Source organism: Hyperoodon ampullatus (assembly GCF_949752795.1).
Source record: "Hyperoodon ampullatus genome assembly, chromosome: X".
Lineage (NCBI taxonomy): Eukaryota > Metazoa > Chordata > Mammalia > Artiodactyla > Ziphiidae > Hyperoodon > Hyperoodon ampullatus.
This window is the reverse complement of record NC_136913.1, coordinates 22,001,071-22,122,966: the sequence shown is the minus strand read 5'-3', so window position 1 is coordinate 22,122,966 and position 121,896 is coordinate 22,001,071. Positions and strand designations below refer to the sequence as shown.

At 41.4% G+C, this 121,896-nt stretch overlaps 1 protein-coding gene across 1 annotated transcript; it reads right to left on the bottom strand.

Annotated features, from left to right (window-relative positions):
- Positions 1-2,410: 2,410 nt before the first annotated feature.
- Positions 2,411-72,788, bottom strand: PDK3 (pyruvate dehydrogenase kinase 3; the record flags this gene model as incomplete). Its single annotated transcript, XM_079727567.1, has 12 exons — positions 2,411-2,651; positions 7,510-7,649; positions 8,937-9,050; positions 11,181-11,291; positions 11,699-11,800; positions 13,081-13,157; positions 22,373-22,450; positions 36,542-36,631; positions 38,359-38,543; positions 45,622-45,693; positions 49,665-49,806; positions 72,683-72,788. The coding sequence occupies 12 exons, from the start codon at positions 72,786-72,788 to the stop codon at positions 2,621-2,623; spliced, it is 1,248 nt and encodes a 415-aa protein (XP_079583693.1). The 3' UTR covers positions 2,411-2,620.
- Between the last annotated feature and the right edge of the window lie 49,108 nt (positions 72,789-121,896).

The following is a 121,896-nucleotide window of genomic DNA, read 5'->3' as shown; positions in this document are numbered from 1 at the left end:
AAAGAAAGGATCAGATGGCTCCCATGGATCCAGCACTACTTCCTTCCTCTTGTTTCTCTCCATTTTCAAGTCACCTCTTAGCACTATAAAAAGGAAATTCAGTACTTCCACAGCTCACAGCCCCTGACCGGAATTATTTTTAATTTGGAAACAAAGACAGTTTAAGAACTTAGAAAGATGTTGCCCACCATCCGAGGTAAATGTCTGTCAAGCTCCATTCACTAAGTCAGCTAATATTCATTAAGCACCTACTATGTGCCAGGTCCTACTTCAAATAGTAGACACTGTCCCCAAATACTTAAAATAAAGTTGAGTAAATTAGAGGGAAATGCAGGGCAATTTGGGAGGACTCAACAAATTTAGCTGAAAGACGGTTAATGTCTATGTACATTACAACATGTAGAAATGTGACCAGATACATAGAGACAAAGCACAGCAACCAGCCAGAGGGATGCAGCTAAGTTCAGAGAATGATGTACAGCCATCAGGAAGGATAAATTGATACTTGGGGCAGCTAAACTGTGTGAATGCAAGATGTTCTGAAATTCTTCTTATGGTTGCTTCGGAAGCAAAGTTAATTTCTTAATGCAGAAAACAAAGACAGGTGAGGCAAGACTGTCCTGGTGTCAGATGGATATGAGTAAGCCAAAAAGTATATCAGTAGAGGACTACCAGTCAAGTCATTAAAACATTGAAAGAAATCTTTACTTTTGAAAAAGACCCGAAAAGGGAGGAATATCATAGGCTTTTTTCACATCACCTTTTCCATCTGCAACCTTTACATGGAGCTTGGGGTGAGGGCATATCAATCAATGGGAATTCCTCAAGCACAAAGAACAAGGCAGGAGGGAACACTCCCGAATCTGCTGCCTCCTTCCCTTACAGTATATCACACGTGAAAGTGTAAAGGGCTACGGCTGGAAATGGAGGCCAAGTAAGATACTGATAGATGATCTGAAACTTATGAGAAAGCTGGAGTCTTTAAAAATAAAGGGCTGTTATTTTTACATCTTTATACCACAAGGAAACAATCATATGGAACAGCCCCATTCCCAAGACACTGACTCAGTCTTCAGGAAACAGACCTCCATATGGACCACCTCATCACCCGTATCTTGGAAGTACGTCAGTCTTTTTCTTACCTGACTAATTATGAGTCCCCTGATGAGAGCCTTCTAAGGATGGGAGAGATGAGGTCTTTCTAAAGATGAAGGAACTAATCATGAGCTCAGGTAACATAATAAAATGAAAGAATATCAGATTTGGTGGAACTAAGAGAAACAGAGGTGCCATCAAGCCAAGCACAGCTGGTCAGAGCACAACTCCACCCACGGGAAAACTGTGACTAAAGAAGGAGGAATACTTTACAAATGACAGCTCTGAACTCAGTGAATTCAATACTTAAACACTGGATGGAAACAGTTATATGGATGTTAAAAGAGAGCAGCAGTCAAAGTAGATCATAAATATATGAAAAATTATAGTGAAGAGAAACACATCCTGTGGAGCTTTATAACTTGTGAATTTTAATCTGGACTCTCAGCTTCCGTTTCTAAGAGTAAATACAACATGGCTCCTCTTTCCTCACCCCAAGTCCTCTGCCAAGTCCACCTTTCAGCAAAAAATAAACTATGCTGAAAATCAGATAGACAATTCTAAAACCGGCTAAACTTCATGAAAATATAAATTATGAAGACCTGGGGCATTTTTCAAAATAAACTAGAAAGAACTTTTCCCTTCGGTCTATTTTACGACTAGTAAAGTGCATCACATAGGGACTTAGAAAACTACAAAGGAATATAACATGACAAAAGGACAGTATTCAGAGGTAAAACTGTTACATAAGCATAAAAATTCTACTTCCCACCCTTTACGAACTTGATAATGACCAGAAGGTAGACTTTCACTTAAGATCTTTGAAACCAAGCAGTTAAGTGAAAAATTCCAAGACAACTTTTGGAATGCTTTAATTCACAGAATGGAAGTATACAAATGAATTTCAAAATAAAATCTATGCATCCAAGAGGAAGATCTAACACGAAAGTACCCATACCTGACGAGAATCCGGTCAGATGGAAGAAGGCCAAAGTCTAAATCAGAGAGTGAGGAGGGATGCATAAGAGAAAGGAAGGGCCCAGGGACCGAATTATCAAGACATGCTAAGCTGACGTCCTCAACTTCCAGAGTCCCCAGGCCTTAGCTGGTGGTTTGGGACAAACATGGTATTTGGTCACAAAGAGCAACAGTAGAGATCGGCTGTATCTGCAATGGGGAAGGAGCTGAGAAATCTGGGGAGACTGTAGACACTCTACGATAACGAGGACAGAGGTATGAGGACGCAAGTGCTAACGAGGTTCTGTGTCCCCTTATGACAGGCGCCAACCAAACCACGGCAACGTACTACGAAAAATGACTCGAGTTACTACTTTAGTGGAAGATCTGAAGTAGCTACAGGTAACTTCTGTGGAAAAGGTCCATCTCATACAGAGAGAAAATACACATTCAGACACTGGATTAACTATAGTGCCACACGCAGAGTTGGTGGAGGAAAGGAGTTCTTTCTGGGTGACTTGCAGAAGACCATCTTTTCTTCATGGAGAGGACCGAAGCATTCAGTTCTTTACAAAGTTCTGTTAGTCTTGAACTTGTCCCTACAAAGAAAATAATGGGAATGACCACAGTGAGTTTATGAGGACAACCTTCTCTATTTTACCCGAGACTTACTCAGAGCATTTAGTTACAGTGATGATTCAAAAACCCGTGCCTTATCTCAGAATTATTCTCTACAGTTACTACAGAAAATGAATTACCATTTAATGACTTATATATACTTTTAAAAAGTTCTTTCCTCTCAGTTAAAAACCTGATTAGAAATGAGGAATCACTGCTAATGGGTATGGGGTTTCTTTGGGGGATGCTGAATATGTTCTGAAATTAGACAGTGCGTGAGGATCACGCAACTCTGTGAATATACCAAAAAGCCACTGAATTGTACACTTTAAAAGGCTGCATTATATCTCAATAAAGCTGTAATTAAAAATCTGCTTAGGAAATAAATTTTCTTAGAATTTCTCTTTCCCCTAGTGAATTTACCATACCTACTAAATACTTTCCCAAGGTGGCCACCAATTATGCTATTTGTATAATTGAAATATCAGGCTAACCATTTTAAAATCTTAAAAACTGCTTTCTGCTAAAATTTGTCTAAGATATTAGAAATGAAGACTCATACTTAGTCAGCAGTATACAACCTCCTAAACTATTTAAAGTTTTAAGTAGACTTCTTAAAAAAATTTATTTATTTATTTATTTATTTTTGGCTGCATTGGGTCTTTGTTGCTGCGTGCGGGCTTTCTCTAGTTGCGGCGAGTGGGGGCTACTCTTCACTGCAGTGCGCAGGCTTCTCACTGCGGTGGTTTCTCTTGTTGTGGAGCATGGGCTCTAGGTGCGTGGGCTTCAGTAGCTGTGGCCTGAGGGCTCTAGAGTGCAGGCTCAGTAGTTGTGGCGCATGGGCCTAGTTGTTCTGCGGCATGTGGGATCTTCCCAGACCAGGGCTTGAACCCATGTCCCCTGCATTAGCAGGCGGATTCTTAACCACTGTGCCACCGGGGAAGTCCTAAACAGCCTTTAAAACAATATTCAACAAAGGCCATCTTTTAACAATCCAAATGGACCTTAAATGTTTATAAAGACTGCTTCTGTGCTACTCAAATAAGTCCCCCTACCGGAGCCATAGCTGGAATTAACTGCTCACACTGATGCCCAACATGCTACTTACATACGGACTGAAAATGGAATCAAGGAAAACCGATCCACGGGTTTCAAGCTAATTTAGCTTAATCTCCACCGGGGATGGTGTGCGTATGTGTCTACACACACTTGTGTGTACACTCACACTCATGTGCACAAACCAAACTCCTCCAGACTTCATCATTTGAGGTGAGTGACCAGTCCAGCAGTATTGCACAGAGGTCCATCACAATACTTCCGTAGAAAAGAATAAACATCAATATAGATACCCTTTATATCATTCATCAGAAAAGACCAATGCTACTATAAAGGAACAAAATCACAAAGCTATATAAACTCTATTTGCATTCAAATACCTTTCTGTTGCACTGTGTTAGGAATCAAGGTTTTCAGAGTAAGAGGAAATATATACAATTAAAATATAATAGCGAGGGACTTCCCTGGTGATGCAGTGGTTAAGAATCCGCCTGCCAACACAGGGGACACAGGTTCGAGCCCTGGTCCGGGAAGATCCCACGTGCTGCGGAGCAACTAAGCCCATGCGCCACAACTACTGAGCCCACGTGCCACAACTACTGAAGCCTGAGTGCCTAGAGCCCATGCTCCACAACAAGAGAAGCCACTGCAATGAGAGGCCCACTCACCGTAACAAAGAGTAGCCCCCGCTCGCCGCAACTAGAGAAAGCCCGCGTGCAGCAACGAAGACCAACACAGCCAAAAATAAATAAATAAATAATTTAAAAATTAAAAAAATATTAGCGAGAAACACTGCAATGTTAAAATCGAATAAAACTATCAATATGAACTTGTGATCTTAAAAAAGATATGTATTTTATAGGTCTGCCCAGAAAAGGTATAATGTACACCTCCAACACCCAGATTAGGGTCTCTAATACCCATTAAAAGGAAACAGGGGTCCTTGAGGAAAATGGTTGATTCTAGGCAAAGTGTAAGATGAGCCTAGGACATCATCTTGGGCCAGAAAGCAAGGAAGCTTTCAAAGGTGAATACGGTTTTATCAATGGAACACAAAGGATCGGGCTCAAAATAGCTTCCAATGGCCAAAGGTGTGCCAGTTTTAGCATCAAAAAGACGGCCACTACATGCAATGACATGGGTGAACCTCACAGAAAGCCACACACAAAAAGAGCACATACTATATATTCCTTTTGTTTTAAGTTCAAGCAGTGAGAGAGTCAGATATAGTGATAGGTGATAGAGTTGGAATAATTGTTACATGATAAGGAGGGAAAAAGGAGGAGAGTCTGACTAGAAAGCAGCCTTTTCAGGTGCTGGAAATATAGGTGTAAAAATTCATTAAGTTATAAACTTAAGATCTGTACACTTTTTATATATATGTTAAATATTGATTGAAACATATCAAAGCAATAAAAATCTACAATATCCATAATAATACTTAAAAAAGAGAAAGCCAGAAACTCATTGGTCAAATTTAAGGTGGTTTTTTTTTTTTTTTTTTTTTTTTTAAAGATGATGTTGGGGGTAGGAGTTTATTAATTTATTTCTTTATTTTGGCTGTGTTGAGTCTTCGTTTCTGTGTGAGGGCTTTCTCTAGTTGTGGCAAGCGGGGGCCACTCTTCATCACGGTGCGCGGGCCTCTCACTATCGTGGCCTCTCTTGTTGCGGAGCATGGGCTCCAGACGCGCAGGCTCAATAGTTGTGGCTCACGGGCCTAGCCGCTCCGCGGCATGTGGGATCCTCCCTGACCAGGGCCCAAACCCGTGTCCCCCGCATCAGCAGGCAGATTCTCAACCACTGCGCCACCAGGGAAGCCCCTAAGGTGGTTTTTAACTCAACTTCTTACCTTGAAAATTGGTAATTAAAGGGAAAGACTGAAATGCTTATCCTGCCTTGCCAGGAGGAACTGTACTTCAAAAGGTACCTAAATGACCTTAGTTGTTGAGGAAGAACTTTACAGGAGAATGTCAGCTAATAATTGTCAAAGGAATGATACTAACAAAAAAACCTCATCATTTTATAAACATTAATAAAGTTACTGATTAAGGCCAAAGTTATCAACTGGTGCTAAAAACCATTAGGTGATGGTTGCATGGTGCCGAAATAACATGACAAAATAACACTATGCAGATTACTTTCTGGTTGAAAAGGGAAACTTAACTATACTATGGAGGGATCAGACAGCCATCGTCTGAATTACGGTCAGTCTTAACATTACTAATGGTGGATCAACCAGACATCATGGGTCTCAGAGTGTAATTCTGCAATAGTATTTATGAAATATTCTAGCAAAAAACTGCTCCACTGAGCCTTCAGATGAAGTTCCAGTTTATGGGAGATACAGGGAAAGGGGGACAAATTAACTAAAACTTCAAAGACAAAATCAAAGAAATCAAGGTGGGACATTTTTGCAGGACAACTGGTATGGTCCAACAACAAAAGATTGTTCTAGATTAAAAACAGCTTGAGACCTACTCAGATGTGTTATGTGGTCTTGGAACTGATTTGTTGTTTGGACAAATCAGGGGAATTTTCATGATGAAAATGTACTGACACGGAAAGGTGGAGATGGTTAAATGAAATAAAACTAGGTTGTACAATAGTATGAAAAGTATGATCTCATTTGGGGAAAAATACATATACATATATACAAATAGCAAAATATCTGGAAGAACACAGATAAAGCTCTAAGAATGGTAATCTCTGGGTTATGGGAATACAGCAGTTTCTCTTTTTTTGCTTTTTTATATTTCCTAATTTTTTACAGTGTTCATATACTGCTTTTCTATTACTAAAAGGTTACTTGAAATTAAACAAATAATCAGAACCCTTACTCTTGCTAGCAGAGTTGGAGCTTAAAGGTAGTCAGAAGAAAAAGAAAATTGGAAACCAAAGATTGGATTATTGTCCTTATTACTACGAAGTAGTGAAACTTGTTATTCTATGATTGATAATTTTCTTCTTTTTTATTTTTTTATTGTGGTAAATTGTACATAAAATTTACCACCTGGTTAAGATGATAAAAAAAATGTTTTATTAAGTGTACAGTCCAGTGGCACTAAGTACATTCACAGTGTTGTACCACCATTACCACCGTCCATCTCCAGAACGTTTTCATCTTTCTCCACTGAAACTCTGTCCTCATTAAACACTGAATTCCCTTGCCCCCTACTCCCCAGCCCTGGCGACCACCATCCTACTTTCTGTCTCTAGGTGCCTCACGTAAGTGGAATCATACAATATTTGTCCTTTTGGATCTGGCTTATCTTACTTAGCATAATGACTTCAAGGTTTATCTATATTGTAGCACGTCAGAACTTTATTCCTTTTAAAGGCTGAATAATAATACTCTGTTGGATAAACCACATCTTGTTTACCTTGACTGATAATTTTAACTTCTTTATTTTTCCAGTTTCAACCCACCTACAGACTTTCTCTGAACATTCTTCTGTGAATTCTATGGATGATGACAAATTACAAATTAATTACTTTTTAAATAAGATTCATGGCAGGATAAACCCTGCTTACTGCTTTTAATACCTCCACAGGGCAAGGACTCCTAGAACATCAAGGTCGCTATTGGAATTGCTACTCTGGCTACCCAATTCTTGCTATCCTTCCTGTCTGGGGTGAAAAGGCTACTCCATTCTTTCTTCAGGGATCACTTTGCTTTTCCAGTGATAAAACCACAAAGATGTGGCTGAAAATATCAATTGTCTGGCTGGTACACACTGGAGGAAAATCAGATACTTTATAATAGAAAGAAAAGTGGTAAATTACTGTTTTGCCTTGTATTTGGAAGCATCCCTGGGTTCACTGCTGGGATTGCTCCAATCGTCAGCTTCAGGTGTGGTCTTGTAATGGCGCCATGCGGACTTATTAAAAACTGGAAGTCTCTCAAATGATTCACTTGAAAGAGCCTAAGGAAAAACAAAAATAGACACCAAAGGTCCACAGTGTCATCTTGCTCACATGAAATACTAACCCAAATTTTATTATTTAAAACATTAGAAACCTTATTAATATATATTTTTAGAGTTATATTAAAATTACATTTTAGTAATTTACTTAGACTGATCAGGATGAAATTAAAGCTTTTTTAAAGGAATAAAAACATTCACTCATGAAAAAGCAGTACTGAAGTAAACATGACCAAAACAAAAACTATTTTAGTTCAGTTAATACTGATGTGAGATATTCAACTGTCTTGACTATATGGTCTTAGACCAAACACTACTGTTCACTGGGCATCTGTTCTCCCAGAGGGCCCTGAAGAAATAGTTTCATACACAGTAGATTTATAAATATAAGCTCATAAAGTGATATCAAATAGCATATCATTTATATGCATTGGCATCTAAGATAAACACTCAAGATAACCAGTTATTTTATCATATAACATATAACACACTAAGCAGCTGTTAAAAGGATGAGCCAGTTCTGTATGAACTGATATGGAAAGATCTCCAAGATATGTTGGAAAGTAAAAAAAAAAAAAGCAAAGTGCTAAAATAATCATTTGTGTGAAAAAAAATCAGATTTCCCCCCATATTTTTATCAATGCAGAATCAACTTCCATGAGGATCCACATGAAACTGGCATCCATGGTCACCCCTGGGAAAGAGAACCAGGTGGCTCTGGGCCACTGACGGGAGAGACTTAGTTTTCCCTTTTGTAGCTTTAAAATTTTGTACTATGTGCCCATATTACATATTCAAAAAATACTCCAAATATTCTAGAGTTTAGATGTAAATAAAAGTGACTCCACCAATGAATGAGAAAACTTGTTTTACAGAGAACTTTGTTATTCGATCAGACTTTTAGGTAACCATATTATGAGCACTGAATTCTTGCAAGTTTGGGAAAGCTGGCAAGTTTCTAAAACAAAAGACTAAAAGAATTCAGTTTATGAAAACCTGTCTCCTTTTAGATTAGTCCTTTCAATGGGTATACAATTTTTTAAAAAATCACAACTTAGAATTATGGTTTTAAAAATCAATATTTAAATTTTTACCTCTCCATGTTTCCTATTTTGCTATTATCTGAGCATAAAATCAAGGGTAGGACATAACTTGGTTTTCACGTAAAACTGGAGTAAATCTGAGCTGAATATAGGAGATGATATAGTGCTATTCTCCATTAGTTATTAGAACTCATAGCTTTAAAAAGTAAAGATGCCTTCATATAACAGAAATAAAATGAAGTACCTTCAAATAAATGACAGCATCAGTACCCACGCCTTCCATAGAATAGAGTTTTAGATCTCCTTGAAAATATCTAGCATACAGACGAGAAATTGGCAAGCCATAACCAAATCCAGCCTATCGAGAAAAGAAAATTAATACGGTGAGACAGGCACAAAACACTAACACATTGAGTCTGAGGACCATTTGCAAGATTAAAATAAATTCTTGATTCGTATTTAAAGCAAATAAATTATTGATCCAAACTTTACAATGATGTATATGCTCATCTATGGCAAACAATCTGTTTTCACCCTGCAAAAATACTTCTCACATGTTTGGAAAAGAACAGAAATACTCTGATTTTTGACTAATGCTTTTTGAACGCTTTAAAGCAAATTGTTAGCATTGTTAAAGCCCAAATCAAGTAGAATTTGAACCAGAAACCAAAGTAAACCACATCATTCCAAAGTTCCACTATGATTTCTTTGCTCAATTGAGTAGCACAGGAGTTGAAATCTAATCGTACCAAGGCTAACACATGAAAAGAAAGCAATCTCCTAAGAGCTACTTCCTAAGGCTCTGGGAACGCTGCAACATTTTGACACGTGGTAGTCCATATATTCTTAGAGACAAGAAAACAATTCCAGTACCCTCCTATACCTCTATGTCATAGAACCCTGACTGTCAGTAACAGGTTGTTGGGGGAAGAAAGAAAAGGTCTCCGATATTGATAGGAACAATTGAGACTAATTTCCAACACTCTGGGGTGGAGGGGAAGGGGCTGTTCCTCAAGCTTCGACCCCTCTGATTAAGTCCACTGACAGGGTGTCAAAGGATCAATAGTGTCTGGGAGGACATTTCTGAAAAAGAAATGCGTGTGTCACGGCACAGAGCTGTAACATAGTAAGGTGTTTGATGAAGGAGTTAACGTTTCCTAGTAGTACATACCCACACGCCCGCTTAAAAGCTGAGGAGAGTTAACTAATTGGGAGAGATGCCAGTGGAAGCATTTCTTCAAATGGAGAGCCACCAGGCACACTGGAAAGAATACAGACATGGCCAGTGCCAGCTTGACGATAATGAGCTCAATGACCTTGGGCAAACCAGTAACCTCATTTCCTGATCTATAAAATGGGAGGTGGGATGCACATTTTTTAGAGCTCTCTTACTTCAATTGCTCAGTGTCATTTTAAAAAAAAGATGACATCACAGCTGCCCTCAAGATGCTATTTTGAGACCTGTAACAGACGATCCATATTCCTTTTAAAAAAATTGCGGAAGGTTCTAGATTTGCTTGTAGTGTCCTTTTTTCTTTTGACATTTATTTAAGTAGGTACCAGAAACTAGTCAAGGCAATGGCCTTCAAACTGATCTTTCAAGAATTTTCTTGAATCCTATGTAAACGACTTCCTCTCCATTTTCAATATGCAGTGTTAACAAACCCTGTCTAGAATAAATGATGTTAAGTGTTGGATTTTATTCATACATATAAAATATAATCTTACGTGCTTGTCAGTCAGGTACAACTTGAAAATGAAAATTTACACCCTGAACCATTTTGCAGACTGACAGATATGTTGCTGTGCTTAATGACAAAGGGTTCACTTGCTGTTTGTCAATTAGAAACACTCAGCGGGGGGAAGAAAGTGTGGCCCTACCAGGATCTAAATGCTGCCATGGTAACCAGAGGCTTTCCTCACTTCCTGAAGGTTATTTCCACAGAAAGGGCTCTGAAAATGCATACACCACCTATATGTTTCCTGCTTATGTTATTTCATATAAAAAATTTAATGTGTTCATAATTTAACACTTTAATTATATAAACAAATTTGGCGGGGGAAGTTCAAAGGTCCTGGGTGATTTGGGTCTCTATGGTATGCAGCGCCGAAGTACCCAGGGCCAGCTGCAGCCAGACACGCTGTGCTGTTCCCTGTTCACCTGCTATTAAACTTCCACCCCCTCCAAGGGGAGTGCCAGGTGGTAAATGGTGCTCCGGAAGCAGTCTTAACCACAGGGAAATATTTTTTCTCTGTATTGGGGAGGTAGGTACTCAGCTCTGAATGTTTCTTAGACACAAATTAGAGAAGAAATCTGAGTCCAAAAGAGTCATAAAGAAAGCAGCAGTGGCATAAAATTCTCCCTCCTTCAAACCATATGGGAAACATTCAAATGCAACAAGGCTAATGCGACAACCCAGAGAAAGAGCCAGCGCTGTCCCTTCTCGAGTGAATGGTCTTTCCTCTAGCAGCAGTTTCAGAGGCTTACCAGCGGCGCGGCTCTCGTAGGCTCCAGGCTAGGTCTCGGAGCAGTTGAATACATGTAGTTAAAAAGACGATCTATTTTTCGTAGTGGGACCCCACCACCTAGGTCACTTATCTGTAATGTACAAAATGTTAAAAGGAAGAAAAACAAGAAGTCGTCATCAATCTATACTTAGCAGGAGGCAAGGAGTTCATTAAATAAAGTACATACTAGATTACTCTAAACCGTGCAAGGGCTTGAACCCCCAACGAAATATGGTCCCTTTGTGAACAGTGTAAAACAAAGGAGGCGGGCAAGTGGGGTTAGGATCCGATACGCTTGGGTTTGAGATCTTGTTCAGCTCCCTAAAAAATGGGGTTCCAATGAAGTTTAAACGAGGTAGCTTAAGCCAAGGATCAAATGCAGTACTTACAAATAAGACACTCAGTTGTCAGTTCTCTTCCCTTCCCTTTGATTCCTCAATGTTTACACACTATTAAATTAACTGATAATTCAAGTATACGTACAAATAAAGCAGTTACCTTAATGGATAAGTCTTCTTTACCCAGAGTAACAAGGGTTTTAACAGCTGGGTAACCCTCTTTTCTATCTTCATATAGTTCAACTGTCGCTCTCATTGAGTTCTGAAATCATAGAACCTTTTTTTTTGAGCATGCCACCAACTCACAAACTACAACTTTAAAAAAAGAAACTAGCAAAAGATTACCGATACACAACAATTCTTTTGTGGGGCAAATACCAGTTGGATTTATATAGCACTTTTTTCCCCTCTAAAGAACTTAACTAAATGTGTGTTCAGAACAAGGAAAAATTTCTTGATGCTTTACTTTGTTTTTATCTCGTTTTAGTCTCATCCACCATACTAAATGCTTATTTTCCTTTCCTTCCTGTCTTCTTTTTTGCTTTAGGGTATTTAAATTATTCAACTCTTAACCAAGAGGGATGTTTTTATCACGTGTAATGAGGCCACAGAGGCTCACTGACGTGTGCTTTAAATCCCACTATCAGTCTGCACTAACAGAGCACCCTTCCGCTAAAGAAGGCGGAAAACCTGAGAGGATTCATGCTTCCCACAAAAATTAATCATTTGGCTGGAAAAAAAAAAGTAGAAGAAATGTCAGGTGAAAAGAAATTCTGAAAAAGCCACAGCTGTTGAAGAGCAAGTTCACAACTGAATGCCCATCTCAACCTTAAGTGTCACATCAGTAACATAATTTTGGGAAGCAAGTCAGCATAACTGATTTTTCAGGTGTTTGGTTTAGGGTTTTACACATTGGAAGAAACGAAATTTTAGCTCAAATGCCTTGTGCCTGTAATACTGCTACTTACATGCCATTAGTTACTGGTTAATAAAAGCAACAGCTTAAGGTATAGACAGTCTTTTTTCTTTTGGTCCAGCCCTTCCACATCTTTGCCCCCTGCCTCTGTCAGATCTTCTGAATTTTCTAAATTGACTCAAATGTGTAAAAGTGTTAACGTATCTTTCAGGACTGGAACAACTGCTAATGCACCGACATGGTGAATGTTCAGAAACAAAAAGATGCATAAACATGTTTTTATTTTGATCTGGCTACCACCAATAAAGCCTTTGCCAGATCTGGAAACTAAAAAGCATCTCTAAGCTCATATCTGAAGAAAAAACAGTATGGATTTTACATAAAGCCACTAAAGTACAATTAAGCTTCAAAATCAATATGTACTAATATTCATGAAGACTATACTGTACACAGCAAATTTTCACCTCAGAGTGTACAAATTATAAAACCCACAGGGTATCAGAAATAGAATTTTTAAAATGGTTATGCAAAACCTTTTTCTTATGCTAATCTGATGAATCCATTATGCCCTGAATCAGAGTAATTTAAAATGAAGACTTCTTTCCATGTTTTTAAATTCCACTTACCTTGAACAACTCAAATAGCATGTGAAACAGATGTGAGGGCACATAAACTACCTGAATAGGTTTGTCTGGAGCTTTGGCTGAAAACAGAGACAAAACCGTCAATGAGTAAGGATCAAAACTAGAAGAAAGTCAAGAATGTTGTTTGCATCCTTTCTTCCAAGTACATAAAAAAAGAACTCTACAAAAGGCCAACGTAGGCTTACAACTCTAAAGGCAGGGCTGAGCAGAAGCATGTGCTTTGAAGTCCAACAAACTTGGGGTGAAATCCAGTTCCTTCACTTACCAGCTATGTGACCTTAGGCAAATTTCTCTCTTTGGAACTTACTTCAGCAAAACTGGAATATCATCACCTATGTCCTAATGTTCAGAGCATTACATAAGGTCATCCAAATATCACTTGGTGTTTCTCAAAATGGGGGACACCCTCCACCACCACCACTGACCCCAGTGGTCAGCCAGGGGAGTGTGAAGCCACAGAGGTAGAGGGGTACATCCTCTTGGAGACTTGGACTAAACACGAATGTTAAGTTCTGTTAAATGATGACAAACAAGGCATACTACTTGCAGCTAGCAGACCAACTCCCAGAGACCTACAGTCCTTTCTCCTTGTGTCGGGGATCTTCTGAGGAAAATCCGAGAAACCCTGAATCCCAGAGTAGGATACAGAGTAGATAATAGAAAATTTAGGCTTTCATCCTCCTCGTGACCTGAAATCATTAAGAGACCAAAACTACGTAAGCTTTCTCAAGTAGAAGACCCATGTTATGATTTCAACCTAACTACTTCCTCTAATAAAGTGAGTAATTAACAGTAATAGAAAGGAGAGCAATCATTTGTTTGCTTCTTAGCAGCTTACAAAGAGCTTGCACATACATTACCCAAATGAACTCTCATGACAATACTGTGTGGCTCACAGCGTGGGTGGCTGAGGACACAGGCTTTGCTGAGGTTATGCGACTTGCCTGCCATAATGGACGAGGCCTGGAACTGGACACCTGAACTAAGAGTTTTTGATTCTAAATCTTGAACCTTTTGATGATCAGTTATTTTTTAAACTATTAAGTACTATATACAGCAATATCCCCTTGTCCATGGTTTCGCTTTCTGCAGTTTGTGTTACCCATGGTCAAACGAGGTTCAAAAATATTAAATGGAAACTTCTAGAAACAAACAATTCATAAGTTCTGAGTAGTGTGATGAAATCTCATGCCTTCCTGATCCGTCCTGCTCAGGACGTCAATCATCCCTTTGTCCAATAGATTCCGCCCATTAGACACTTAGTAGCCACCTTGGTTATCAGATCACTGTCACAGTATTGTAGTGCTTATGTTCAAGTGACACTTATTTTATTTAATAGTGGCCCCAAAGTGCAAGAAGAGTGATGCTGGCAATCAAAACTACAATGAGGTATCACACCGGTGAGAATGGCCATCATCAAAAAATCTACAACAATAGATGCTGGAGAGGGTATGGAGAAAAGGGAACCCTCATGCACTGTTGGTGGGAATGTAAATTGATACAGCCACTATGGAGAACAGTATGGAGGTTCCTTAAAAAACTACAAATAGAACTACCATACGACCCAGCAATCCCACTACTGGGTATATACCCTGAGAAAACCATAATTTGAGAGATACATGCACCCCAATGTTCACTGCAGCACTATTTACAATAACCAAGACACGGAAGCAACCTAATGTCCATCGACAGAGGAATGGATAAAGAAGAAGTGGTGTGTGTATACACACACACAAACACACACACACAAACACACACACACACAAACACACACACACACACACACACACACACACACACACAAAGTGGAATATTACTCAGCCATAAAAAAGAAAGAAATAATGCCATTTGCAGCTACATGTATGGACCTAGAGATTATCAAACTAAGTGAAGTCAGACAGAACAAAAACAAATACCATACGATATCACTTATATGTGGAATCTAAAATACGATACAAATCAACATATCTATGAAACAGAAACAGACTCACAGATACAGGGAACAGACTTGTGGCTGCCAAGGGGGAGGAGGGGTAGGGAGGGAAGGAATGGGAGTTTGAGACTAGCAGATGTAAACTACTATATACAGGATGGATAAACAACAAGGTCCTACTGTATAGCACAGGGAACTATATTCAGTATCTTGTGAAAAACCATAATGAAAAAGAATGCCTATATATGTATAACTGAATCACTTTCTGTACAGCAGAAATCAACACATTATAAATCAACTATATTCAATAAAAAATATTAAAACTAAAAAAACTTTCTGACTTTTATTATCAGTTCCTATGGATTCTCAGCATGTGAAATTCTTTTTTTATCTAATATTACATATTGCTTCATATATATACATGTACAACAATATTTGCTGTACACTTGAAACTAACACATTATATGTCAACCATATTTCAATAAAAATTAAAAAAATAAAGTGGGTTCCCTGTAGAAAAAATAAAAAAGGTGAACATTGATTGTGTTGGTAACATAACCAGGTAAATATTGCTCACTGCAGATCAGCCACAGGAATAGACCAGGATGACATTTCTTTCCCTATGAGTCCAACGTGTCATGAGTCATGTGTCACTTGAAGGAGAATACCACCAGCCTTAAGGTGAAATGGATTCACTTTATCCACCTCCAACTATTCAAAATCATGTTACATTTTTAGGTTGCCGAATATTTGGACCATGTCTTTCTGATACTCCTCTTCTTGGGTAACTGGACAAGAGACATATGCTTTCCTCGTCACATCACTGAGATCTTCCAGCCTCTTTTCTATTGCATGGGATCCATTCCATTCTTTAAGATGTTTCAAATTAGAATCGACTGCTTTCCAAACATGCTGCACAGCCATCATCCTCAAATTGTTTTTGATTGAAGTTCTAGCATATTTTTTGCTATTTCTTATACCTACATTATACACACCATTAGGTCAGTCACGTAAACTACCTCAGAAAGCTATGCATGGGAAATACATTTCTCAGTCCTTATACCTCTGATTCACTTGATTGGAGGTTTCACCAGGTATAGAATTTGGATTTGAAATCATTTTCTTTCAGCATTTAGAAAGGCAGGGGGAGGGACTTCCCTGGTGTCGCAGTGGTTAAGAATCCGGCTGCCAATGCAGGGGACATGGGTTCGAGCCCTGGTCCGGGAGGATCCCACATGCCACAGAGCAACTGAGCCCGTGCTCTAGAGCCCGCGAGCCACAACTACTGAAGCCCACGTGTCTGGAGCCCATGCTCCGCAACAGGAGAAGCCACTGCAGTGAGAAGCCCGTGCACCACAACGAAGACCCAACACAGCCAAAAAAAAAAAAAAAGGCAGGGGGAGAGGGGTCTTCTGACCATGACAGCGCAGCTGAGAAGTTCAATGCCAGTCAGGTTTTCATTCATGCTGCTGGTTTTTCGCCCGAGGTCTGATACATCTTGGTTGTAAAATTCTTGTTGAAGAATGAGGAACTGGATTATTTGTTTGAGAGAGTTGACTTCCCCCTACGGCTCTCTCCTAAGTGGGAAGGCTGACTTGGAGCTCTGTGTACCTGGTCAAGACTTTTCCACTGGCTTTAGGATGAGCGGACAGCAAGCTGGCCTCTGACCACAGGGTCCCCCAAATGCCTGAATGAAGAGAGCTTTACTTTGGGATGATGATACTCAAATGAACAGCCCTAGTTTTTCCCAGGTTCTTGAAGAAACTACTTTGATTTTGATTTTTGCCCAGGGGAAAATGCTCGTGGATGTTGGCAGGCAGAGCACAGCCAGAGTTAAGCTGCTCCCCATCACCCATCCTCACTCCACCTGAGACCAGCTTTCAATCAACCCCCATCTTTTACCTTCCCTATCCAGTCCCTGACACTTCCCAGTGCTGCTCCCAGAGTCCCTCCAGGATCATCCGATGCCATTTCTGCTGCAGCCTCCTCTTTCGTAGCTTCTTCTGCTCCTTTGGCAGGAGGTGGGATCAATGGCCCACTGACGAGTCCCCATGACGAGTCCCACGAGCCCCCGCTGACGAGGATCTGACTCCTCGCTGGAAAACAGAGTCACACACACTCTCTCTCCGTTTCTTTGCTGTTTTTCTTTGTATTCCTTTACTGTCTTTTTAACGGAGCCCTAGGAGCACACTGAATGCTTAGTCTATCTTGTACCAAAGGGCATGATTAGTTATAAATAACCTTCTGAAATCAACCTTTTCGCTCCAGATCTCAGGGAACTTAAAATACCTTTGATAGCTTTGTTTTGTTTGTTTTTTTTCAGTTCAACCAGCATTCTCTAGGAGCCATCTGACAGCTTGCTCAATTACTTGTACTTTCCTTTGAGAACATTATAGTTTAGATGTCTTTCCTTCCTTTTATTATTTTTTTATTATTTATTTATTTTTAAAATAAATTTATTTATTTATTTGGCTGCGTTGGGTCTTCGTTGCTGCGCACAGGCTTTTCTCTAGTTGTGGTGAGTGTTGTTGCAGTGCACAGGCTTCTCATTTGTGGTGGCTTCTCTTGTTGCGGAGCATGGGCTGTAAGCATGTGGGCTTCAGTAGTTGTGGCATGCGAGCTCAGTAGTTGTGGCATACGAGCTCAGTAGTTGTGGCTCACGGGCTCTAGAGCACAGGCTCAGTAGTTGTGGTGCACGGGCTTATTTGCTCCACAGCATGTGGGATCCTCCCGGACCAGGGCTTGAACCCATGTCCCCTACATTGGCAGGCATATTCTTAATCACTGTGCCACCTGGGAAGTCGCTTTCTTTCCTTTTAAAACCATGTCAAATGTCTTTGTCCATGACTCTTCCCTAATCCTGGGTCGAGGAGCTTTTACATAGTAGACCCTTAATAGATTTTAGCTGGCTTTCTAAAATAAGACATAAATGGAATATGAATTTTCCATCTAAGGGTACATTTTAAAAAGTCAGTGGAAAAATGGTCCAGGTTTTTCATGCTCAAGACTCAAGAAATAATAAAGTCCCTATTTGCACAGTCATTGCTCCAAATGCCATTAGTTGAAATGACATTTAATAAATGCCAAAAGAACTCTACATAGGATATAAAGAGTTTTATCTTCAGACAGTTCTCCTATAAGCATGAAAAAAACTGGTGGCTAAGCAGAAAAAATTCATTTAAGAGAAATATAAGAGAAGCTTGATCCACAGTTGGTTGAACCCATGGATGCGGAAGCCTAAGATATGGAGGGATGACTATACTATGCCATTTTATATAAGGGACTTCAGCATCCATAGATTTAGGAATTCCCGGGGGTTCCTGGAACCAATCATCTGCAGACACCAAGGGAGGGCTGTATATTAATAGGAATTTAACACATTTGGGCCTCCAGTGTTCCATTTCTAAAATGAGCACTGTACATATTTCACTGGGTTAACATAAGGGTTAAATGAGATAATAGTGATAAACTAGTTTACATAGAGCCTGCCACATAGTAACCAGCCAATAAATGTTGGCTATTACCACTACTAAAAAATTAATTTCGACAGTGTTAACAGAGCTACTAGTAATGGCTTTTTTATTCTTGTGTAGGACCACCCGACTAAAAATATCCACAAAAGTATCCAATTTGAGAAAACTAGAGGTCAAAGACTCCAGGATAGATGCATACCTTTTCTACGAACCCTCTTATAACAAAATTTACATAGTGCGAACTGAAATCTTTACTTTTCCAACCAAACCTGAAGCTATAAATCAACCTCTTGACAGGAAAGACTAATCTAGAAATGGTGAAAAAATGCAAGTGTGGCAACCATACGTCTTTATCTTTCCTGAGTCAACCCTGACTTCCAGTAACCACCCTTTATTAAATTTCCAGCACATGCCTGGTGTTCTGCTTGAGGTCTTAGAAACATTATTCTTTTATCACCTCACATGGAGAGCTGACAGATGAGGAAGCTGGGTGTCAGCAGCAGCAAGGTGACTTGTCTCCTAAGTGTCAGAATCCAGATTTCCAACACCTGGCTGGCTACAAAGTTCACCTCTTTCCTCTAAGCCATGTTGCTTTACCATACAGATGCCGAAAATGTACGGTAAAAATGTTTATTTGCTTAATGCTTTGGCAACTGATTTCTCAGGAGAATGAGAATGCTGAGAACAAGCATGGTAGAATGGCTACCCATCTTTGGAGCAACCCACATGGGTTGCCGCGGGTAGCTAATCAGAAATATTTGAAACCTGACGTAAGGTAAATAAAATTCTGTTGTTTTTAATCTTCCTGTGAAATGTGTTACCAAAAGAATAAAAAAGAAGTTTACTACAGCTAGCTCCCAATATTCAGAATGCTAGTGATGACTGTAAATACTGATGGTGTTCACACAGTATGTTCTGCATAATCCTATTTACTACTTTCTCAGGGGTCTGCATTGGGAAAGAAAAAAATCAAAACTTCAGAAAAAGAGATCATAGGGCAAACTCACAGAACTTAAATTCTCAGGTAGCAACAAACTGTTCTTTGGGATTCATGGCAGCGTCAGTCCTCTGAAGTACAGAGCACAAGGGAATGGAAGCATCCTGAAAGGGGATGCTATGCTAGTTCACACGGGCTCTGAAAATGAATCCACAGAATCTGGATCTGACTCCTCGCTGGAAAACAGAGTCACACACACTCTCTCTCCGTGACAAAGCCCATGTCTGCTTAAGGCGTTCAGGACCAACCTCTGACCTCCGTCTCTAACACGGAGCTTGTTAGAGCTCAACTGCAGTGCTTAACCGCACTCACAAAGAGCTTTGGCATTCAAGAAATAATAGAAATCATAAATACATCCCCCAAAGCAACAAGAAACTAGAGGCTACCTATAACCACCATTTCTCTTAGTGATGGGGAAAAAGGGCTTCAAAAATCACGCATGAGACAGTGCCAAAAATGGTTGGAAAGCTTCTCCCCTGGTGAGGTGCACTGCCCGGTGTGACAGCCTCGCTGGGAAGGAACGTGCTGACCTGGCTGGCACCCGGGAATCAGCAAGACCAGGCTCCCTGCTCTGGCCTTCAGAGTGAGTGAGGCTACCATTCATGCAAACGAGCAATTAATTACCACCGGTGAGTTTAAGTTCCATGTTTGACAGATAGAAATCGGGACAGTGAGGTCAGGCTCCACCTAGCCAGTAAGAAGAAATAGAATATTAAGATGCTTCTACTCAGGAATGCTCAAGCAAAATCCACTTGGCGCTAGAGGTATATTTCTTCAAAATAGGGGTGCAACTCTTCTCAGAGAACCCAACAGACTTTGAAAGGGGCATTGATTCCACACCTCCTAGTAGAACGTAGGGGCAGCTGTCCTACGACGGCAGCCTGAAGTCTTCACATTTTGAACTCATTATAAGAGAAATCGATTTTTGGAATATTTTTGAGAGGGAATGTGGTTTATCTTTAATGCCATACCCTAAGACCCCATACCCTAAGACTCAGTTGTTCCACACTTCTAAGTATCTAGCCTACAGAAATACTTCCACACGTTCATAGGTTTTCCCACGCTCCAAATACACACACACACACACACACACACACACACACACACACACACACACCTTCATGCCTCATTATATGGAATACGGGAAAATCAGAAATCCACCCAATGGGAAACGATTAAATAAATTATGATAATCTACACTATGGATAATCTCTAAATGACACTAATACATGCAAAGATCTTTAAGGTGAAGTGAAATACACAAGTTAAAGAACGTGCATGGTTTTAGCCTCATTTATGTAAAAACCAAAACTCTGTACGGGAGCAGAGTAGTGGGGACTTTCACTTTTTACTCTATGTTTGTATTTTTAGAGATAAGTATGTCTCTTTCATAACTTACAAATAAAAAAATAAAAGTAACATGTAAATATAGTTTCACACAACTAATACAAAAATTAGCTAAAACCCCCCTATCCAGAGAGCTGTTGTTTGTATTCTGGTGGTATAAATCCTTCAACTTATTATCCAATGAACTTGCACTATTACAAACTTTTATAACCTGTGGTTAAAAACTCAACTTTTCTCAAACATTAAATATTCTTTAAAGCATTGTTTTGAATGGCCGCATAGTATTCTATCTTATGGGTATACCAGAATTTATTTAAATAATTCCCTATTGTGGAGAACTTGGGTTGTTTTCTAATTTTTCTCTGTAAGAAAACTACTCTGATCATCATTCTTATACATGTATCTGTGCACATCTCTATTTCCTTTTTTATTTTTAACATCCTTATTGGACTATAATTGCTTTACAATGGTGTGTTAGTTTCTGCTTTACAACAAAGTGAATCAGCTATACGTATACATATATCCCCATATCTCCTCTCTCTTGCGTCTCCCTCCCACCCTCCCTATCCCACCCCTCTAGGTGGTCACAAAGCACTGAGCTGATCTCCCTGTGCTATGTGGCTGCTTCCCACCAGCTATCTATTTTACATTTGGTAGTGTATATATGTCCATGCCACTCTCTCACTTTGTCCCAGCTTACCCTTCCCCCTCCCCGTGTCCTCAAGTACATTCTCTAGATCTGCGTCTTTATTCCTTTTTTTTTTTTTTTAAGTATTGGTTCTTGATAGATTTTAAAAAATTTTTAATGACTTTCGCATATTTTTTATTTATTTGTTTTCATTTTTTGGCACTCCAAGGGGCATGCGGGATCTTAGTTCCCCGACCAGGGATCGAACCCGTGCCCCCTGCAATGGAAGCACAGAGTCTTAACCACTGGACCACCAGGAAGTCCCTCTATTTTCTCTTAATAAATTCTCTGAAGTTTATTTACTGGACCAAAGAATATAACCATTATTACTTTAACTTACTGGGCCAAAGAGGAAGAGCATTGTTAGCCTGTTTTTTTAAAGAAAGGCTATACCAATTTAAATGTATGTCAGAAATGTGTAAATTTGGGGGACAGAGTATTTTTCTGGGGAGCAATTCAAAGCATTAAAATGTTTTAATCACTGCCACTTTGAAAGACAAAAATGGCATTCCTCTATGTTTTTCTTTGTACTTCTTTGATTAGTAAACACTTTTCCACATGTTTATTGACTGTTTGCACTGGTTATTGTGAGAACTGCTTATTTACGTCTCTGTGCATCTTCCACCTTGATTACTTCTGTTCCAAGAGCTTGGAGTTCTAATAGATAACACATTCCTGTACAAAAACTCACTGACCAGAGATATAAAAAAGGTTTTAAAACCACAGAAAGATGAAAAAGCAGCACAATTTTAGGATCTCACTGAAATATAGCTCACGTATAATCAGTTTTTTAGTCAGCTTCTTTGTATTTAAGGTTGAAATTATTTTTCTTTTACCATTGAATTCTTCAACTTCCAGCTCTGGAGCTACCAGATAATACTGTTCACAAAGCATCTTGGCAGTTTCATATGCATCTGCAAAGAGAGAAAAAAGTTTAGCTGCTGCGCTAACAGCATGGACTCAGACAGATAGACTCAATAGAATAAAGAAACAAGGACAATCTGTAACCTGACAGATTTAGAATTAATCAACTACTGCCTTAAAAAATAGCCTTTTTTGGCTACAATAGAATTACAATAACTGAACCAAAATTTCCCTTTTAGTTTTAATGACCACAACAATATCAAAATACTGCACTAATGACGACATAGCCAGCTTTATACTAAACATGGCTTTAACTTTTAAATATTCCTAAGAGGCATTTTTCATGAAAAATCTATAAACTCAAGACTATACTTCCGGACACATGCAACCTGACTAAACTGTACCAAAAAGATATTTGCTGTAATTTCAAAAATAATAATGGCAACCATCTTAAGATTTGCCAATTATTTGTAAATTAAACATCAACAAGTATTTGCTAAATGAACGGGTTTCCATGAGCCACACAATTTAAGTTATTGGAGACACTACTCTTGCTTCGAAATGTCCTCTAAATCAAATATACTTCAATAAAATTAAAACATTTTTAAAATGTCCTTTAAGTTAGTTAAAGGTAACAGGTTGGGGCTGTTATTTTCTCAAAGTCTGAGGAGCAACAGTTTGCTTTTGAAAGGAAAAAAAAAGGACAAAGGGTAAGAAGATCAGAGCCATTACAGAGATGAATAGAAGACAGAATTCAGGAAGGTACATTCAAAAGATGGGGAACAAATTCAGAAAGCTACAGTGCATTATTTTACACTGCATGTGTGCTTTTCTCTTGAACTGTAAGCAATTTGAGGTCAGGGTTTCTGTCTTACACTTGTTTCATAACTCACACAGAACTTATTTCATGCCTGTTAGCTAGTCAATAAATATTCCTTGGTTTGATAAATTTTAAACCTTTTGATAATCTACTTTTTTTTAAAAAAACAGCTTTATTGAGATACAATTCTCACACCATACAAATCATCCATTTAAAGTACACATACAATTCAATGATTTTTAGTGTATTCGCAGAGTTGTGCATCCCTCACCACAATTAATTTTACATTTTTCATCACCCCCAAAAGAAACTCCATAACCATGAACAGTCATTACCCCCGCATCCAGCCCTACGCAACCACGGATCTACTCTGTCTCTATAGGTTTGCTATCCTGGACATTTCATATAAATGGAACCATACAATATGTGGCCTTCTGCGACGGTTTCTTTCACTTAGCATAATGTTTTCAAGGGTCATCCATATTGTAGCATGCATCAGTGCTTCATTCCTTTTTATTACTGAATTAATATTGTATTATGCAAATATGTCACATTTTGTCTATTCATTTATCCATCAACAGACATTTGGATTGTTTCCACTTTTTGGATATTACAAATGAACGTTCACATGTTCATTCATATTGCTATAAACATTCATGTCCAAGTCTTTTTAGTGAAGATGTGTTTTCACTTCTCTTGGATATAGACCTAGGAGAGAAAAATTGCTTGATCATATAGCAGCTGTATGTTTAAACGTTTGAAGAACAGCCAGACTGTCTTCCAAAGTGAGGAGATTTTTTTAAGTTCCACCTTTACAATTTCGAAAGATCAGATATTCAAATTACTTTAAAATGCTTCATGATTGCATTTGCAATGTCCTCAAGTGTATATCAGCTCTTTGGAGACAGGCTCGTACTTCTTTTATATTCTCCATGTCAGTACTGTGCATAGAGTAGATACTTAAGATTCAAGCAGTAAGAGGAAAGAGGGAAGGAAGGAAGAAAGGGGGAAAAATAAGCCTGACAGAATTTAAATACATTAAAAATTGACAATGTCAATCTAAAATAATACAAAAGATAAGATTAGGGTATGTTCAGACTATAAGGTTTGGTTCATTTCCCTCCTATTGCTACTAAATTTAAATTTTACATAATATTTGACCTCAGAGGAAAAATTCTCACTTTATTAAACTTTTAGAATTAAACCACTATAGGGACTTCCCTGGTGGTGCAGTGGTTAAGAATCCGCCTGCCAAGGCAGGGGACGTGGGTTCAAACCCTGGTCCGGGAAGATGCCGCGGAGCAACTAAGCCCATGCGCCACAACTACCGAGCCTGTGCTCTAGAGCTCGTGAGCCACAACTACTGAGCCCACGTGCCACAGCTACTGAAGCCCGCGCGCCTAGAGCCCGTGCCCCACAACAAGAGAAGCCACTGCAATGAGAAGCCCGCGCATCACAACGAACAGTAGACCCCCTTGCTGCAATTAGAGAAAGCCCACGCGCAGCAACAAAGACCCATCACAGCCAAAAATAAATAAATAAATAAATTCATATTAAAAAAAGAGAATTAAACCACTATGAAGAACCACAGATAGAGACATCAGAATCTCTCTGACAAGATGAAATAATGAAGGATAGCCAAAGGAAACGTTAACAAGAGGAGAAAAAAATTTAAAAAGAGTTGATCGGTGTGAAAATAGACATCAAAGTGGACTGTATTTAAATCCTAACAAAAAAAATTACAATTTAGAATTATATTAAGTTCGCAAGTTTTTTTCGTAGGGTATAATAAAACTCATCAAACATCTGTACAGTTCTTTTGGAAAAAGAAATCAAGATTCACTCTCTGTGCTGTGGCTATACCACCAAACAATGCTACATCTCCACCTAGCGACACAACAGCACAAAGCTGACCAAGAACTCCCAACACTTGAACCAATAAATACTGAAATCTAAAAATGATGTTTTGTTATCCACATAAAATGCCAATACATCTCCACAGAACAACTCCTCCAAGGATAGAACACCTTTAAAGATGTTTAAACTGCTCTTCCATTCACCAAAAAAACAGGAAACGAGCCCAACTCCACTAAATGTGCTAGTTCCTCATGGCATTAGCTTGCTCAATAGCGTGAGATTATAACAGCATTATTAAGAAAAAGTATGACACAAATGTAACATGTGGAAGATAGGAGAGTCCAGATAGATGCAGCCAACTAGAAACTCAAAGACTCAGTATGGCTCCTGAAACCACATGAATAAGAATTTTTCAAGCATTACCACAAATTACAGTGTATCAATGCTGTAATTAACAACCGCATTATGAGCCTTGAAAAACTCAAGACATGACAATGAGACTCACATATACCAGCCAGCCAAAAGTCTTTTGGGGGCAGTACTGGTAAAAGCTATATTCATATGCATCTTTATAAATTCCCGTGGCACATCATAATGCCTTGGGCACAATACACACCCACTGGGCTTCTGTTAAATGGAACAATCCTGCACATGCAAAAATTCTCTAGGTTCAATCAATTATACTGATTCGAGATGTTCTTTTTGGTCAGACTGGGAACTAGTGGGCTAGAGTGGTTCCCAAACCTGTGTGTGTGTGTAGAATTCATTAGCAAGTTAAAAAAAGAAGTATAGGTTAAATGAACCCCTGGAGATGCTGATGCAGTAGCTCTGTGTTGAGGCCTGGGAATCCATAGTTTTAAAAAATTCTCAAGAGAAGGTAGTAGATTTGGAGACCACTGGCCTAGAAAGTCAAGGCTGGGTCATGCTAATTCTATCACTGTCACTCCCATGCCATGAATGATCATGGGGGCACTGAGGAGTATGACAGCACATATATACTCAAATAGGATACTTCTGTTTAAGTGAAGTACCATAAGAATGGAAAAGTTTTTAAAAAATCACCAACATAACAACCAAACTTCAGCTATTGGCTTAAAAATTCACTTCCTTTATATCTAGAGTAAAATGCAAGTGCTACTAATAATAAGCTTTCTAATAAAACTTTTCTATTGTTTAAATAGAAACAAAAATCTTAAAATATGATAATTTATCAAATTACTTTTATCTGTAATATATTTGAGTCACTATTTACCACCCAATCTTTAAAAGGAAATATCAAGAAATGATTATTACTGCCACTGAACATAAGTGATTTTCATTGTTTTAAGAACCTGTTTTCAAGGGAAATAAGGTATTGATGATAAAGTAACAAACAGAACTGTAGGGGTAGGGACTTCCCTGGTGGTCCAGTGGCTAACACTCCATGCTCCCAAGGCAGGGGGCCCGGGTTCGATCCCTGGTCAGGGAACTAGACCCCACATGCCACAACTAAGACTTTGAATGCTGCAACTAAAGATTCCACATGCCGCAATGAAGATCCCACGTGCTGCAACTAAGACCTGGCATGGCCAAATAAATAAATAGATAAATAATTTTTTAAAAAAAGAAAAAAAACTGTAGGTGTAGCACATTTCTACATCCCCAGGATAGAATACCCAAACTATAAACACATAAGACTAAAAAAGACTGAGCCATAAAGAGTAAGGTGAAGGTTCACATGGCAACCAGCCCAACAGATCCATTGTAGCCACAAATCAGTTTTAAGAAGCACACAGGAAAATTTAATAGTGTATGGACGCTATTTTATTAGATGTTTTTATTAGAAGATTTTCCTATTCAAAATTCACCAGAGGACCCTGCTATCAAATACTGGACTGGCCAAAAAGTTCATTCGGGTTTTTCCGTATGATCTCGAACGAACTTTTTGGCCAATCCAATATTAGCCTCTAACACAAATAGATGCCATTGTTTGTTTACAGATATCTTATAAGAGACTGGACAAAGATGAATTTGAGTGAGAAAACAAACATGAAAAACAAACATGAACAGGATACCAAAAACCATAAAGCTCGAGTTTAAGAAACAATGCCTGGGGCTTCCCTGGTGGCACAGTGGTTGAGAGTCCACCTGCCGATGCAGGGGACACGGGTTCGTGCCCCGGTCCGGGAAGATCCCACATGCCGCAGAGCGGCTGGGCCCGTGAGCCATGGCCGCTGAGCCTGCGCGTCCAGAGCCTGTGCTCCGCAGCGGGAGAGGCCACAACAGTGAGAGGCCCGCGTACCGCCCCAAAAAAAAAAAAAAAAAAAAAAAAAAACAATGCCTGAACAAGGTAAACGTAAACGACCACAAAGCATCAGAGTCACAGGTATGCTGCTTTTTTTTTTACTCCATTTTATTTATTTTTTAAAATTAATTTTTATGGGAGTATGGTTGCTTTACAATGTATGCTGCTTTTAAGAAACACTTTTAAGGGCTTCCCTGGTGGCGCAGTAGTTAAGAATCCACCTGCCAATGCAGGGGACACGGGTTCAAGCCCTAAGGCCATGCGCCACAAGTACTGAGTCTGCACTCTAGAGCCTGCGAGCCACAACTACTGAGCCCGCGTGCTGCAACTACTGAAGCCCGCATGCCTAAAGCCCATGCTCCACAACAAGAGAAGCCACTGCAATGAGAAGCCCGCGCACCACAACAAAGAGTAGCCTCCGGCTTGCTGCAACAAAAACCCAACACAACCAAAAAAAAAAAAAAAAGAACCGCTTTTAAGTCACAAAGCAATTCTAATAAGGTATGTCTATCATCACTTACCCAAAACCCATCCCGAGTGGGAAGCATCAGGGTTTTTTTTAAGTGCTAGACCCTCTCCCACTGCCCAAAGCACAGCCAACTGGAGAAGTGGGGGGCAGAACACCTAATGTAAGGGCGACCAATCCACAGGCTGACTAGAGTCCTAAAACCTGCGGTTGTGGGCAAAAAGACGGGCTGAGCCGGTGAAATTCATCTTGTGCAAATTCAGGATGGAGACACTCAGGCAGGGCAGAAGGCAAAAGGAAACACTTAGAGTTATGATGATCTAGAAGGCCTGGAGTGCCTGTCATTGCCCTAAACAAGCTGCCCTAAAAAGGCTGCCAGTCTACAGACAAGAGAGTGGGGCTGAGGGGCTGTGACTCGACAAACCCACTTACTAAGATACACAGAAAAAAACCCTTGCTTTCTGTTTCCCAGTTCCAATTTCTATAGCTCCGACTACAAAGTGGTTCCTGCCCTAGGATTACCAAGGGACCAACTAGGTTCTTTTAATACATCCGTCTCTTGAGTTGGTGGGAGTGGGTCTCTGTTACCTGCAATCTGAAGAGCCCGAAGTGACAGCACAAGATGTTATTTCTGAACCAGAATAATGACACGCTCTCCTGATACCGTTTGTATGCTAAAAGCCGAGCAATAAGAGCATTTAGGAACAACACAGGCAAGCTAACCTCGCTGTGAGAGCTGACTTTTGTGCCAAGTATTTAAGTTTGTACCTTTAAAACGATCTTATCACAGGATTTTCCATTTTGTTTCCTGGTTTCTTACACAGAAAGGAGGGAAAAGGGTCACAATGGAAGGCACCTCCCAGAGGATAATAGGAGCTGCTCTACAACACTGATTCTAGCATTCACTGCAACGAGGCTGTAATTTGCAGACGTGTAAAGGTAGGTATTAATGTGCTAAATAAGCAGCAAGGAGGCGTGCTTCAGTGTTCTGCACATTCAATTACAATGATGCAAGATGCAGCCCACTTCTACACACTTATACGACTGTCTAGTCAAAAATAACAAGTGTCCCTACTCTTCTACATAAAAGTCTCCTAGAGTCTGTCTCAAGAGATCTAAGTATGGAATCATTGTTAGTTCATTAAGGCTTCCTAAGGCTACAAAACACGCATGTGTGCGTGCATAGGCACGTATGGGTGCGCATGTGCATGCACGCACACACACACACACACACACCAGTCATTTGGTCTGGACATCTGACTATGCTTAAACCATGCAGGACCTTCACAGCTGAGAAATCAATAGCAGAGCTATCATTAAAACTCAGAACCCCTACACCTTGTAAATCAGGTTTCCTAAAACAAAAGGGAAAAAAAAAAAGAGACAGAGGGAGAACAGTATGGAGGTTCCTTAAAAAATTAAAAATAGACCTACCATATGACTCAGCAATCCCACTACTGGGCATACACCCTGAGAAAACCATAATTCAAAAAGATACATGTACCCAATGTTCACTGCAGCACTATTTACAATAGCCAGGACAGGGAAGCAACCTAAATGTCCATTGAAAGATGAATGGATAAAGAAGATGTGGCACATATATACAACAGAATATTACTCAGCCATAAAAAGGAATGAAATTGGGTCATTTGTAGAGATGTGGATGGACCTAGAGTCTGTCATACAGAGGAAGTAAGTCAGAAAGAGAAAAATAAATATTGTACAATGTATTAACCCATATATGTGGAATCTAGAAAAATGGTACAGATGAACCTATATGCAGGGCAGGAATAGAGATGCAAATGAAGAGAATAAACGTGTGGACGTGGTGGTGGGGGGAAGGGGGGATGAACTGGAAGATTAGGATCGACATATATACATTAGCATGTGTAAAACCGATAGCTAGAGGGAACCTGCTGTATAGCACAGGGAGCTCAGCTTCGTGCTCTCTGGTGACCTAGATGGGTGGGATGGGAGGTTGGGGGGAGGGAGTTCCAAGAGGGAGGGGATATATGTATACATATAGCTGATTCACCTCGTTGTACAGCAGAAACTAACACAACATTGTAAAGAAGATTAGCTGAAAAATCTCAGAAGGTATGAGAAGGTGAAAAACGAGTGAAAAAATACCAACTACTTTCAAAAGAGGAAGGGAGGTAAGACGTCACTGAGAGTTGAAGGAAGCTGACACACATCTCTTCCTCTCCTTGACAGCATTCGGGGGTATTGGGAAGAAGAGCTGGGGAGGCGTGGGCCCTTTGGGACTCTCTGACTATTGTCCCTGGGGCATTTGGGGTGGAGACTCCAGTGCCTTTTTGCTAGAAGACATGGAAGAACTTCCAGGCCTTCTGATAGTTTGTGCTGTCTGCCTTGTTTATTTTTTCTCAGTCTTATTTTGAGCCAGAAAGAGCTTCTGCTTGGGTATGCAGACACTTAGAAAATTAAAAGTGGGGTCCACAGGGCATGAAACAGAAAGCTATTAAAATATGCTTTGTCCACGGGGAGGAAAGAGACCTTCAGGCTTCCTGCTAGGGTGCCTAGCCAATTTTGCCATGGTAGGAAAGGTAACTGATTTACGACTAATATCTCATTGAGGAATAAAGATTATATACACCTAGCTGGGAAAAGTATTTGAATATAGAGGTTATGAGTATAGCAGATCAGACACTGAATTCATCTAGGAATGTGGTGTGTGATGGGCATTAGCGCTGGAGATGGGGTAATACACAAGTACTATGGATTTCATATGAAGAGACACATGATTCACAGTTGCTATCTGTAAAGTTGGTATGAATTCAATATGAAACAATGTTCTTGCTGGGTTGTGAAGACAGGTGATTTTTAGTCTCTTCCCTCTTTTCCCACATTTTCTCAATTATCTTCAATGAGCACTTTTTATTATTTTGGTAATATGGTATTAGTCCCCTTGACTGACCAAAACAGAAACAGAAGTTGGATGACTGACAAAAAAGTTGGATAGTGGGAAACCATAAAATGACTACAATTGTAAACATTAACTTAAAATACACATTTGAATACACAATTTATTCCTCTACCAATCTTTTCATATAAGGCCAATGTCTCTCCTTTGAAGAGGCGTCAGCTTGGGGTTCCAGATCATACTTCTTAGATAAACAATATCACACACATCTATGAATTCCAATTCCTATTTCTTTAGAGTGCAATAAACTTAAAGATACTTGTCAAGCAATCCGAGTGCAGATTCCTTCTGGGATTTTTACTCAGTGCTGCCCTGTCACCTAAAAGTTATCTTGTTCACAGTCATTTCCTTACATTTGTAAGAATCTCTTCTCTATCAAGGCTTTCCAAAGCATTCAATTTGATTTTTAGGGAAATAAGTCTCTTTTGTGTACTCACATTTCTTCAGTTTACATAACATATAAATAAATTATGTATATTTATACATATTCATGTGGTATAACTTACACCAACAGTGTGAGGACAAGTAAGTGACCCTTAGTAAGCATATGTCTCACCAAGTGGAAGAAGCATCAGGGCATTCTAGAAAGTATGTACAGGCCAAGCGTCCTCAGTGTGCTGTGGGTATGATTTATGATTTATGAAGGGAATGAAGGTGGCAGAAGAGCTGATGACGTGGAAGTTGCTTTGCAGGTTCATGCAGCTTCAGAATCTGAAACCAGCCTCCACTGTTGTCGTAAGGAAAGAGGCTATTAAGAAATGAAAAACACGGTTTGAAAGAAGCGGTGGGGAACAGGGAGCAGCGCAGTCCTTGCCCCTCGGCCCATGAGCGTGAGGGTAGAAGTGTGCTGGGGGAGGTGACATTCCCCGTGGCAGAGGGGCATGGGGGGGTGATCATCATGGGATACAGCTTTGCCAGGAGCCCAGGCTTTAAGTTGTGCCAGATGAGTGGTAGGAATGGTTACATGAGAGGATGGAGTAAAATGTGTTCATGGTAACTGGCGGACTCATTGGGTATCAAGTCAAAAGGGGCAGGAGAAAGAGTGAAGATAAAGCTGTGAGTGAGCGCGGGAAGAGGGAGAGGGTGGGAGGCGACCTGGCCCAGGGTCAAAACCTCAACTAAAAAGGCCAAAGAAAGCAGGAGGCACAAACTTCTAGTTTCTTTCTTTCAAATACTGATCCAACTGTTTTGCACACAATCTTCCGCTAGTGTTTGGTATGAAACTTCTGTCCCTGAGAGGAGTGATGCAAGCCTGGATGAGAGTAATTCCAGCCCTTGAGGAATTTACACCCCCATTAGAGAGACCAACATTAGTACGGAACGATGCCAAGACCAGGCAGGATGTAAGAAGTCCAGTAAGAGCCACACAGACAGTAAGTGCTCAAAACGACGCCTTCTGCTCTCCTCCAGCATCCAGCCTCATCCTCTGATTCACCTGGGCGCTGCTTCAGCCCTCTGCCCTAACAACTGCCAAGAACTCTCCGTTACTTCTCTACTTACACTGACTCATGGTTAAAATCTCTCTAAAAAATTAGTGAGACTTTTTGTGAAGAAACAATGAGATGATAAAAAGGAGTATGTTTTTTTAACACCTTTATTGGAGTATAATTACTTTACAATGGTGTGTTAGTTTCTGCTGTATAACAAAGTGAATCAGCTCTATGTATACATATATCCCCATATCTCTTCCCTCTTGCATCTCCCTCCCACCCTCCCTACCCCACCCATCTAGGTGGTCACAAAGCACAGAGCTGATCTCCCTGTGCTATGCGGCTGCTTCCCACTAGCTATCTATTTTACGTTTGGTAGTGTATATATATGTCCATGCCACTCTCTCACTTCGTCCCAGCTTAACCTTCCCCCTCCCCATGTCCTCAAGTCCATTCTCTCTCTATGTCTGTGACTTTATTCCTGTCCTGCCCCTAGGTTCTTCAGAACCATTTTTTTAAAGGGAGTATGTTTTTACGACTTTATTATGAAGAATTGCAAACGTTGACGGAAGTGCAGAGCACAGTGCAGAGAATCCTAGTGCACTCATCACCAGCCTCAACACTTCTCAACACAGCCTGATCTTTTTCACTGCCCTACGTCTTGATAATTTTGAAGCAAATCCCACAAGGCACTTCATATCATGTGTGATATTTCAAAATACCTCTCTCGAAGCTAGGACACCTTAAAAAAATAACCACAATACCAATATCACACCTAAAAAAAATTATATTTCTTGAAATATTTCATCAAATATTCAACTGTCTTATAAATGCCCTAAATGTTTTAAAATATTCTATAATTTATGCCAGAAACAAAAGCAAAGGCACCAACTTATTATATAATCAATGGTATAAATGAGAAGGCAAATGACTCACATGATGCCCAAGGATGCTCATGAACTTGTCTACCTACAGCCCTTCCTGGGTGCTAGTGCTGCTTCAGGAGCTCTACATATATTATCTCACTTAACCCTAGGATATAGCTGAATTGCCAAGAGCACCATTTTACTGATGAAGGAACTGAGGCCCAAAGAGGTTCTGTAACATGTCCAAGGTCACCTAGCTAACCTAAATGTCTATCAGCTCATGAATAGATAAAACAAAATGCAGTCTATCCATACAACGGAATATTATTTGGCCATAAAAAGAAACAAAGTACGGATTTATGCTACAACATGGATGACACTTGAAAACATTGTGCTAAGTGAAAGAAACCATTCACAAAAGACCACATACTGTATGATTTCATTTATATGAAAGGTCCAGAATAGGAGCATCTATAGAGACAGCAAGTACTGGGTTGGCCAAAACGTTTGTTTAGTTTTTTCCGTAAGATGGCTCTAGTAGTAGCACTTAATGGTCTTTAACTTCATTTGAAACAATTTTGTTAGATTGTATGTGACAGCTGTCTTATCAGCGTGCATTTAAAAAAAGACATCAAAATTGGTGAAATTTTGTGTAGCCGTTTTAATATTGGAAGATGGAAGAAAAAAAGCAACATTTTTGGCCTATTATGTTCTATTATTTCCAGAAAGGTAAAAATGCAACCGAAACGCAAAAAAAGATTTGTGCAGTGTATGAAGAAGGTGCTGTAACTGATCGAACATGTCAAAAATGGTTTGCGAAGTTTCGTGCTGGAGATTTCTTGCTGGAAGATGCTCCACGGTTGTGTAGACCAGTTGAAGTTGATAGTGATCAAATCAAGACGTTAATTGAGAACAATCAATGTTATACCACGTGGAAGATAACTGACATACTCAAAATATCCAACATGAGCACTGAAAATCATTTGCACCAGCTTGGTTATATGAATTGCTTTGATGTTTGGGTTTCACATAAGTTAAGTGAAAAAAACCTTCTTGACAGTATTTTGGCATGCGATTCTCTACTTAAACGTAATGAAAATGTTCCGTTTTTAAAACAAATTGTGACAGGCGATGAAAAGTGGATACTGTACAATAATCTGGAACGGAAGAGATCGTGGGACAAGCAAAATGAACCACCACCAACCACACCAAAGGCCCATCTTCGTCCAAAGAAGGTGATGTTGTGTATATGGTGGGATTGGAAGAGAGTCCTCTATTATCAGCTCTTTCTGGAAAACCAAACGATTAATTCCAACAAGTACTGCTCCCAAGTAGACCAACTGAAAGCAGCACTCGACAAAAAGCGTCCAGAATTAGTCAACAGAAAACGCATAATCTTCCATCAGGATAACGCAAGACCAGGTTTCTTTGATGACCAGGCAAAAACTGTTACAGCTTGGCTGCGAAGTTCTGATTCATCCGCCGTATTCACCAGACATTGCACCTTTGGATTTCAATTTATTTCAGTCTTTACAAAATTCTCTTAATGGAAAAAATTTCAATTCCCTGGAAGACTCTAAAAGGCACCTGAAACAGTTCTTTGCTCAAAAAGATAAAAAGTTTTGGTAAGATGGAATTATGAAGTTGCCTGAAAAATGGCAACAGGTAGTGGAACAAAAGGGTGAATATGTGGTTCAAAAAAGTTCTTGGTGAAAATGAAAAATGCATCTTTTATTTTTACTTAAAAACGGAAGGCACTTTTTGGCCAACCCAATAGATTAGTGGTTGCCTAGGGATGGGGAGGGGGTAGTGGGGAGTGACCGCTAATGGCTATGGGGTTTCTTTTGGGTTGATGAAAAAGTTCTAAAATTGGATTATGGTGATGGTTGTACAACTCTGTAAATAAACTAGAAACCCCTGAGTTGTACACTTTGAATGGGTGAATTGTATGGCATGTGAATTGTACCACAATAAAGCTTCTTTTAAAGTAAATTACCAAAAAGTTGAACATTTCTCAAGCCAAGGAATATTTATTGACCATCTACACAGGCATATACTAAGTTCTATGCGAGTCACAAAACAAGTATAAGACAAATACCCTGACTTCAAATTGCTTGCAGTTCAAGAGAAAAGGCACACATGCAATATATTATAATGCACTTTTGCTTTATGAATGTGTGCCTTTTTTTCTAAGGGCAGTCAACTATCCGAACCAGGTTTTCTGAATCATAAAAGCCACTGGGCTAGGGCCAGATGAACATACAAGTGGTGATAAGACCAATCCTGCTTCGCTTCCCTGCTGGGGGCCTACAGAGGGTTATCTTGTGAGAGAGAAACCTACTTACAGGGTTCTTAGGGTGCTGAAGCTGAGCCTATTCACTTATAACTGAAGTAATGTGAGTACATGTTTTCTAACTAAACAGAGGCCAGGGCAGCCTGACAAGCCTAGCCTGAGCTAAGGCCACCGGGGGGATGCCCAGGGTAACCAAACAGCACAGGTTTTCCTTAGCTTTAGCGGCTGAAGATCTGGTCTGCTCCCCGACTGGGGAGGCTGCCCACATGGGGCCCCGTCCCTTGGCCCTCCAAGCTCCAAGAGCAAAGGTCACTCTGCTTGAGGCAGGCTTGAGAGCTCTGCCAAGGAGACAAGGCCCTCGCCTGCCTCCTACTCATTTAGCTACACAATCCAGAAAAAGTAAGAGCAACAGAGATCCCAATGAAGATCGGGGAGAGCTATGGTCCTGAAACTTGTAAGGTGTGTGTTTAGATGAGGAGAGGAGGGCCACAGGAGGAGACACAATCTAGGAAAGGGAACAGTCTGGGGATCTGAGGCTGCAGAGAATAACCCTAACACCGAAGAAAACTGAAGACGTCCAGGAACCTGGTGGATCACTTACAACCAGGAAGGCTTCCTGGAGCTAGCATTTACCTTAAATGAAAAATGAGGAGACTGCTGTTCAAATTCCAAGTGCCCAGGCACTAGGAACATATGGCTCTAGGGTTCTGTTCTACCCTGAGGCTGCTGGAACAGAGTCCAGCTCCACATCCAGTGAATCCATGAAGCCCAAATGCCATGTAGATTCTAAAACCTGAAGTGCATGTCAGAAAGATGTATACATTTTACAAACACGTGAATTCAGCTGAATTTTATAACAGGGGTTTGCATTCTCTGAAATTTTCAGACAGTGGTGGCAACTGAAACGTAGACTCTTAAGCTACCAAATATTTACTGTTTAGCTAGAACTGTAAGAAGAGCCTTAGTCAATGAAGTAGAAACTCCGATTTTGAACATTACTAATTATGCATCGCTTCCTGAGCCGCCTAGAAAGAACAAGGCATATTTGGATCAAATGGCTTGGGCCCAGAGTGGTCTGATGAACCAGCAAACAGTTCAGCGCCATAACCCTACAGCCAAGCTGCCTCAACGAAACCACAATCCTACTGGAACCACAACCGCTAACGTAACATTGGCCTCCTTACCTTTCACAACATCAGCCACGTTGCAAGTGGGATCAATACTTCCTATGTGTTTGGGATGCGCAGGATTGGTGTCACCGCCAAACAGAAGTGCTAAACAAACACAAGAGAAAAGGGAGAGGATTAAAAACACAGCAGGCTAGGATGGTCAGGCAGAGAAATATGGGGCTTGTAAGTTTTGAAAAGGTTTTCTTATTGTGAAAACCGTTTTAGCATCCACAGTGACTTAGAGCAACAGAATCCACTCAGTTGGTGGGTGATCAGCTATCAGACAACTGAGGAGGAAGGATGTGCTGTGAAATCTGCCAGGTGCAGTTAGCAGGTCCTAAAGCAGTGACATGGGCCGGGTTTCCAACCTGCTCTCCCCAACACAAAGTGACTTGGATGAAAAAAACTTCCTTTCATCCGCAGCCAAGTTTACCCACCTTCTCAGCACTACCCTACACATTTATTCCAACATTCACTAAATATTTAGAAAATGCAGTCTGCACCATTAGACCAGGCTTGCACAGGGTCTTCACCATGAGCACTTCAAATGCCTCCATTGTGGAGCTTATTTTTCACCGTACTACACACGAACGCTATTTGTGCAAGCGTTTTTAAAAGTACATTTAACTACTTTCATAATATACAAGGTTTGCAAAATTTTACTTCTGAAAAAAACCAAAAGGACCCCCAAAGAAAAAAGTAATCTGAATTCAAATGTTTATATGTGTAGCTATTTTTAAATCAAACAAAAATTGGGAATAACTTAGACTCCACAAAAGTAGAATGTTTAAATAAAATAGGTAGAGATTTTAATTATGAAAAAGGACAAATATGGGCATTAGGCCAATACATAAAGTGCCAACTAATTAAGTGGAAGAAAACCAAGAGGTGTGCAAAACTTAATCAATGATCGAAAAACATGTACGTATATATGTAAACACACATATGTAGGTCAGAAAGAAACTGTAGTTATCTAAGTAGTTTAAATAGTATTTGGGTTCTCTTTTTTCCCCTATAAATTTCCTGTAAACTGTCAAACATTTACATTTTAAACAGACACACATTTAGAACAAACCCACATTTAATAGCTGCATAACATTTGTTTATCCAAATAAAACACATTAGTAAAATAAAGATGCTCTGTCCATTTTCTGACTCAACAAAGAGGGTGAATTAGACTCTAGACACCTGGATGCTTTTTCATAAGAATTATGAAATCGGACAAAGAAACATACTGAAAATCAGTTTAAAAGTTTTTGTGCAGAGAATTTTAGTTGTTTTTTTTTTCTTACCTGCTTATCAGCCTAGAGAGAAGACTAAAACTCTCAATACAAGATTAGGGTTTGACAATCCCGCTTAATCTGATTTCACTCATCACTGTTAAATAAAAGATCTATTGCTCATATTGCCAACTTGTCAGTTCAATATTCTTAGTATCAATGTTTTTAAAACTGAAAAGGAAAACATGTGACATCCTGAATGAAGACTAGAACAGACCCTAGAGACACTGAAAGTATTCAGAGATGAACATCAGGCTGCCATTAAAGCCAGTCCCTCACCCCCACCAGGAATGTCAGCAGAAGCTTAAAAGGCAGGCAGTGGTCCTGTCTCAAATATGAGCACCCAAAAAGCCTTTCAAGGATTTCTTTTAACAGAGAGTTCTAATGATTAGCTTTTCCATAGATAGGACTCACTTAGGAAAAACTGAACTAGAAGTGAAATTTCTAGACAAAAATGCAGATCAGTAAATTAAAAATGAAGCAACAGGAAAACATTTTGGAGAAATCACTCTGGTTATCTTTTCAAAACTGGACCAAGAAAACCCAACTTACTGTGCTGGTTAATAAGCATGCGGAAAGAGATGCGGTTGGTATAAAACCGGTCCAGAAAATACTGGATGTTACTGCTAATGAACGGATCAAACCCAAACTTCTCCTTGTACTCGATCACTCCTTGGGCCATTGTAGGAACTACATCATTGTGTCTATTTCTGACTTTAATTAGAACTTGTAGAAAGCTGTGTGGGAAGGAAACAAAAAAATGGTCAAAATGGTCAAAATCTCATGAGCTAATGTATAAACTTCCCAGGTCTATCTCAGTACTATTTACCTATTGGTATTTTTATAAGGCAGAGACATTATTATCATCACAGGCTACAAGGAAGTACTCACGAGGAACTAAAGTATTACTCAGTTTTTGCTTGAAATTTTCTATAGAAAGACTTCCTTCAGAGATTGAAAAAGTAGAAGGTTCTAGTAAAGAAAAAAATGCTCAAATACCTTTTTAGGAATCCACTGACTTTCCGGATAAGTGATTACTATTAAAACAGATTCTATAAATGTTTGCTGAATACATAATTGCAGAATATATTAATATTTCTTCTGACAACATGAAGACAATCCGAAAAATCTCCAAGGATTTATTATGGAGTCTTAAAGAAATAGCTTCCATGAAGAAATAATGTCAAACTTTTTAAGAATAAAATTTTGAAACGAATTTCTCACAGCAGTAAAATACGGTGATGAAATGTAGACAGAACAATGGTGATTAAGACAAACCTATTCAAGAATTCCAGTATAAAACACATGGAGGCTAAACAATACACTACTTAATAACGAAGTGATCACTGAAGAAATCAAAGAGGAAATTTAAAAATACCTAGAAACAAATGACAATGGAGACACGACGACCCAAAACCTATGGGATTCAGCAAAAGCAGTTCTAACAGGGAAGTTTATAGCAATACAATCCCACCTTAAGAAACAGGAAACACCTCGGATAAACAACCTAACCTTGCACCTAAAGCAATTAGAGAAAGAAGAACAAAAAACCCCCAAAGTTAGCAGAAGGAAAGAAATCATAAAAATCAGATCAGAAATAAATGAAAAAGAAATGAAGGAAACAATAGCAAAGATCAATAAAACTAAAAGCTGGTTCTTTGAGAAGATAAACAAAATTGATAAACCATTAGCCAGACTCATCAAGAAAAAAAGGGAGAAGACTCAAATCAATAGAATTAGAAATGAAAAAGGAGAAGTAACAACCGACACTGCAGAAATACAAAATATCATGAGAGATTACTACAAGAAACTCTATGCCAATAAAATGGACAACCTGGAAGAAATGGACAAATTCTTAGAAATGCAGAACCTGCCAAGACTGACTCAGGAAGAAATAGAAAATATGAATAGACCAATCACAAGCACTGAAATTGAAACTGTGATTAAAAATCTTCCAACAAACAAAAGCCCAGGACCAGATGGCTTCACAGGCGAATTCTATCAAGCATTTAGAGAAGAGCTAACACCTATCCTTCTCAAACTCTTCCAAAATATAGCAGAGGAAGGAACACTCCCAAACTCATTCTACGAGGCCACCATCACCTTGATACCAAAACCAGACAAGGATGTCACAAAGAAAGAAAACTACAGGCCAATATCACTGATGCACATAGATGCAAAAATCCTCAACAAAATACTAGCAAACAGAATCCAACAACACATTAAAAGGATCATACACCATGATCAAGTGGGATTTATTCCAGGAATGCAAGGATTCTTCAATATATGCAAATCAATCAACGTGATACACCAGATTAACAAATTGAAGGAGAAAAACCATATGATCATCTCAATAGATGCAGAGAAAGCTTTCGACAAAATTCAACACCCATTTATGATAAAAACCCTGCAGAAAGTAGGCATAGAGGCAACTTTCCTCAAGATAATAAAGGCCATATATGACAACCCACAGCCAACATCATCCTCAATGGTGAAAAACTGAAAGCATTTCCACTAAGATCAGGAACAAGACAAGGTTGGCCACTCTCACGACTCTTATTCAACATAGTTTTGGAAGTTTTAGCCACAGCAATCAGAGAAGCAAAGGAAATAAAAGGAATCCAAATCGGAAAAGAAGAAGTAAAGCTGTCACTGTTTGCAGATGACATGATACTATACATAGAGAATCCTAAAGATGCTACCAGAAAACTACTAGAGCTAATCAATGAATTCCGTAAAGTAGCAGGATACAAAATTAATGCACAGAAATCTCTGGCATTCCTATACAGTAATGATGAAAAATCTGAAAGTGAAATCAAGAAAACACTCCCATTTACCATTGCAACAAAAAGAATAAAATATCTAGGAATAAACCTACCTAAGGAGACAAAAGACCTGTATGCAGAAAATTATAAGACACTAATGAAAGAAATTAAAGATGATACAACTAGATGGAGATATATACCATGTTCTTAGATTGGAAGAATCAACATTGTGAAAATGACTCTACTACCCAAAGCAATCTACAGATTCAATGCAATCCCTATTAAACTACCACTGGCACTTTTCACAGAACTAGAACAAAAAAATTCACAATTTGTATGGAAACACAAAAGACCCCGAATAGCCAAAGCAATCTTGAGAAAGAAAAACAGAGCTGGAGAAATCAGGCTCCCTGACTTAAGACTATACTACAAAGCTCCAGTAATCAAGACAGTATGGTACTGGCACAAAAACAGAAATATAGATCAATGGAACAGGATAGAAAGCCCAGAGATAAACCCATGCACATATGGTCACCTTATCTTTGATAAAGGAGGCAAGAATATACAGTGGAGAAAAGACAGCCTCTTCAATAAGTGGTGCTGGGAAAACTGGACAGGGACATGTAAAAGTATGAGATTAGATCACTCCCTAACACCATACACAAAAATAAGCTCAAAATGGATTAAAGACCTAAATGTAAGGCCAGAAACTATCAAACTCTTAGAGGAAAACATAGGCAGAACACTCTATGACATACATCACAGCAAGATCCTTTTTGACCCACCTCCTAGAGTAATGGAAATAAAAACAAAAATAAACAAATGGGACCTAATGAAACTTAAAACCTTTTGCACAGCAAAGGAAACCATAAACAAGACCAAAAGACAACCCTCAGAATGGGAGAAAATAGTTGCAAATGAAGCAACTGACAAAGGATTAATCTCCAAAATTTATAAGCAGCTCATGCACCTCAATAACAAAAAAGCAAACCACCCAATCCAAAAATGGGCAGAAGACCTAAATAGGCATTTCTCCAAAGAAGATATACAGACTGCCAACAAACACATGAAAGAATGCTCAACATCATTAATCATTAGAGAAATGCAAATCAGAACTACAATGAGATATCATCTCACACCAGTCAGAATGGCCATCATCAAAAAATCTAGAAACAATAAATGCTGGAGAGGGTGTGGAGAAAGGGAACACTCTTGCACTGCTGGTGGGAATGTGAATTGGTACAGCCACTATGGAGAACAGTATGGAGATTCCTTAAAAAACTAAAAATAGAACTACCATATGACCCAGCAATCCCACTACTGGGCATATACCCTGAGAAAACCATAATTCAAAAAGAGTCATGTACCAAAATGTTCATTGCAGCTCTACTTACAATAGCCCAGAGATGGGAACAACCTAAGTGTCCATCATCCGATGAATGGATAAAGAAGATGTGGCACATATATACAATGGAATATTACTCAGCCATAAAAAGAAACGAAATTGAGCTATTTGTAATGAGGTGGATAGACCTAGAGTCTGTCATACACAGTGCAGTAAGTCAGAAAGAGAAAGACAAATACCGTATGCTAACACATATATATAGAATTTAAGAAAAAAAATGTCATGAAGAACCTGGGGGTAAGACAGGAATAAAGACACAGACCTACTTGAGAATGGACTTGAGGATATGGGGAGGGGGAAGGGTAAGCTGTGACAAAGCGAGAGAGAGGCATGGACATATATACACTACCAAACGTAAGGTAGATAGCTAGTGGGAAGCAGCTGCATAGCACAGGGAGATTAGCTCAGTGCTTTGTGACCGCCTGGAGGGGTGGGATAGGGAGGGTGGGGTGGGGGGAGACGCAAGAGGGAAGAGATATGGGAACATATGTATATGTATAACTGATTCACTTTGTTATAAAGCAGAAACTGACACACCATTGTAAAGCAATTATACTCCAATAAAGATGCAAAAAAAAAAAAAAAAAAAAGAATTCCAGTATATTACTGTAAAGGTGCAGAGGCAAAAATATATTGAGAATGGTAACTAAGAACAGGAAGACAAGTCAATGGAACCAAATAAGAAGCCTGGAACCAGGATCCAGGGTGAATGAGTATGTGTGTGTAAAAATTCAGCATATCAATAAAGTGACAATGTAAGTCAGTAGGGAAACAAATTAGGTGGGACAGCTGGCTAACAATTTAAGTCATACCTCAATTTTAAACTTTAAGCCCCAAAATGGGTTAAAAGACTTAAATGTAAAAGGGTGAAACTGTAGAAAAGGAAAAAGAAAATCAGCTGAATAAGTATATAACCTTGGAGTAAAGGGAGGCTGTTCTAATACCAAAGGCAGAAACCATGATGAAACAAATAATAGGACTATGCAGGATTTCAGCAATTTTATAGGGACACACATTATAAAGTCAAAAAAAAGTGAAAGCTGGGAAAAATATATTCACAAGAGCTACTATTCTTAGTGAAGGAAAAGATGACCACCCTAACAGAAAACTAGGCAAGGGGCCTGGTATCAATAGAAAATGTACCAGAGGAAACGCAAACACCAACAACTTCACCTTCAAAATAATAAAAGAAAAGCAAATTAAAACAATGCAACACTATTCTCCGCTTACAGACTGGCAAAGAATAACCACTGTCTGCCAGAGTGTGGGAGCATAACTGATGCATTTCTAGGGGCAATTGAGCAGCCTATATCAAAAGCCCAAAGAAAGTCATTCCACTCCCAGGAATTGATTCTAGGAAAATAACTGGACAAGGCCAACAGCTGTATTTAAGAGCTGTTCTTTAGAGCACTGCTTATAGTAGCAAGAAAACCACGAACTATTCTAAAACCCAATGACAGGAGGTCAAATCACATGAGTTATCTGCAGATGGACCACTATGAAACTACTAATAATGGTGTAGATCTATAATGCTGACACTGTTATTTTTGTAAAACACACACACACACATTCTACACATATAGAAATATATATGCCTAGTTAAAAGTGTAAATGGAAGGAAAATGTTAACAGTGGTTGTCCCCCGGTAATGGAAGTTTGGAGTGACCTTATTTACCCAAATAGTCTTATTTTTCTCAATGATGAAATATTTCTGTAACAAACACATATGTGCAAAGACAGCAAAGATGAATAAATCAACTCAGAAATTAGAAGGTCATAATATTCACAAGAAATTTTCTAATGGACCATTTATCCTTTACATAATGCTCTTCCCATCGTATTCATAAATTAAATATTACTAAACTGAAACAATTCATTACAGTAGAAAAGTGCCTCAACTTACCTGAGGGGAGGAGACTTGCTTCAATGGTTCAATTCTCAGACTACTTCTCCAATCTTCTGGGGCTCTTCTAAACTTTATCATTATGACAAACATCCTTGTCCTCTAAGCTACTTTCACTTTACTTAAATGGTTTCCCTGCCCATGACTGCTATGTAACCTCTCACTGATAAGAAGAGGCTGCTACGCTGAGCAGAACTCCCCACTCCTTCCTTCACTGAAAACATCAGGCTTCTACAATCCCAAGTCTCTTAACTAGCTTCACGGCAACCTGGACAAGTTACTAAACGTCACTGAGCGAGAGCTATTATCATTACAATCTCGTACACATCGGATCCAGCACTTGGCAGTTTGCAAAGCAGGCTCGCGTCCATAAATCGCATCTGACTGATAACCTGTTCCAGAAACTGAGACGGGACTCCAGGAAACACACAGCAGAAATTTAATATCATGAACTTCCACAAATCTATATCCCCAAATTTGAAGCTATAGAGGTCAGTGCTAATTTGGAGGATATCAGCCAAACTGTCACTAGCTAATGACTTTTGAGAAACCAACTTCTGAGTTCGATTTATTTAACTTTGATAACTTAAAGGACAGCAAGGGCTTACAACAAGGAAAACATTACAGCTGGGGGCTCTAATCCAATGCCTCCCCTTCCACATTTCATAGACCCATTAGCAAAACACCTAGCAAAGTATAAAACAGGTCAGGACTCTTTTCCCTTTGTATTTTAATCTGTAACTACATTTCAGCTAGCTACTCATGACTCAGACCAGCAGTCCCGGCAGTGTGGCGCACTGCAAAGAGCAATGTACCAAGGAAGAGGAAACATGATTTACAGATCCAGCTCTGCTCCTAACTAATGGGACAATCTTGGGGAAGTCACCACACATCTTGGACCTCAGTTTTCTTATTTGTGAATTGAGAGAGCTGGGTTAAATGCCTCCAGCTAAGGCCTCTTATGTAACACGGTGCTCCTTAGTTCTTTTTATGGAACAGCTACATGTAAGGCATTTGGTGTCACAATGATGTGGGTCAGGTTTCTACTTAGAAAGAAATTCCTCAACACAACAGGCCTGCCATATGCATTCGGTGACGGGTACGTGAAAGAGGAGGAAAGTAATATGAAGGGGACACAATTTCTCTTGGTGAAAAAACCACACTCAGAGCTAGGGTCAGCGTTTCCCGGTTAAATGAAAAGGAAAAACCAGAAATATTTTCCATGAGCAGGAGAATTTAGCAGACTTTGTGCCTAACAGCAGCAACAGAATTCAGAATAGCTGTTATATTAATAGCATACTCCTTTATGCTGCTCCAAAATAAAAGCATTATTGATTCTCTGAGCTCAAATGTAATATCGCATTGAAAATTTAAAAACAAATTGTAAAGGACTAAGTACATAAACTCATGTATACACAGAGGCCAGTGCATTCTTAAAACTACCACTAGGTGGAACATTTACTGCAATATTTACAGTGAGTGCCCAGCACCAGTTCACCAGAAGACAGGTATTAAGAATCAGATCATGAAGCGTAACTGGAAGGGTCATTATTCCCTTGGTACTATGTTAAATTCTTAACTCAAATTTTAAAAAACTGCAACGTTGAGCTGTTACCCATTAAGAAACCTAATGCTTTCGTCCAAGTTGTACTTCTTGGTTCTTAATGACATGAGTTCCATTTACCAAAACACTTTTTAACCTAGATATCTTGACTTTCAGGTAAGTTTGGTACCATACTTACTTATCCAAGACGTGTGGATCTTCAGGGCTCTTATTTTCATATTCTAGAAGTTCAAGAAAACTCTGCATATACCTGAAAAAAAGAGATACTGTGTTAGTTGCCTACCCTACATCCATCCTCCTTTCCCTTTTCCCTAGGAGTACATTAAATTGCCACCCAGGTATCCATCCAATCCCCTCCACTTGCCATGTAGCCCAAGTGCTTCCGGGGAAGCTGATACCATGCAAAGCTCCTGGGTGGCCCGGTTTTTCTCTGGGTAATCCTATTTCTCTTGTCACTAATTCCTAATTAGTCCGATAGTTCTGGCCTAAGCCTGTCACTGAGTCGCATTTCCCTGAACACAGGGATTGGCTCAGGAATGGACATCACTGCCTCGATTCAGGCCAGTAAAATAAGAGAGCAGACTTGCTGGCGGTCTTTGGGAGAGAAATTAACTTGCTCTGCTTTTGGGCAATGTGGTCCATGGATGTAAAGCCTGGAACTGCTGCAGCTATTCTGTCACCAGGAGAAAATCCAGCCAGAAAATGAAGCCGACCCCATGCAAAGTAGGGCCTTGATAATCTCGTGAATCTCTGAATCAAACCAACACCAAAACCTCATCCTATGGCTGGATCTTATAGTTACAATTTATTGCTTAAGCCAGGTTTAGTTGGATTTTCTGCTACTTGCTAACACACATGTCCTAACTGATCCACCAAGTCTATAGTTTGATTACCAAAAAAAGGGCACAGAAAATTTAAGAAGCACATGTGTGACCCTGAAGTGCATGCTAAGAACTTAGAACTAGGGGAGTTTCCTGGCGGTCCAGTGGTTAGGACGCGGTGCTTTCACTGCCACGGGCCTGGGTTCAATCCCTGGTTGGGGAACTAAGATCTTGCAAGCTGCATGGCACAGCAGGAAAAGGGGAAAAAAAAAAGAACCTAGAGCTAGAAATAAAGAAGGTTCCTTCTCAGAGTTAACCTAGTTTCATCAACATGTAATGAAGGAGAAAGAATTCCTCTTAGGCCCTCAGAAACAGCTTCTGGATTAAGAATACTGACATATCTCAGTCAGGGCCAGTGTAAGAAATAATATGTCCAACAAAGATCTGGAGGACAGAGGAAAAATGGGACTTAGAGAGGCACATTACAGTAGCAGCTACAGCCAGACTGGACCTGCCGGATCTGGTGGGGATTCAGAGATTCCAATTACTTAGAGGTGTATGAGCTCTGCTTTGGGTCTTAACATGTCCTGAAAAAATTATCCCTTATTCTAATTATTTCTAATAATTAATGACTACTAATCCTACTATCCCACCGTGGACAGAGGATAAGGGCACGCCAGTAACTAAAAATGACTGTTAAGCTTATAAATACATAAAGGACGTTTTATTAATCAGCCTCACCTGAACTTTGTGACAACGCATGATACTAAAGTATGTTCATTACTGGGTATATTTTTTTAAAAGCTTCTGGGCATATAAGGCTATGAATTAGACGTTGTTATAATCACTAAGTTAAACCACCCTGAGAGGCCACAGTCAGCCATCCACAGTGATGCCCTCTGCCCTGCCACATGTCAGCAGAATTTCAGGCAGGCATCCTATCCTTCCAAAAGGGGATAGTTCATTTAAAGGGCAAAGTCATAAATGGAAAGGAGTCAAAGATTATGCTGAGCTTCCTAGCCTGAAAGTCAAGAAAGCAAGGAGAACACTGACCGAGGTGGGCTTCACGGCCTGTTATACTTAAGATTTGCTTTCAAGAGGAAAAGGAAATGGCAAGTAAACACAATGCATGATCCTGAACTGGATTCATAAATCAGGGGTGGGGGTGGGGATTGCTTAAAAAGAAAAGCACTATTAGGACAACTGATGAAAGATAGTAGGGTCCACATATTAGATACTACTGTATCAATGTTAAATTTCCCAAATTGAATAATCAAACTGTGGTTTTCTAAGAGTTGTTCTAAGGAGATATACACTAAAGTATTTAGGGGTAAAGGGGCATGATGTGTACCATTAATCCAAATGGTTCAGAAAAAAAGTGTATTTTATGTGTGTATGTGTGTACCATACATATATATATATTGAGAGAAGGAGAGAGAATATGAATGAGAATGATAGAACAAATGTTGCCAAATGTTAACAATTAGTGAATCTGGGTGCAAGGATATGGGAATTCTTGCTACTAGTCTTGCAAACGCTTCTGTTAAATACGCAATTATTGGGCTTTCCTGGTGGCACAGTGGTTGAGAGTCCGCCTGCCGATGCAGGGGACACGGGTTCGTGCCCCGGTCTGGGAAGATCCCACATGCCGCGGAGCGGCTGGGCCCGTGAGCCATGGCCGCTGAGCCTGCGCGTCCGGAGCCTGTGCTCCTCAACGGGAGAGGCCACAACAGTGAGAGGCCCGCGTACCGCAAAAAAAAAAAAACAAAAAACCGCAATTATTTCAAAATTGAATGTTTAAAAAAGAAAGGGAAGAAGTAACATACACGTTTGCAATGGCTATGGAAGAGAAATAGTAAGGAGACCAAAAAAAAAAAAAAAAAAAAAGGAGCTGACTCAGTAATGTGAGTCAACAATTTGCCAGCAATTCACTCTGAATCCCCTGAAGTGATTTTTACATAAGTGATAGTAAATGTTTGACTGTCACTGCCACCATGACTGGGGACTTGAAAGTCAGCTAGCTTACCTAGAATTGCCAGCACAGTAGCTGGCCCCCAGGAGTGCTTATATACTTTCTGCTGGAAAATCTCTAATCATGGTCTTGGAGCAATAAAGAAGTCTCATGCAAACAAGTATTGCTGTTCCTGAAACAAGCTATGAGTTTATGGTAGAATCCAAGTGACCTTAAGATGGGAGCCATGGTCGCCACCTCTTTGAGCTTTCTGGGGTCCCGGGTCCCCTGCGCCTGCCTCGGTGAGGGGCTGCTGCTTGTCTGGGACAAGAACGGACCACCCAATAGAGTGTTTCTCAGACGATTCATTCTCAACCCTAAGAATTTTTTATAATCAGTATTACTGAGGAATGACTTGTTGAATGGCCATCTTCTTTCAGTAGCCCGGCCTCCGTTAATACTCTAGATGCCAACTAATTCATGGTTCCGCTCTCCCCATATCTGTCCACATCATTCCTGTCCCCTAAAGTGCTCTCCCTGTCCCTGTCAGTTCCACACCCCCACCGCACCAAGGGGCAGCACAGACCACAGTCTGCACCTCCCTCCCCCAGGCCCCCATGGCACCTCCTCAGTGCTGGCTTGAGAGCACTTTGTGCAACTGGCCTCCTGAACCCCTCCAGCTTTCTCCACGGGGACTTCTTCTTTGCTTGTAGAATACAGAGGAGACAAGCAAGCGCTTCTCAAATCTATGCAAATCCCTTTCTAAAAATACACCACCTGCTCTTCCCTCCTACCACTCACCCATCCCACTCTGCCTACTGAGTGGGCAGTTCAGTCACAAATTCAACTTCCTCAATTAGACAGCACGTGCTTTAAGCATCAGAGCTACACCTGACTGAATGCTAACATACTCTGTGAAGATAGTTCAGACTTTCATGGGGGAGATGAGGCACAGCAGGTTGCTCATATTTTTCACATGGGAGGTTCCCCTTTAAATGACTTAATTTGTCCTAAAATAAGTACTGTCTTCTAAAAACTTCTTTAAAAGGAAAACAGAAAAAAACACGGCAGAGACTGGATCAAAGCAGCAACATCCCCCCATCCAAAGAATTGCAGATCTGCTCACATGGGACACTGCATTGCTATTCTTTTATATTTTTTTTCTGTACTTTCCCATTTTCTTCAATGAAAAATCACATTTATAACCAGAAAAAAATTTGAAAAGTCGAGAAAGTGTCTAGTACCGTTGAAAAGTATTTTCCTTAGGACAATTATACACTGTCAGTTAAAATTTTAAAAAACCCAACTTTTAATTACCTGGGAAACCCAGCTATCCTGAATGACTCATTCCCACAAAAGCAGTACGTGTACTTGTAGGGAGAATGGTCCCAATGCCAAATGTTCAGAGCATTCTGGGTAGACCCATCTGAAGCCACACTATTTACTTACCAACTCTGAACCAATCCCACCGAAGGGCGGTTAAGCAAGTTATCTGGCAGAAGATTAACTTCTCTCATCGTGTTAGCCAGGCGCACAGGAAGCTCCTTTCGTAGGAACATATATGAAGTTTTCTCACACGCATTATCTCTCCCTATTAAGAGATGAAAAATGTTCCATGATTTTATAATCTAACAGATGGAATAATAAAATGTTCTCATGGTAGCCCAGTGACTGGTCGGGAAGAGAAAATTAAGTAATATTGCAGTCTCTAGTTAAATCTTTATCCTCTGAAATAGCAAGTTTAAGAAAATAATTTAATTAGAATAGAAAAAGAACATTTATTCCAAGAGGCAACCTTGAAAGCAGTGTTTTTCCCTCAGCACAAATACATCCCTAGTGTTACCAGTGGCGGTATAAAAGTAACCTCGGACAGAATCTGAATTTGTTTTCAAATGAACGCTGTGGGAAAACTGCCAAGTACAAAAGTAGGAGAACATGTAAATCCACTCCTGTTCACAGGGGTTTCCAGAAGGCAACAGACCCATTCATTCCACAACTATTCACCTACTGCGGGCCGACTGCTTCCTAAGATTTTCTTCGAATGTGTTTCTTCAGTGACCAGGAAGCAGCCACAGACCCCAGCTCTGACCGAGACACAGGACTCGGGAGGTGCCTGAGAAGCCAGCTCACAGGTGCCCTCAGAAATGGAGTGATGGACTACAGCATGTCCAAGAGGACGGAGATACAGTGTTGACTAGGAAGACAGAGCTCAGGGAGGGAGTCTTCTGTTGATTGCCTTGCGCTGGCTGTGCACACAATGTACACAACTAGGGCACAGTGAGAGAAAAGGTACCAGGCCACCTGAAAGAGGAACCCGAGCCCTTTCCCTGCTGCCACGTGACCAGAGCAGTTCCATGACTGGTCTTGCCCCCAAACTCCAACCTTGCTGTAAACCCGGTGATAGTTGGGGGATAGAGGATGTGATAGAAAAGACATGAGCTTTGGGGACAAAAATGTGCTTCAGCCTCAACTTCTCCATTTACCCTTGGTAAGCTTCTTAACTTCTGAGGCTCAGCTGCCTTCATCTGTAAAATGGGGATGAAACGTCAGTTTTGATAAAGAGTACATGTGACAACATGTATGGAGCCTGATGCAGATCAAGTGTTCAGCGAACATTAGTTCTTCTTCTGTCCTCTGTGATACTGATGGATCTGTCCCAACTCTCTCACATTCGGATAGGGCTGCCTGATGCCCCATATTCCCTGGAGGCCGCTGGGAACTAGGCAACCTCGGGGCCAAGCCCAGAGAGAGGGAAGCAGGGCTTACCGAGCGATCTTCTCCTCCAAACTCTCCTCTTTCTTCCAAATGTGATGAAGGCAGCAATAGAGATTCAGAAGTAAATCCATTCTAACACTTCCAGCCAAATTCTTTCCTGTCCTCACGGAATAAGACTGGAAATAAAAGAACCCACTGTTTTGGGGTTTTTTTGGCCAAACCGTGCTGCATGTGGGATCATAGTTTCCTGACCAGGGATTGAACACGTGCCCCCCCTGCACTGGAAGCGTGGAGTCTTAACCACTGGGCCACCAGGGAAGTCCCATAGAATCCACTTTTGAGAGTCATCTGCAGAACCTGAAGAACCTCTTCCCTCCACTGCCCCCTGCCCCCCTTCTCCATTTCCAAAAAAGTCAGAATAAAAGATTAAATTCTTAACCCATCCCTCATTTACCTCATTCGAAGTGAGTAGTATATTGAAGGCCTCCAGTAAATATTTAATCAATAACTCTGCCTTTGCCTTTTCTCCTAAGGGAAATACTCCAAAAAAGGAAGAGGAGTGTAACATCTCAGCAATCACCTTCCAACACTTACTCCATACACATTCATTTGGCCTTAGATGATTAACACTTAAGATGATTCAGGCTGCTTTGCTTTAGATTTTATATACATATATATATATATATATATATATATATATATATATATATATAATTCCTAAAATGTTCTGTATATAATTTTTATGGATGAATCATTTTAAGTGCACTAAAACTGCTGATATTTCAAAACTCAGAATGAACCTCATTATAAAATGAAGGACCTATTATCTAAGTTAAAATGTGCATGTACGGTTGCACATACCAGGAGAAATACCTTGTATCCTGGTTAAATAGAAAGGACATTTTTTTAAAAAAAAAGCACAAAAAAAATGATGGCGGAGAAGGAAGTTAGGGAATGGGGAAGAAGCGAGAACCCTGTGGTGTTGAACTGGAACTGGAAATAGCAGTATGACCTTAGGATTCTGAAAAATTATCTGAGTTTTTAGGGGTACTGAAAGTTGACATGCTTAAACCTCCACATCCAGAGCACATGAGGAGCAGCACATCAGCAGCATGGTGGGGGGCGTGGGGCTGGGGGTGGGAGTAGGGTGAAGAGGGAGGGTCGGGGAAGTGACAGTGGTCTGGCAGGTGCCAGGTGGTGAGAGGCAGTCAGGTGCACGTCTCTTCTGGAAATCCACAGGGCTAGACGGCTTTCAGAATTGAAAGGTTTTCAGTTTTAAAAAGAGTACGTGCATCCATTGCGTGAAACAGTCTACTCCACAGACACAGTGCAGCTACAGCGCAATCTGTGAACGTCGACACTGAGCAGGGGAAGACCACGGCCCCCAAATCACTGCAGGCCAGGTTTTGCCACGGACTTAGTTTGGGCAGCAAAGGTATAAAAAAAGAACTTCAATTTTTTGAGCTTTTTGGACTTCAGAATTCAGATAAAAAGACTGCAGTCTGGCAGAACAGTAATGCCGAGATCAGATGCCAGAGTTAGACTTGGCTTTGAATCCTGTCCTGAGCATCCACTGGCTTTGTGAACACCGGCAAATGTCATTACACGTGAAAGCCTCGGTGTAGCCATCTATAAAATAAGAACAGGACCGATTTCACAGAGGTTGCAGCAAGGGTTAAAAAGCATTTAACATTTAACATGAACAGGTTCTTAAAACTGAGAAGAGGGGGCTCATTAAATCGCAATCACTAATGATGCCGGCTTGTATAAAGCAGAGCAGCCCAAGGCCATGGGGTGCCAGATCAAACAGTCTGATGCTCACTAAGCCCTGAGAGCGTGACTGCATTCTGGTTCAGCGCGGTCGCCTGTGCTCATTTGATGATTCTACATAATTAAAAAAGGATTAAAGTATGTTCCATGTCCCTACCATCCAATTTTATTTATTTTAAAATAAAGGCCTTGGTGCTTCCATTGGTCAACTCTGCACTAACTGGAAGACTCAACTAACTACTAGGCGTGGCCTGAAATAACCAAAATTTCAGGCAGCATTTATTCTAGGCTTCTTGGATTATCAGCCTTTCATAAACTAGTGTTGAAAGAAACTTTGTCTCTATACCCCCACCACCCCACCCCCGCCCCCAGTGGCACTGATTAGACTGCCTCACCTGTGGGAGTGTCTCAATGATTTACTGGAAGAATAGAGAATACTTTCAGAAGTTTGTATCTTTAAAAAAAAGAGTGCCTGCAAAATCTCAGGTTTTGCCTCCTACATTGTAATTTAGCTTTAGAGACGAATTCTTTGTACTCAGATACCTTAATTATACATCAGCTTAAACAGGGGGATAAGTCTTTTTTAGTTAATTAGTAAGCCTAAAAATAAATATGAAATGCCTGATTTTTTTTAACCTTCCTGTGGTTTTCCTCATATAAGTTGAAAGTATTTTATCTTATGTATTAATGTTAAATATTCAGTTTAAATCAAAGGGTTCCAACAATCCTGTTTTTAGTTAACTTACCAAAAAGAAACTTTTGGTTTTAACTGAATGTCCTCTCAAAAGGGTTCTGTTTTTCTAAGGCTTCTGGCATATTGAGTATTTTCCAGTTATTCTTCCCAGTCATTTGACTTCATTTTTTCCCCGCTTACTTGGCTTCTCTACATTCCTTAATTTTGATTTTCTATTTTTATTCTGCATTTCTCCATATACTTCATCTTATTCAAATTTACCGATTAAAATTTTCCCTAGTATCAGTTCAGAAAAAGATGAAGAAGCAGTGTGTGAGAGGCATGGAAAATTCTGATTTCGTGAACGCAAATAAGTCATTGGCTTAAATACACTTGTGTTATTTCTTCAGTTTTTCTTCCTCTTTTGATGACCCTTTAATTCTCTTCTGTTTTCCGTTTGTTTTTCGTACTTTGCCCTTTCACTGAGAAGTCGGAGACAATTACTACATTTGCAAAAGGTATGACTGGCTTTGTCTAGAAAGGTTCTAAATGGCTTTCCAGTTCACCAAGACACAGGATAAATAGACACAGAAACACAAATGACTTTTTTTTTTAATTGGGGTATAGTTGTTTTACAATGTTTTGTTAGTTTCAGTAGATTCACAGCGAAGTCAATCAGCCATATGTATACATATATCCCCTCTTTTTTGGATTTCCTTCCCATTTAGGTCACCACAGAGCACTAAGTAGACACAAATGAGTTTTGGGTTTTCTTTTTTCCCCATAAATGACTTCTGATTTAATACGGGGAGCCCTCTCAGTGATGGTCACTGATAAGAAAGGAGCATTTGACCAGCCTTCTGAGAGCAAGAGTTCCGACTTTATTCTTTATACCTGGTTTCCACAGTGGCATGTATTTCTGGTGAATCTCTAATCCTCTTTTCGACTAATTTACAGGAAGCAGAAAAAACAACTATTTCTTCGGTTAATGAAGTGACCTGATAATGTATCTTATAATTAAAGCAGAGAGCTGAGCACACGCCTCCCAAAAATGTAGTCTCCTGTCTGGATTACTTGAAGGCTATCTTTATCCACATCTTTCAGCTTTAAGGCTTGGTGGGGGATGTTTTAGGAGTGTAAGCAAGGGAATCAGGGAGTGGAAAAGGAGGGCAAAAAATGGAAAAATTACCAGCAAGGCACTAAAACCCAACAGAATGATCAACTCATTCTAATAATGCTGCTTTTTCTAATTACTGTCAATTAAACGTTTGAGTTTACAATGTATTTTTACCACTAACCATGTTAAAATGGGTAAAATATAACTGAGAAAATAATATTTCAGGGGCAGCTCTTTGATTTTGCTTCAGTTGTATTTATAAGATTTCAATCTTTTGACAACATTGAATTTTAGCATAAGTAATTTATTCTCAAACTTACCAGGGCTATAAACAATAATTAACTGAATAGTCTTTCAGAAGACACAATCTTAAGTGTGAATGGAGAGCTACCAAATGATTGTGAATACCCTTCAAAAGAATCCCCCCTCTTTCTTTAGCTTCATTTATACTTTGAAAATGTTTGTTTTACTCCATGTCCAGAAATACTATTTCACTGCCTGGGAAGTTTAACAGTTTTCCTTTGTTTGGGAAAACTTATTTCTGAATTTAAAGAGATCAAAATAGGTAGTGGGTTTGGAGTCTACCAAACTTGAGGCTGCATCCACTCTAGGCCGGGCCATTTGGGTTAGTATTACTAACAGCAAGCCAGAAACTTCAGAGCCAAAGAGCCAAAGATCAGGTATTTCACACACACCTCATTCCCTATCAAACTCAATGCCCCAACAACATGCAGCTATTACACTATTTCTTTCAGCCCCATGTCTATTTATTATGTTCATAGATGCTGTGGGTCAGGAATTGAGATAAGACTCAGGAGGGAAGGCTGGTCTGGGACCTCAGCTGGGAAAACTTAAACGTTGGAAGAGTGACTGGACGGTGGGGGCTGGAACTATCTGAAGGCTTCCAGCTCACATATCTGACCCTTGGGCCGATTACTTACTGACTGAGATTGCCTACTGAAGCATCGTCAGGTGGCCTCTCCATGGGCTTCCTCACAGCATGGCGGCCTTGGGCTGGTTGGATTCCTGTATGGCTTCAGTAAACAAGGCAGAGGCTGCATGGCCTTTTATGACCCAGCCACAGAAGTCACACAGCTAGTCCCCTTCTGCCATACTCAACTGTTCTAAGCAACCGTAGCCTGCCCAGACTCCAGGGGGAAGGGATTAGACCCCCTGCGTTGGTGGAGGGCTGGCAAGGGCACATCATAGAAAAGCCTTGTCAGGGCCATCTTTGGAAAACGCCATCTGCCCCAAGATGTTCATAAGGAGGTGTACAAGATGATTTATTTCTCACATTATACTTTAAAGCACTCTTCTACTACCTGAATTTGTTTTCTCTGGAGTCACTTTGGGGCCATTTATTTATGTTAGTTTCTCTTGCTGTAGGCTTCCCTCAGATGGCAGGTGATCCTTGCTTGTTCAGTGAGGCAGCCTAAGGACTAAGTGAGTACCCAAACACCTGATTACACAGGGCTTTGGGGTGGGGTCCTAACACCACACCAGCTTCCCTTATTCTCCTTAAACAGTTCTTTCAGTGTCTTTGGAGAAGAACCCCCTCCTTGCCCTTCACTTGGCCTAGGGGTAACTGCCTGCCTATTAATGTTCTGATGATCAGGATGGAGGGCAACCCTTCTGTTTGCAGACTTCGGGTTCACTCTCCAATTTTCACCCAGCCAGTCCTACCTGTCACTCCTGCCCTCTATCCCTGGTGCTGCATTACTGAGGTAGAAGCCCCTCCTGGGGACACAGTGCCTCCTGAGTATGTTCTAGACCCCAACTATCCAATATAGGAGCCATGAGCCATTAGAGGAAATGTGAATATTCAATTATATTATAATATCAATGATAAATTCACTGTGATAACTGTATCATGGCTATTAGGAAAGTACTCTCATGCTTAGGATATATATGTAAGTATGTAGAGGTAGTCATTACATCTGCAACTTACTCTCAAGATGGTTCAGCCAAAAAGGTGTATATAGAGAGGGAGGGAAGGAGATACAGATAGGGGTGGATGGAAGGGGGAAGAAGCAAATAGAGCAAAGTAACTGGTGAATCTAGGTGCTAAACATGGGTGTTTACTGTTCTTATCATTTTTCCTGAGGTCTGAAAATTTTCCAAATAAAAGGTTTGGGAGAGACACTGTAAACAATCTAAGTATCCAACAATAAGGGAATAGTCAAATAAATTACAATATTGCATATTTACATAGGGAAATATGCAGTAATTTAAAAGCTTTTAAAACTCAACAACAAAAAAAACCAAACAACCCTATCCAAAAATGAGCAGAAGACCGAAAGAGATATTTCTCCAAAGGCATACAGATGGCCAATAGGCACATGAAAAGATGCTCAACATCACTAATTATTAAAGAAATGCAAATCAAAACTACAATGAGGTATCACCTCACACCAGTAAGAATGGCCATCATTAAAAAGTCTACAGGGCTTCCCTGGTGGCGCAGTGGTTGAGAGTCCGCCTGCCGATGCAGGGGACAAGGGTTCGTGCCCCGGTCCGGGAAGATCCCACATGCCGCGGAGCGGCTGGTCCCGTGAGCCATGGCTGCTGAGCCTGCGCGTCCGGAGCCTGTGCTCCGCAACGGGAGAGGCCACAACAGTGAGAGGCCCGCATACCGCAAAAAACAAAAACAAAACAAAACAAAACAAAAAAAAAAAAAAAAAAAGTCTACAAATGACAAATGCTGGAGAGGAGGTGGAGAAAAGGAAACCCTTGTACACTGTTGATGGGAATGTAAGTTGGTGCAGCCACTATGGAAAACAGTATGGAGGTTCCTCTGAAAGCTAAAAACAGAATTACCATATGATCCAGCAATCCCACTCCTTGGCATATATCTGGACGAAACTATAATTCAAAAAGATACATCTACCCCTATGTTCATAGCAGCACTATTCACAACAGCCAAGACGTGGAATCAACCTAAATATCCATCGACAGATGAATGGGTAAAGAAGATGTGGTATATATATACAATGGAATACTACTCAGCCATAAAAAGAACGAAATAATGCCATGTGCAGCAACATGGATGGACCTAGAGATTATCATACTGAATGAAGTCAGACAGACAAATACCATATGGTATCACTTATATGTGGAATCTAAAATATGACAAATGGGGACTTCCCTGGTGGCACAGTGGTTAAGAATCCGCCTACCAATGCAGGGGACACGGGTTTGAGCCCTGGTCCGGGAAGATCCCACATGCTGTGGAGCAACTAAGCCCCTGCGTCACAACTACTGAGCCTGTGCTCTAGAGCCCGTGAGCCACAGCTATTGAGCCCGCGTGCCACAACTACTGAAGCCCACGTGCCTAGAGTCCATGCTCCACAACACGAGAAGCCACCACAATGAGAAGCCCGTGCACCACTACAAAGAGTAGCCCCCGCTCGCCGCAACTAGAGAAAGCCCACGCACAGCAACAAAGACCCAACACAGCCAAAAATAAATAAATAAGTAAATAATTTTTTTTAAATATGACAAATGAACCTATCTACAAAATGGAAACAGACTCAAGGACATAGAGAACAGACTGCTGGTTACCAAGGGGAAGGGGGTTGAGGTGAGCACATGTGAGCTTTTATACATGGAATGCATAAACAACAAGGGCCTACCGTACAGCACAGAGAACTATATTCAATATCCTATGATAGGGACTTCCCTGGTGGCCCAGTGGTAAAGCATCTGCCTTCCAATGCAGGGGACACGGGTTCAATCCCTGGTCAGAGACCTAAGATCCCACATGCCGCGGGGAAACTAAGCCCGTGTGCAACTACTGAGCTTGTGCACCTCAACAGAGAGCCTGCATGCCGCAAACTACAGAGCCCACGTGCTCTGGAGCCTGCGTGCCACAACTAGAGAGAGAAAACCCGCATGCCACACCTAGAGAGAAGCCCGTGTACCGCAACAAAGACCTAAAGCAGCCAAAAAAATAATAAAAGAAAATAAATAAAAGTAAATATTTTTAAAAATCCTATGATAAACCGTAATGGAAAAGAATATTTTAAAAAAGAACGTATATATGTGTAACTGAATCACTTTGTTGTACAACAGAAATTAACACATTGTAAATCAACTATACTTCAATTTTTAAAAAATGAGTTTTTAAAGAAAAAAGCAGTCTTCTGAAAAAGGTCTTCCTATAACTAGAGCCGTTCTATTATTTTAAAGAAAAACATCCTACTAGAGCCATTCTATTCTAAAAACAAAGAAACAAACAAAAATCTCATACAGAACGTGCTACTATATGCAGATCTTCCTAATGGGGGCTGAAGCCCATGCTACTCTTCATGTAATGGTTTTTGATGCTCTTGTTAAGAAAAGAGGGTACAGGGTGATCATGACAGGGTTCTTAATTAAGGTAAGTGAGGGTTACTGGGTCCTTCCCTGAAGGAGATCTGTGTCTGTGCTGAGGGAACATGAGCGACAACCGCTAGTACCTTGATCCTCTCTCTTGAGAGATCCTATTTGTTGACTCTTTTGAAATATATGTATCCATGAACAGATTAGTGAGAAACCTGCCCCTGTGTGTGCCAGATAAGGCCAAACCAAGTTGTGAGTAGATTTCACCATGGGCCCACAATTTGTGCCCTTGGCTTGGGCAACCCCTCTGTCATCACCCCCAGTCACTGAGGTCTATGTCCCATGGATCCCAAGATTCCTCAAAAGACTGAACAGTCCATCAGCACAATACCTGGCACATTGTAGGTGTTTAATATTTCCTGATTAGAACTGAAAATTAAAATACCTAGTAAGTTTCACTATAAATTTACAATAGCAAATAAAATTCAGGGGTTCAAGATAATATTTGCTGGCCAATGGTAAATTCCTCTAATAGATCACTTCATTCTGTATATCTGGTTAGGGGTATTCCAATCTTTATAGTTAGGGGAAGAAGAGCCAAAAGGTAGACAGGAAGGTGATGATATAAAGTGACAGTAATTGTCAATATTGTGTGTCAGGCCAGAGAGTGGAGAGAAAAGGCAAGGATGTGTTGAGAACTGACATCACAAATAGAGCTTTGACCAGCTAAAGCATATGAGTAGCACTCATAGCCAAAGCCACCACACACATCCACATCACCCTAATTCCAGAAAGGAGTTTAGGATCTAGTCCTAACGGTGGATTACAGAATGTCTTGTTGTCATGGAAGCAGGAACAGTTAAGTAAACGCCACACTGTACTCATCGTTGAGGTTAATTGAAGCAAAACCTTAAGTTAACCATTACAGTGAATGAAGAAGATCCAAAGCCAGTCACGCTCAAAAGCACAAATGAGCTGAAAGTGCTATGTTTCTTGGAAAATGATCAGTTTATATAGCTGGGACCTTCAGCCAACAAACTTTAAGATAATTAACATTCAAGGTTAAGAGCTCCCTATGCAGTTTTCATTCTTAGAGGAAGCTGACTTTGTCCAGGTTAATGCTGTGTCACTAACTTCCCATAACAAAAGCAGAGCCAACAGCTACTGAGCACCTACCATGTGCCATGCGCTGTGCTGCATGTTCTCAAGTTCATGGGTGCAACAGGCCTATGATTTGATGCTATCGTTTCCATTTTGTAGATCAGGACATTGAAGTGTAGTGGGATTAAGTGATTTGCCCAAGCTCGCACTGGTGGTAGGCACCAGAAACCAAGCCTTGAGTACAAGTCCACATAGACCCGTTATCATATTTCCAGAGGGAGACAATAGGCTAACAAGACAATAAACTAACAAGTGTGGGTCCTCAGAATAAAAATTGTTTCTAGTGTAAGTAAATGAAGGAGGTAGCAATCTGATAGCTCCGAAATGATAAGACTAGACAAACATTAGACTGTGCAATTTCCAGATTGTCTAAAAGAACAAATTTAGACAAGACCCCAAGCATTACTAATAGAGACTCTATTTGCTAGAAAGAATTGCACTGTGGCAAATGGTATATTATGTGGTAAGAAAGGGTATGTTAAGTTGAAAGAAAAAAAGCATACATTTAAAAGCTCAACCGACCTGCATTTTAACTGTGGTTTTGCTCCTAACTTTGCTTAGGCAAGATACTTAAATCATCTAAGCTTCAGCGTCTTCATCCAAAAAATGGAAACATCTATTTCACCTGGATGCTGTGAGAATTACAGCTACATCTAACTACTATTGTGTCTGGTGGAGAGCGGTACACAAATTTAAGTTCCCTTCGCCTCCTAGAAAGAATAATTTCTGGCTCACTTTGGAAGAGGCAGCCAAGATGTTAGGTCAACAACTAGCTGATGCTTTGGGCACTCTCTTCATTACTCGGGGCTTCTACTTTCTCATGTGTAAAACTGGGGAGGTTGGACAGATGATCACTAAGCTCAGGCTCCCACTGAATCAATCTATGAGGATAAGATTTTGGTTTGTACACTTTACAGTTATTTATCCTACACCAACCTTGCCTAATGTACATTCTGGGACAACTCTGGAGAGAGCATTGCTAGGAGTGAGTAGCCAATGAAAGGAGCTAGAAATCAAGAAAAAGAGCACATACATTATAGTTGTTTTCTACCGAAAAACTAAGAAAGAAACAAAGAAAGCCTCCAAGGATGCTCTGGATAAAGGACAATTGGGTTGACACTTCACACATACCCAGAAACCACTTCTATTACACGAATCTCCAAGGGAGAGGTAGAGAAAGCATGCCAAAAACTCATGGGATGCATGCATTTTGGATAGACTATATATATTGACATATTTGTCTCAACTTCTCATTTACCTATAAGCCCCTCAAAGGCAGAAACTAAGCCTCGACAATTCCCCAGTGCTTCTTTTTCCACCCCATTCCGAATCCAGAAAGTTCAACAAATGCTGATGGACTCCTGGGAATTCCCTGGCGGTCCAGTGGTTAGGACTCAGTGCTTTCACTGCTGAGGGCCCGGGTTCAATCCCAGGTTGGGGAACGAAGATCCCTCAAGCTGCACAGCGCAGCCAAAAAAAAAAAAAAAAAAAAATGCTAATGGACGCCTAAACTCCCTAAGTGTTAACCTTCAGCATCTCACAGACTTTATCCCCTAAAGTAGTTCACAGCTCTTGGGCAAAATTTTTACCAGATCTAACACAGTTCTTAACTCTGGAAGCACATTATAGTCAGCTGGGTAAGTCGTCAAAAATACCAGCACCTAGACCCTACCTTCAGAAATTGATGTAATTGGCTTCTACAGGGTGAGGGTGGGGGAACAGGTGGCACTAACTTTAGAAGCTCCCCAGATGATTCTCACAAGCACCCAGGACTGAGATCCACTGACTAGCATCTAATCACAGGAAATTCAACAAGGGAATAAACCAAAGAACTCCTCAGGCTCAGACAGTGGCTATTAAGCATCCCCAACTTTTTCACTGACCCATCTATTTTTAGTCTCTATTTTCATGTTTGAGTTTTGTTTCAGCCTCCTAGGAAACTGACCACACTTGAGCACATTACATGACCAATATAGGAATGTTAATATAGCAATGACACTTTGCTTTCTATTTCATCTCAGAAGAGGAGAAATTAACCAAATTTATACAAAGTGCACAGTCAAGTATTAAGGAATATCTGCTACCAAGCTTAAGGAAACACTGTACTCTTCTAGAACAGATCCAAGGAAAGGTTCAGGTAAACCCTTAGTATGCTCTGGTCAATGAAGATGTAATAATTTGTTGGGAAAAGATATGTATGTTACACGTTTGAAAGGGCCCTACTGTCTTCCGGCCAACAACACATGGGAATACTTAACTTCATGCTTTGAGAAAATGTTAAGAGATACGTAGCAATTTATTCCCAACAGTGAAACTATTATATACTGACTTCCATGCCCTAGTAAGAAAGAAAGAAACACTCGTACAACTCAAATGGTTGAGTGGAATCAGAGGTCAAGTCTAAGACTGAAAATAAAATCACAACTGCTTGGGTGATGCTTAGGGAAATAATCTACCGAGTTAGAATCCCAAATATTCAATCACAGGGAATGTAAATATCGACCTGTGTAATATATAATACATAGTTTGCTGTAATTTTTGTGCCATTCATTACAGCAGAAAGAATAATCTCAGTCAAGATGAGACAATGACTAGGAAACGAGTTCTCGAGGGATATGAAGGGCAATCAAACCCAGCTCTGCCACAAATATGGCGAAACGGGCTACCTGAAGATGCTTCCAGGCTAGTTTCAATGAACGCCAGGTACCCCATCCACAGTTCCCTTAGCACATTTTCTATAAGTTTAGCTAATTTACCAAGAAGAATAAGTGGGCAAGAACAGCGAGAATTTCTAAAAATCTAAAGTAATAAATAAGGAGCTGCCACCACCAAATTTTAACAAAAACTACAAGGCAAAAGTTATCATATGATATTTAGTTGAAATCAGAAAAGTTGTCCTTTTGGAGAGAATCCACAACTATAAACTATTCTGTGAACTTTGTGATAAAACAGCAACAAGACAGAAAGATGTGAGGTCTTAATAGTTGTTGCTATGCAAATGGACAGCAGAACAGAGTAAAAGTGAGTTGACTGCAAACGTCCCAACAGAGATGGCAACAAATTCCAGAGGGATTTAGTGGTAATTTACATACTGCTCTAGGTGATAAATCTGACCATGATAAAAGCATTGTAAATGACTGGGTATATTAAAACTCAGACTGTGCACTAAATAAAAAGGAAACCAATAATCAGTGTCAACATATGTAAATATATGGGCAAAAGATGTAACGCTATCACCAAAAAATGGATGGAAGAATTAGAGGTGATATTCTTTCCGAACGCCTTTAGTTGTATACTTTGATAATTACTTTACCAAAGAAGGGAGCACAAGAGGAAACAATAGATATACAGCACAATAGCTTACTATGCCAAGTAGACACAGGGAGTGCATGCAAATGATTAAAACTCCCGAGTCCAGTTACTAAATGGTCAAGGGCACTTCACACACAACAAAATGCACAAAATAAACCCACAAGGGGAAAAAATAAAACTTTTAGCTTCTATGTTACCTATTATACAATTGAAGTCATAAAACCTCATTTTGGCAGGGCTGTGGAGAAACCGGTAAACTTAAACTTTGGTGACAGCCCTAGAGATTAAAACTATAAAATCCCTCCAAGCCTTTCACATGGTAATTCCACATAGGGGCACATACCCTATAGGTAAGCCACCGATCACCTGGAAAAGTCTTAGCTACCCCAAAAGTCACACTCCAGATAGCCAAGTTTTACTGTTACTAGCATGCGGGACAAACAGAGCTTTATCATTTAAATGCCAATTAACAGCAATCACTGCACACTTCTTTAACAAGGAGCCAAACTGTCTTAGACTAGAGGTCCAAACTTTCTGTAAAGGGCCAGATGGTAAACATTTTGGCGTTGTGGGCCAAATCGTCTCTGTGGCAACTACTCAACCCTGCTGTTGCAGAGGTACAGAAGCCACATATGCTATGTAATCAATGGGCATGGCTGTGGTCCAATAAAACTTTATTTACAAAAATAGGTGCTGCCAAAAGCCAGAGCATATGCAACACAAAGACTGAACGCTAACAGAAACTATCAACTTTGGGTGATAATGATGGATCAGTGTTGGTTCATCAGCTGTAACAAACGTCCCACACTGGTGTACGGGAGTTCCCTGTACTTTCTGCCCGTATTTGCTGTGAACCTAAAACTACTCTTAAAAATACAGTCTGTTAATTGTAACACAAAAACAGGTGGCTGGCCCTCGGGCTATAGTTCGATAACCTGTCTTAGACTATGGCATTCAAAAAAAAAAAAAAAGGATTTGCCCAACTCTGGAATCAGATAATCATGGAAGTAAAATAATAGAATGCACGTAAAATGAAAAGGAAAAGTGGTGATATTTTCTGATTCCATCCAGTAATAAGACCATGGTTTCCCAAATCTTTTCAACAATCTGATCAACTTCCCGAAGTTTAATGGGACGAAACCACTCAGTCATCAATAGGTCAGGACGTGTGGCCATGTCTCCCCTTCAGAAGCATACAAAACTGCCAAGAGAACGAACAAAGCTGGAACTACACCTTAAACGCTCAGAGCCTGATAAACCAGGTTAGGTTGAAATCCAGTCATATCAGATCTTTAGGGCCCAAAAGGCCAATTTTTCTTTAAATTTAAATATTGATCAAGGTGCATTAAGCCACGTTAGATATCTTTACCCTAAATGAAATTGTACTCTTCCCCTTTAATTCTGAATCATTAGCTTCTGTCTCTAAACAGATTAGTCTAATTCTTGGCAACTCCTCACAGTAGAAGAACATCACCTCTTACAGAAAAGGTGTGTCATGTACATATATGTAAAGGTACAAAATGTACACACTCAAAAACAAAATGCCATTGCTTCTCTCTTTTCCTAACACAATTTAAAAAAAACAAAACCCCAAAAATCTCCTCATTTTCTCCAGAAACAAAACCACTCTTCTCCCCAGTAGTAATCAGGCTTTAAGGAGCGTGACTTACAAACTCAAGGCTTTCCGAAGCAGTCATTTGCAACCAAAGTCAACTTCGCAGTGGATACTGGAATCTTAAAATACTTTCTAAGGAAAACAGAGGGCAGCTGGGCCTTCAAACCTCAAGAAGAGTAAAAACAGGGAAACTGGTTGCTGCCTTCTAATAGCTAAAGGCTCCAAGGTTCAGAGAACCAGTGTAATTATGATAGAAATCTTTTCTGTGAAAAGAAGACAGAGTTGTCAGACAACCTATTGTCAGACAACCTATCTTCTGGTGGTTTTATTTCAGAGATGCTATATTTAAATGTGGGGACATTACAGAAGTTTAGACCTATGTAACAACTGACTAAATTAAAGTGACATAATGTTTAACAACCTTTAGATGGAGTCAATAATCACCACTTATGAAGCGCCCACTCTGGGCAGAAAGCAAACAGCCGAGGAAGCTGTGAGAAGGGTACAAAGAACAGGTGAGTGCCTACCCTCTGGAAAGAGACAGTTTAGAATAAAATCAAAGAACAGGAGCCAGAAGCAAATATGTTTAATACAAGTGCAGCTGTGCAAAAGACGAGTGCAAAGGAACTGGGAAATAAAACAGAAAGTCAGTCTGTAGGGAGCGGATCAGAGTGATTAATGAAGGAACCTGAAGTGGAGAGGGTAAAGCTGAAAGATGAAAAGCATGTCCAGATGAAAATGTGAATCATTTCCTATGAACTCATTCAAGATTCAGAAGGTTCTATCTTTAAGTTATGTCATACAGTCCAAGTTCTCCTTTTCTTACATCGCTAAGAGAACTTTAAATTCTTAACAACCACTTAACAGAAAGACCTCAAGCTTTTGCAAACATCACAAAGAACCACGGTAAAGTTAACTGCCATTCAAAGACAGTTAATTGGTCCAAAACTCCTGAGAGCAACAGGTTTACAGGAAAAAAAGAGTAAAAGTTATACTGAGAAATAAAATCAATAAATGTTTATTCTGAACATTAAAATGTGATATTTCTATTACTCCTTATAAGGAGTTAATATATACTGTCTGAAGCCTCACTGTCCAATAGAAACCTGTGAGCCACACATGTAATTTTAAACTTCCTAGCAGCCATATGAACATAAAAAGAAACAGGTGAAATTTTTGATGTTTTATTTAATGCAACATACCCAAAAAAATTACCATTTCAACGTGGAATCAATACAGAAACATACTGAGATATTTTAGTATTTTTTATATTAAGTCTTTGAAATCCAGTGTGTGTCATACTAACATCTCAATTCAAAAGCTAAATTTCTATCAGAAATAATTGGCCCATAATTAGATTTCATCAAATTTAAAGTTAAGGTAGATTCACATATCCAAACTGTTCTAACACACTTAAAAGTTTTCAATTAACTGAATCAAGTGTCACTTTTAAGTTTAAATGTAAATTAAATCAATTCAGTTTCTCAGTCACAACAGCCACATTTCAAGGGCTCAATAGGTTCAACTGGCTAGTGGTGACATATTGGACAAAGAAAGTCTAAATAAATCAGTAGAAAGATAATCCCTGGAACCAAAAATTCAAACCTAATTACTAAAAGAAATATAACAAAACAAAGCAAGATATATAATATGGTAGAAAAATTACAGGTATTAAAAACATAAAGTGAAAGAAAATTATAGATGTTTATCGTTACAGATGACAGATCTGTCATAGCAGTAATATAAACTGGTTAAACTTAACCACATAAAAGAAAAAGTCTGACTCACAAAGCAAAACCCAGCTTTATACTACATTTCAAGAAATTCAGAAATGCTCTAGCAGAAAATGAAAACAAGAGGCAGATAGGGCTCCGGATCTCAATGTCACATAAGGATGAATCCAGGCCAAAAAGCACTGAACTAGTCAAAGGGCAGCACTCTGCACCCTAAAGCGTGCATCTCGAAATGACAATTAAGGATATCTAAGCAGCAAATGTAACATTAACAGGCACAAAGCAAAAACCATAGACAATATCTGGGGAAACAGAATCGGATTATTAGGAGACCTGAACTTCTTTTGACCCATGACAGATCCAGTAGATTAAAAAAAGCAAAGGTATAGAAAACCCAAATAATATAATTAATATGGTAGATTTGATATATGAAGCTCTGTAACCTGAGAAGAGAACATAACCTTCTTTTTGCTGCCCAAGGAACAGTGACAGGAAATGAACACAGATTGGACTACAAAGCAAACATCAATAAATTAAAGAAATGATTCCGATAACATTCTCTGATCACAATGCAGCAAAACTAAAAATCAACAAAATTAAAATACAGGGTGCACTTCTGCTGGAAATTTAAAAACTCAAGTCTTGGGACTTCCCTGGTGGCACAGTGGTTGGGAGTCCGCCTTGTCAATGCAGGGGACATGGGTTCGAGCCCTGGTCCGGGAAGATCCCACATGCCACGGAGCAACTAAGCCCATGCGCCACAACTACTGAGCCTGCGCTCCAGAGCCCGCGAGCCACAACTACTGAGCCCGCGTGCCACAACTACTGAGCCCGCGTGCCACAACTACTGAAGCCCGTGCGCCTAGAGCCCGTGCTCCGCAACAAGAGAAGCCACCGCAATGAGAAGCCCGCGCGCCACAACGAAGAGTAGCCCCCCGCTTGCCTCAACGAGAGAAAGCCCGCACGCAGCAACGAAGGCCCAACGCAGCCAATAAATAAATAAATTTATAATAAAATAAAATAGGGGCTTCCCTGGTGGCGCAGTAGTTGAGAGTCCGCCTGCCGACGCAGGGGACACGGGTTCGTGCCCCGGTCTGGGAAGATCCCACATGCCGCGGAGCGGCTGGGCCCGTGAGCCATGGCCGCTGAGCTTGCGCGTCCGGAGCCTGTGCTCTGCAACAGGAGAGGCCACAACAGTGAGAGGCCCGCGTACCACAAAAAAAAATAAAATAAAAATAAAATAAAATAAAATAAAATAAAATAAAACTCAAGTCTTAGTTCACACAAGAATAAAAACCTGAAGATGCAGAAGAGCTGGGAAGAAAAAGCATCAAACACTATACACATCAGCTGCTAAAGCAGTGTTCAGAGGAATGCCTGTAGCCTTAAATACTGAAATAAACAACAAAGAAGAAATGAATTTTGCCGTTCAAAAAGAAAAAAAAAATAACACTGAGCACTTGAGGGGGAATTAATAAAATCAAAGTAGACATTAATGAACTAGAAAACAAAAGTCATAAAGCTAATAAGTGAATCCAATCATATAAACCAACAACTAATCTAAACACAAAAGAGGGGGAGAATATAGAAGGAATAAAGGGGGAACAGCCACAGAGAAAATTAAGACTAATTACTATCTCAGCTATGCAAACTGGCTTTAAAACCTTGATGACTAGGATAATTTTCTAGAGAAATACATGAAAATGGATTCTAGAAGAGATAGAAAATCTATCCAGATCAATACCACAGACTAGAGAAACCTGTCAAAAAGCAACAGTTTAAAAGGTTTCATGGGTGGATTCTACCAGATCTTTGAAGAACACATAGTTCAAAAGATAAACTGGTCTTAGTGCAGAAAAAAATGTATTTCTTCTGAAACAAGCATGACATTGATAAGAAAATCTAACAGACTGCACATACACACAACATCCACAAACAGTACGTGGAGATCAATATAATGAACCCAGGAATTCATCAAACTATTCTCTCTAGTACTGTATATGCTTAAAATTTTCCATAATAAAAAGCTAAAGTTAAATTTTTTTTTACTCTGTAAAAATACTGAATCACTATGCTGTACACCTGAAACTAATATAATCTTATAAATCAACTATACTTCAATTTAAAAAATTTCTTTACTCAAGGAGAAAAAAATTTTATCTAGATACACTTTTTCACTTATCAAAAGTTTGACAACAATGTGGTAAAAGTGTAGGAAAATAGGTACTCTCAGAAACTTCTAGTGAGAGGATAGACAACCTCGATGGAAGGCAATTTGACAATATTTATCAAAATTTCAAATGCACATAGCCTTTGGTGTAGAAATGCCATGTTTAGGTATTTGTCCTATATATATACTCACACACACATGAAATGATGAATACAGTAATTCAGTGTAGCACAGGCTGTCATAGCAAAGATTGGAAACAACCTACTAGCCATCAACAGAGAGTTGGCTAATGAATATAGTACACTCATATAAACAAATTCTCAGAAGCCATAAAAAAGTAAAAGGAAGTTCTGCAGTTACGATATGGAAAGCTGTCTAAGGAATTAAGTTTAAAAAGCAAGGTACAGACAAAAGTATTACAAGTTGCCATTTATTTTAAAATGGGGAGGCTAGTGGACAAAAGTAGGAAGCTGACTTTTCTATGTCCTTTCGTACCTTTTGAATTTGGATCCATGTAACTATAATCTCAGACCATAAAGAATCTCTTTTTTTTTAAAATCCTACCTTTCACAGCGCACTATTGCCCTATAAACTCATGATCCATTTACAACGCTTGCTATTCTTGTTAAACTTGCTAACTGTGTGCAAGGCCATGTTTCAAGTAAAGATTGAGCTCAAGAAAACTCTTCTTATTTTAAAGGGCATAGAGAAACACGGCCCACAGATGAAAGGGGGACAACTCTAGATCCAGAAGATCATCTAATTAGTGGTTCTCAACCCTGGTTATGCTTAAGAACAACCAAAAATACCAATGCCCACCCCCCCCCAGAACATTTATAGTAAAGTCTGGAGGATGGGGCACAGGCATGAAGACCATGCAGGCATCTAAATGCTTTACAGCAGTAGTCCTCAACAGAGGGTGATGCATTTTGCTCCCCTGGGGGACATGGTGGTGTCTGGAAACATGTTTGGGTGTCACAACTTATGGGTGGAGGGAGTGCGGGGGGGCGCCGGGGTGTGCTACTGGCATCTAGTAGGGGGAGGCTGGGGGTGCTGCTTTCGTAAACCTCCCACAACGCACAGGACAGCACCCCTCCTCCACCAAACAGTGACCTGCCCCAGAAAGTCAAGAGTGCTGAGACTGAGCAGGCCTCATTCAAATAAAGTCACTGCTTCTGAAGTAACACGCAGTTTTAGCCTTCCCTCTTAAACAAGGAAGATCATCTCATTTACTAGTGTGGATACATTCGCAAAAGAAAGCTGTTTCAGTGCCCACAGAAACCACAATATGCTGATGCGGTTCTAACAAATACTGTAAACGTGAAATTCCGTGGATATCCTTTCTCTGGTCCCCGTCCAGGTATTCTAGTCCAAAACTTCGGTCCCGTTTGCAAAGTAGCCAGGGAGAACGTCACAAAGTGGCAGTCTGTGGGTCAACATAGTTCACGCAACTGTTCTGTTTGAGCCCTAGGTCTTGAAAGTATACTGAATCGGCGCCGGGCAGCTTGCCCTTCTGGAGCCGGCATATACGGGGTGGATGGGGCTGCCACGGCCCCCCACCCCAAGCTGGCTTCGTGTAGTCATCTGCTGCTCCCACTCAGGGCCTGTAAGCACCGGGGGTGGCCCTCCCCTGCAGTGTTCTCCAATCATTCAGGGGCATAAAGCCTCTTTACTCTTCTTCCTTCTCACCTTAAAAATATCCCCACACCCTTTCTAAATTCTCAAACTCCCGCACCACTTGCCAAAATCGGACTTCTATCCAGAGCTGGAAGAACCAAGAGAAAGGTAGAAGTCGAGATGGCCTTTGTGTGACAACCCTCTCCTAGTTGTTGGCATTAAAGATAGACTGCCTGCCACCTGATTCGTCTCTGGGCATTACAAATGAGCCTTGAGTTTCTAGCACATTCCACTGCAATTATATATAGCTCTTCTGTGAGCTTCCTTATAAGGAAAAGACTTCAATTATTAGGCTTCTTCCATTATCCTAGATTAGAGTATCCCCTCCACTCTTCCCAAAATAGGTCAGAAGGCTTTTATGGGAAATACCTATCCAAAGATTTGGTAGTTTTCTTTTAAAAAGCTCATCCCTTTTCCTTTGAAATTAAGATCACACAGTTTGGGAACTGTGCTTTAGAAATGACCTTATACAATCCACGTGTTTTATTGGCGGGGACAATGAACCCCAGTGAGGTTCAGTCACTTAGCCAAGGCCAGGTTCCTGAGTCAGTGGCAGAGCAAGAATTAGAACATTTCTTTCCAGATAATGGTCCCATGGGTTTTCCACGATAACACTATGCCCCACTGTGGTTTTCCTACTCAAATAACATCTCTGCCCAGACACCTATTAACATGGTAGATACTAGCTGCTATAGAAACAAATAAACCAAAATTTCGCCAAGCTATGAGAGCTATCACTTCAACTTTGAGGGTGGAAGGAACTGGGAGCCTCTGGATTCTTTCTGTTCCTTTTATTGTGAATTAACCTGTCTCAGTTTACCCCAATGAAAAGTCGATACCTTCAGAATCTCTCTAAACCATAAATTAGGGATAGAATGTTGCTATTTATAGCAACAGCGACGTTTTCTTTCTAAACTCTGAAGTCAGGGGGCTGCCTCAAACCTCTAAAATTCTCACAAGTGGCCACAGATGGTAAAGTACAACTGCTGAAAAGCTTCTGGGACTGAAGTTTAAGATGCAAAGATCAACATGCCACTGAACCCTGACTTTCCTCATCATTCGCTGGCAAACTGGTTTCTTAAAATTTAATTTGGTCTCAACTTTAACCTATTCCTCTCTTCCTATCCTAACTTAAGTATGGACAACATCACATGGTGCTTACTGGGTCTTCCATGAATGTGCTACCTACTCTGCACTTAGGTTTTTATGCCCACCTGACACCATCTCTTGACATTTACTTAAAAGTCATTAAACGACCAGCCGCCCCATTATTTCCCCTCAAGAGCGTGGAACACCTTTGCTGCTCCATTTTCTTTTCCTTCCAGGATGCTGCGTTCCCTCCTGATAGCTGGGTGCGCACTTTTGTTTTAATACTTTCAGGTGTTTCACAACCAGCTGCCTCGCATTCACCCAACTGAGAGGATTCCCTCCGCGCTTGAAACGGCACCACTCTGGGGAAACACGATCCAGTTAACAGAAGGTCGTGGAATCTACTCCCATCTCAGCTAGGCCTCAGGCAGGGTGGGGGCCGGGTCTTCTGCGCTCCCACCTCAATTAGGGGAAGCCGCCCGACAGGGGAGAAGGTGGGACACAGAAGGAGAGGCGCGGCGAAAGGTGCTGGCACGAAACCCTGCTCTGTGACGCTAGGAGCCCACACGTCCGCTCCTCCCAGAATCTAAGGCTTTTGCAGTCCAGGCCTCTAACTGCTTTAACACAACACGAACGAGACAGCAGTTCGAGCCCTGCCGCTCCGGCCACACAGGAGCACCTTAAGAGCAGAAAAGGAACAAAATACCATTGCATAATTTATTCGACCTCAAAGTGTTTCTAAACAGCCCTTACCCAATCCAAAAAGAAAAAAAAAGAATCTAAATATAAAAACGTTCAAAAGCCACCCACACTCCGCTCCGAAGTTTTAAGGGCGGTGAGGTGTGTGTCAAGTAGATTTGAAGCTAACGACGGCAACTTTGGAGAGTCCCGCCCGGGATGAGGCTCCTCGGACGCGGTTTCTGTGTCTCCGGGTGAGCCCCCGGCGGGTGTGCGGGTACCAGGCCATGCCCCTCTGCGCCCCGAAATCCGAGCCCCCGGGCATCCCGGAGCCCCGCCCGCGGTTCCAACGGCGACCCGCGGCGGCGGGCCCGGAAGGCAGCGGCCCCACACCCCGGGGCCGTGGGGACCGTGGCGACACGCGGCCCCGCACTTACCGAAGTCCAGGAACTGCTTGATGGAGAGAGGCGATGGCGAGAAGCGCGAATAGCGCTCAATCTGCTTGGGCACCGGCTGCTTCAGCAGCCACCGGAACAGCCGCATCCTCGTCGGGGCAACGCAGAGACCAGTCAAGACGCTCAAGCGGCCGCAAAGGCCGGTGCAGCCGAGCCGCGCGGATTAGGCAAGTTCGCCAAGCGCACAACCCTGGCCTCCGTCTCGGCCTCGGCGACGCGGGTGCAGCCACCGCAGCAGCACCAGCAGCACCACCAGCAGCTCCCGTGCCCCGGCCGCCCGCCCGCGGCTTCCCCAGGCCCCGCCCCCGGGGGCGGAGCCAGCCGCCGTACGTACGCGGCGCGCGGGGGGCACGAGGGGCGCGCGGCCGCACGCGCTGGCTGCTGATTGGCCGCTGCCGCCCTCGCTTTCTTTTACCGGAGTGCCGCCGGGGCCGCCCCCTCCTTCGCTCCCGGGACCCAGACAGGCCCGGCAAGTGCAGCTACCCTCGGTCCCGTCCCGGGCTAGGTCCTCCGCGGCCGAAAGGTGGCGGAGGTACAAGGGGACTGGGAGGAGATCCGGAGCCCTCGCCCGGAATCCGATCCTAAGCGCTGCTCAAGGCCCCTCTCCACCGAAGGCACCTCTTCCGGGAGGCCTTCCCTGGATCAGCTGACTGTTGCACTTCAGGGTATTTGTTGCGTCTTGACACTTTTTCATCTTCTGTTTATCACTTAACTATACTGGCTGCTTCATGCCCTCCACCACTGCCACCACCGTTGGGCAAAAATAAACTCACTGGCTCGGATTCCTGCCTGCCCCTCACCATTGGACGGGATTCATTGTAATGTCACTCTGTTTCATGCCCGCCCCTCCCCACCCCCGCCTGGGCCAACTCCTTTGGGCAAGATTAATTGTTAAGTCACTGACTGTTTCATGCCACCACCGCCATCACCACCATTGAACGGGGTCAATTATAAGGTCAATGACACTTCATCTAGTCCCTCCCCCTCTCCCCCCCCCCCGTGAACTCCCCCTAACACCACTGGGCAGGATTAATTGTAAGGTCACTGTGTCTTTGTTTCATGTCACCCACCCCAACCGCTACCATTGGAAAGGATCAAATTTAAGGTCTTAGGCACTGTCTTTCATACCCCCTCACCTCCACCACCACCATAGGACAGCCCCCTGACTCTTTTTCATGCCTCACCACCACCAGCACCACTACTTCTGGACAGGAGTCTGTGCTTACACTATGTATTACACTTACACTATGTTAGGTATTGTTTGTATAAGAGTGAACTTGAGGGCTTCCCTGGTGGCGCAGTGGTTGAGAGTCCGCCTGCCGATGCAGGGGACACGGGTTCGTGCCCCGGTCCAGGAAGATCCCACATGCCGTGGAGCGGCTGGGCCCGTGGGCCATGGCCGCTGAGCCTGCGCGTCCGGAGCCTGTGCTCCGCAACGGGAGAGGCCACAACAGTGAGAGGCCCGCGTATCGCAAAAAAAAAAAAAAAAAAAAAAAAAAAAAAAAAAAAAAAGAGTGAACTTGAACTCAGGGCTCAGTATATGCAATCATTATTTCCTAATGTGAAGTACAGCTTGCTTTAACTATTTCCACCAAACCTTGCTTTATTTTTGGCAACGTATAAACATCAACTAAATGAAAGGTAGAATGTTCTCTGAGGAAAGATAAAAATGTAACTGGAAACCACTCCTTTGGTCTGATTGGACTGGTTTTCTCAGTGAGCAAGATTATTGGTGTGTAGCTATTTAGCTTTTGTGCCTTCATTGGGTTTCTATGCCCCCAATTCTTTGCTTAATGCTTGCACCTCTACTCTGAACTTAAAGAGAAAAGTAATACGTACACTCAAAAGACATCCACTGGTCCTCCCTCACTTCTAGATTTTCAAGTACGTCTTGGTCATCTTGATGGTGGTATGGTATGTAGACTACCATGTCTTTTCAAAACAAAAAGCTGAAAAAACATACTAACAACCTCTTTAACCAGGAGCTTTGCCAGAAGAGCTAAGCAATCGTGTTGGTGTGCATGGGCAGACGAAAAGACCTGTGGCCTGTGATTCCTCCAGTGACTTTCTCGGGTGCTACCAGGAGGCATGTTGTACCTGGTGGCAGTTGTGGGAGTCGATGAGCAGGAAGAAGTTGAATGTCGATGGAGAGGGGTTCTTCCCAGCCTAAGCCACAAATCGCTGCTGATCTTCACCTGAGCTTGGAAAGACTTGTTTCACTCCTTCCTTTTTTACTGAACAAAATGCTACTTTAAATCTATGTATTCTGATTTACTGAATTGTCATGTGCCTAGTTTTATTAATGTTTCTCCAAAAGGTGGCAAAGTCTTAGAAGTTGGGAACAATATGATAGAGCCTTGTATAATAGAAATTGTGCTGGTGCAGGGCTCAAATGACCCAGTCCTAAGCTTGGTTCTTTTATTAACTAGCTGTGTGACCTTAGACAAGTCACTTAGCCTTTCTGTGTCTGTGACTTCTTATGTCAGACGGGGCTACCTGATTTCTCTCCCTGGCATTTGTGACAATCAAATGAAATAAATATTTAATATAAACACAAGATATGGTTGTACCTCTTTTATCCAACTATTTATTTATTTAAGCTAAAAGTTTCATGTTAACTGGCAAAATCCAGAAGCTAAACCAGTGGGTTGATTTCAGTGCTGGTTGTAGTTATAAAAGAAGGATCTTGAGAGAAATAAATAGATCTTGAGGAACTCTTTTCAATTATTTGTACACACCAAGGTCTTGCCCAAGCTCTGCTCCCAGTAGCTCTCAAAGTGAGATCCCTGGTCCAGCAGCAGGAGTGTCACCTGGGAACTTGTTAGAAATGCAAACTCTTGGACCCCACCCCAGACCTACTGAATCAGAAACGCTGGGGGTGGGGCCTGGCACTGTTTTAATAAGGTTATGGGGGTTTCAAAGATATGGCCACAAATTCTTTGATATTCCTCCCCTCAAGAGATGGCGCTTAATTCTTCTCCCCTTGAGTATGGACAAGAAGTAGTACTCACTTCTACCAAATACAGGATGGCCAAAAGTGATGAGATCTCACATGAAGATTAGGTTATAAAACAACTTCTGTCCTACCTGACCAATACTCCTCAAAACTATCAAGGTCATTAAAAACAAGGAAAATAGGCTTCCCTGGTGGTGCAGTGGTTAAGAATCCGCCTGCCAGTGCAGGAGACACGGGTTGAAGCCCTGGTCCTGGAAGATCCCACCTGCCGCGGAGCAACTAAGCCCGTGCGCCACAACTGCCGAGCCTGCACTCTAGAGCCCACGAGCCACAACTACTGAGCCTACGTGCCGCATCTAGTGAAGCCTGTGCACTCCAGAGCCCACGCTCCACAACGAGAGGCCACCGCAATGAGAAGCCCGCGCACCACAACGAAGAGTAGCCCCGGCTCGCTGCAACTAGAGAAAGCCTGCGTGTAGCGATGAAGACCCAACAGACAAAAATAATAAATAAATAAAAATAAAATAAATTTATAAAAAACAAACAAAAAAAAAAACAAGGAGAATAAGAAAAACTGTCACAGCCAAGAGAAGCCTAAGTAGACATGACAACTAAATATCATGTGCTATCCTGGATGGGATTCTGGAACAGATAAAAGACATTAAGGTAAAAACTAAGGAATTCGGCATGAAGGACTCTGGACCAAATTTGTTTAATAATAATGTATTAACATATGTTTATGAATTGTAATAAATGTACCATACTAATGCAAAATGTTACCAGTAGGGGAAACTGGATATGGGACATATGGGAACTTTGTGTGCTGTCCTCGCAATTTTGCTGTAAATCTAAAAGTGTTCTTAAAAAAATCAAGTCAATTATACAATACACTATTGACGACTCTAGTCATCACATTATGCATTACATCAGAACTTATTTATCTTATAACTGGGAGTTTTGAAAGTCGCTAAGAGAGCAGATATTAAAAATTCTCATCACAAGGAAAAATATTTGTAACTATGTGAGTCTATGGATGTGAACTAAATTTATTGTGGTAATCATTTCACAATATATACATATATCAATCATTTTAGTGTACACCTTAAATTTATACAATGTTATTTACGTCAATTATATCTCAATGAAACTGGAAAAAAAGCAGTACCTTTTGGTTCCAAAATGTAAAATCAAATATATTCAAATAATATAAAGAAAATATTTAAGATAGCAATGAAAATATTTTATAACCATGGAATAACTATTGAACATTTAAAGGACATGAATTACTACTACTACTACCACTACTAATACTAATGTCAACATTTAAAAAAAGACTGTGGCTTCCATGTTAGGGTTTTGTCTCCCCCCCTTCCTCTGTCTCTGTGTCTGTGTCTCTCTCTTCCTCTCTCAAAAGCCACCTGCCAGGCTTCAAGGCAGTCCTGTGGAGAAGCCCACAAGAGTGAGCTTGGAAGCAAATCCCTTTGGAAGTAGATCCTTTCCCTGCTCGGCACCTTGACTGTAACCTCGGGAGAGACCCCAAGCCACAACCACTCAGCTAAGCAGCTCCTGGACGCTTAGCTGAGGAATGCTCACAGTTTGTTGTAATAAATGCTTGTTGTTTCCAGCTGCTAGCTTTTTGGATAATTTGTTATGCACTAATAGTTAACTAATCTACAAGCCCTCCAGGTGATTCTGACGCATGCTCAAGTGTGAGAACCAATGGATAGACCTAGAGATTATCATACTAAGAGAAACACAAATATCATATGATATCACTCATATGTGGAATCTAATTTTTTTAAAGATACAAATGAACTTATTTACAAAACAGAAATAGACTTACAGATATCGAAAACAAACTTATGGTTACCAAAGGGAAAACGTGGGGGGCGGGAGGGATGAATCAGGAGCTTGGGATGAGCATACTAACCTTAACTATATGTAAGACAGATAACCAACAAGGACCAACTGTATAGCACAGGGAACTCCAACTCTACTCAATATTCTGTGATAACCTACATGAGAAAAGAATCTTAAAAAGAATGAATATATGTATAACTGAATCACTTTACTGTACACCTGAAACTAATGCAACATTGTAAATCGACTATTCTCCAATAAAAATTTTTTTTAAGTGTGAGAACCAGTTTCCTGTACTATGCACCCTATTCCTTCTTGTTAATGCCTCAGACCTCAGCACGGTCAACACTCAGACATCAAGGGAGGCCTTCCCCCATCATAAACGCTATTCATTCCCCTTGCTGTATGGTTTCCTGACTCTGTTCCTCCCACTGTAACACTCAAAACACTTCGTTATCGTTTGATTAATGCCCATCTTCGGCACTAGACGTCAGCCCTGTGACCACTGGGCCCAGGTCTGGCTTATTCACTGCTTCATCCTCAGCGTGTAGCGTATGTACCAGTCACTATTTAGGTTCACAACAAATATTTTTTAAAATAAATGAAAACTGACAATAATAACATCAAAACCAGGGCTTCCCTGGTGGCGCAGTGGTTGAGAGTCCGCCCGCCGATGCAGGGGACATGGGTTCGTGCCCCGGTCGGGAAGATCCCACATGCCACGGAGCGGCTGGGCCCGTGAGCCATGGCCGCTGAGCCTGCGCCTCCCGAGCCTGTGCTCCGCAGCAGGAGGGGCCACAACAGTGAGAGGCCCGCGTACCACAAAAATAAATAAATTAAATAAAATAAAATAAAAAAGGGCTGAGAACTATATAAAAATAATGTACACTTCATTAAATAATATTTTGATAAATCCAAAATCCAAAGTGGACTGGAACAGATGAGGAAAAAAATAACCCCTAATTATCTCATCATCAATCACTGGTCGCTGGATCTTGTTATAAAACACCTCCACTGTCACTTGACTTTATGAAATCCTGGTCTCCCTGCCTTTTCCTCCTGTCTCTCTCTCTTCACTCTCAACTAACATTTTTTGAGCACCTACTATGTGCTCTGTGAAATTACCTATGTTGTCTCTTCACAGTAAATCTGATGAATGAATATTATCCTCATTTTACAGGTGAGTGAACTAAGACACAGAAAGCTTAAACTAATTTAAGATTACCCAGCTTGTAAATGACAGTCCAGATTTGAATCCAGGTCTCCTGACTCTCAATTCTATGTTCTTTCATAATACCAGCATGAATTGTTTTTAATAGACTTTTTTTAAAAAGCATTTTTAGGTTCATAGCAAAATTGAGCCTCCCCCACCATCAACTCCCACCAGATGGTACCTTTGCTACAATCAGTGAACTTACATTGACACATCATTATCAACCAGAGTCCATAGTTTGCATTACTGTTCACTCCTGGTATTGTACATTCTATGGGTTTGGACAAAAGTATTGCCCTAAAAATCCCCTGTTCTCTGCCTACGCATCCCTCCCCGTCCGAACCCCTGGCAACCACTAATCTTTTCACTGTCTCCATAGTTTTGCCTTTTCCAGAATGTCATATAATTGGAATCATACAGTATACAGCCTTTTCAGATTGTCTTCTTTCACTTGACAATGTGCATTTAAGACTCCTCCATGTCTTTTTGTGGCTTGATAGCGCATTTCTTCTTAGGTCTGAATAATATTCCATTGTCTGGGTGTAGCCTAGTTTACTTATCCATTCACCTCTCGAAGGAAATTTCGGTTGCATCCAAGATTCACTAGCCCACCTTTTGATTTTAAAAGTGGAAAGTGAGAATGTGAAGATGAGTGAACTAGAGGACAGACAACTACTTAACTTTTACTAAATTTATATCTTGAATCAAATATGTGTGTGATTTGAAGCGGTAGTTCTATCCTCCCAAGGGCCAAGATTCTTGATTTTTTTGACAAACTGTTCTGGGTGGCGCAAATCCTCCTGAAGTCCATTTATCCTGGTCCTTTCATTTCTAATTAAGGAGGCTTTTCAGTCTTGATGGTCTTTCTCTTGCCCCAAAAGAGGTCAGAAAAGATTTTAAGTACAGGGATAGTGTGGCAGGATAACTCATTGAGAAATTAAATCTGGATTTTGCTTTTGCTGCTCTTGGAGGGACAAAAGAAAGGGGTGGCTGATCTGCCCCAATCTAAAAGACAACGGAGACTTTGGATCTTGGCTTTGGGCTGCTGTGCCTTGGGAAATTCGTTAGCTGTTTTGTATAGCAAAGTGCTTTGGTTTCTAGGGCTGAAAACACGTTGGAAGATAAAGGAGACATTCTGGTAGTCTCTGTAACCGCACCTCGGATTAAACCTCATTGGCTACGATACTGCCACTGTGCAAAGCTGGTACAGTAAGTCCCCTACATACGAACCTTCAAGTTGCGAACTTTCAAAGGTGTGAAACGTGCGTTCCAACAACATCAGGTGTGAGTGAAACTGCAACTTGCCCTTCATCTTCTATTACTGATGGTCCTTCAGCTCTACCATCTCCCACCTCCTCTCCCTCCTCCAGTCAGTAACTCTTCTTGCCTGTTCACTCGATGCCAGCCCCTGGATGCCAGCTGTTGTACTGTACTACTGTACTTTTCAAGGTACTGTGCTGTAAGATTAAAAATGTTTTCTTTATTTTTTGTGTTTGTTTCTTGTGTATTATTTGTGTGAAAAGTATTATAAACCTACTACAGCACAGTACTATATAGCTGATTGTGTTAGTTGGGTACCCAGGCTAACTTTGTTGGACTTATGAACAAATTGGACTTACGAATGTGCTCTCAGAACAGAACCTGTTCATATGTAGGGAACTTACTGTAGTCTCTGTAAATTCATTCCCTCTCCTGTTGGTAACTACCCCCAGCTTTTGTTTAGTTCCCCATGCAGTACAATTGTGTTTTGGCCAGGGGTGGGAGTGGGGTGGGGAACAGCTCATTTTGGTTGTAGTAATGAAATATACGGCTCAATCTAAAAACCAATGAGCTTAGGGACTTTCCTGGCGGTCCAGTGGTAAAGAATCCGCCTTCCAATGCAGGGGACTCGGGTTCGATCCCTGGTCAGGGAACTAAGACCCCACATGCCGCGGGGCAATTAAGTCCATGCGCCAGAACTACTGAGCTCATGCACCTCAACAAGAGAGCCCGCGTGCTGCAGACTACACAGCCCACGCCCTCTGGAGCCCGAGCACCACAGTGAAGAGCCCGCGCAGCAACCAAAGATCCCGCATGCCTCAGCGAAGACCCCGTGTGCCGCAACTAAGACCCGCTGCAGCCAAAAAACTAAAATAAATAAATTTTAAAAATTATTTTAAAAAATAAATAAAAATAAAATAAAAACTAATAAGCTTAATTCTGACCACTGGCCATGGCTCATGGTTATTGGCACATGGCCCGATTTAGGCCAATGAAAAGGAGGAGACATTTCCTGGGAGCTTCTGTAAAAGAAACTTGCTTGCCATTTAGAGGAAGCTTTTGGAAGAATCTCTTTCTCTTCTCTTTCACTCTTTCTACCTCCTCCCTATCTCTAAGCACACCCACAAAAGCATCAATTGACAACCAACTTGTGAGCAGGGTGAAGCTGACTGTGTAGAAAGCAGAGCAGAAGTGGGAAGAGGCTGGGTCCTCGGTGATGTTGTCAGGTAACTAAATCAAACCAATCCTGAAACTTCCAATTTCACAGGCTAGTACAATCTCCTTTATGGTTTAGGCCAGCTTGGGTAGATTTGTGTTGCTTAGAGTCAGAAGCATCCTAACTTTCACACGAAGCATTTTCCAGATACCCTGCATACACACTTAGGAACAAGCCCCACATTGATGGCTGCTGGTGGGTGTCTTGCCAGCTCTGCACGTAGGAATTCAAACCCAGATTTAATTTGATTTTTAAAAAATAAAGAAAGGTAACGTTTCATGTGCCCAAGTGTTATGGAACGAAATCACGTCTTATAATATCCAGAAGAAACAATAATGGAGGATGATTATGTAAATCATAGCACATGCACCCAGTGGACCATTACACTGTCATTAAAAATTCACTGTATGAAGTTTATATGAGAACATGGAAATGCAAACATTATAAGTAGGTAAAAGCAAGATACAAAACTATTTACTAAAGTTGAGCTCAGCTATAAAGAGATCACAAAAGTTTCATAGAAAAAAAGTCTGGAAGGAAACAGAGCAAAATGCCAACAACACAAGAACCCTGAAGAGTGTTTTGAGCGATACCATTTAGGAAATTCTTGGAGTCCCTGGGTGGGAAGTGATCCAGAAACATGAACCAAGGATAGGTAACATGAATGGCCTTATTCGGTTCTCCTTCAGTCCAAAAGACGAAGGTTAATTATACAGAGACTTGTCAGAATCCACTGTTTTGTTTTTATCCAAAGCATGATCTTATTAGTTCTGATTAATATTTATTTAGTACCCATAATTAACTGAGCATGAATCATTATATGCAGTGGACTCTGACATCTAAGGTGCCACCTCTTATCTGGAAAACTTGGTGTTTCTTACATGAGCAAGTCTAGTACAGCCTTCACCCATCTAAGCTGTTTGCCAAGAAGCAGCTGCCACCCCTACCCCTGACCATCACCACCCCCAACAGCGAACTTGACAGCGAACCTGAGTCAGTTCTCAAGTTGCTAAGATTTCCATCAGAGAGGGTTGTTGTGTAGCTACCAGGAGGGCCTCTTCCCCAGGAACTCTGGAGTCTTATTATCAGGCCCAATTCTTTTCACCTTCCCCCTCTCTCCACATATCCCAGGTTTCTGGAGGTTTGAAGCTTTGAGGACAAGAAAGACAGCCATTCCTTGCAAGGAGACTGGGGATTCCTGCTCTTGGACAATCTGTCCCGTGTACCATCTGATGCCTCAGATAAGTATAAATCAGTGATATTAAAGGAACAGGACTGAGGCCGACCACCTACCACAATTTGAAATGCACAATAGAATAGAATCGAAAAGGCCAGATTTCAAAATCTAAAGAGATTCAATCTCATTAGAAGTACTTAAAGCCCACATGGGTCTATTGAGCACTTGAAATGTGTTGGTCTGAATTCAGACATGTTGTGAGTGTAAAATTCACACCAGATTTTGAAGACTTGGGATGCAAAAAAAAAAAATAAGGAAGAGAAAGAGAGAGAGAGGGGAAGAGAGGAAGAGAGGAAGAAAGGAAGGAAGAAAGAAAAGAGAGAAAGAGAAAAAGAAAGAAAGAAAGAAAAGAGAGAGAAAAAAAGAAAGAGAAAGGGAGAGAGAGAGAATGGAGGGAGGGAAGGAGGGAGGAAGGAAGGAATGGAGGGAGGGAGGAAGGAAGAAAAAGGAAAGGAAAAAAGAATATACAAAACTATCTCATTACTAATTTTTACATTGATTACATGCTGAGACAAAACATTTTAGATATACTGGTTAAATCATATACATTATTAAAATTAATTTCATCTGTTTCATTTACCCTTTTAAAAATGTGGCTTCTAGAAAATGTCAAATTACACCTGTGGCTCGCATTTGGGGCTCCCATTAGATTTCCAGTGGACAGTGTTGTGCTCAATATATTGCAGGGTGTCCCTTATACTCCTGTGTGTATATGGACAAGGTAACTAACATTTGCTGCTGGGCTTCTTTGTGCCAGAGCTGTGTTAGGTACAGTTAGCTCTTTCAATCCTCATATCAATCCTGCAAGGCACTCATGAGTATACCCCACTTACAGATGAGAAAACTGAGGCTCAAAGAATTTAAGTAACTTGCCCAAGGTCATCCACTGAAGCATGACAGAGCCCCTAAATTCAACACTAGATAATTGTTCAGGGCGTTATCCAGTTGCCAAGGCTTTTCTCCCTGCCATGACTCGATGACCTATACAAGCAGAAGTGATGCCAAAAAAATGGAAGGAGACGTGTTCTCTAAAACTGAAATTGCTTCACACAGACAAGCCTCATTAAAAAAATAAACTACACCTCTCTAGTCCTTGAGGCCAAGTTCCAAACACATGACTGGTGACAAGTGATATAGCACTGCCTTTCTTTTCCTCTGACCCTAACTTGGAGAGAGGTTTTCACTGGGTACTGTTGAAGATCTAGACTTGCCCCATTCAAAAAAGAGTCCCATAACTTTTTGTCATTTTATGTTATGTGTGTTACCATAGGGGCATTTAGGTTGTTTCTAGACTGTTTCTCTCTTTCTTTCCTTCCTTCCTTCTTTTTACGTATTTATTTATTTACTACAAATAGTAAACAGTGCTGCTGTGAATGTAATTTTTGGACAGGCATATAGACCCCTTGAGAATGTTTAATACTACAAGATAATGCAAATCAATTAAGGCAGTTTATATTCCTGTGGTATTGTCATTAATACAACATTGTAAATCAACTATACTTCAGTAAAATAAATTTTTTTAAAAACTTGGTATTGTCAGACAGCTTCGTCGAATGCTCTGGTTTGGGGTTTGGGTGTTGGGTTCATGGGTGTTCATATTAATTTGTGTATTTATTTAAAAAGAGAGGCACACACGGACCTGTGTATGTTGAGCCCAGGATTATTATTAACTCAGTTCTATGCAATTACGGACCCCCCTCAAAAATAGTAGAGTCACAGCACACCTATCAGGCTCTGTAAATGCACGCTATCAGCTTTCATAAACACCTCAGCAGAGCTAGGAGCACAAAGGTCCAGCCTCAGTCTAGATACTGTTCTGTTCTTTCTCCAGAGACCCCTTCTCTTCATGTTGCCTCCACTTGACCAGCATCATCCTACTGGGCCTGAAAAGTTCCCCTTGCTTCCCAGAGTTTCCCTTCCCAACAAAACATAACTTTTCAGTGACCCATTTCCTTAAGACTCTGCCCTTTCCTAGCAGTGACTCCAAGTGGAAACTTTAGGCACCATAGCCAAGGAGTTGGGTCTATAATTTGGGTTGTGTGGGCCTTTGGGCATTCCTCATGACACCAGGCAGGCCATCATCTGTCCCCAGTGAGGTGTAGGATCACCCTTAGATACTGGTAATCCCTACCTGGTCATCCTGCAAGATGAGGCAGTGTTGCTATTTACTGACAGGGTGGTTTTAGGCAAGTTATTTAACCTCTCTGAGCTTTGGTTTCCTCACCTGGAAAATGGGAGTGATAAAGCCTCCTTTAAAGGTTTGTTGTGAGAACTGGCCTCAGGATGCTTTCTGTTATGGGGGCTGCTGCTGGTTCTATACATTGAAGCATGACAGCATAGCCTACTAGCACCTGACCTCAAAGTTCCAGGCCTAGAACCGCCACTTACTAGCTCCGTGGGTTTCGGAAAATTGCTTCATCCTTCCATGCCCACTTCCTCATATGTAAAGTGAGACAGCTGGACTTCAGCTGATCTCTAAAAAGGAGATCATGAGTCTATGAGAAGAACTCTGACTACAACAGTCAATTATTTATTGATGCCAATGTAGTCACTACAGCTATCATTCCTCAAGTGCTAACTTATTCGAGGGAAGAGTTAGGACAAGAACTTTCCCAGGAAATGAGAGAAAATAATTTTGTTTTACTTGAGGGAATAATTTCCAAATCTGAAGGGCAAGGGAAATAGTGAAAGGGGAGGGGAGGATAACAACCCTAAAATTTACACATAAAACTTATGTTTTTTATGTGTTCAAAACCAAGTTCAGAACTCTGATATTATTCTCCCATTATTCCAATTATTTTTTCACCACTCAAGGTTATTGCATGAGTCAGAGCTGTATTCTGTTTCTCCTTGTATAGCTCCTGGTATAACCCTTTTCTTCTTTTATTCCTTTCCCTCAAAATGGCTTCATTCTTTCACTGCATTTTTTTTCTTCTCTGCATTCCTGTTGTTGCTTTGGTTTCAGTGAGAAAGTCACTTCGGTCTTGGGTAAGTTTTCTTCGGCAGCAGAACCTGAGGAACACCTGTTCTCATTCTTAGGCTATGTTCCCTCATAGGCACAGTCAAACAGTTCCATTTGAATTAGATGTAAGCTGAATTTCAGTAGACAATTTTAAAACATAGAGGAACATTTTCTCTTTCCATTATTTAAACCTACAACCTCAGGCAACTCTTTTGGCTTTTCCAATACCCTTCTTGGCTTCTGACAAGGTAAGAGACTTACCTGTGTCCTCCCCTTATACTACTCTGTGAACTCACCAATCTAACAAATATCCTATTGTCCTTTGCTGGCTGTGTTCCTGATGAAGAACCACTGCATACACACTGGATGAGAAGCAGTTGCAATGAAATGTTAATTGACTCAGACTCCCTGGAGACACAAAATCTCTATTCAAGTCTTAGAATAACCAACTGGAGAAGGACATGGCAGCCATCGAGGACTAGAGAGCTAAGAGGAAGAGCAAGTGATTGGAGTGCTTCTGGCCAAAGGTGACAGCGAACAAAGAGCTGTGGTTAAGGCCACAGGGGCCTGGAATCCAGTCCACCACCTCCATTTGTCTTACTGGGAGGGCAAAGTATGTGTGCGCATGCACTTTGGTGGCAGCGATGGTGCATGTATTTCAGGCCCTCCCCAACAGCGGTTTCCCACTGGACTTCTCACCACCATTTTGCTTTTCCTGAAGGCTCTGTTCTCATGAACATCTGCCAGAAACACGCCGAGGAGATGACAATTCCTAGGTTCTGTCCCCATCCCACCCATCACGCCAAATTCATGCTAAGGTCACCATGATCTTCCTGTCCAAGTAACACTTTTTAGTTCTTATTTTTCTTGACTTCATGGTCACTCCCTCCTGTTGAAAAACTCTGTCTGAATTCAGTGGCTCCCCACCGCCACTGTTTCTCTCCCAGCTTTCTGGTCACTTCTGGGTCTCTTTTTCTGACATCTGCTCCTCGGCTTCATCTTAGGGTTCCTTAGAGCTCTTTCCTTGCTTCTCTCTTCCCAGGCAATCTCCACTATGCCCATGGCTTCATTTACCATTAAAACTTGGACTCCCAATAAATCTCCTGCCTTGGTATATGCAAATGCCTACCTGCCACTTCCATTTGACTGTCTCAGTGACCCCCTCAAGCTATCCAAAATTATATTCATGATCTTCTCACCAAAATTCTTCTCTTTCAGCATTGTTCCCTACCTTCGAAAATGGTAGTTTTGCTGACCAGGCTGCTTAAACAAAGAACCTTACACATCACCCTTGACACCCCCGTTGGTGTCCCCTCTCACACCCCATCAATCATCGAGTCTTTTTTTTTAATACATTTATTTATTTATTTTTGGCTGTGTTGGGTCTTCATTGCTGCACGCGGGCTTTCTTTAGTTGCGGCGAGCGGGGGCTACTCTTCGTTGTGGTGTGCAGGCTTCTCATTGCGGTGGCTTCTCTTGTTGCAGAGCACGGGCTCTAGGCGCACGGGCTTCAGTAGTTGTGGCTCACGGGCTCAGTAGTTGTGGCTCACAGGCTCTACAGCACAGGCTCAGTAGTTGTGGCACACGGGCTTAGTTGCCCCGTGGCATGTGGGATCCTCCTGGACCAGGGCTCAAACCCGTGTCCCCTGCATTGGCAGGAGGATCCTTCACCACTGTGCTACCAGAGAAGTCCCGCAAAACTGGATTTATATGAACGCCTTAAAATGCAATGTTTTGCCTGCCTACAGCTTTTGGACATGCTCTTCCTTCTGTCTGAAAGGCTCTTTCCACCCCCACTGACCTGAGGCAGCTAATTCCTGCTCATCCTTAGAGTGTGCCTTCAACATCACATCCTCGGGGGGGAGGGAAGTGGGAGAGGGAAGGACTGGGAGCTTGGGATTGGCAGATGCAAACTAGTATATATATAAGATGGATAAACAACAAGGTCCTACTGTATAGCACAGGGAAGTATATTCAATATCCTGTGATAAACCAAAATGGAAAAGAATATGAAAAAGAATATATATATATGTATAACTGACTCACTTTGCTGTACAGCAGAAATAAACACAACATTGTAAATCAACTATACTTCAATAAAAATTTAAGAATAAAAAAAATCAGATCCTCAGGAAAACCTTCCCCGACCATCCAGATAGACTAGGTCTCCTCTGAATCACTCTCATAGTGCCATGCACACTTGAAGTTAATTAATAGCAGTTTTTGGCTTAATGCCAATCTTCCTCTTGTGGCTATAAGTTCCATATTGGCAGTGCCCACGTCTGTTTGTCCACCACTGAGGTCTCAGTTCCTAGCTAACAGCAGGCTCTCAAGAAAAAATCTGTATAGTAACTGACTCTCTGAACATTCTCACCAAACCATGCTTGTTGAATTAAAAACACCCTGTTGAGTCCTCCTGACTTAGTTTCCTATTGCTGCTGTAACAAACTGCCACAAACTTAGTGACTTAGAACAACACAAATGTATTTTCTTACAGTTCTGGGGGTCAAAATTCCTAAAAATCGAAGAGTCAGCAGGGCTGCATTCCTTCTGGAAGCTCTAGAGGAAAATCCATTTTCTTGCCTTTTCTGGCTTCTAGAGGCCGCCTGAATTCCTTGGCTTGTGGCCTTGCATCACTCCGACCTCTACTTCCATCATCACATCTCCTTCTGTGACTCTGCTTCTCTCACTCCAACTCTCCTGCCTCCCTCCTATAAGATCCTTTGTGATTACATGGGGCCCACCTGGATAATCCAGGATCATCTCGCCATCTGGAGATGCTTGACTTAACTGTATCCGCAAAGTCGCTTTTGCCATGTGAGGTAACACATTCACGGGTTCCGGGGATTAGGAGGTGGACATCTTTGGGGAGAGGCATTATCCAGCCTACCACCCCTCCCACACCCCAGAGGATAAAACTTTTGCCAAGTTTTCTGGAACTTTGCTACAAAACATCACACGCCATACACACTCCATACACATCATGATACTGCCCATGTTATAACTCTTTCTCCTAGATCCCTTTACAAATTAGCTTTGATTAGTCTGTCCTCAAGTGGGCACATATACTCCATAGTGTCCACATACACACATTCCTCAAGCGTGCTTAGAATATCCCTCCTGATTCCAGTCCCTTTGGTGAGGAAGGCAGAGGCAGCGGGAAGCGAACGAGGCCCAGCCAAGTGGCTGAAGTCACCTCGTCTTGTTTGATGCCAGAGTCTACCCTCCCAACTCCAAGTCTCCCTTCCAAGCTGTTGCTTTGTGGGGAAACCGGCTGAGGGGATGGATGGTCACAAGGTGTCTTCAGGTGGAAGAGTCTTAGCAAGAAGCTCTGGTTGAACATTTTTAGATACATTTATAATTTGTAAAACAACATTCAGAAGGTGCACAAATATTGGGCAATGAGCGTGGAAGCAAAAGGGTTTCATGATAAGTAGTTTGCATCTTAAACACTTGACTTACTTGGTATGAATATTCTTAAGATTGAGAAAGCCTGATCTTCAAAGAACTACCTACAGACTGTTCACATCCTAATCAGGGTGGGTAGAGACACTCAGCCCCAAGCATGGTCTCGTCTGGCACTGCAGCTGCCATTACACGCTTTTTCTGACAGTTATGGAAATCAAACAGAAGACGTTGCTTCTGGCAACACTGAATGTACTAACTGGGAGCGAATCTCTTGTTACCAACAGGCTCGATCTTGACCTGGGAGCGAAGACAGGCAAGGTTTTCTCTCATGTTATCTACTCCCCTTGCAGTAACCAACTCTCAGTTCTTTAATCCTGGGTCCCACCTAGAGAGTAATGCTTTGTGGATGCTCTGGGGTTTTCCCAAGTCCTGATTATTTTACCCATGAAAGATTTCCAAAGGGACAAGAAGGCATGGAAAACACTTTTTCTACACTCTTCTTACCTTTATTAAAATAGAAACATCGCTACCAAGAAAAGCTCTAGGTAAGTTGTTCTAAGACATCTATTCCTGAGATGCACACACCTTTAGTGTAAATCTACTCATGACATTTTAGAGCTTGGAGAGTACAGGTCAGCTGATCCACCCACTCATTTTGCAGATGAGGAAGCTGAGGTATAAACACCTAAGGAAATTGTCCAAGGACATACAGGTCAGGGCTGTTGACAGTTTCATAAGGCCATAAAAACTATCAACCGAGATTCTACATATTCAGTTGATAACAGTCATAGGTACAGCTTCCATATAATAGATTCAGTCTCCATTGTTTTAAGGTTTTGTGATACTTCGACCTGAGCTAGGGCAAAGTTTACTTCAAATGCTCTATGAGAGAAAAACGTACTAAGCAATTAATGGTGTAGAAAGATCATAGAACATATTGTTTACCTATTTCTAGGGGCAAATGGTTTAAAGGACATTTGCCTTTAACTGTATACAACTGTACTTTTGATTTTAAAATAAATCATTAAGATAGGCCATGCAAAAACCTCAGTTCAGAGTCATTTCGTTAATTATTTAATCCTCATTATACAGAACTTTCATTGATCTGGCCTGACCATCCCTTCTAGTGACTCCAAGTTAAAGGGGTTTACAGCAATCCCACTACTGGGCATATACCCTGAGAAAACCATAATTCAAAAAGAGTCATGTACCAAAATGTTCATTGCAGCTCTACTTACAATAGCCCAGAGATGGAAACAACCTAAGTGTCCATCATCGGATGAATGGATAAAGAAGATGTGGCACATATATACAATGGAATATTACTCAGCCATAAAAAGAAACGAAATTGAGCTATTTGTAATGAGGTGGATAGACCTAGAGTCTGTCATACAGAGTGAAGTAAGTCAGAAAGAGAAAAACAAATACTGTATGCTAACACATATATATGGAAGTTAAGGGAAAAAAAAAAAAGAAAGGTCATGAAGAACCTAGGGGTAAGATGGGAATAAAGACACAGACCTACTAGAGAATGGACTTGAGGATATGGGGAGGGGGAAGGGTAAGCTGTGACAAAGTGAGAGAGAGGCATGGACATATATACACTACCAAACGTAAAATAGATAGCTAGTGGGAAGAAGCCGCATAGCACAGGGAGATCAGCTTGGTGCTTTGTGACCACCTAGAGGGGTAGGATAGGGAGGGTGGGAGGGAGACGCAAGAGGGAAGAGATATGGGAACATATGTATATGTATAACTGAGTCACTTTGTTATAAAGCAGAAACTAACACACCATTGTAAAGCAATTATACTCCAATAAAGACGTAAAAAAAAAAATTAAACGGGTTTAACTGCAGGCCTTCAAAGGGAATCAGAAATTGTGTGGCAAGGCCGACTCTTCCAGAGCAACTGTCCTCATTCACCTTGAGTGAATCCTGGACGCTTTTGCTTTAATGAATAAGGGAGGGTGGAATGTTTAGGAATTTGGTTTTCCCCACCAGGACTAACAAAGTACTTTGAATGGCAACCCTTATTGTTACACATAAAGGACTTCTTCAGATGAAAACTGACAACACAAGTCACTACCAGACACGAGGCCTTTCGGAAGAAGTCCTTTGCCTATCCTGCCTGCAGCCCACACACCATTATCCTAGGCCGTTTATGCCACCCAGCTCTCTGCGAACCAGTGAATGTGACAGGATTTGATTTAAACTCTGGACCCCTATATCAAGACATTCAAGAAAAGTTCCCTGCTTTTTTATTAATTGCAAAATCAAACTGACTCCCAGTGGAAAGTTTGTTCCCTCTTTTAGGACAGGGACTACTAACTAATATTAGGTACTTGCCAGGGAATCTGGTTTGGGGGTGGTTCCCTGTATTGAAAAGACATTTTTCATGTTCCCTATGATTTATCTCCCTCCTGCTTCCCTGGTATCTAGGGTTGCCAGGTAAAATACAGGACGTCCAGTGAAAATTGAATTTCAGATAAACAAGAAATAAATTTTTCGTACAAGTATGTCTCATGTACTATTTGGAACATATGTATACTTGAAAAACTTATTTGTTGACTATGTGAAATTCAAGTCTCACTGAATGTCCTGTATTGATCGATATTTTTTTTTTGGTAGATCTGGCAACCCTACATGATTCTCTTCATCCAACTTTGTTATGTTCTTTCTCCTAAAATTTTATTTTCATGGGCCTTCTTCCCAATTTCATTCCCCTCTTTAAGAACAGTTATTTCTTCACCTTCTGCTCTTTTTCTGGGGGTATTAAGTTTAAGTGGTTTTGAATTGTGATGGGAAGCACCAGGCTTCTGTATAAAGGGCCTCAGAGTCACACACGCATCAGGTGAGATTGGAAGAGAGCCTATCTGAATCCATTTCTTCTGATATTCTACCCTCAACAAGTACTCCTCTGAATTAAGCTTGCCTTCTCCAAGTGGGACTTCTAAAGCGTCTCTGGGGAACAGTAACACAACTTACTAATACCTTAGGAGAAATGGTAGTAATGATTTTTAAATTTTATCTCCAGCTACCTTTTAAAAATAAACTCCTTTTTGGAAGTATAACAGAAGTGTGTCCAATTAATAAGCGCACAGCTGGATGAATTTTCCCCAAATGAACATACTCAGGTAACCAGCACCCAGATCAAGAAACAAAACATTGGGAAGGAAATCCTGTCACATGCTACAATATGGATAAGACTTGAGGACACTATGCTACATGAAATAAACTAGTCACAAAAGGATAAATACTGTATAATTCCACTCACATGAGGCATCTAGAGTGGTCAAATTCATAGAAATAAATATGGAGCAGAATGGTGGTTACCAGGAACTGGGGACAGGGGAGATGGGAAGTTATCAGTTGATGGGTATAGAGTTTCAGTTGTGCAAGATGAAAAAGTTCTGGACATCTGTTTTACAACTGTGTGAAGATACTTAACACTACTGAACTGTACACTTAGAAGCAGTTTAGGTGGTAAATTTTATGATCTGTATTTTTTACCACAATAAAAAACCAGAAACACAATATTACCAGTTCGCCAGAAGACCTCATGCCCCTTCCCAGTCACTCCTCCTTGCCTAAGGTAACAACTCTACTGATCTCTAAAAGGAGCCCATCTGCTTTAAAAAGACTAGAGTTAGTAAGAAAAAAAAGTTGATCAGAACCCCTTCCTTCTGACAGGGAGATTCCTTCGAATCAAAAAAGGATTTGATCACAGCTACCATGGTGCCTGGCTTACAGCAGAAGTAGCTCAAAAAATGCTTGCTAATTGCATGCAGACCGAGAGCCTCAGGCTTGCAGTTGTGGGAGGAGCTGAGGGAAGAAGATGAAAGTGCTGGAAACAAATGCCAGCCACTTTGCAATCTTGCCAAAGGTGAGCGCTGCATACTCATTACAGGTTTATTCACTGATGATGCATTTTTTCCTCTTTCACTGTGTTGACATGATCTGTAGGTTCATATTTGAATCCAGCCCAAAGTATATAGTTATTTTTTGTTACTGTGTGCATAGCTCTAACTGCTTACTTTCTTACCAGGGTGTTTATTGCCAATGTGTATTGCATGAGACGAGATAGATGTGCTTGTTAATGCTTACCTCCACATTCCTCAAGGGAAAATTCTAAACTCTAAGGAAATTTAGGTTCACTTCATTTTACAACCGCATTAAGATTTGATCCACTGGACTTTTTGATTATGTCCTTTTCCAAGAGGGCACCAAATGTTCCGAAGAACAAATGACAAAACTGGAAGCACTGATAAAGAAAATGGATAAAATTGCTATTTTAGACCACAAATGGTAGCGACTAGGGCAGAGCTGAACAATCTTCTACAGTCTTGAAGCCAAGGGAATATGATACACCACTCTTTGATGTCACATGGTGGGCAGATAGGCTAGAGGCCTGGGAAACAAATGGTATCGTCATATTATGCTAAGGATTAGTTATTTAGATCAGTGGTTTCAGAGCCAGTGATCCCTTTTATAACATAAATTTAGTAGTCCTCCTATACTGACTTGAAATTCAAAGGTGATACCACAGATTTCTACAATCATTGTAAAAAAAAAAAAAAACAATCAACATAATGACCTAGTCGAAAGGAGAAATAAAAGGAAAGTAATTTATAATAAAATAGCATGCACCTCAAAATGTAAACCCTCAGGCATGGCAACACTAGACAACAAAATAAAATAGCCGGGGGCTTCCCTGGTGGCGCAGAGGTTGAGAGTCTGCCTGCCGATGCAGGGGACACGTGTTCGTGCCCTGGTCCGGGAAGATCCCACATGCCACGGAGTGGCTGGGCCCGTGAGCCATGGCCGCTGAGCCTGCGCGTCCGGAGCCTGTGCTCCGCAGCGGGAGAGGCCGCAACAGTGAGAGGCCCACATACCGCCAAAAAATAATAATAATAATAACACAAAATAAAACAGCCGGATGCTTATATTAATCATAACACCACTGTGAGTGACAGCTCAAGACACAGACTGACCCAGGTGTGCTTTAGTGGCGACTCAAATTACAAAAGCAGTACTTGTCCATGTTGCTATGACTTCCCAACCTGATAAACAACTCTTGGAAAATTCTAAGCAAAACTAAATGCAAGCATCCTTCAATTCATACTGTGCTTGCATTCTTGGAAAATTTGGTGCTTACTTTCACCTACATGAAGGTTCAGCAGGACATCTGAAGGTCATTTGGAACATGGAACAATTTCTAATTCTAGCATCACTGGGCACCACCCTTTAAATATCAATAGTACCTACTTCCCAATCATTGTGACAACCAAAACATGCCACCATCAATTTCTAAAATCCACCCCCACTGACCCCCGGACAATACCAGCTCCCATTTAGTACCCTTGATTTAGAGTAAAAAAATTTATTTGCAGAAGCATTTTTAACATCTTAAAATATATCATTGATAAAAAAGGATCCATATCCTCAGAAATTCCTCCATTTGTGACTCACATTCCCTCACATTTTTTGAAAAATTTGATCTTTGCTTTTATAATCCCACCAAAAAGGAGTTTCCCAACATCTGAGTCAGTAAGACCATCAAGAGATTCAATAAATAAAATTACATAGTACTTTTCTCTTGGGAACACTTACTTAGTATTTTAGTCATTAAAATAAGAGGTTGGGGCTTCCCTGGTGGCGCAGTGGTTGAGAGTCCGCCTGCCGATGCAGGGGACATGGGTTCGTGCCCCAGTCCGGGAAGATCCCACATGCTGCAGAGTGGCTGGGCCCGTGAGCCATGGCCGCTGAGCCTGCGCGTCCGGAGCCTGTGCTCCGCAGCGGGAGAGGCCACAACAGTGAGAGGCCCGCGTACCGCAAAAAATAAATAAATAAAATAAAATAAAATAAGAGGTTGACAAAGGAAAAAAAAAGAGAGCAAAACCCTGCAGGTGGTCTCATCAAGAAAAGCAATTTAATGAGAAGGTGTCATACAGATCTAGGACAGCAATAACTATTGTAATTATTGTTTTGTTCCATTTTTGCATTTATTCTGTTTACTTGTGTTTTTCCAAAATGTTCAGTAACTGTGAAAAGTCTTCATTAGCAACATAAATATAAATCAGATATCTTATAAACACTATCAGTTCCTGTCTATAGAGCACTGCCCTCAGGTGGGGTTTCATGCATTTGGGGGCCAGCAGGCATGATGGACCCAACTGGTTCTAGCTCGGAAGAGTTCACTGCACTCAGCTCTTCCCAACTTTGCATTTGGTGATGTCATGTTGGTAGCCAGAAATCAGCAGCGATGGAAGTGGTCACACCATGGAAACTGGCAAATGCTACAAATCAGGTCTGCCCTCACGCCCACATCCTCCCTCCCAGAGAGGCTACTGTGAAACATTCACCAGATACCACTGCATGGGGCTGGCTTGCAGGAAAGAACCTGACGCAGAAGTACAAAAGAAGACTTTGTTACAAAATCTTTTCAAAAAGATCAGTCCAAATTTGGCTCTGTAGTGTTCCATCAAATTCTAGCAAGATACAAAATGATGGCCCATAAATAACCAAAGAGCCAAGATGACACAGAAACATTAATTCACTAGCATCCAAATATCTATTTAGTACCAACTATGTGCAAAAGAGTCTCCTTAAATTGTTCCTGGACCAAGGCAAGGTACAACTTAAATAAGTATATGAGGTGCAGTGGACCAATGGATATGCTGCCAATTTGAAAGAGATAATTAAACATCGATGGTAATATTTTTCACCTTTATCACAGGGGATACTGACATTTAATAAGAATTGTGCCAGGTATTAAGCAAATATTATCTTGTTTGATCCTCACAACCACTGTGAAAGGTAATCATTAGGGAAACTATACGAAATTGCTGATAGCTGACCAGTTTTGACCTCTACAAGAGGCAATTTCATAAGGTTTCACCTAATATTATTTTCTCTGTTTTACAGACAAGGAGGCCAAGACCCCAGCATACCAATTTGTCAAATGTCAAACAGCTATTAAGTGACTAAGCTGGGATTCCTTGCAGACCTGACTGGCTCCAGAACCCCTGCACTTTCCACCACACACACCTCCCAAATGAAAGAACTGTTAGGCTCATTTGATATGTTGCTAACACTGAAAGAAATCTTAGAAATAAAATGTCTTGAAGTAACTCACTACAAAAAAATTAAATTAAGGACGTGTGTTTTACCACATCACTAAACATTGGCTTCCTGGATTTCTTAATCATATATGATTAGAAAGAATCATCACTGTTCATACATTTTAGAGACTGAATAATAATTTAAATATGGATTGCAACCATTGTTTAATTTGTTCTTAAGAAATTAAATTAATGATTATTTGTACTTAAGAAATTCCATTAACATTCAATTTATACTTGAGAAGTTAATGTTTAACATACTTAATAAATGACTTTTTAAAAATGCTGTGCTATTACTAGTACCAACTATCAAAGGTCTATGGTCACAGTCTATGATTCTCAACCCACTGGAATGATCAATGCTTCAGAAAAGAATTACAGTCACAAATGTTTGAACTGTATAGTACAGAAGTGTCTCTTAAATTTTTAAATTACAACTCACAGTAATGTCTTGATATAATACACATATGCATATATATGGATATAACTGAAACAAAAGTTTCATGAAAATTTTTACTCTTGGTATGTGAAAAATACTCTGATATTTTCTACTCTATTTCATTTTTAGAAATGCAGACCACAACTTAGTATATCATTTTCACAAACTCACTAATGTGTTGTAACCCCCAGTTTGAAAAACATTGTCTTAGAGACCTTTATTTTAGAGACCTCATCTACATCCCCAATTTTATTCCTTTCCCTCTAGATTACTCTGTTCTTTTCATCTAGACCTTTGGCCCCCAACTTACCAACTTCCTTCTTTCAACAGAGATTTACAAATCAGCTGCTCTGTGCCAGACACTGTGCTAGGTACAGGAGATGCAATGGATTTGTATCCACATCCTGTGATCTCAACATCCATCCAATCATCATGCAAATAAATGCAAACTTTCATCTGTGCTTGGTGCTACAAAGGCTCCAAGGGAGGAGGATTTGACCTAATAAGGGAAGACTTTCTGAGGAAATGGTAACTGAGCTGAGATGTAAAGATATATTCTATTCTGTTCTATTTCATTAAGAAAATACTGGCCACTCCCCATTATCCCCAACCCCTAATCTACTTTCTGTGTCTATAGATTTGCCTATTCTGGACATTTTATGTAAATAGAATCACATACCATATAATATGTGGTCTTTTGTGACTGTGTCCATTCACTTAGTGTAATGTTTGCAAGGGTCATCCATGTTACAGTATTGTATGGATATACAACATTATGTGAATCCATTTGTCAGTTGATGGACATTTGGGTTGTTTCCACTTTGGGCTATTAAGTAATGCTGCTATGAACATTTGTGTACAAGTTTTTGTATGGACCTATCCTTTTATTTCTCTTGGGTATATACCTAGGAGTGAAATTGCTGGGTCATATGCTAACTCTAATTTTAACATTTTTAGGAACTGCCAAACTATTTTCTGAAGCAGCCACAATTTTCCATTCTCACCAGCAGTGTGTGAGGGTTCCAATTTCCCCATATTTTGCCAACACTTGTTCATTATCTGATTATTTGATTATAAGCATTCTAGTGGATGTGAAGTAGTATCACATTGTGGTTTTGGTTTGCATTTCTTTTTTTTTTTTTGCGGTACGCGGGCCTCTCACTGTTGTGGTCTCTCCCATTGTGGAGCACAGGCTCCGGACGCGCAGGCTCAGCGGCCATGGCTCACGGGCCCAGCCGCTCCGCGGCATGTGGGATCTTCCCGAACCGGGGCACAACCCCGTGTCCCCTGCATCGGCAGGCGGACTCTCAACCACCACGCCACCAGGGAAGCCCGGTTTGCATTTCCTTGATGGCTAATGATGTTGAACATCTTTTCATGTGCTTATTAGCCATTTGTATATTGTCTTTGGAGAAATATCTATTCAAATTCCTTGCCTATTTTTTAACTGGGTTAGTTATCTTTTTATTATTGAATTGTAAGAGTTCTTCATATTTTTTAGATACAAGTCCCTTATCACGTCATTTGCAAAAATTCCCTCCCATTCTGAGTTGTCTTTTCATCTTCTTGATGACGACCTTTGAAGCACAAAAGTGTTTGATTTGATGAAGTCCCAACACCCTATCTTGCACCACACTTCACACTTTCCTGATTATTTCTTCAACCATTAACTCCATTTTACCTCAACAGTGGACCCTGATAGCACCCAAAGCTGTTTGAACTCTGCTTTCTTAAACTCCAGTATTCTCCTCTCAGGGTAAAACTCTGTGTCTTTCTAGCTCTGTCTCTACCTTGTTTCTATCACATATGCTCTGTAAACCCTCAAAGACCTCCAATCGCCAGCCTTCTGCTTTCTCCGTTTGTCACACGTGCCTCTTCCCAGCCTTCTCATCTTCCACTCTCATCCAGCCTAGCCCTTAGATCACAACACTGTAAACTCTCCACTCCCACTAGATTTCACTCCTTTGCCCCACTATCTTTTTTGTTACACTTGTTCTGAAACCTCCAACCCTATATCAATCTGACATCTGCCCTCTTTACTTCTACTGCTACTAAAGCAGCATTGAAAAAGTCATGCAACCTTATGTATCGGTAACACTCTTGATTTGTGTTCTCCAGTATCAGCTGAGCTCTCACACCGGCCCTACAAGCTTTTTTTTTTTAACCCATTTTAGTTTCCTCTCCCGTTGCCTGATGTCAACTACTCTCCCTTTCACTCATGTCATTCCCATCATGCTCTTCCTTGAACAAGCCAAGATAACTTAAGTCTCTTTGGTGCTTGTTCCTTTGCCGTAAGCACTCTTCCACCAGGTCCTTGAATGGCTGGAAACTCCTTGTCATTCAGGTCTCAGTTCAAATGTTACCTCTTCAGAGAGGTCTCCCCTATCCACCCGGTCGAAAATTGCTGCCTTCCTCCCATTGCTATCACTCTGCCCTGATTTATTTCCTTATTTTCTTTATCTGCGCTGTCTGGAAAAGTCTTATTACTCATGCTTCCAAAACCCTTCACTAGCTGAAGTTAGAGACTTGCTCCTCTGGGCTCTCACTATACCCTGGGAGAGCTCTCAAACCCTGTGTAGAACTCTTACTAGGTTGCTGTTATTTACGGATTACAGGTCTGTGTTCCTCTTCTACGTGCCAAGCTCCTTGCAGATAGATGCTGTAATCATCTGTGGCTCCCTGGACGTGCCCAGCACGGACCAGGCACTCAATATGTGTGGAAGAGACGTAGAGAAACCCGTTATTTTTGTAGCATGGGATCCACCCATCATGCATGAGGATTAACAATCGCCGGGGGAAAACTGGGGAAACATACTGTAGTACAAATTAAATCCTGCTGCGCATTATTTATAACAGCAAAAATAGGGGGAAAGTGTCTGAACATAGGGAACTAGATGAGTAACCTATGGATTATCTACTCACTGGAATTTCATGTTGCTGTTAAGATGGTGTCTGATTCCAATGAAAGATAATGACATGGAATGTGCTTATGCTATGATGATAATGTTTTTATGAAAACAAAACCTGTACATAGAAAGACTGAAAGAAACTAAACCAATGTAATGCTGTTTTCTTTATACGTGAGAAATAGAGATGCTTTTCTTCTTTTCTGAATTCTTCTAGTTTTCTCTATATATACATTGCTTTTACACTGAAATAAGCTCTAATATTTCATTTCTAAAGGAGATATAGTCACATTCTTTCTTTAGTTCCTATAACTTCAAATATTAATATTTAATTCAGTTTTAAAAACTGAAGACTGCAGAGTCAGAGAGATTTATCCAGCATCCCTCAACAAATTAATGACAGAAAAAGAAACATTATGGTAATCCTAAAGTAATATTGGGGAACACGACTAATTGCCCATAGGCTCTGTACCATCGATATTATACTTCTTATAGTTCTGTGTTCGTTGCTTGGTAAGAGGCTAAATAGCACTAGTATGAATAGCATAAAAAGACTGGGGAGACTACAGGTGAATCCCATTTAAATCAAAGTGGGTATAGTTCACTTTAAGGAAACAAACTACATGAAAATTCATAAATTGGGGCTTTTTAAATGAAAGGATTCACAAAAGAATTAGCTTCAGCTCTATATTATCAGAGAAGACATTTACCAAATGAAAGCCCATCTGTGATTCAGATACCAGAACAAATATCTAATACAATAAATTCCAATCTACCAAAGAAAGTGCCTTAGAGTCACAAAAGGATTTTTTAAACTTGATGTATCCAACATATCATTTGGAGAGAGGGGCCACTCCAGCTTGGTACCGAGTTTGAGAATGAACAGTTTAGAGGAAAGTGAAACCTGTTAACCAAGGGAAGAGAGCAAATTTCAATAAAACAGATCAAGGTAGGAGGATGTCTTAGCGTGGGTTCCCCTAGAACTAGGCACTGATATATATACCAGGATTCCAGTGCAAGTGGTTGATTTGGGAGATTTCTGGGCACTTCGGTAGGGCATCGGGGAAGCTAGAACAGGCAGGGGAGGGAAGGAAGCCACTTAAGAGGATGTTATCAAGCTAGCTGCCACTGTGGGCCGCTGGAACCTCATCCTGCTGGGGGACACGGGGTGACCAGTGAGAACACACGCACCTGAGTCACCCTGCCTGAGAAGCGAGGGCACTTTGGGGGCCGCTCTGGCATCCAGATTATGTCTCAGGGCAGAGCAGCCGTTGCTGCCTATTGGAAGTTGGGCCGGTGTGTGTGTGTGACAATGCAGAGGGCTGGCAGCGCAGAAGCACAGCATCTGCTACAGATGGAGTAAACCAGCTCCTCACGGCGTGTTTGTTCCCTTTGGTGCTTTTTAAAAGTGGTTTGAATGGCTTACATTTACGGTTGAAACTCCTTAAAGCTGACTTTCTGATATTCTCCCGTGTGCACTTTCGTTTTTCCTGCCCCAGGGCTGCTACTGACACGTCCTTCTCTGCCCGCTCCGCCCGCCCTCCTGGAGCTGCCGCCCACCTAACAGCAGGCTGAGGGCCTTGGTGCCCAAGCGGCTCATTCTGGTCAGACCTGCTGTCTGTTTTTGGGTGGACGTGGCTCCGGGCGGTAGAATACACGGCCTGCAGTGCTATTACAGCAGAAGGCCTGGCACCTTCAAAGCATTTCTGCAAACAACCTGCTCCAGTTTTATACTTGCCAAACATGTTCCCCAGGTGAGGAACGAAAGGCCAAACGCGGTTAGTCACTCTAGAAAGGAAACTGGCAGTTTGCGTTCCAAGAGGGCTGCCTCTCCTCCTCTCTTCCTCCTCCGCACCCTCTCGCCACAGGAAACACTCTTTCTAAGCAGTTTTCAAAGTCCCAAGAAAGATCGCAGAGTTCCTAACGCGTAGTTTATGGCGTGAAAACACTTGGCAGACGAAACAATAACAAAGTCAATGCCACCTCGCCCTTTCCGTGTGGTTATGTAATCACAGGCAAACTGCTGTCTCAGGCAGAGCTGGGAGAGGGCTGGGCACACAGCTCCGCACATCCAGCTGCCCTCCATGCTTTGGAGGCTGGGGGAGGGAGCACCCTTCCAGCTGTCAGGAGACTTTGACACGGGAGCATCTCGGCCTCTCTCTCTGTCCCATCACCGGGAACTAGGACGGCCCCTATGACCCATTAATGTGGATTTTCTTTTTTTTTTTTAACATCTTTATTGGAGTATAATTGCTTTACAATGGTGTGTTAGTTTCTGCTTTATAACAAAGTGAATCAGTTATACATATACATATGTCCCCATATCTCTTCCCTCTTGCATCTCCCTCCCACCCTCCCTATCCCACCCCTCTAGGTGGTCACAAAGCACCGAGCTGATCTCCCTGTGCTATGCAGCTGCTTCCCACTAGCTATCTATTTTACATTTGGTAGTGTATATATGTCCATGACACTCTCTCACTTCGTCCCAGCTTACCCTTCCCCCTCCCCATATCCTCAAGTCCATTCTCTAGTAGGTCTGTGTCTTTATTCCCATCTTGCCACTAGGTTCTTCATGACCATCTTTTTTCTTAGATTGCGTATATATGTGTTAGCATACGGTATTTGTTTTTCTCTTTCTGACTTACTTCACTCTGTATGACAAACTCTAGGTCCATCCACCTCACTACAAATAACTCAATTTCGTGTCTTTTTATGGCTGAGTAATATTCCATTGTATGTATGTGCCACATCTTCTTTATCCATTCATCTGTTGATGGACACTTAGGTTGCTTCCATGTCCTGGATATTGTAAACAGAGCCGCAGTGAACATTTTGGTACATGACTCTTTTTGAATTATGGTTTTCTCAGGGTATATGCCCAGTAGTGGGATTGCTGGGTTGTATGGTAGTTCTATTTTTAGTTTTTTAAGCAACTGACAAAGGATTAATCTCCAAAATTTACAAGCAGCTCATGCAGCTCAATAACAAAAAAAACAAACAACCCAATCCAAAAATGGGCAGAAGACCTAAATAGGCATTTCTCCAAAGAAGATATACAGATGGCCAACAATCCCATGAAAGGATGCTCAACATCATTAATCACTAGAGAAATGCAAATCAAAACTACCATGAGATATCATCTCACACCAGTCAGAATGGCCATCATCAAAAAATCTAGAAACAATAAATGCTGGAGAGGGTGTGGAGAAAAGGGAATACTCTTGCACTGCTGGTGGGAATGTAAATTGGTACAGCCACTATGGAGAACAGTATGGAGGTTTCTTAAAAAACTACAAATAGAACTACTATAATGTGGATTTTAAAAGGGGCCCATTCCTTCCTCTGGGAGCACACAGCCCCATGCTGGGGGCCGCAGTTTGGCGAGGGGGGCTTGGCCTGGATTTCAGCCCCCTCTTGGGGCCCTCAGCCAGGCCTCTGAGGGCAGAGCAGACCCCTACAGTTCACGTGGGGACACTGTCGAGACTGGAAACTCTCCCACCCCACCCCAGGTCAGAGCTATCGTTTACTCTATGTCACTTCTCTTTAAGTTCCAGATCCTGAAAGATTATTCCTTCTGCTTCAGAGGATAGCTCCCTACTCTGGCCACAACTTGCTTTCATTATAAATTACCTGGAAGTTCCTGTCTGCCATTTCAGTTAGTTTATTTACCTGATCATTTGGCCTGCTGTATCAGCATCTCCCCACAAGACTATATCACTCCTTCCGCCCCAAGTGGCATCACTTTCTGGCAAGGTATTTGGGGAGGCAATTGTCCTTTTTTATTTTCTTTTGAAGGTTAAACAAACAACAAGCTTAAAGGCAGGGGAATGGTCAAATCTGCATAAGTGGGAGGAGAGAAATTTGCATAAGAAGTCCAGGTGCCTCCTGGGAGGAAAGTAACCGAGATGCCGGTGCCGATTCCCTTCCCAAAGCTGTGGTACAGACCAGGTGACTCTAAGGAAGGGCCATGGGCAGGGGAAAGGAGACAGGGGAAGTGGGGTTGACCCTGCACCGGAGAAAGGTGGAAAGCAAGCAGGGCCTGGGTCCAGGATACAGCAGACCCCAGACGTGTGCTAACTTGGTTCTCCTGACAGCAAACCACCACCCTCAGGAAAGTGTTGTGTAAGCAAACTGGCAAGCTGCCCTCGCAGCAGCTGGCTCCAGGGTCCTGACCTCAGATGTGATGTGGGGATTCAGGAAGCCACTGCTGGAACCACTGCCTTCAGAGGCACACCAGACCTGTTGTAAGATGCACCCGCAAAACATAAGCTTCCCACCATGCCTCTTTCCCCACTTAGAAGAGGTCTGAATTTGTCTCATGTGACCGTGTCTGGCTGCTGGAACTGAAATTACTCAGCTGCCAGGGAGTCTGGGAAATGTAGTTTTAGATTTGTAGACTCTGCTACATGTAAAGGCACACTGAAAGGAGGTTGAAATGGATGATGAGTAATCATTTCCCCCACGGTTCCTCCATCTGAAAACCTTCAATGGCTCTCCATGTGGATAGCACTGTCTAAGGAAAGCAAGACCTGAGCCCATGATACAGCAGACTCCAGCAATGATTTCCAAACTGTAGACTACAGACCCTGGGGAGGAGACTAGGAGACATTACAAGATGTTTCTGAACCTCCTTACACTGCAGTCATCCTGTGGACTGGAAGAGAAAGAAAAAAAAAAAACCCAAAAACCACATTGTGACTTCCACATATGTGTTCACCTATTTTTCAAACATGGAGGGAATTATGATTCAAAAAATACAAATCACTTAACAACCTTCCTTACAAACATGTTTCTCACCCGCAGACCCCACTCCTCTGCCTAGAATGAGAATGCTGTCTCCGTCCTGTCTTGCCAATTCATATTCATCATCTGAGACTCAGCCCAGGCTACCACCTCCCCTAATCGGGGAGGTGATTCCCTCTGACTTCCTCGGGCTGGGGTAGATAGTCCTCATCAGTTCTCTCGTAATATCCTGATACTAATAAAATTAAAGTGAAATTTGATTGGCTTACTTTGTGCCAGGCTCCATGACGTATGTACTCTTACTATCTCATTTTACAGATGAGGATGCTGGAGCACAGAGAGGTCGCATAACCTGCCCAAGGTCACTTATTAGTCAGTGACAGCTGTGACTGTCACAGGCAGCAGTCTGTCTTCAGAATCTATGCTCTTGGCCAATACTCTCCCTTCCTCTCATCTATCTGTTGTTACACGGCCCACCCTGCTCTATTTATCTATCTATCCATCCATCTGTAGCCGAATCTGTACATCTATCTCCTCCACAAATAAGCAATGTCTTTCTATGATGTTTAAAATGGGGAAAAAAGTTAAAAGTATTTCCTCTCTTCCTAACACATTGAAAATTCCAGGACCAGGGTCCAAATTCCTTGATCCATCTTTCTCTCATCCTCTACTGTCTGTTAACACAGGGACTATTTTCTCCTTCAGCAGAGAATACCAGACTAAATTACAGAGCAGGGTACAAAATTACTATCCTCAGCTCCCTTCTTTGCCTGTTTTCTCCAAAATAGATTCTTTCTGTTGGTTGTATAAATACAAGACAGAACCCACCACTGCTTCGAAATCATGTGGGAAGGTGTATCATCAACTCTGAGCTCTGTTGGAGCCGACCTTCTGGCCAGGTTCCACCAAGCACTCCTTGAGAAAGGACGGGGTTCCTAGGCACTCCAGCCCATGCATCAGCATTCTCGTGCAAACATTTAGGAGGGTGAAATTGAGGACAGCATGACATTTCCCTGGGAATCAGGAGGCGTTTCCATATCTGCACTCTTGTCTTCACTGTTTATTACCCTTTCTGTCTAACACGGATGACACTTGCTCGTGTTCCCTGTGCCTCAGTACCTGGGTAGCTCTGCTTACACCTGCCAACAACGCCACCAGGTAAGCTAGCTGATTGTTCCCTCTACTGGGGATCAGCCACATGTCTTTCACACCCTGGAAGCACCAACTTACTCCAGACTCATCTCCCTTCTCACTTTGCTCAAACTCCTTTCTCTTCCCTTTGTCTGATATTTGCTCAGCCCATTGGTTTTGGCTCATAAACCAGGTATTTCCTTTTCCCTCTTGAAGGTAACTTATAAAAGAAATTTTCTTTAATCATCTTTCGAGCATGCTCTCTGGGCCTCTGTTTGGGAAAGTGCCCCCTGCCTGCAGAGTGCCCTTTCTAAAGGCTCGTATCCTTTGCAGGAAACAGGGAACAATTTAGATGGATCAGGCATGATGGCTTTGCAAATCTCCCTTGTGTAATTTACGCATCTGAAACCATCGTTTCTTCCGGTGAGCACACTATTACACCAAGGCACATCATCAGCAGGAGAGACAGGAAAGCACATAAATGTGCTTAAGGAGTGACTCTGGTAACTCATCATTGTTTTAAGACATCTTAATTCTCATTCAGGCTAAATGAGCTGGTATACCCACGGCCATCTTAGAGAACGTCAGTTCAATCTAAGAGAGTGCGATGTTTGTCAAAATAGTATTGCACAAACCCTCTAAAGAAAGCCAAAAAAGTTGCAGTGAATTACAAAAATATTATGGAGTCAATGAGACCTGGCATTTAATCTTCAGCTAATGTTGACACCAAGCAGTACACCCACAAAAGCCAAAGAGAATCCGAGTATAGAGCATGGGTTCCCAGCCTTGGCTGCATTTTGGAATCATCTGGGTATTTTTAAAAAATCTCCATGTCCAGGCCATACCCCAAGCCAATTAAATCAGAATCTCTGGGGGTAGGTCCCAGGCATCATTATATTTTAAAGCCCTCCAGGGATTCCAATATGCAGTCAAGTTCGAGATCCACTAGTATAGAACATCTGGCCCTCGCTCACAACCACTTAGGCCCTCCTTACACGCACTGTCAGGCGTGTAGGGTGGGGAAGATGGCACCACATGCCTGGTCATGCCACTCACCCATGCCAGCTTAACTCGCCAGCTGCCAACTCAGCTCCTGAAGCTACCCAAAACGTGGAAACTCAAAGTCGAGGTGATGCTCAGGAGACGATTAAGGTTACCAGATATCACAGCATTGAAAGCGGGACAGCCAAGGCACAAACAGAATAGAGAGCCACACGTGCACGTTAAGCAGTAATCTGTGACGTCTTTACTGTCTCTGCTCCAAAGGGGGGTGTTGGATTTGCCAATTTGATGTACTGCCGCCTGATATTCAACTGAAGAAGGAAAAAAGATATGGAGGGTAGGAGGGGGCGTCTGAAGTGCTGGTCATGTTCTGTTTCTTCAGCTGGATGCTGGTTACACAGGGGTGCTGTTTCTGAAACGTGGCCACTTGGACACTTTTATATATGTACATCATGCTTTAGTAAAAAGTTTTATAAGGAGAGAAACCCTACACTGGTCAGTGAAAAAAGGTCATAGACGCTATCAAAACTAGAAAGCCCACCAGCCTGTTTATAGCACTGAGTTTGATAATAGCCCCATATTAGAAATCATTCAAATCATAGAGACCTGGTTGGACAAATTAAGGTTCAGCCATTCAACGGGATACTACATAGCTATGAAATTTTATGTGGTAGAAGACTATGTCACGACATGGAAAAGTGCTCGCAGTCTATTTTAAAGTTAAAAAAAGAAGGTGGATTATAAAACGTTGTTATCCATGTGTTAGATATTATTATGCATTTTTCTATGCACACTGGTCTTGAGATAAAGAATTATGTTAGGCATATCTGAGATACAAACAGAAAGAAAGACAGTGTGCAGATAGGACCTGGACTCAAGTCCCAGCCCAGCTTACCTACTAATAATTGTTCATCTTTGGCCAACTTGCTCAACTTTGTGAAAAGAGCTTTATTGAGATATAATTCACATACCATACAATTCATCCATCTAAAGTGTACACGTTAATGTCTTTTAGCATATTCAAAGAGTTGTACAACTACTACCACAAACTGATTTTAGAACATTTTTATCGCCCTGTAGCCATTTGCAGTCAGTCTCCACTCCTGCCAACCATCCCAGCCCTTGGCAACCAGTAATCTATTTTCTGTCTCCATACAGTTGCCTATTCTGGACATTTCATCTAAATACAATCATATGATGCATGCTTTTTGTGCATCTGGCGTCTTTCCATTAGCATAGTGTTTTCTAGGGTCATCCATGTTATAGCATTTATCAGAACTTCATTCCTTTTATTGCTAAATAATATCCCACTTTATGAATATATCATATTTTGCTTATCCATTCTTCAAATGGTGAACATTTGGGTTGTTTCTACTTTTGGGCTATTATGAATAATGCTGCTGTAAACATTCACATAGAAGTTTTTGTGTGGATGCATGTTTTAGTTTCTCTTGGGTATATATCTAGGAGTGGAATTTCTGGGTGTGATATAATACAAAAATATATTTAGTCTTTGCCCACAGTTCCTGGCAGAGCTCCTAAAACCCTTGGAATTTCCTGAGTGATAGGATTTGTGGGTTTTTTTGCTATGCACAACCAGTCCCTTTCAATCACACCTGAGTGTATGCTAATGAGGTGACTTAGGGTGGGACCCCCCCCCCCAGATAGCTATAGGGTAGGGCCAATCACCAGAAAGACCAAGTGATCAGAGGGTTACAACTCTCAGCCCCACCCACCAACCCCTCTGGGAAAGGGAGGTGGTGCTGGAAATGGAACTCTATAAAAAACTCTTGAACAATGAGATTCGGAGTGTTTCCAGACTGGTGAACACATGGACTTGCTGGAACAGGTGGTGTGCCTGGAGAAGGCATGGAAGCTCTATGCTCCCTCCCTTCTCCATACCTTGCCCTGTGTATCTCTTCCATCTGGCTATTCCTGAGTTGTATCCTTTATAATAAAGCCATAAATGTAAGTAAAGTATTTCCCTGAAGTCTGTGAGCCATTCTAGCAAACTACTGAACTTAAGGAGGGGGTCGTGGGAACCTACAATTTATAGCCAGAAGTACGGGTGGCCCAGGACATTGCACTGGCATCGGGGGCAGTCTGGTGGGACTGAACCCTTAAATCTGTGGAATCTGCCACTAACTCCAGGTAGTTAGTGTCAGAATTAAATTGAATTGTTGGACATCCAATTGGTGTCCGGAGAATTGGTTGACTGGCGTCAGAGTACGATCCAGACTAGGTCATATGGTAACTCTGTGTTTAACATTTTGGGGAACTGCCAAACTGCTTTCCAAAGCAGCTGCCCCATTTTACATTTCCTCCAGCAATTTCTCCATATCCTCACCAACACTTGCTATTGTGTGTCTTTTATACTATAGCCATCCTAGCAGATGTAAAGTGATATCTCATTGTGGTTTTGATTTGCTTTTCTCTAATAACTAATGATGTTGAGCATCTTTCATATGTTTATTACCATTTGTATATATTCTATGGAGAAATGTCTAATCAGATCCCTTGTCCATTTTTAAATTGGGTTAACTTTTTATTATTGAATGGTGGTTTTTTATATATTCTGGAATCAAGTCCCTTATCAGACACATAATTTGTAAATATTTTCACCCATTCTGTGGGTTGTCTTTTCACTTTCTTGATGGTGCCCTTTAAAGTCCAAAAGTTTTAAATTTTGATGAAATCCCATTTATCAAAGTTTTTTCTTTAGTCACTTGTTTTTTGGTGTCATGCTTAAGGAGGCTTTCAAGATCCACATCTTTTAATCTTCTTATTCTTGGTGCCAAGCACAGAGCCTGGCATATAGCAGGCACACAATATTTGCGAACTGGGATGAAGTATCTTTACCTGAACTTGCGAATTTAGTGAGTACTGTACCGTTTATCTATTACTGTGTAAAAAATGACCTCAATTTAGCAGTTTAAAACCACAAACATTTTACTTGGCTCATGAGCCCATGGGTCAGTTGGGCAGTCCTTCTGATCTGGACTGGCTCACGTGTCTCTGTTCAGCTTATAGTTCGGCAGCTGGCTGAATGACCTAGAATGGCCTCACTCACATGTCTGGTGGTTGGTACACTGTCAGATGGGATGCCTTGGTTCTCTTTGTAGCCTGTCACCCACTAGCAGGCTAGCTCACGGTAGTGTTAGAGTTCCAATTCCAAGTCCTAATACCTAAGCGCTTTTCAAGTCTCTGCTTATATCACATTTGTTCATGTCCTATTGACCAAAGCAATTCACATAGACAAGCCTAGATTTGAGAGATGGAGAAATAGACTCCAGCTTTTAGGAGAAGGGAAGGATTTGTGGCCATTTTTGTAATTTACCACAAGTACTTCAATGCTTCTACACTGTTAGGCTTTTATGGAGGATGTAAAAGAAGACCTTCTCCTTCTTTCAAGTTTACACGTCACTGTGGGCATTCATTCATTCAACAAATGTTTACTGAGCATCTACTATGTGTCAGGCATAGTTCTGGGCCCTTGAGGTATCTTAATAAGCAGAGCAGACTAAGATCCTTCCCCCTTCCCCATGAAATTTACCTTCTACTGGAAATCGCAACAGGAAAGATTTCAAATAGAGTCCAAACAAACTGTTCTGGTGGTGGTGAAAATTTCTTTGACCGTACCTATATACAATGAAGATTAAATCCAAGACTTAGTCCCTGCGGGCAGGAGGGAAGATAGAAACACCCTTAAGAACACAGAGCAAAAGGGTAGAAGATTGCAAGAGATCCCAGAAAAGACAAGCAGGCTCCTACGGAAAATGGAAATTTGTTCTTGTATTTTCAAAGTGAGTTTGTATCAATCAGGGTTCAACCAGAGACATATAAATGATAGGAGACATATATTAAGAGATTTAGGGAATTCCCTAGTGGTCCAGTGTTTAGGACTCTAATTTCATGAAGTTACTTTACGCGATTGTGGGGCTGGCTAGGCAAGTCTGAAATCCATAGGGCCTGCCATCAGGAAGAGCAGGCTGGAATTCCCGGGCATGAGCTAAAGCTGCAGTCTGTAGGCAGAATTCCTTCTTCTCCTGGGAAACCCCAGGTCTGCTCTTACGGCCTTTCACCTGACTGAATCAGGGTTACCCAAACTATCTAAAATAATCTCCCTTACTTAAAGTTCACTGATTGTGGACTTTAATCACATCTACAAAACACCTTCACACAGCACCTAGATTAGCGTTTAATTGAATAACTGGAGACCGTAGCCTAGCCCAGCTGACACGTAAAACTGAACATCACATGAACTGATTGCACAATTCTGTCCATTTACTAAAGCCCACTGTACACGTGAAATGGGTGAGTTATATAGTATGTGAAATATATCTTAATAAAGCTGTAAAAAAAATAAGTAGGTTAATTCTATGCTTTGGGAGATCTAGTTTCAAAAAATAAATGTGGGCTTAAAACAAAAAGTCTTATTATGAATGTGTGTGACTCGGTCTGGAAGGCAGAACGGAAGCTGTAATCCACGAGGAACGTAGCCTAATTCACCCTGAGCCCGGCACTGTTCTATCCTCTCAGCTAGGAGTTGGAGTAATTTCTCTATGGCTTCCTTACTACCTGCGTGCCATAGACCAATTAATGTTTACACTCCCCAGCCAGTTACCAGAGGAGACAGACACTGGGAGAGCCGCAAGAGCAGAGCCCAGAGGGTCCTCGGGCCCCTGGGCTGGTTATGGGATGTAGGATCTGGCGCCACTTAATAAGATTAAGCGTCACCTCCAATTAGCTCTCTGTTCTCTCTGCACTCAAGTGGCTCTAGCCTGTGGGCAGCTGTTAGAGCCCAGTTACAGACAAATAAGTAGGTGGTGCATTAAAAAAAAAAAAAGTGTGGTGAGGGCTAGACATGTTCCAGGGGTCTGGAGCAGAGTGAGGAAGCCCACGGGAAAGGAAAGATGAAAATACCATGGATGGAACTGGGGCGGGAGGGAGGGCCCACGTCACAACTGGGAACAAACAAAGGGCTGGAGGAGGGAAGAGGCTAGACTGACTGGAACAGGGTGTCCTGGAGAGGTGGGTGCAGGGCAGGGAGGCTCCTGAAGAACAGGCGGAGGAATACGGAACAGATGCAAGCAAACCAGTGGCGCCCAAAGTAGGGGTGCACATCTCAAGGGGCGGTCAAGATGATCCACTGCAGCAGGGGAAGGAAAGACGCTAACTTCGACTAGATTTATTTTTGATCCAAAGAATAAGAAAATAAACTCAACTAGTAGGTAATATATGGATTCAGGCCACCACCCTCCCCCTGTCTGGAAGTCAGACAGTCACAAGACAAGAATCCTCAAATGATTTTGAAGACAGAGTGGGAATTCCTGAATTGAAGGGATGATAAGCCTCGTCCTTTACTTTCAGCATTTTGCAACATTTATAAGGTAAAGTGTGTTTACAGATTCTAGTCTCTAGTTATAATGAAACTAGCCCTCATGAAATAAACAGGTGACTTTGAAGAATCCCACAAAGGAAACCCTGCTTGGAAATAATATTAATAAGGCAAGAAGAATCAAACCACCAGAAAATGAGTTCTTCTTCTCACAATGCAACAAATGATGCATTTCTCCACTTTCTAGAACCTTCTTTGTCCACCACGGTTGAAGTCAAAACAATGACCATCTAGTCAGATCTGAAAAGAGGTTGTTCAAAGAACTCAAAATTATCCAGGTACCTATTAAAAATATGGATATAAAGCTGGCCCAAGGTATAGCCCATGATTCCCATGACTTAATATACTGGTTAATGAAAGGATATCATTTATAAATAAACAAGTATGAATATAATGGGGGTGCATACTAAGGCAGGTATATGGGCAAAAAAAATGGGAGTTATTGCTGTAAGCAATGTGAAGGGCTATTTTCAGACAATATTGTATAGTATATGGGCTGTTCTAGGTTGGGTTCCTCTAGAAGCAGACCTGGAGATGAGGATTTGATGTGAGTAGTTGAAATGAGAGAGAGACTCAAGAAGCACTAGGAGGGAAGTGGGGGTGTGTTAGCGAGCATGTCATCACCGTGGGCAACTGAGGCAACTGGAAATTGGTGTAGAACCTGCCTTAGACTCGTCCCACCCTAGGGAGAAGGAAGACGGAGTAGTTATATACCAGCTTCTGCCATCAATGGTTGAAAGCCACTCGTGGGGCATTTACTCCCCATTCTGCCTGTGCTTGGGCAAGCCCAGGGAAGCCCTCAGAATGACAGTCACAGTGGCTTGGAGGAGGACGCCACTAGCATGCATGGGAATGGTGAAGGCCAAGAGATAATGGGTGGAGCATCCACAATGTCTGCTCCCTAGGCTTGTTTACGGTTTGACTTTTTACAATAAGCAGCGTTCACTCTCTCTGTCTCATCATTCTTTGTTTTTCAACTTTTCACTTGTCAAACTCTGGGTGGGGCAATGAGCCCAGGCATGGGAGTCCTGAAGGCCCCGGAAATAGCGGCTTACCAAAGGCCAGGAAGCAGCGCACGGTCCTCCCAGCCCATTTTAAAGGAGCTCCCGGGCTGGTGGGCTCTACAGAGGAAGGCGGTTTTTGGTAAAACATTGCCGAGAACTCTAACATGTACCGCTGCAACAGAAAATACCGAAAGGAAGGGTTAGGGCTGGGTGTTTTCGGGGAGATTCCAGAAGGTTCAGAAAGTTCAATTCAGCTAAGAACTAAGCAAAGACACTCAGTGTAGCCCTAGTTCCGAAGTCCAGCTGAATGAATGCAGGTCTGCCCTAGAGGATCAGGCCATTTATGAGTTGCCATGGGCCAGCCCAGAGAGGTCTAGATGGGAAAGGAGACATCCTGAGGGGCTCCAGCAGCAGAGGAGAGGGTGGACTTTGCCCATCAGCTGCCTACACTAAGGCCATCCTGTCTACCAAGCAGAGCCTTCTACGTGCTGTGCCTGAAGCAGAGATAAGCAAGATCGACTCTATTTGGCCACCACTTTGGTGCAAGTAGAACTTCCGGCCCCATCTAGAAAGGAGGGGCTGCCATTTGGGAATGAAGTGCTTAAAGGAAGATCCAGAGCAGCGTGGAGAGGCAGCCAGGGCCATCGCTCCTACCCTCAGCTGCCCAGGGGGGCCCATCCTATGGGCAGGAGGAATAGGCAGCTAAATACAGAAGAGACACGAGGCACCCTCACTGGTTCATCCTCCGTGACAACAGGTTTTACTGGGAGCAGAGAAGAGACAGCTAAAGTCTATTCCTCCCAGCACTGAAGGAGTCAGAACAGAAAGAGAGGCAGAAAGGGGACTTAGGAGGAAGCCAAAGATACATCGTCATTTCATGATTTTTTTAAGCTGTTCTATCTACAATGACTACAGGTTATGCCACAGAGGGTTCATGTTAAAACACTGCTCTTGTTAGTATATTAACACAGGGGAATTGTGGGGGGCGGGAGGGGTGCATCGAGCTAGTTGATACCTTCCTTGGGAACCGAAGGGAAGAGCTACAAGATACCGCAATAGAGACAGTCAATGGGAAGGAGCAGGAGTGGGCAATGTGAAGGCGAAAAGCTGGGAATGAATGATAGCTCTTGTGTGCAGGATGCCGGCCTCGTTTCCGAGGTTATTCACATTGATCCTCACTGCAACCCTAAAGGGAATTGACAGATGAGGAAACGGAGCCAGAGAGAGGTTAGGTGACTAGCTGTGTTAATTCACTGGGTCCTCCAAGAAGCAGACGCCAAGATGGGATTAGAAGTGCAAGAACCATATGGGGCTATATGTATTATGTATAGCTGATTCACTTTGTTATACAGCAGAAACTAACACACCATTGTAAAGCAATTATACTCCAATAAAGATGTTAAAAAAAAAAAAAAGAAGTGCAAGAACCGTATGGGGGGAAGTGCCGGGGAAAGGCTCAGAGGAGGGGGCAGGAGAAGGCAGAGCATGCCTTCAGGTGGCGATGCCAGTCTGGACCCTGTGGAGGAGACATAGAAGGACCTCTAGGAAAGTCTCAGCCAGGCCAACGAGGAGTCCCCCAGCCAAGGTGGCCCGTTGGAGGAGTCCCACATGTCCCTGGGATGGCCTGCACTAGTATTCTGACTGTGCTTACTCACTAGCTGGGAGCAGCCCATGGGAAACGCAGCCTAGGTGCAAATGCAGCGGTGAATCCAGAGGGGCAGGAGCTGGGCCCTCAGTTATGCTCCTGAAGCAGGAGGTCAGAGTGGCACCCTTTCATGGCTGCCATGATAACCTAAAATCACATGACCAGCAAATAGTGGGAGGATTTGAGCTGAGATCTTTCTGACTGTAAATCCCCCTTTCTTGGTCACTGCATTGTATACATATGCATATATCTTGGGCATGAACTAAGTGGCATCAGAGGACTGAATGTAACCGAACAGGACCCTATGGGGCCTTCCCAGAACAGAACTCCCCCCATGTTCTCCTCCTACCTTTTGCCTGTAGAAAAACTTTTGTCAAAGAATAAATTTAATCAGAGAAGTGAGAAAATGCAGAAAGAAAGGAAAACAGATAAGCAAGACAAAATAATAACAGTTTAGCCATTAAAAAAAGTCAAGGACCTTTAATTCCTCCTCAAGGGCTATAGATAATATTCTGAGCCATGTCCTTTGAGCTGTTTTGCAGATACTGAAACTCACACCGGGTGGAAGAAGTTAACTGTATGCTGCCCACAAGCACAGACTGGTCGGAACCAGGAGGTTGATGATGTTGACTCCCGATTACCTCACCACCAACCAATCAGAGGAGTGTCCACAAGCTGATCACATACCTGACAACCCCCCTCCCTCACCCTGTCTTTATAAACATTACCCTGAAAGCCTTCAGGGAGTTTGGGTCTTTTAAGCACTTGCTACCTGGACTCCTTGCTTGGCACCCTGCAATAAACACTGCACTTTATTCACCACAACCCAGTGTCAGTAGATCGGCTTTACTGCGCATGGGCAAGTGGACCCAATGCTGGTTCAGTAACATGAAGACAAACTTGAGACATCCCACACTGACTCCTGCAGCACAAATTTCTAAAATCACAATCTAGCTGGGCAACATGCGTTTTTATGAAGAGATCAGAAAGATGACAGATTTTCAATCCTATTAAAATTGTTTTTTAGATTCTCACCCATTCCTCCCCATTCTCCACAGGAACACACAAATCCACAAATATTTATTGAGCACTCACCATGTGTCAGAGTCTGCATTTGGTACTGGGTACGCATACATGGAATTTACAGTATGGTGGGAGAGGCAAGCATTAACAAGTAATGAAGAAAAATTATGGATAAGTTTATCAGGGAAAGTTCAAGGTGCCTTGGGCCTCCCTGGTGGCGCAGTGGTTGGGAGTCCGCCTGCCGATGCAGGGGATACGGGTTCGTGCCCCGGTCCGGGAGGATCCCATATGCTGCAGAGCTGGGCCCGTGAGCCATGGCCGCTGGGCCTGCGCGTCCGGAGCCTGTGCTCCGCAACGGGAGAGGCCACAGCAGTGAGAGGCCCGCGTACCGCAAAAAACAAAAAAAACAAAAACAAAAAAAAAAAGTTCAAGGTGCCTTGAGAGAAAAAGCAGGGGAGATCTAATGGAAATTGGGGCCTGAGGGGTGACAAAATGTCTGAAGCAATGAATGCCCCAGGGAGGAATGGCATTGGTGTTAGTAGACGTAGGGTATAGCCCAAAGCACGTGTTGTTGGCTCCTCTGAGCATGAGAAGAGCTGAAAGCCAGGTCCCCATACTTAACTTCCCTTCAATAAGCCCTGTTTGTATCTTCCAAGGAGCTTACACATCATTTTTAAGAGAGGGTGTTATTCAGGACTGGCTCAAGATGGCGGAGTAGAAGGACGTGCACACACTCCCTCTTGCGAGAGCACCAGAATCACAGCTAACTGCTGAACAGTCATCAACAGGAAGACACTGGAACTCACCAAAAAAGATACCCCACATCCAAACACAAAGGAGAAGCCGCAGTGAGATGGTAGGAGGGGTGCAATCACAATAAAATCAAATCCCGTAACTGCTGGGTGGATGACTCACAAACTGGAGAACACTTATACCACAGAAGTCCACCCACTGGAGTGAAGTTTCTGAGCCCCACGTCAGGCTTCCCAACTTAGGGGTCCGGCAACGGGAGGAAGAATTCCTAGAGAATCAGACTTTGAAGGCTAGTGGGATTTGATTGCAGGACTTCGAAAGGACTGGGGGAAACGGAGACTCCACTCTTGGAGGGCACACGCAAAGTAGTGTGCACACCGGGACCCAGAGGAAGGAGCAGTGACCCCATAGGAGACTGAACCAGACCTACCTGCTAGTGTTGGAGGGTCTCCTGCAGAGGTGGGGGGTGGCTGTGGCTCACCGTGGGGACAAGGACACTGGCAGCAGAAGTTCTGGGAAGTACTCCTTGGCGTGAGCTCTCCCAGCGTCTGCCATTAGCCCCACCAAAGAGCCAGGTAGGCTCCAGGGCTGGGTCGCCTCAGGGCAAACAACCAACAGGGAGGGAACCCAGCCCCACCCATCAGCAGACAAGAGGATTAAAGTTTCACTGAGCTCTGCCCACCAGAGCAACACCCAGCTCTACCCACCACCAGTCCCTCCCATCAGGAAGCTTGCACAAGCCTCTTAGATAGCTTCATCCACCAGAGGGCAGACAGCAGAAGCAAGAAGAACTACAATCCTGCAGCCTGTGGAACAAAAACCACATTCACAGAAAGATAGACAAGATGAAAAGGCAGAGGACTTTGTACCAGATGAAGGAACAAGATAAAACCCCAGAAAAACAACTAAATGAAGTGGAGATAGGCAACCTTCCAGAAAAAGAATTCAGAATAATGATAGTGAAGATGATCCAGGACCTCAGAAAAAGAATGGAGGCAAAGATCGAGGAGATGCAAGAACTGTTTAACAAAGACCTGGAAGAATGAGAGAACAAACACCTAGAAGAATTAAAGAACAAACAAACAGAGATGAACAATACAATAACTGAAATGAAAAATACACAGGAAGGAATCAATAGCAGAATAACTGAGGCAGAAGAACGGATAAATGACCTGGAAGACAGAATGGTGGAATTCACTGCCACAGAACAGAATAAAGAATGAAAAAAAATGAAGACAGCCTAAGAGAGCTCTGGGACAACATTAAATTCAACAACATTTGCATTATAGGTGTCCCAGAAGGAGAAGAGAGAGAGAAAGGACCTGAGACAATATTTGAAGAGATTATAGTCGAAAACTTCCCTAACATGGGAAAGGAAATAACCACCCAAGTCCAGGAAGCGCAGAGAGTCCCAGGCAGGATAACCCAAGGAGAAACATGCCGAGACACATGGTAATCAAAGTGACAAATATTAAAGACAAAGCAACAAGGGAAAAAAGACAACATACAAGGGAACTCCAATAGGGTTAACAGCTGATTTCTCAGCAGAAACTCTGCAAGCCAGAAGGGAGTGGCACAATGAGACAAAGTGAGAGAGTGGCATGGACATATATACACTATAAAACGTAAAATAGATAGCTAGTGGGAAGCAGCCGCATAGCACAGGGAGATCAGCTCGGTGCTTTGTGACCACCTAGAGGGGTGGGATAGGGAGGGTGGGAGGGAGGGAGACACAAGAGGGAACAGATATGGGAACATATGTAGATGTATAATTGATTCACTTTGTTATAAAGCAGAAACTAACACACCATTGTAAAGCAATTATACTCCAATAAAGATGTAAAAAAATGATAAAATAAAATCAAACATGGTTAATCTTTTGGTAAATAAATAAATAAATAAATAAATTAAATAAAGTGATGGAAGGGAAGAACCTACAACCAAGACTACTCTACCCGGCAAGGATCTCATTCAGATTCAACAGAGAAATCAAAAGCTTTACAGACAAGCAAAAGCTAAGAAAATTCAGCACAACCAAACCAGCTCTACAACAGATGCTAAAGGAACTTCTCTAAGTGAGAAACACAAGAGAAGAAAAGGACCTACAAAAACAAACCCATAACAATTAACAGAATGGTAATAGGAACATACATATCGATAATTACCTTAAACACGAATGGATTAAATGCTCCAACAAAAAGACACAGGCTTGCTGAATGGATACAAAAACAAGACCCATATACATGCTCTCTATAAGAGATCCACTTCAGACCTAGGGACACATACAGACTGAAAGTGAGGGGCTGGAAAAAGATATCCCATGCAAATGGAAATCAAAGGAAAGCTGGAGTAGCAATACTCATACCAGATAAAATAAACTTTAAAATAAAGAATGTTACAAGAGACAAGGAAGGACACTACATAATGATCGAGGGATCAATCCAAGAAGAAGATATAACAATTATATATACACCCAACACAGTAGGACTTCAATACATAAGGCAACTGCTAACAGCTATAAAAGAGGAAATTGACAGTAACACAATAATAGTGGGGGACTTTAACACCTCACTTACACCTATGGACAGATCATCCAGACAGAAAATTAATAAGGAAACACAAGCTTAAATGACACAATAGACCAGAACATTCTCCAGGATAGATCACGTTTTGGGTCACAAATCAAGCCTCGGTAAATTTAAGAAAATTGAAATTATATCAAGCATCTCTTCCGACCACAACGCTATAAGATTGGAAATCAATTATAGGGAAAAAATGTAAAAAACACGAACACATGGAGGCAAAACAATACATTGCTAAATAACCAAGAGATCACTGAAAAAATCAAAGAGGAAATCAAAAAATACCTAGAGACAAATGACAAAGAAAAAAGGACAATCCAAAACCCATCGGATGCAGCAAAAGCAGTTCTAAGAGGGAATTTTCTAGCAATACAAGCCTACCTCAAGAAACAAGAAAAATCTCAAATAAACAATCTAACCTTACACCTAAAGGAACTAGAGAAAGAAGAACAAACAAAACCCAAAGTTAGCAGAAGGAAAGAAATCATAAAGATCAGAGCAGAAATAAATGCAACAGAAACAAAGAAAACAATAGCAAAGATCAATAAAACTAAAAGCTGGTTCTTTGAGAAGATAAACAACACTGATAAACCTTTAGCCAGAATCAACAAGAAAAAGAGGGAGAGGACTCTAATCAATAAAATTAGAAATGAAAAAGGAGAAGTTACAACAGACACCACAGAAATACAAAGCATCCTAACAGGGGCTTCCCTGGTGGTGCAGTGGTTGAGAGTCCGCCTGCCGATGCAGGGGACACGGGTTCGTGCCCTGGTCCGGGAGGATCCCACATGCCGCGGAGTGGCTGGGCCCATGAGCCATGGCCGCAGTGCCTGCGCGTCCGGAGCCTGTGCTCCGCAAAGGGGGAGGCCACAGCGGTGAGAGGCCCGCATATCGCAAAAAAAAAAAAAAAAAAAGCATCCTAACAGACTACTATAAGCAACTCTATGCCAATAAAATGGACAACCTGGAGGAAATGGACAAATTCTTAGAAAGGTATAATCTTCCAAGACTGAACCAGGAAGAAAAAGAAAATATGAACAGACCAATCACAAGTAATGAAATTGAAACTGTGATTAAAAATCTTCCAACAAACAAAAAGTCCAGGATCAGATGGCTTCACAGGTGAATTCTATCAAACATTTAGAGAAGAGCTAACACCCATACTTCTCAAACTCTTCCAAAAAATTGCAGAGGAAGGAACACTCCCAAACTCATTCTATGAGGCCACCATCAGCCTGATACCAAAACCCAACAAAGACACCACAAAAAAAGAAAATTACAGACCAATATCACTCATGAATATAGATGCAAAAATCCTCAACAAAATACTAGCAAACAGAATCCAACAACACATTAAAAGGATCATACACCATGATCAAGTGGGATTTATCCCAGGGATGCAAGGATTCTTCAATATACACAAATCAATCAATGTGATACACCCTATTAACAAATTGAAGGATAAAAACCATATGATCATGTCAATAGATGCAGAAAGAGCTTTTGACAAAATTCAAAACCCATTTATGATAAAAACTCTCCAGAAAGTGGGCATAAGGGAACCTACCTCAACATTAATAAAGGCCATATACGACAAACCCACAGCAAACATCATTCTTAATGGTGAAAAACTGAAAGCATTTCCTCTAAGATCAAGAACAAGGATGTCCACTCCTGCCACTATTATTCAACATAGTTTTGGAAGTCCTGGCCATAGCAAGCAGAGAAGAAAAAGAAATAAAAGGAATACAAATTGGAAAAGAAGAAGTACAACTGTCACTGTTTGCAGATGACATGATACTATACATAGAGAATCCTAAAGATGCCACCAGAAAACTACTAGAGCTAATCAATGAATGTGGTAAAGTTGCAGGATACAAAATTAATGCACAGAAATCTCTGGCATTCCTATACACTAACAACAAAAGATTAGAAAGAGCAATTAAGGAAACACTCCCATTCACCATTGCAACAAAAAGAATAAAATACCTAGGAATAAACCTACCTAGGGAGACAAAAGACCTGTATGCAGAAAACTATAAGACACTGATGAAAGAAATTAAAGATGACACAGATGGAGAGATATACCATGTTCTTGGATTGGAAGAATCAATCTTGTGAAAATGACTACCCAAATCAATCTACAGATTCAAGGCAATACCTATCAAATTACCAGTGGCCTTTTTTCAGAACTAGAACAAAAAAATCTTAAAATTTTTATGGAGACACAAAAGACCCCGAATAGCCAAAGCAGTCTTGAGGGAAAAAAACGGAGGTGGAGGAATCAGACTCCCTGACTTCAGACTATAGTACAAAGCTACAGTAATCAAGACAATATGGAACTGGCACAAAAAAACAGAAATACAGGTCAATGGAACAGGATAGAAAGCCCAGAGATAAACCCACGCATATATGGTCACCTTATCTTTGATAAAGGAGGCAGGAATGTACAGTGGAGAAAGGACAGCCTCTTCAATAAGTGGTGCTGGGAAAACTGGACAGGGACATGTAAAAGTATGAGATTAGATCACTCCCTAACACCATACACAAAAATAAGCTCAAAATGGATTAAAGACCTAAATGTAAGGCCAGAAACTATCAAACTCTTAGAGGAAAACATAGGCAGAACACTCTATGACATACATCACAGCAAGATCCTTTTTGACCCGCCTCCTAGAGAAATGGAAATAAAGACAAAAATAAACACATGGGACCTAATGAAACTTAAAAGCTTTTGCACAGCAAAAGAAACCATAAACAAGATCAAAAGACAACCCTCAGAGTGGGAGAAAATATTTGCAAATGAAGCAACTGACAAAGGATTAATCTCCAAAATTTATAAGCAGCTCATGCAGCTCAATAACAAAAAAACAAACAACCCAATCCAAAAATGGGCAGAAGACCTAAATAGACATTTCTCCAAAGAAGATATACAGATGGCCAACAAACACATGAAAGGATGCTCAACATCTTTAATCATTAGAGAAATGCAAATCAAAACTACAATGAGATATCATCTCACACCAGTCAGAATGGCCCTCATCAAAAAATCTAGAAACAATAAATTTTGGAGAGGGTGTGGAGAAAAGGGAACACTCTTGCACTGCTGGTAGGAATGTGAATTGGTACAGCCACTATGGAGAACAGTATGGAGGTTCCTTAAAAAACTACAAATAGAACTACCATATGACCCAGCAATCCCACTACTGGGCATATACCCTGAGAAAACCATAACTCAAAAAGAGTCATGTACCAAAATGTTCATTGCAGCCCTATTTACAATAGCCCGGAGACGGAAACAACCTAAGTGTCCATCATCGGATGAATAGATAAAGAAG